This window comes from Amblyomma americanum, chromosome 9 (genome assembly GCF_052857255.1).
Source record: "Amblyomma americanum isolate KBUSLIRL-KWMA chromosome 9, ASM5285725v1, whole genome shotgun sequence".
NCBI classification, from domain to species: Eukaryota; Metazoa; Arthropoda; class Arachnida; order Ixodida; family Ixodidae; genus Amblyomma; species Amblyomma americanum.
In genome coordinates, this window is record NC_135505.1 from 147,449,182 (window position 1) to 147,583,373 (window position 134,192).

The following is a 134,192-nucleotide window of genomic DNA, read 5'->3' on the forward strand; positions in this document are numbered from 1 at the left end:
CGATGACTCAGTGCCACCATGCCTGCCCAAAACTTTCTTTTACCCCCTAGTCCTGTTAACTACTACGGGACTAGGACTACTGGAAACTGTCCACTACCATTACATCAAGTGAAGCTTTCTGTGCGCATACAGTCTCGCAGAGATTGCATGTTTACTATCTTCACAAAAACTACTTCAACTTGTAAACAGCACAGTTTTGAAGGACTCAATTGCTCACCCAGTTAACCTTTCTCCACCATAAAACAGAAGACAGTCGGAACAGTTTTTTTCTTCTGAAAAGAAAATCTGCCCATCGCAATGCATACCACACAAATTTTTTTTTTCTGTAATTTAGAAAAATGGATTGTGCTCAAGCAATGTGTGCAGACAAATCATTTTAGACTGACGTAAACAACTGCTATTCTTAACAACCAATCCTTACAAACTGCCTCACCAGAGAGAGAGAGAGAGAGAGAGAAACCCTTGAATGAAAAACACCTCAACAAAAACCCAGCCTGATTGTGAAGACTGCGCAAAAGGGACAAGAAAGGAACAAGAAAACAATGGCAAACAACATACCTTCCTTGTCTCTGTCCCTTTTGCGCCATCTTCAGAATCAACCTTAGCTATGAACCAACTAGCCAAAACCAAAGTACTTCTTAACAGCCATCTAAACAGTGAGCATGATTATGCTTCTTTATAAGAGAGACTTACAGCAATCTCTGTGAAGCCTTTTATTAGCCCCAACATGATCCTTACATTATGTACACGTTGCAATCCCTTCTTCCCAGTAGTCGGGCTGGAAAGACAACTTAATTGGTTCCACAGTGCAGAGCCTCAGTGCCGACTGGTCGGGCAGAAACAAGTGTGTCCATGCACAGAATTTGCTACAATACAGCTGAGGCAGAATAACGCAGCAGCACCTAAGTTCGGACAACAATGCACCTGTGCAGGTCAGCAGCAGCTTCCGAAATGGGGTTGCACAAAACTGTCCCACCGCAAAGGTTCCAATCTGGCGGGATACCAGACACGTCATTCTTCACATGCAAAGACCATCTCATAACAGCATAACAAAAGACTGACCTTACATGTTAGAATCCGTGTTTTCTTTTGTCTACTTGTGTAAATCACTATATGCTGCGCACAACATGCTGCATAACTTTACGACGGCATAAACACAAAGCATAAGTCTTAAAACTTGTACAACAAAGCTCCGTTTTTACCCCTGAACTTGCAGCATTTGCTAAGCAATGTGAAAGCGAAGCAATGAAATGAACGTATTCTTTAGGGCACAATCAACAACTTGTACAACAATCCACCATCTACAACTTAAGCTCTCTGTAACAAGTGAAAAGGATGTGAACTACACATAAATGTGATACCTGAAAGCATGGCGCCTCAAATTCATTCGTCGCAACGCAACCCTTGTGGTAGATCAAATATTTCACTACAAAACATTGCCACATCCGGTATTCCGCTGTTCCAGTAACAGAGAACATGTAACATTACGAAAACCACGAAAGCAATGCTGTATCCAGCACTGCACGTAGCACCAGAGCTGTATTGTATTGGCGGTTATCTCGACAATCTGTCGTTTCTGGTGGCACGGAAACTGCACAGCAAAACTACACTCTAGCCCGGTTCCATTTCACTGCCCGTGCATTGCGATTCACCGCGGCCCAAGGGGTTCAACCTATGCAAGTGCACTGATGACCCGAATGCCGCGTTTTCTGCCTCAGCTGTGCCGTCACACCGTTCACGAAAGTAGTTCCACGATGACGGCGCAAACTGTGTCACCATGCTGCTCAGGACAGGATAGCCTTGCGGTCGCTCGCCGAGTAGCCCCGGCTGTTTCCGCAAAGGGCACCCGTGCTGCCGTGGTACGAAAACTGTTGGAAGTATGGCTGCTCAAACTCCTCCGATATGGAGTTCAGGGGACCCTCCTCAGGTGGAGTGAGCTCGACCGTTTCGCCCGTGAATTCCTGGTCGAAGTAGCGTGTGTCCGTGTCAGAGGTCACCAGCGGCTTGAAGGGCGGGGTAACCTGCGGCGTGGATGCAAATCTATTTTCGATTTCTGCTGCAGAACATTTATTCACTTCCAGTGAGTGGCAAATTGTTGCATGTAAAATGTACAACTTCTGTGTACCGTACATTTATTTGATGTGATCATAAGTTAAGCTTCCGTGATTAATGATCGGTTTATCTTTCATTCATGCTCCAGCAAAGTAGGAAACGGTGCAAGTTGGATCAGTTTTATTGTTAATCAATATCAAATAAAATGAACACAGGAAGGAGGCGGTGACCACACGAGTGTCGGAACGTTATGCCCACCTCTCTACGTCTACCGCAACAAAACTGATCCCTTCCTGCCATACAACTGAACTTAGAAAGCGTTCTGAATGAAGAATCACTCGTTAGTCAGGAATATTTGACAAGAACACGGTCACCACAAACAGGAGCCAGCTGCAAACGGCAGGCAGTTTTGATTTCTGTTGAGCATACTTGCATGCTATGTCCCGGCTGAGTTCTGTTATTTTATGGGCAGAAGTTTACTTTTTAAGCTCCTCCTGTGTACTGTTATTCCGCATGCATTCACTGCAACATGACAGCATTTCGCTCAATGCAAAATAAGCATCAGCTGAAAGTTTGATTAAAACAGGCAACTACAGCGAAGCCTATTAACACAAGTAGGTAAACAATCGCAAAATAGTTCGATGTAGCTGGAATTCGTAATATACCACTGCACCATAAAACGCATGCTGAAGAAGCGAAATTTAGTCAGTAAAGGAATGGCAACCCGGAGACTTTTTTCTATAGTTTTAGCACTGTTTCGAAACTGCTTGTAGTGACTGCGGAGGCCGAAAAAAAAATGAGGAGCAAATGCTAGTTAGGCTGGCTTCCCCGCACAGCACTACAGCATGTGGCGGTGGCAGTTCAAAGGCAGCTAGTGGTATCGCACAAAAAATTGGACGCCAGGACGAATGCCGCCATTTTCACCCCCTCAGCTCCGTGACAGTCGATGGGTGCGAGGCGCAAAATAGTGCCGACTGTCTGGCTACCAGCTGTTCTCGCCGCGCCACCACCAGTCACCCATGTAGTGAGGCAAAGCCTGGGCACAGCTGGGCACTTGGCAGTATGATATACCCATTTTATGCAAACTGTGTTTGATATATAAAGTAAGAAAAGCGTATGTTTGTTAAAATATCAATGTTCGTTATAACGAGGTTTAACTATGTAAAGACACATTCTAGCTCAACTCAAAAGTGTTCTTGGCAGCAAGGACGTCAACAGTGAGTAAAAGCGTTTAAACTGCACTTTTTTCCCTCATTTGCTTTCTTTTTTTTTTCTTTCTGGCTTTGCTGCGCCAAAGGGCAGTGGCAACTTGTTGTTGAGGCCATAGCCATCACCACAACCGCCTCACCTTCTTCTGTGCCACGTCGTCCCAGTTGACGGAGCGGAAGAAGGGGTGCACCTTGATGTCGGCGGCGTCATTCACTGATCCACCCAGCCGGTGCCGGGGGTTCTTGACAAGCAGGCCTGAGAGGAGGTGGCGTGCCTCGGGGCTCATGCTCTTGGGGTACTTGACCTCTTCGACCAGGATGAGCTCGAAGAGGACGTCGTGGTCCCGGCTGTAGAAGGGCAGTCGGCCACACATCATCTCGTACATGACCACACCGAGACCCCACCAGTCGACCGCGCGACCGTAGTCCGTGTCCTCCAGCACCTCGGGCGCCAAGTACTCGGGCGTGCCGCAGAATGTCTTGGTGGTTGCCCCGAACGAGATGTCCTCCTTGCAGAGGCCAAAGTCGGCAATCTTGACATGCCCTTCCTTGTCCAGCAGCAGGTTCTCCAGCTTCAGGTCCCGGTAGATGATACCCTGGGTGCCACAAATAGCCACATGTCAAGTTCCTGTTGAATTTAAGTGGTCGCAGCTAAGAGCCAATTTCGCATTCATGCAGCATTGGTGCAACCTGAAGGATTGCGAGGAGGAAAGGGGGAGAAAGAAAGATGCAACATGCCATGCTGACTGGTCACAGCGATGTCACGTACAATGCCACTGTACCTCATGTGACGCCACATGTGACCATGAGTGACACTGGTCACATGCACACACACGGATGTGAACAAGGCACCCCTAACCTACACTCCTACCTTTCACTCCACACCCCTACTCAGAGTTACCAAACACTTCATGGCTTCTAATGCGATAGCTTTAAAGGCACCATTGCTCAGATAATCCAGTGTCGGCGTAGTTGGCACAGTGAGCGAAAAATCACGGACATGGCTCTGACAGGTGGTCCCCAGAGAGCAACCTAGGAGGCCGGTGGGCCACCTAGGTCATGTGACCTTGCTGTTTCATTACAACCTGCCCACCAAATGGTGAGCAAACTAACTGCCCACCATGGCAGGTGGCAGTTAAATTAATAATTAGTTGCTGAGGAAGAGCAACCTGGGCCGCAAAAGGCCCACTGCTGGGAACATCTGCCATCGCAGGACAGCAGTGCATCGCTTAATGCTGCACCACTGGGCTGGGAAGGGTATGAGGACTCCTAGGGACATATGAATATAAAGTTGAGAATGACCAATTCCGCATACGTGGGCATTAACTCATTAACACGATCGCTTCATATCCTTAAGGCGGAGCTCAGAACACATGATGCACTAGCTCTTAAACCGCACGCTGCCCAAAAATCCTTGTTCATCAGTGCTCAATAAATAATTTATAAATGAATTTTTTTCCTCTCCATAGTTACAGGTTCCATGTCAGATGCCAGAAGATGGTTGTACGTGATCCCGTGAGGCATACAAAAACTGAAGTATAACCACTGCTTTGTCATTTTAATTAATTCAAACTCTTACGCTACACTCCTCCAGAAGCGAGAATGGTGGGAAGTGAACAAAGAGCTATTATAATACAGTTTTCGTGTGCCTCAGGTGACCTGGTCTGCACTTGTGGTGTTGTAACTATCCTTCGACTACTGAAACTGAAACTGCATGGAAGAATAAATTCAATTAGAAGTTACCACATAATGTCAATTATAAGCCTATGTTTCTTTTTTTTTTCTTCAAAAAATGACCTTCCAAAGTTGTGTGGTAGACTTATATTTGGAGCCGACCTATACACAGTCAAAAGGAGGACCTATATGCGGTTTCAGAGGTACTTACCGTATTTACTCACTTAATTTGCACACTTCTTTCCTAAAATTCAGGCTTCAGGAACGTAAGTACTGAGCATAGGAGGATTTTACATGGTGATTCATGTTTACCGAGTATTAAGCATCACTCGAAAGAAAAAACACATTACAATAAGTTTGTACCTCTACTACCACTCTGAGAAAATAAAAAATTATACATAGAAACACGAACAGTTGGCCACAAGCTGACATTAGTTCAGGCATGCAGCCCCATCTACTGATCATGTTTGCCTCGGCCCCTTGCAATACTTTATGGCTTCTGATGCAACAGGATAGGTCTTTTCACTTTAGAAAAAGCTTAAATTCCTCTACCAGCTGGCTTCCTCACACTAAGGAAAGGTTCTCAAACTGGGTTCAGAGGAAAACTATTTCAGGTTCCGAGAGCATTTATATTCATGCCCCGAACCACCACCTTTATTTTCATCCACTTTACTTTGGTTCTAATCGTACTGTAACTGTTTATATATACAACAGACACGTTGACTATGCTGTCAGCAGCCATCATTAATTTTACTTGGGCACTCTGTGAGTGGCTGTGCATTCTCACGCTTTCTCTCTAGCATGCATGCCAGGCAGGAAGGAATGGCAAACAAGAAATGTGTGGTTTCTTGGCCCCATTTGAGAACTGTTGCAGTTCCCCTGAGGCTGAAAGGATTGAGAAGCCCTGCACATAAGCAGCAAGGTGCTCGTTCACAAGCACCTTGCTGCAGAGCTCCCACAGGGCCGAGAGGGTGTTGTACCTGGCTGTGGAGGTACTCCAGCGCCAGGAGGATCTCAGCCGAGTAGAAGCGCGTCCGCTCCTCAGTGAAGACACGGTCCCGCGACAGATGGAAGAAGAGCTCGCCGCCATTGACGTACTCCATGACGAAGCAGAGTCGGTCGGCCGTCTGGAAGGAGTAGCGCAGCGAGATGAGGAACGGGTGCTTGGTGCTGCGCAGGACCCGGTTCTCGGTGAGTGTGTGCGCCACCTCGTCCTTGTCAATGACCACCTTCTTCTTGAGGATCTTGATCGCGTACAGGGACTCCGTGGACTTCTCGCGGCACAGCACCACCTTGCCGAAGGTGCCCTTGCCCAGCACCTTGAGGAATTCAAAGTTGTCCAGGCTCAGGCGGTTGCCCGTGGCGTATGTGCGTGTTGAGATGCTGAACTTGTCGCGCAGCGACTGCTCGTCCTTGGGCTCCGCCATCTCGACGTCCTCCTCGCTTGCTAGCCGCTCCGACACCTGCTGGATGGCCCGGCACCAACCCTCCCTGCACAGCCGCAATCATCATTGTCACAACAGACAAAACCGCTGCCACAGCATCACATTACAAAAAACATCCAAGACATCAGGTTTTGTTTGCAGAAGTCAAGAATTCAAGCAGCAAAATCGGCTCGTAGATCTGAGGGGCAGCCAGCATGGAAGAGGGTGACATAAGTGAGCACGTGATGCATGGGCTTTTAATGCCACAAAGCAAAACACGAGCTATGAGGGACATTGCAGTGGAAGCCTCAACATTAATTTAGACCACCCGGGGTTCTTCAGTGTGCACCGAGATTGCAGACCACAAGGACACTTTCGCATTTCCTCCATTAAAACGCAGTCACCGCAGCGGTGGATTCGATCTCAGAACCTTGGGATAAGCAGCGAAATGCCAAAGTCATTCAGCCGCCACAGCGCGCAAGTGGGCTATTTTGCTGCCTAGCAGACAGTGAACTACGCAATTTCTTGGCCTAAAGTTGCGACAGAAATGGTCGTACAGTAATAACAATAGTAACAGTCAGTTTTAAAAATTAATTTCTTACCTATAGCCTCCATATCCTTGCTTTTTATATTCGTCTAAGTACCTCTGCGACTTTCCTCGACACAAGACAGGACATAGCCATTCTTTTACAACGGCTGTGCTGCATCAGCATGGATGTCTTCTATAGACATGTCTTCTACGGACATCCATGCTGTGCAAAAAAGCACCATGGGTGTGCATCCTGAATGTGCCACGAAATAAAAAAAGCAGTGTTTCCTGCCTCACTGGCTGAGACTGCAGTCAGCTGCGGGCATTTTTACAATTGGGGTAATGGCGACCATAGCTACCCATTCATCCTTCAGTGTTGTTTGTGTGGCTTGCAATAAAGCCAACCTGCTAGTAACAGTTTCTCGTTAGTGCAGCTAAAGCAGTGCTTGCACACGCGTTGCATGCATGCACAACCATTTCTGTACCACTCCTTGCTCAACACTCAGGCCTAGTCGGAGACCTGTCATACAATCAGCCGTGTACTTCTGGCATATTAAAATCTTTTCCCGACAAGGATGAAACACCAATAAGTAAAGTGTTCGCTTAAAAATAAGACCTTTTTGCAGTGAGCCAACTTAATTTGCAGCCTCACCGGTCATCCTCAGAGTCGACGCAGAACATGCGCTCAATGACCGTCGTCCACTGCAGGCCACGGATGATGAATGTAAACGGCTTTGGACGCTCAGACTTCATTAGCTGGCAGCCTAGGGGGGACAAAGCACAGCGGGGGATACACAAAACCCATGTCGGAAAAAACATGCCATGACAATTTGAAGGCACGCAGGAATGAAAGTAAGAAAAAAAAGAAAAATGGTTATAACGGGAGCATGAGGTCAGCTAATTAAAAATGGGATCGCCTGTCGAAGCCTTCCCCCTGGCTGCTTACCCATCCCAAGTGATCAGACGTCGGCCCTACATGTGGCAGCCTGGATCCAACCCACAGAGGCGCAAAGGAGATTTTAAGTTGGGGTGCCATTATTTGATACCCCCCCTGGACAAGATGTGCTATTTCAAAGCAGCCACAAACAAGAGAAGTGGTTGCAATAAATATTGTTGTGGGAGATGCCATGTGACAACCAATGAAATGTGGTGCCCAGTGCAATCGGGACAGGGACAAGACAGGAATGATTTTATCGAATGACAATCCGCCCTCAAGTCACATATTCTCCCTGTCGCTGCCTTCCTGTACTGTGTTAACATGAATGAGCCCTGAGTCGCCCAGTTTTAAGTTTTTCTAAGGAGACAACACACACGCATTCATCACCTTCTACCTCGCCCATATGTACCTGTTACACTTCCACTACACTCGCATAAACGCATCTAACTCACATGTCTATGTTACAAAGAGAAGAACCGGTGGGAAAAAATAAAAAATAAAATTGCCCAGCCCACACCACCATGTCTATGTTATAGTAGGATACAACAAAAGTACAAAGTGGCTGTAGTGAACTGTAATTTAAAAGCTATACTGCTTCCTAAGATCAGTGCAGTTTCAATAAAAATGTGTGCTATTTCCGTGAAAATTTTTCGTCTATGAAGCCTGGTGGCCAGTTGTACAAGATTTCTCTGAACAATGAAGCTGTAAAGGAATGCTCATGAAATGAAGCTGTAAAGCAATGCTCATGAGCATCTGTACATATTTCCACTGCCCATAACATGCCTCATGTCATGTCGAATGACCAGCCCAACACACACACGCGCACACACACACACACACACACACACACACACACACACACACACACACACACACACACACACACACACACACACACACACACACACACACACACACACACACACACACACACACACACACACACACACACACACACACACACACACACACACACACACACACACACACACACACACACACACACACACACACACACACGCACGCACGCACGCACGCACGCACGCACGCTCTCTCTCTCGAGTGACGAAGTCTTGAGTGGGCTGAATTTCTCTACTATTTTTACCCATTTAGGGCTGTGTGTGTGTGTGTGTGTGTGTGTGCACGACTGCCTGTTGTGCAGCACTCCTTCCAGGCTTTCCACTCCCTCGCAGCAGGCAGAGAGGCAGCACACACCTTTCACAGTGAAGTTGTTCAGAGGGTCGGCGTGGCTATGCTCAGGCTTTAGCTTGAACCCAATCAGCGTGCCATCCTCACGCAGCACAAAGTAGCGCTTCCGCCAGTTTTTTATGTGCTCCCCTGCAGGCAAGCAAAAACAGCACAAAAATAAATACGCATATACGCATTGGAGGCACTAGCAGACCATTGCTACACAGTGATGCTCCAGAAACATTCCCTGGAGGTCAGGAAAAACAGCTGCACAAACACTCACTCACAGCCTGTCAGAGGTGCAGCACAACACAAAAGGCCACCCGGAAAGACCTAATCTCATTTCTGTTTTCGCTATGTGACAAATTGCTAATATACAACATCTGTGAGAGTAGTGGACCTCTGTGCAAGACCTTATACAGCGATAAAAGCTCCAAAATTAGCATTTCAAATGAGAATGAATTATGCACGCTCGCAAATCTGTAGCACAGATGTTCCGGATTTGCTAGCATGCATGATTCATCCTCATGACAAATGCTAAATTCTGCATTCTTTAGCAAATCCTGTCCTGGCTGAAAAGGTTCAATGTGAGCTCTGAAAAATATTCGAGGTGACAAGGGGTAAGTTTGCGCTGCGTCTGCATCTACACCACTACAACACGGGTGCATGTGTTTACAGCTATACATGTTTTAGCAACAGTTTATAACGGCACGAAGGAACAAAGCAAAAGATAAAGAAATACAACGGAAACGAAAAAGACAAATGATAAAAGCAACAGCGTCCCAAGAAAGCCACACCACTAAGAATAGCCAGCAGATGTTGCTTTTGTGATTGCTCATCAAAGACACTTCGTTAGTGCATGCAACCTAAACCTATAGACACCTCTGTCACACTAATCAGCTGCAAGGAAGTACACCAAGCTAAGAACAGCTCCTCATCAAAGGCTAGCTTAGTGAAATTAGTTGTTAAATACATTTCTTTCTATTGAGCTTACCTGGTCCACAAGTGGTGCAGTAGCCTAGCCAAATGCAATTTCTTTGCCACGTGGCTAAATGAGAAACTTCGGGCACTACGTAGCGGACCGTGCACCAACCTACCACATTACAATGACTCTTCCTGCAGACAGGTGACTGTTATGGGATGAAAAAAAATTTCCTGCTTGCAATTCGGCATACGTTCAAGGCAGCACAAGGCAGGTAAAGATTTTAGCTAACACAAAGTGCCAAACTGTGAGGTGCACAAAAGATTTTCGAAGGATCTGTAAACGCGGTGCGTCGATCGACAGTGGTGTGTCAGACAGCGGAGAGCTGCGCGTGCCAGCCGAGCGTTGCGAGTGTGCACGTGCAAAAAGTGCGTGCGAGGCGACGGCGGCAAAGAGCGCGGCGAGCACGAGGAGTGGAGAGCTGACGTGTCAGAAAACCGAGGTGTAAAGGAAGACAATGCAGCGGAGATCGGGTCATTCAAGCGTGGAGGTGGCAGCCGTCGGACGTTGGGTCCGTGCTGCCATGACCTCCCTTGCATCACTGAAGCAAGCCTCCTGCGTTCCTAGCAAGCGTGGAGACGGCAGCCGATGGACTGAGGGTCCGTGCTGCCGAAAGGCACTCTTGGATAGCCTGCTTTAAGCCTCAGGCGTTTCGTGACGCCGTCGACGAGACCTGGCTACGTTTTTCCTGCCGCTGCCAAGTTCTTCGGGCTGTGGACTGGAGACCACCAGCGTCTTCCTGCAGTTCGCTCCGCTCCTAATACCACCTGGCTGTCTTTTGCCGCTTCCCTCGACGTAATGCCAGCGACACGTCACACTGCAACCACCCATGTCCGCCCTGTCTACAAGGCATCCCCGCTTAACCTGGGATGCTCAGTACCAGGTGAACTCTTTTCTTTTATTCTGTAGTGTTGTATGCGTGTTGAGGGTGTGTTTTTCTTGTTTTCATGTCCATTTCTTATTGGCCTCTTTTCCTTTAAATTAGAAATACGGCTTTGTTTTGTTTTCTTCGACCTCTTTGTTTTCTTGTTTGAATCTGCACGCAATAGCGTTCCCCTTGGGAAAGTCGGGGACGCGTCACCAATTCACGACACAAATATGCCCACCACAGGGAAACTGAGGGCAAGCTAAAGTGGCCCAAGAAAAGGCTGCTTTCACAGGAAATGTCTCTCTTATAAGCTTGCAAACAGTGAAAATGAGACCAAAGTTGGCACCATCAGCCATTTCTAAAGGTACACCACAGTGACCACAGAAGAGATTTTCTTGTTGCATGGAAGAGAAAACGAAGTATGACGCACCTGCATATTGAAGAAAACTTTGCATTGCTACCACTGGTGCACTTTAGTTGCTCAAGGAAGACGAAAACAGAAGAGGAAAATTAAAACGAGGCAAACCCACATTGCTCAACATTATCACCGTCCCACATTTGAATCGACCAGGTGGCAGGAAAAATATATTTCAACTCTAAAAATCTCGGCTATGACAGAACATCAAGTGAGTCATGAAAGACCCAGCAATTGGATTCTACCAAGAAAAACCAATGGAATTCTCCTCGGCTCCCATTTCAAAGCCACATCTCGGTGGATTGGAAAAACAGCTCGAGATGACGCCGACGAATGCAGCAAGTGATGTTAGCTACAGCTCACCTCGCTTGTTCAGCCATCCCTCCTTGACAATGGATGGCTCGGGGTCGGCAACGATGGGCTCCATGCCGTAGGGGGCCATGTTCAGGCCTCCCGGGTGCATTCCGAGCGGGGCACGTTGTTGTGGCGCCAGAGGCGCTTCCATCATCGTGACCCCGCCGGCCCAAGCCAGCCTGCACGGACGACCGCGACAATAGTACGCTGGGTCTCTTTCTTGATCACAACAGAGCAGTGACGACAAAACAACTTTGACTTTACACCCTCCTAAACTCTTGTCTGGGTTAACTAGTTCACCTTTTAGACCCGGAAGAAGCAAAGCAATGTGGGAAGACAGGATGAATAAAAGGCACAATCATGATAAGACACAGTGCCCGGTGTATTATAAATGCACCTTTCACTCGTCCTATCCTGCTTCTTCAAGATCTTTCACACTTCCCCCTGGCAAAGAACTGGCGCTGTTGCTGCACAGCTTCTCAAAATGCTGCTACGCAATGTAAATAAGAGTTTATTATAGCTACCAGGCATAGCTCTGCAATCATAGTAGTTACGTGGGAACACATTGAAATTTTCCCCAAAGCTTAAATACAAAAAAACTTGCACTGCGACTGATCCCAATATAGGAGAAGGTTAGCTGATTGTAGCACCACCTGCATGCCGCAAAACAGTGCACAAGTTATGATCTATATTTCAAGGTGGCCAATGAGACGCCGCGAGGCAATAGAATCAGAGAAACAGAAGTGGTTACAAAGTTGCACACATAAAAGCCATAGACACAGAAAGATGAAAAAAAAAACACGTTCCAGCAATGAACAAGTTAATAACGAACTGTGGCAGCTTTTGTTTGCTATTCCCAGTGGCATCTGCTGCCAACCTGGCCTAACCCAACCTCTCAGGACTCGGCCCATAACCTGCTGCTAGACTAGTGTAGTTGGTCTACCAAATGAGCTATTCGGGGTGGCTAGCTGATCCAACAGCAAGGCCAAATTACTAACAACTTGAGGTAACAGTGACACTTGTGCAGCATGTTTTCAGGACCCCTCCACAGTGAAGAAGCTTCTAACGAGAGAACAGCGAAATTTTCTTGGCCTGCAGCACTGCCAACCGAGGTCTGACATGTACCCGATGTCAGACTGCCCCAATGCGCAAAGTTGTTTTCTTCTGCCACGTCTCTGAGTGGGCAGCCAAACAGCAGCCCATTTGTTATCATGTACCGAGGGGATGTTTGTGGAGCTGCTTCCTTCCTCAAGGCATCATTCACTAAGGATGACAGCAAGCTACTAAACATAGTACCAATTCCCGTTTTCTTTTTATCGAGGCCACAGAATTCTTATAAAACTAGAACTACTAATATATATATATATATATATATATATATATATATATATATATATATATATATATATATAAAATGTGAGTCAGTTAAAAGATGTGCAAGCCTAACAAGTGAACAAATACCTGCTACAAAAAATTCTGAATATCTGAAAAAAGGCGTGTAAAGACAGCTGCTTTTAATGTTCAAGACCAGTTCCATGTTTGTACAGAGATAATGGCAATGTGTTTGCACTCGCGACTCCTGAAACCACAGCTCACCAGGTCTCAAATGTGTATCTACAGACATATTTCCAAATGCTTTTTGTATAAATTTATACACAAACTTTGCCCCTGCAGCTGCACGCAGGCTTCGTGCAGAATATCAATGTAGAGCCATACCAGGTGCACAAGGCCAGCTCTGCAAATTGTGAGAGCTACAGTGACGTCATCGCCCCTAATTGCATACGGAATTCTGTTTCAAGTCAAATAGGTGCTGGCCATACGACCCTGCAGTTAGAACCGTTTTCTTTCGTAAAAACGCAGATCAAGTTTGGAAGCCGAGCTCCCATCACTTGACAGGACACGGCTTTCGACAGAGTAACATCACTTTCGGGTTATACATTGAGTGAATCTTTGTTTCAAAACGAATCCCGAGACAGGAAGCCGAATCGGAGGTGAAGTTTCAACGAAACGGCAAGCGGATGCCAGCCCACTAGTGCGCATTTTGGCCGCAGGTGCGGGTAAACAACAACCGATTCCGAGTTCACGCAGCATTTCCGCTTTTAAAAACACGCAGCGTTCATTGCACTGGGGCGAGTTCTCTGCAAACAACCCCTAGCCTGGTCATGGAGACGCAAGATATACGCGGGCAGCTCATTCGTATTAACGCTGACGGCGGGTTGCGGTTGTTTGGGGTCCTAGAAAACGGCGCAGGAGATAACCGCTCTGCTGCTGGAGACGTTGCAGCCTTTGCGCAATAAGGACACGAGGTAAAAGACGCGGAGAACAGCACCTTTCGACTCTGTTTTTCTTTCGCCGCCAATAACTCGCTGCGGGGCGCAAGCACCAACAGCCAGCCGCACATTGTCAACAAGAGTTGGCCGAAGGACAACCACTACAAGCAACGCATTTTGGCAGGCGTCCGGCACGCCGGGAGATGGAAGTGATCGCGCCGTTGGAAAACACGGCTCAATGACAAATCGTCTTGGTGTTAGGAGGGCGTCAACAAAACAATAATTATGACGAGGTTAAGAATGTTCCCATCAAATGCTGCGCCGAACACTGTAAATACCTAATGCCGCACTCGAGGTCACCGCAGAAAAATCGGGCAGATTGCGAAGAAAAAAAGACAACACAATACGACAACGGTTCACACCAATTGTACAAGAGTCGCCAAATCACTCCCGAGTATACCTGTTATTGCAAGACTGGTTTTCACAGCAGATGCAAGCGTAATACGCGGCAGAGATGTGGAAAAGTGAGACTCACCTAACCGTGGCAGTTTACGCACACCGAAGAAAAACAGGGTCCCGAATCCACCGGCCGACGCACAGCGGGTCACCGGGGTCTTGCGATTATAGCTGGTCGGTGAACACGCCTGGTCCAGGTACGAACCTAGCGAGGAAACGGCAAAAGCGTCCCGATGACCGCCACCCAAAACCCCTGGCCTGCCAAGGCGGGTAGTTAGCCGCCAACACCTAGACGGAAGGAACCGTTATCGGAAGGGCGCACTAATTCCCAACCACTTCCAAGCTGCGCCCGTGCTGTGTCACACCTTACCGGCAAGCCGCGCGACGAGAAGCCGGCCGAAATCGCAGATCTGGCCCACCAGCAGCTAAGTTTTTAAGCGGTGCAGTGCTCCGATCGTCAAAGTAGGCTTAGCGACGACTGCGGCAGCCTGTGCTGCCGCCTTGCCTCCCACCTTCCGTGTCGGCAAACATCGCCAGTAAGCGGCGTATACGGCCTCGTCAGCCGATGCCGAGGCGCGCCGAGAATGCGTCTCGCCCGTCAAGTAAAGCCAAGTGATGCTTACCCGCCCATGGTCAGGGAAAGTTAATATTACTCGGCTCGGCCGCAAGCAACTTCCGAGAACACCCAAGCCCCCGCGGACGTCCCCGATGTTTGTTTGTTTGCAAGTTTCCCGTGCTGCCGTGTGTGTGGCCGTCGGCGGCAGCGCCCCACCTCCTCTCTCGAGGAGACCGATCACGCAAGTAGGCTATGCATGCGGGCTGTCATGAATGAAACAGTTGGTCTAGTTTCTGCCGGCAGACGCGTAGGACAGAAGAGCGTTTGATGACAACGTGACGCCAAGTCGGGCGCCAACTCGCGGCTACGTGGCTGACGCTGCCCATGTGTGAAGAAGCGCTGGTTTTTCGTGCTTGCGACGATCATGCGTCGCGTAGTACGTCACTCGTCTATTCCTAAGAGGTGAACACTGCTGCTTTGACCAAGAGATTGCATAGTGGCGACTGCACCAACGTTCCTGTGGTAGATGTGCAGCGGCCGCGCTGTTCGCGACCCTGAACACGTGGCGGTACATTTGAAAGTCGAACGCGCCATATGTGCTGCATTGAACGTAAACTGCCGGCGATGCAGCTCGTAATTTTGGGAAATCTTCTGATTTATGAGCACGAGCAATTTTGCACCGTGTATAGCGTTGAGGCCTGGCTAAGCCCTACGTCAGCTATCCTTTCGCGCGGTAGCGGCTAGTGTCAACAAAAACGGGCCTTGTACTGTAACCGTAACATTCCAGGAATTTATTCCAACGAGACAATATTTTCTTTTTACAAGGTGCAGCCCACGGTAGCAAAGAACTGAAATTTGGGTTTTCTATGCGTCAAGAGTGAGACAAAGTAGTCACCAGATGAAAAATTTAGGTAAGAATAGAATATGCAAACTGTTGTTGCAAGATGCAGAAAAGTGTGTAAATGATGAGACTTTATTTCTAAATGATGGCGTATTGCTGATACAAGATTTCACGGACTTTGAAGTAGTCTTCGCAAAGGCAACCTTCAATGTTGATTCGACCAGCTTCGTTCTGTAAAAGTTGGGAAAATGAGAATCGGATGAGAAAAAAAAAAGGCCATGTAGGCTGCAAGCTATCAGCCAAGCAGGCCACCCACGTGACAATTAAGAGCTAAATTAAATGAATAATCACTTTTGTGACTGCCTCGTAAAATCGGCAAAAATGAAAAAAACAACCACAAAGCTCGCAAAGAAAACATGAAAAGGATACCTACTTAAAAGTCCGCTCACGTTGCAAAAACTTCTACTTAACATTTCAGAACTACCAAGCACTCACAGCAGTCGCTCAAATGGAAATGATGCCTGGTACCAACATTCTCAGTGTTGTAGAAATGTGAAAATGAGTAAATATTTTCCTAAACATATCTTGTCGACTAGAACCAAAATTTATGTACCTTAAGCCATCTGTGCAAAGATGGCTCAAGTGCTCTTCTTCCAGTTGCCACACAGTTGTAACAAGCTTGTTTAATAATAAACACTGCGAATTTGCTTGAGGCAGCAATTTTGACTTTAGATTATTTTTTCTTGCATTCGTATAAATAAGTTTTTCATTCTTTGCCTAACAGTTTTACACAATTTTGGCAGCAACATTCGCTAGGATGTTCAACACCCAAAAATGTCCTACATCTAGCTTTCTGACTTCAACAACAGCAATTACAGAAAATGGGAGAAGTCCCCATAGCTATCTGACATCCCAGCAAATGGCAATTTATGATTACTTAATAGATACATTAAAACTAATCTGTATTGTTTTCTTTTTGCTTACTTATATAAACCACAATATTTAAGGTGCAATTAACAACAGAACATAAACAATAACAAGTGGCATTTTATGATTACTTAGGATATACATTAAAACCAATCTGAACTTATTTTTTTGCTTACTTACATGAACCATAATATTTAAGGTGGAATTAACAACACAAAGTTGCTTTCTTCCATTTCCAAAGCTAAGATAACGCATAGCTAAACACAAGCAATGATACTGACCCTTCGCACAGCCACGATGCCGTTGCAATAGAGAACTCCACCAGAGAATTCAGCCTGGACTCCGTTGCGGAGGAGTACTTGCTTGAAATCGGAGAGTTTGAGTTCATTAACAAAGATAGTCGCATGCCCAGGTACCTGCAAGGTTGCATGGATGCCATAATTTGGACAAGAATGAGTGCTACAGTTGTCACTGTCGAGCAAGCTGAAGAAAAAACAACAAACACCTGACAATGTCATCAGTTCTTTTGCCCAGTTTGTTTTGGTATCCTTGCCTTGTAAATGTGCACAAGCAGCCCCAGTAAAATAATCGTCACTGAACACCAAGACTGGCACGAATTGCATACAAACAGTTAGCGACCAAAACTTGTACTTGCTTTCGAAATAGCTGTACTGATACTGCATCCAGTATTACTGTTACAGCAATGAAAACATGGTGGTATTTGAGGATGCCTGCCATCATTTTTAAAATCATGTACCATCAGTTTAAGGACATGTGACAATGCCAGGAAAATGAAATACAGTCGAACCTCGCTATAACGAATAGGTAAAAAATCGTAAAACAGTTTTATACAGCCGAAGTTCGCAATATAAAGTTTCGCCAGAAAACTAGCAGCACAAGAGAAGCGCAGTTTAGTTAGCGCAAGGATGGAAACTGGTAGAGACCTTTTCCGAAGTTTTAGCGCCATTTCCAAGCCGCTTGCGGCGATTGCTGAGGCCACAAAAGACTGAGCGTCAAATGACAACTAGGTTGGCTTCTCTGCCAACAAACAGCAGTGGCAGGTCAAATGGCAGCTTGGGTGGCTTCTCCGCATTACAGCGGTGTCTCGTGATAAGTGGGACGGTAGGTCGAAAGCTACTGCCATTTTCGCCACATCTGCGATAGTCGACGTGAGTACAGGATGGCTACTGGAAGGCTACAACCGACCGTGCTGCTGGTTCCTGGGCACTATCAATGAGCTCGAGAGGCGCAAAAGGCGGCCGACCGCCTGGCTACCAAATGTTCACACTGCTATATCATCCATGGCACCTTTGGCAAGTGTGAGATAAAGCGTGCTTCATGGCGGGAATGCTTGCCACAGCACCACCAGTCACTCGCGCAGTGCAGCAGAGACTGCCACCTGCCATCCCAGCAGGTGCAGCTTGGCAATCAGCAGTTTGATGTATACGTTTTGTGACAAACAGCTTTCTATATAAAAAGTAAAAACTGCATGCGTTTGTTCAAAATATTTAGGGTCAGTTCGATACAGCCATGAATTTGTAACTACAGTGTTTATTATATTGAGGGTTGACTGCATCAATTGAAAACCAAAAGAAAACTGCACATAACTGGCAGGTGTACAACAGAATATTTTTTTTTTGTTTAATGCTGAAAATTATGGCTCTCCAATAAATCTTCATTCAGCTGTCACTGTATAACTACCACGTCACGAAAAGTGTGTAGACTGTTCCACCTGGCAACTTCTACAGGAGTGTACCTGCACTAATAGAACCGACCCGCTGCGGTGGTTCAGTGGTTAGGCTCCTCGACCACTGAGCCAGAGGGTCCGGGTTCAACTCCGGCCGTGTGCTGTGTAGAGTCAGCACACACCACAGAACCCCACGTGGTTTAAAATAATCTGGAGTCCTCCACTACAGCATCCCTCACAGCTCATGTGTCCGACATTAAACCCCACAGTTTATGCTGCCTGAAACCAGACGTGACGAAATCATGCGAGAATCTGACAGAACTATAGTGTTGTCTTCCTTAAGCCAGCGATCAGAGGTTCAGTCTACACACGGGTGTCGCTGAATCTTTTTACCTGCTGCGCTAAACTTGTCAACACAGCAGCAAGCTTATTTAGTACACATTACATTTCTGATCGCCTGACGAATATCAGATGCTGTTTCGATGAAGAAGCCCTCACTGCAAGTTTGCAACACTTTGGTTTGGAGTCCACTTAGAATTACGTAGCAATCAAGACAATGTGCTTAACTGCTTGCGACAGGACAATGCAGTAACAATTCATTCTCGACATAAAGTTCATTGTCATGTCGATGTGATGTCCCCTGTTTACCGGCACAATGCCACGCACTGCAACAAACCTTACCTGACTCGGCGGCAGTGGCTGTAGTATGTACATGCTGTCCCGAGGCTCATCCACATCTGTAACAGAGCAAAGGTCACATGACCGGTGAGCCTAAAGCTGGCCGAGACTAGTGAACTTCAACAAAATAAGTGTCTTGGAACACACTACCAGCATAGCTTTCTTAGTCACACCAAACGTGAAGTTCTTCATAGCCCCTGTATTTCAAAGCCAGAGCGCTGAATGGTTTAATGTTTGTAAGGTTGCAGATAATCAATGTTACCTATAGTGGGCATGAAATCTATTCGCTACTTGTAAATGTTTATTTATTTTATTTATAAAAAACTGCTGGCTTTGCCACAAAGCCTTCAAAAAGAATGGGGTTAAAGTTGCCACACTTTGTAAAACAGAAACAAAATAACTGCAGTACACACAGAAAGGAAAAGAAACTGCAAAACAAGTTACACAGACCAAAATATGCTAACTTAAAAGAACAGAACGTAATTCGGAATGAAATTGTGGACCGGTTGAAATTAAAAAAACATAGTCCTGCAGAAGGTCGCACCAAGCTAGTCTCATGTTTGCACTTAATACTTATGAGACCAGTATAGACCCACCCACAGTTTGCACAGTTATCACAGGCCAATAAGGCTTCCCGTGCTCCTAAGATGAATTTGGTGCCACTTGAAACTTGATTTGTATCTGCCATACCTACTTGCTAACAACTAAGCAGCTTGGTGGTTAGAGTGCACGGCTGCTGATGCAAAAGACGAGAGTTCAATCACGGCAGTGGCGGTGGAATTTCGATGGAGGCGAAATTCTAGAGGCCCGTGTGCTGTGCGATGTCAGTGCACATTAAAGAACCACAGGTGGTCGAAATTTCCCGAGCCCTTCACTATGGCGTCCCTCATAGCCTGAGTTGCTTTGGGGCGTTAAACCCCATAAACCAAACTAAACCAGAAAACTAAGCATGCTGTGCAGCAAAACTGTGGCCAAATTAAAGGAGTAGGAATTCCTTGAGACTGATATAATGCTAATGTCATGCTTTTATTGTTTTTTTTAAATGACCACAACAAGAAGAGAACTCACACCATCACTAGTGTTGGTTCTTTCCTAGCTCTAGTGTCTCTGGCTGCATCATTGGAAGACAGCAGTGACGGACGTCACTCACCGAGGCTATCTTGCCGCGTTCCATCGGGGGCCAGGTGCTCTTCGGTTGCAATTTCACCGTCCAGCCAGGCCAGCTCGGCATTCTTGGCCCGCGAGAACTGCAGCGAGCTCACCAGCGAGTCGCGCAGCTTCACCTGGTATATGTGCGACTCGGTTGTCGCGTCCACCAGCTGCAAAAAACACGGAGACCCACCAAACCATCATCATCAGTTAAGTTAGATCTACCGTATAGCAACAGACCTCTCACAGTGGTTCCTCACTGCCCTCTTTTGTACCAATCACATACCCCTCTTCCTGAGGATTTTCTCCCAGTAACACCTGCTCCCCTTCCGCAGTAGTATTCACTCTACAGCTAGGTCTAATATAAAAGGGAACAGCTAATTCTGTTTTTACGTTTACACTGCAGTTAGAAATGTCTCATAGGCCATCCATAGCCATGGACCACCGAAATGTCCACCAAAAGGAAAACTGTTTAACCAAAGCAGCAAGGTGGCTAGTTGGTGTTGCACTGTGTTTAATTGGCGTGCCACAACTATAAACAAGAATGTTGCAGGGGTCAAAAACATAGACTATGAAGACAGAGCGTGTTCAGTTTTCGTGGTCTGTTTTTGTCTTTTGTAAGCATTTTGTAGTGTCATAGGTGCACAGCACTAAGTGAACAGAGCAGAAAATTATTTAGAACAAAGTGATCATTGGCTGAATGCGGACGATGCATTCCCTTTCATATTGGAGGTGCTTATGTGCAACGCCCTGCCCAGCCTACTCGCGGATGAAACAGTGAAAGAGCAACACGCACCTCGTTCATTCGTGGGGTGAAGACGCGTCCCTGGACGGCGCCTGAAGTCCGGCAGAAGGCAGCCATGGCCTGGGTCGCCTCGGGGCTGCCGCGCACCAGGATCACTCGCTGCGGCTTCATCATCTGCACAATCTTGCGCACTGACTCACCATCCGAGCGACCCTCGAAGTCTATGAACTGGAGTGATGCGTTCACATCCAGCTGCAGGGAGCTCTCCAGGCACTTGGTCGGCACCTCTGTCACGTCTGCACACGCAATGATGGTGAACAACTATTCGGCATTTAATGGCATAAGGGCGGCTTGGCCGAAGAACGCAATGGCTGACATGGTTCATCTGCACAAGGCGGGCTCAAAAGCTTTTTTACAGCGACGGCTATCAATGACACCAACCGTGACACTGGCATAATGTCCAAACAGCGAAGGAGTGTGGCGGGTTAGGAGAAGGAAGACTGACATTGATATGAACGTCAATTCAATAATACAAGTGGCATGTGCATGTGAATAAACTATGGTTGAGACACATGTAAAACAACGTCAGTACCAAACGGAAGCATCACCACACACACAACACAGTGCAGCAGTTATTAAGCGGGTTCTTGCATTCGCAGCACAGCATACATGTTTGTTGGCTTTTTCCAAGAATTCCACCCCACAGAAAGCCAAGTGCCAGGCCAGGGGAAATCATGTGCTCATGGGGAAAACAGCGCAGTACACAACAGCAGTGGGTGGCGATCGAAACCCACACCTCCTGTGCAAACCACTAGGCCACCGCAAAAGTATATCTGTGCATGTCACAGCGAGAACAGCCACTGGCTTTCGTAGCAGCTTTGGTGAAGTGTTGACATCTAAAGCCAGCACCAAGTTCTGTAAACAAACCTAATGCTTCCTCAGTCGCTTAAAAAAAATCTCAGTAGTGCCAAGTTTAACCTGCCTTATAGCTCACCAAGCCTCACTTAATCCTTCGGTCAATGCCTCGCAAGTTTTGAAAGAGTTGTTTTCCCACAACTTTATGGTTTGTACTAAATCTGTGTTTATGCTCTCCTATGTCACGTGGTTGCTTCTCGTGCTTTTTTGCTCATACTGTCATTTATACACAGTGTCCCACACTAAACTCTAAATGGTAATTCTTTCTAATAAAATGTATATAACTAAAATCACTTAAAACTGCTTCTGAATTTCTTCACTGCGCACGGTTAGCACATAAGCTGGCTGGACAAAACTGGTCACTTGCGGCTTCCAAAGTAAACTATCATCAGTCTGTCCTCGTAGGAATAAATTCTTTGGTGAAACGAATGGCTACCACATACAGCTGAACTATGCCATAATTAAGTGGCGTATAATAAAAATTACAGACGGAACAAAGAAAACAACACACCCCTTGACATGCAAATGTAACGCAATCTACACGAACATTACAAAACAATAGCTACAGCAAAGAAACTTCAATGCTCTTTAAAATTCTATTATAACAAGTTTACCTAGACAGTACAGGCTAGCACAGGTCACCATCAGCGTTGTGCCGCAACCTCCGAGATGAGTGACCTGGCAGGTGTCAATTTCTGAGGCTGTATAGTTCTGTAGGCAGGCCAGTTGCAGGCTTAATGGCTATAGCATTCGTACATGCGCTCACCTTGTGTGAGGTCATCGTCCTCAGCCTTGGTCTCGTCTGCCTCCTCTTCCTGAGCTGCCTTGTCAACCACCACAAAGTCTTCTGGCCTGCACATACATTGCGCGTGAAAGAGCTTCGTAAGTTGGCAGAACCAGGAGTGGTAAGGAATTTTTTTTTTCATTGCAATCAGTTTTCTTTTATAAAACTCCTTATTTCTTGTGACAAACAAGAGCTAGGTCACAGGACGGCGCCACAAATGTCAACCTTAATTACCTACTGTATTTACTCAGCTATAACGCGCACCCTTTTTCTGGAAAAAAATAATCTAAAAATGACATCCATGCCAGAATTGAGTATGAAAATGAAACTACGCCAGCAATACGGCATCGGCATCACAAAATGGTGGCTTGGCATTTTTAGTGCGTCGTTATCACCACGTTGCCTACTGTAGTCATAAATGACAATAGGCCTCACAAACATCTGAACTGTGTGGTCAGTAAGGCTCCAACCTGGACTTGAGCCAACATGGAAGCGTCGGTTGCGAAAACACACCGAGTTAATTATGACGTCGGGTTGAAAAAAAAAAAAAAAAGGTGATTTTGTGCATGGAGGTGGTGGCGGTGGTAACGTTATTTTGGAGCACAAAATTAAAGTAGGTGGGCTCCTACTTGTCCAAGAGTACACGGGCCTGGACTTCAAGAAGAGCTCTGTCCAATAGCAACGTCTGGACAGCTGATTGAGCAACTCGCAGAGCGGCCTCACAAGAGAAGGGGGACGGGTTGGGTACGGGGTGGGGTGGAGTACAGTAGAGCCCACATATAACTGCCCCACTTAAGACAAACTTTAACTTATAACGAACGAAACCTGCGCGACCGTTAAAATATACATTGTTTCAATGGCAGAAAATCACACGTATAACGAACACCATTAAGCCCAGCTGATCGGTTACAGCAACCGGATGGCGTAAACACGGCGCCGCGATGGGAGATAACCTGCCTTCGAACCCTTTGTGCGCCCGGTGCGTGGTATGTTTTCCCGAGACTCATCACAGGCCAACTGCCCGCCCCGTTTCGCGCCACACTCGAGCAACCTACCCTTCCCCGCCGACGCGCCTTCCAACATCGCCCTCCCGCCCCTCCTCACAACTCCGCTCCCCTTTCCTCACTCTCTTGCAAATCCGCATGTGGCCTCTGCGATCAACCGCGCCGCACCTGGTGCCGAGCGCGGAGGCCATGCTCCGTGAAGCTGGCCTTCCAAGGGAGCCAAGAGGTGGCTGCACTGGCACTCACGGACGCCCTTCATTGGTCCCTCCGCTGGCACTGTACGTCTGTATCTTTAGCTTGATTGGCTTGATTGCCGCCTGTGCACGTTGCACGTCTACCCCATCGCGCGCTTTTGTCACCCTTGTTGCGGTACGGACGTTTCGTTGGCTTCGTTCAAATCTTGGGCCCTGGTTGTAATTCGGGATGGCGAATGGGAACACCGTGCCCATTTCTACTGTATTCAGTGGTAGAGATGATGAAAGCGGCCTGGGCGGAGGTGACGGCCACTGGCGAGCGGAACTGCTTCCGCAAGGTCGGCTTCATCGACACAGTGTCTGATGTCGAGCCTGATGCTTCGGAAGATGACCAACTAGCGGCGATTTGTGGCAGCGTGTCATTGACTCCAACATGGGGGGTCACGACATTGGTTGGAATTATTTTATTTCTGTCAATGACGACGCCTACACCGCGAAACCGTGCACGGACGAGGGCATCATTTCTGAAGTGCGGGACGAGAGTGACGCAGAGAAATCTGATGAGGATGAAACTCTGGAGCCAGCACCCATAAGCGCGCCTGTAGCAATGAGCTACATAGAGAGCCTCAGACAACTTGTCTATGCCAAGGGCCTCAGCGATAGCACGCTTCTGCTTTAAATAAACTGGAAACTGGAAAGTCCATCACGGACTTTTTCGCAAAGAAAAAATTTTGTGTTTTGACAAGCAACTGTCTTTAAAGCTGTGGTCCACTTACTACGAACTTCGGGATATAACGAACGGACGCCGCATGACGCTCATGTTCGTTATAAGAGGGCTCGACTGTATGTGGAGGCAAGTGGCAATCGGGCTGCCTGACGTGCTCTTGGTGTTCCTGAAACTTCTGCGCGTGGCTGGCAGAAGCAAAGAGACAGGTTTTTGCCAAGTCGACTTGGAAGGGTTTCAACAGGTGAAGAAGGGCCAGTTTCCAGAAACGCCATGCAATGGGATGAAGAGTGCCTCGCTGCGTGTTGCACGATCCCATCTGCCATGGTCAACAAGGCCTTCAAGAAGTGCGGAATTTCAAATGCCATGAATGGCACCGAGGATGAAATGCTTTTGGCCGTTAAGAGAGACACGGAGATTTCTGACCGTGATAACAAGTGGTGACAATTTTGCCGGCCAGGTGGGGAAAGGACAGCAAGGCGGTAGTGCTGTTTACTTTGTGACATTAGAATGATTGCAATAAACATTTGTTGTCCCAAGTGAGAAGATTCCTCCTAATCTAAATACAGTAAATGATGCCATGGTGCAGCAACTGCCGGCAGTGTTATGCGAAACTAGTCCTGCCTGCAGGTTACAGCAATCTCAACCGTTCCTTGTTGCTTTCCTGCTGCATTACAGAAATGGGAAAAAAGAATACCTCCCTTAGGCGACGAAGTAACTGGCATACAGGCAAGGTGAAGTGGGAACTTGTGCAGAATCAAATTTAATTATAACACACCAGCACCAAAAGCAGTTCAACAAAAAAACTCACTGACCGGATAATTTCTCCATAGTCGTCCCACTTGATCTTGTCCTCCCTCACTGGAAACATGAGGTACGACTTCTTGGCCTGCTTGAAGAAGCCCAAGCTCTTGGCCTTCGACTGTGGCAGACAAAATGAAATCGGAATGAAATGCGCACCACATTTGGTACCCTTGCATGGCATCATGTACGCAGGACCGGTGGTACAAGCAAATGCACACCCTTGTTCAAAAGTTTATGCAGCACAATATTAGCGAAGGAACTTGTTCCAGGGCCGTCACTGTATGTGGACTAACTGCAGGTGTGCGGATTACAAAGTGCGACACTGAACCTCAAGCAAGATGCCCCAGATGCAAAGAAATTAGTTAACATTTCTTCGCCTAAGTAGCATTCCATAAACCTACAATGGTGGGCATACATGTCTTACACGTTACACAACACGCACTACAGTCAGAAACATTTGACAAGACATCACGTCTTGGCACACGCTAGAGAGGGCTGCAGTTTTCACAAAGCAATGCTCCGAGATTTCAACCAGCTTGCCAACGCTTATGGGATCCAAAGCCATTTTAAAAATTTGGCTATGAGAATTCGACTAGAGACACCATCAGCTGCCTACCTCTCCTTTAGGCTCTGGTAGAGGCTTCTTCTCGTCAATGTCCATGTCGTCCTCGCTTTCTTCACTCGAATCAGACACATCCAGCTCCCTGCAACAGAAGAGGAACAACTCGAGGTGTGCAACTGTGTACTATGAAGCTCAATACGACTTCCAACGCAAGATTCCGCGTTATAGCAGTAAATCAATGCGCCTTCACACAGAGCACCAAACTTGCACAAACATTCGGTGTATGCTTTGTTCTTTACATCGACTGCTAACTGCATCAATTTTCAGAAACACCAGGCCTGCACTGTTTTGAAAACTGAGCTCCTACCACACCTTGTATGTTGCAGCCCATGTTGAGTGCGATCGAGAGTACAAGTGGCGTCAAAAGTGAACTGCACACTATTTCAATGATCTTTGAACCTGTGGAATTTTGCGGTCATATTGCAGACTTATACTGTCTACCTCTTGGTCTAACTAGGCCACCTAGACAAGGGCAAAAGCTATGGTAGACAAGTCTACTGTTTGTTAGTGACACAACTGTGCCTATGTGTGGGCATATCACTTCTACATTTTCTGTGCCATCACACAGCGCCTCCGAATTCACATTTACTCCACGAGTTTGGCATAGCCGAAGGATAAATTCAAGTTCCATTCATTGCGGGAATGATTCGGGTACGAAATAAAAATTTTAATGTGATAAACAATAGTAGTACACAACTTAAAAAAAAAAACAGCAGTTGGTAACAATAGGCAATGGTGGGTGGCATCCTGTATTATTTCGCTGGCCAATTACAACAGTAAATGAAATCAGCTGTTCAATGTTTGACTGTACCAGCAAACAACAACAACAACAGGCTTTAACAAGGAAAGCTTTAACAATGGACAATGTTTTTGTCACGGAAGAATTCTGTGTGGCGGTTCTGAGTGTGGGTAGAGCGTCACAGCAGAGTTAAAGGGACCCAGAAAGGGGGTCTCAATAAAGGTGCGATATGTCTGGGATGTTAAAAGATGACAGTTCATAATTATCCCCCAGCAAGAATTATTTTAATGCGTTTTGTGGAAGCTGAGTTATATGCAGACAAAAATTGAACTTCTGAGTCTTCGCGCCTTTCCTTCTCCTCTCGCACGCCAAATCGGCGGCGCTCCTCCAACAGCACCACTCACTCACTCCCCCCCACCTCCACCAGCTTCGGCGCGCGTGGAGTGGCCACGGCCGCTGTAGCACATGACGTCTGAAAGAGTTTGGCGCTGTCAACCAATGATTACGCCCGGCTGTTGACGTCATTAGCAGGACGTGGCATCATCTTCCAGGTTTTCGCGTGAAAGCCCGGCACCGCGCGTCGCCGCGAGGCGCGAAAGCGGGTATTTTTAAAAATGTATTGTAAATTTCCCGCTCTCTTTTGAGGTCTCGTACGCGGCATGAACGCTCGGTGGCCTGTGCTATACATAGTGCAAGCATTTTAAAGCCAAGCTCAAACACCCCTTTCTGTGGCCGTTTAAGTTGTATCCGAGTACAAAAGCGGAAAAGAGGGAGAGACCAGGATGCACACTCACGTGTCCCGCTCGGCCTTGTGACGAGCTGCGGCCAGCTCCTTCTCCTTGCGCATGTACTCCTCCAGTTCGGAACCTTCTAGACGGACGCGCTTCTTCACCTGTGAGGAGGCAAGGGGTGAACACGGCGCATGGCTTAGTGTGAAGCCAGTGTGTCACGGCGCTGCAGCCACTGCAGGAGTGGCAGCTATGCCAGCCTATCCTCTAGCTTTGCTACAGTGTGGGTTATGGCGTGGCCGCGTCAAATGGCTAAGGAGGTGCTGCGTACTTATTACTTGACACACTCAGCTCGAAACAGTTAGTGACATTCACTTAGGGTTTGTTAAATCCTGTTTAAGAGAAATTTCAATTGGTAGAAACGAGATATCAAATTCAGCCCTCTACACGGGCTTCTAAGGGGAACAGCTATTCCTTTGTGATATCCATTATTTAGTTATAAACTATTACACTATAGCCGCAAATAGCATCAACAGTAAAGAGCGTCAGGCCGTGGCGATGTCGCACCCGCAGAATGATAACAACTAGGCCGTGCGAGGCCGACAATCAGAGGCAAATGCATTCCGAAGACAATAAAACATTGCTCTTTGAGACAGCTTCGCCACCACGTTCGCAAGTTAGGAGGAGAAGCAAACTTCTTCAAGTCCTTGAGGCCGTGAAGCAAAGTGCGTGGTGCACATTGAAAAAAACAAGTAAAGCAGGCTATGAGCACAGAAAGAAGGCGCAGCAGGTGGCCCAGAAAGGAAAGACAGTAAAAGAGTAGTGAGGTGCAGGGAAGGAAAGAAAAGGAAGAACATCTGCAGAACAGCAGCGCGAAGCACAGGCAAGCGGCGGCAAGAAATGGAGGCGCAGTGGCACTGCGTGAGCAGTAGTACCACCGTGTTCGGCTGTGTCGCACGCTTAACTATTCCCTCTTAAATGACGCTGAGGCTGCGGAAAATGACGCCGTGTTCAGGCAAACCTTTGGTTTTCACATGAAATAAAACATGCGTTATATTCGTAGCCGCATTGTATTTGTGCAAATGTGGTACTTCCTCAAGACATAAACAAAACTGAAATTGTGATGACACGAAATGTGATAACTAAAAATAAATAATTATCACATAAAAGAACAATAGAAGCACGATGGAAGGTATTTGTGAGTGTTTATTTTATAAGCCAACACTGTGTTTAGTAAGTAGCCAATTAATTACCAGAGAGCAGCCTCAGAGGCATGCCATCACCAACAACTGATATAGTAAAGAACCTGATAAAGATTTTTGCTGGTCTGATGGTGTGAATCACTTTACTATAGAGGGGTTTGTTTTCTGAATGTACCACAGGATTCGAGGGCCTAGTCATCATAAGGAGAGCTGTGAGCAGCGCTAACACTCTGCAAACGGCAGAGCGCTCCTCTCACCGTGATTGTGAGCGACTGCTGGTGCGGGTTCTCGATGAGCTGCCGCGCAAGCGTGCCGGGTGCCGTGCGACTGGTGAGCACCACACTGTTGCGTGGGCTACTGCACCACTGGATGAAGAGCTCCCGCGAGAAGCCACACTCCATGTCCGCCATGCTCGCCAGCACCACCTGTGGATGACCGTGTCTTGAAACACTGCACCACAATTGACCTTGACAGGGCCACACTCCAACACCTGGATTTCTGACTCTGTTTACTCCCACAATGAGTGCCCTCCTCTTGGCATTCCCCCAACCCCTTTAAAAAAAGATACCTAATGAAAATTGGGGGTATCCATTACATGGGGTAATGTGATAGCAAAAATATTTAGATTTTAGCTACGAAATAGAAGGTGTGTTCATTCTGTGCTGGCTTAAAGAAACCGGACAGGATACAGCAATGCTGAGCAGAGACATTTTATTCGTCCTGTCCTGTTTCCTCAAGAAGGCATAGTCCCAGTAACATCATGAAAGGTGGAACTTCAATGAATAGCTGCCCTACATATAAGGATTACATGAGGCACATCACGAGCAGCAACTTCACAGACACAGCAGCCGAAGCTGACGCTAAATTTAGAGGGACAAACGCTGACCTTTGGCTCAGGAACCCTGGCCAGTTCGGCCAAGCCGTGGCAGAGCTGGAGGTGCCGGAACTGGAAGGGGTTGTTGCGGGCGCCTTCGAAGGACCGCATCACCTTGTCACTCATCCACTCCACCTGGACAATGTCGTGGGAGGCAAGCACCAAGCCTTCACATGAAGCAACAAAGGCTTCATCACTGATACGTATACTAACATGAAGCAACATGTAGCACATCTGCTCCAGTGTTCGTAGCTCACAGCCATTTCTCACATTTCAGTCCCTTTTGCGTATGGTTGTGCACACAATAACAGGAGAGAACACCATACCGCCAAACCACTAATCATTATCTTTGAACAGTCTCACTACCACACGCAGCCAAAAGGAGCAGCAGCCTAGATCGGAAAGAAATGAGAAATAAATGCAACACCTTTCCTTCCGTACTCATTTACAAATATGGCAAGCCAGTGCGAAGCTCTCAAAACAGTGACAGCCTTCAATATGCTACTTGTAGCAGCATTCCTTAACTCTGCAGATAAAAATTATTGTATGCCTAGTTGCTATCACCGAGATTGCCACATTCTAGTTTAGCTTGTAGGCTTCAAGTCATATGTTCTGAATCAATCCTCAACTAAAGACATGTTAGCCAAGTGACTTGTACAGATGATGTTCTCATTTGCAATGTGGGAGAACAATGGTCCTCTAATACCCCTGTCACACGGGACTTCTTCTCGGCCTTTGCTGTAAAGTTGTCTTATTGCACTAAAGGAGGAAAACCAAAAAGGAGCAGCGACGCTGCTACACGGCAAATCCAAAGGAGCTAGAACGCGGCCTCCGTGAATGCCAAAAGTCAATACTGTGTGTGAAGCGGCGCTAGTAACATTATGAAATTAGAGCAGACGGTAGCACTTCGGCTAAGAGTGCTTTCGTTTATGTTGGAAAAAGTAGCTATCACGATAATAAACGAGTGTTCTGACGGTGAAACGGATATTTTGAAACAAAGTTTCTTGTTTTTTTTTCGTCGTTCTCGGTCCGACCATGGTAGGTGCACTTTTCCGTTCAGCTCCTCGTTGTGTTCGAGAAGCGTGCTTTGTTGCTTGTGTCTGTGTGCACACAAGCAAACTCAAAACACGCACACAACAAAGAGCAAACGAAGAAAAAACAGCAAAGCGAGATGCGCAAGCACGTGTGTGTCGATGCGGCTGCTGAAAATCGTTCAAGTCCTTTCTTAGCAGTGTGGATGTCTTTAGTCATAGCCTCCTCTACGGTTAAGTGCACTGTAACGCAAGATTAACCATTAAATAAGATAAATTAGATATTTTTTCCGGTTTCAAAACTAAAAAATTGCGTCAATTTTTTATACTTTAAGCTCGGTAGCTGGCGCTGCCGTCTGGGTTGCTCCTTTAAGCAATTTTAAGGCCGCTGACGGCCGCCTTTATTGCTACGGACCTTTATCGCAAAGGTCTCGACGCTTTGCCGTGTAGATGCGCGTCACGTGCCTTTGGGGCAAAGGACCTTAATTTCTAAGGCCTTACAAGTGCCCGTGTGACAGGGGTATTAATCAACCAACAGACTCCACTCCCAAGAGCTGTATTTATTTATTTATTTAAAGTACATAAAGCCCGTATTACAGGGCGTGAAGGCAGTGATACATCAAAACAAAATGCAAGAAAGATATGATACAATGAATTCTATCCCCACAGTACAGTCTGCACGGTTCCTTGGTAGATTTTCAAGGTGTCTTGGCAGCTTACCTGTGACTTGGCAAACTCGACCACGTTGTAGCTGACATTGTTGAGCAGGGCCAAGGAGTAGGCCATCAGGCCCGAATCCTGGTTGCGCCAGAGCTGCTCCTATGAGGTAAGAGCACAGAATCAGCCTGACAGAATTCTAAAACAAAAAATGTCACTACAAATCGACTACAACAGACCTTGACAGCGTACAAGATTTCGGTCAGTCGTAGAAGAAGTCTGCAGAACCCAAATACTGTTACAACAGACAATAACCGTGGACGAGTCTGCTATAACCAGAGTGATCCTGAAGCCACACATTAGCTACACACCAGAACTGGTTTATTTGGCTTAACACCTATGAAAGAAGGTAGCTGTACAACTAACAGCTTTCGATAATATATGCCACATGCACTGTTGGTAGCGGTGACACTGAAAGCCCCCTAGCGGTAGCTGTTGTAACCGTAGGCGGACCACTCGTAGCTTCCGCTGCCACTGCAAGCACGGCCTACATTATGTGCACATAATTTTCTATTCGTGCACATCCCGCACAGTTCATTCCGCGGCGAAATAACACGCAAGGGAATCAAACTGTGTGAGAGTTGACATGTAACCCAAGCAGCACAGGAAATTGGCCCAATACTGGAAAGGGATGGTTTCACGCTGGTCATTCGTGGTAGCAGCCTTCGCCGGTATATATCCAATATTGGGGCAATCACCTGTGTTGCTTGCGACCCTAGCAGCATGCATCGGCCCAACATTGGAAATATACCGGCAAAAGCTGGTCCTTTAGACCTCTATTTTCCAATACGTTTCCACCATTATGCCAATGCGCTGTGCTGCTTGGGTACCTGACATTACATCTTGCAGGGATGACAGTGTCAGCCACAAACGCCACTGAACCATGCTAATTTGCTGAATCCTGCTGAAGATCTAATCATAGTGCTGCCTGCATTGTTACTGCACGCAGATGCTGACAGGCAGTTACCGAATCAAATAATATTTCTCATCTGTTCACCGTGAAAACTAAATCCCGTGGTTTACATTGGAAGCGCAGATTTTTTTTGTCTTGAAGCAATGGCATTGGACTAATGAGACAAGTGCAGGCTCTTGAAGAGGCAGCAATAATAAAGCTGAGAAAAACAAATGCATACTTAATATTTAATAATATTATTTGCCAATATTGGCGGTTGATAATTCTGTCTCTGAACTAAATTGAAACAAGCTATGCTTTCACGAGTGTTATTTGGTCCTGACTGGAAAGAACATCGGCAGATTGTAATGATTATTTTAGCACATCTGATGCTAGCTATGTCCTGTGTATCTTCCAAACTGTGTATCTTCCAAACTAAAATTAACGCAAAAAGCTAAATAATTCAAATTCTTTACAATAGTGTGAATTCCGGTAGGGAACAGCGCGATCAGGCTGATAAAAAATGCACAAAATGGAACCTACAAAAAAAATTTCCTTTCCATTTGTCCATGTGCTTTCCTTCCACTTGTTGTGAGGATGTTTGAAGTGTTTGCGCTTTAGAAGAGTGCAGCGAACACACATTTTTGGGGGGAAACCAAGGGAGAACATATGAGAAAGGCCAATCGCTGGAAATGGGCCCATTGACCAGGGCACACCACTTTTTTTTACATGCTTACATTTAAAGGGCTTTCTAATGACCTTAACGGCATATTTGGGCTTTCTAGGCCACACCCAATGTACAGCCTAGAAAGTATGGTCAAGACTTTCGATTTCATGCACAAACATAATTATCAGAGTCCAGCAACATTACCAAGCAGTAACAAAGCAAATGAAGCTGTGTAAAGTTGGTGAAACTGAGCACGACGCGTAAGGCACTTGCAGGCCAGCATGAAAATGTGCGATTGCTACAGACACCATGACTCCAAGTTAAGGCTGATTAAACCACCATGAAGACTTACTACAAAGCGCTCACAAGCAATGTAGCATCGCATGGGAAGTGTACAGTGCTCACAAATGCGAGTGCAATAAACAGCGCGGCCAGCGTGGCATATTATCAACATGCACATAGCGGAGGCAAGCGTCCATTGATAATTTTAAACTGACAGGTTGCATTTCTGTGCAAATTAAATGTGCAGCTACCGCCAGTTCCATGAGATACATGGGCACGCGCATCTCGTGCCAAAAAGTCCGGTGGTATATGCACCATGACCCAGCTTATTGGCACCCTGAATGAGCCCCTTCTATCCGAATGCGCGCTGTAACTGAATCTGCAGTAAATGAAGTTCAATCAACGGCAGAGATAGAGAGACCAATCAAACATTATGTATTGGTTTGCCATATCTGAATATCTGTTGAAGCAAGATTATACTGAACCTGTAAGGATGAAATGTTGCTTTGTAGCTGGCAGCTTAACGCAATATGGCAGTGTGCTCAATGACATTTAGCTACATGCCATCTAATGCCAGTACTACGTTTTTAGCAGAACTGGGAGGAATGTCTCTGCTACCAGGGCATGCATTCTGAAAGTGTCCACCAAGAGAACACATCCAAATGAACGTAGCTAGTGTGCTCCAACCTTGTTCCAAAATATGACGCATGCAGCTGCCATCGCCTCAGATTGTGCTAGTTGTGTAGAAGCTCCTACCACCTTTAAGTATGCTGCATATTTGGGCTTCTGCATGGCTTTACATTTATAGTATGAATGCACTCATAGAATCAGTTCTGCAACATCCACTTTTTTACACTACAAATACTGATGCAATGGCAAGTGCATTTTCAGCCAAAATGACACAACTGGAGAGATGGTTCAGCTGTCATCACACAGCCCTCATCTTTACATTTGGGGCCCCAACCAAATGGCACGGATTGAACTGGACAAATCCACTTAAAATACGGGCCAAGAATTATTTATATAGTAGTTTAAGCTCATTTAGCAGTGTCTGCATTAACAGTAAAAATGACCAGCTCATTTCAATGCTACTGTTGTAAGAATGATGCCTCAGCTGACTCATGATATACGACTCATAATATATATATATATATTGCTAGACCGCTGCTAATGCTTGGAGTGCTTGCTTGTATCCACCAGCAAAAATATCTGCCTCTTGCCCTGGAGTTCTCTATCACCATCAGAAAGGAAGGGCATGCCATTCCTGTCATGGGACGGGCAGTTCAGAGGCAGGTTTCACCAGTGTGTGAATACCTTTTCAGTGTGACCCTGGCAGTACAAAGTGATGGAGATAGAATTTAGAGTTTTATTAGAGAGTCACTCCAGTTTTGTTCAACTAGCTGTTCGAAGCCTGCAGTAGCACATTACCTTCGAGCAATATAAGCTCAATAAAGAACATGCATGGGATATGACACCGGTGAAGTATATGGCTGTTTTCAGAGTCATCGGTTAAAGTCCAACCACAAGGCAGCGCTTGCTTGGCGTCGCATCAACGTCTCGTCAACTGGCGCTGTTGCTCGGTGCATGCAGGAGAGAGCGTCCAAACACATGAAGGCATACGAATTGGCGTCTCCAAAGGGGGTGTGGAGAGATTGTGGGTGATTAGAGCACAGGGATAGAAAGAGTGTTGCTACCTTCACAGAAACTGGCTGCCCCTATGGCGGGTACAGCAGCAGCGTGAATCAGTCTGGAAGTCAGTGCCGATGCGTGGCCAGTCATTGGTCCCCACCAATCCAGCTACAAGGTATTCCTCGTGCTGACACTGAGATCTAGCCTGCTGGATATCTGGGTCCCCCTACATTGCCTCGTTCCAAGCACAGGAATTTCCTCTCTGGCGGAGCTGGCAGCCGAAATGCCTATGCGACGCCGAAGAAACGCTGCCTTGAGGTCGGGCCTTTAGGATACAAGAGTAAACCAAGCACAAGAGGTCTGTTGTACCAGCATGTGGGCCAGTTCAAGGACACGGCCGGCAGTGTCGACGGCAACTAGAACGTTGCCTCCATTCCGCAAGGTCTGCAGGATGTTGGCTGCAAAGAATGTTGAGAAGTTGTCAACAATACTTTCTGATGAGCAATGCTTCTTTTCTTCAGATGCTACTTTGGCCAGTGAGAAACTCGGCAAACTGGGATACCCAAAAACAAGCAGATTTGTGAACCAGGCAACATGGTTAAGCATTTACCAGCAAAGAGAAGGCATGAGTTGGAACAGTGAGTGGAAGGTTGTTCCTTCCATAAAAGGCCCTCAGAAAAGGTTTTTCGGCCCTTATTAACACTGCCGCTATTTATTCTGACTAGCCAACCTGACTGACAACAATTTGACAGATGACACTTTTACAGCAGCATGCTGAAAGAGACAGCTGCCGACGCTTTAATCAGTACTGATGGGACAAAGTACTCTTGCTTCCTCTTATGTCTAAACTTTGTCCTTCACACTGTGGTGCTCATGAGATAAGAGGTTGACACCAATGAACAACTACACAACAGGAAAAGGATATATGACGAGCGTGGCACACTATTCAGGGCACTGGTAGATGCGAGAACAAAGTAGCTTTAAGCATCTGACTGAAAGAAGCAGCACAGAAAAGCAGGCCGGCCTACTCATGAGCTGCTCGTCCCGCGTCCTCCGGCGTGCCTGCACATAGTTGGCGTTGTAACAGTCGGTGATGAGCAGAGACGGCCGGCTGATGGTCTCCAGGGCGCAGCCGTTGAGGTGCCGCTCCTTCTTGTGGTTGAAGTCTACTGCGTACACAATGTCTTCCTCGCCGTCCTTGACGATGCGCCACACTGTGCCGCCAATCATGTGCCCGGCGGGAAGTGGGGTGATCGACAGGCCCTGGCCCTTGCCTGCAGGCAAGTCATTGCCGAGCACTCGCGTCAGGAGGCAGGAGTAGCTCAGAAAGTTTGTTGCGAGGCTGTAAACCTGCAGATTCCTGAGGCTAGGTGATACAGCCATTCACTTGTAGTCAGTGATCCCGGAGTCCTTTTTTATCACTGACGTCATGATTCTGAATCAAGTGGTGAGGAAAAATGTTCCATTTTTAAATACAAGTTTTTCAGCAATTAATGCATCTCTTTCCGCCAAAAAAACATCAACACTGCCGCAATTAGCTAGCAATTAATTTTTCCCTAGAAACAAAACTTAGATGAAGTTCTTCTTAGTGTCATTTTAATGAAAACAATTATTTTTAATGAAGGAACTGCAAATATCATATATTAAGTGCAGGCAAACACTGTCAATCTGTACAAACGGGTCTCCTCAGTACACGGCAATGAAATGCAAAACTACCCCACGCTAGCGAAACTCTCGAGACACGCACTACAGACATGCTACCCTCTCACCTTTGAGATTGACCGTCTGACTGTACTTGAGTTGAATGATCTTGTCGAATGCTGCGTCGACGTCGTCGAGGGTGAAAAGGGTGAAGTCCTCCATGTTGTGGCGTGACTGGAACAGGTCATACATGAACATCTGGCCCATCTTGTAAACGGGGACAGTGGCATAGATGGGGCACTTGAGGTCACACTGTCCCACCAGGTATGGCAGTGCCCCCAGGTGACCACAGTCGGGAAATGAAAGAAGCACTGCATCCACTTGGCTTGCATGCCTGCAAAGACGACAGCTTGACGTGGCTGTGCAGACACGTGAATAGATGTGGCACAGCAAACTCAAAGAGAAAAACCACAAAGAGAAAGCCACGAAGCAATAAATTCACACAAGCCCTGTCAACAATTGTGAACATGAGGAACTTAAAGGAATACAGATACCAAATTTTTGCTTTCATGTTTTCTTCTTTCAATAACACGTTAAATGTCAGCAAGCTTCAGTGACCTTGTGGTTTTCGCCTTCAATCTATTATTGAACTTCTTCTCGATGGCTATTTCGGTTCTGGTTTCATCAGCCAAACAATGGCTGTGACGTGTAGTTGTTTAGGTCATGCGAGTCATGAAAAAAAAAAAGGCTAACTGCTGACACATCATTTTTGTCGTTCTGAATCCTGAAGTAGGCTGGCTTAATTGTTGTAGTAAACTGAAACTATGTATCAATGATTATACTTGTTTTTTTAGTGCCTCACGAGACCTAAACACCAACTACATGTCACAACCATCGTTCAGTTGATTAAACCGAGAGCAAAACAGCATAAGAGAAGAAATTCAATTATAAATTATTTAGTGGACGTAGGCAAATACCACGCGATGAACCATGTATTCTAATGTCTAACACATCACTTGAAACATGAAAACATGCCACTAAAGGTATGTGTCTATGGTCCTTTAAAGCCAGTTTTCATTTATTTGCTCTGCCTCACTAGATACTGCAAATCATTCAGCGGTCATGGCAACAGTAAAAGAAAATGTTTAGAACATAGAAGCATCTATTCTACTGTCAGCTAGAAGAATTTTCCAGCTGGAATTCTCCTAGCACTTGACTCTGACAGGCTACTTACAGTGTCATGAGAACAATTTTTCTGTGCTTTTCATGACTGCAATTTTGCCAACACAGTTCATTTTAGTCGCTACTTGGAGAAGTCAACCTGGCTCCTGCCAATGACTGACCGCAGCACGAGAGCAGTTTCTATTATTTCTTGTGGCTGTTCTTGGCTACTGAGCACTTTAGAATGCGAAGCTTAAAAGATCCACGTGGCTTGACACAGCCAAAAAGCAGACGCGATGAACAATGGTCACAGCCTAGCGTGAAAAATATTCAGATAAGCTCTGCAGTGGTGTGCATGCCGCGTTCGGGTGCAAGTCCTGAGGTTGCTAACACAGCACTCCAAGGGTGCACATTTTTTTCCTTCCTTTAGTCTCTTTTGCACTTTATTGATTTTTGTGCTGTTTGATTATTTGACAATGTGTTTTGGTTATCCTGACACCTGACTGCTCTGATTATTTTGTTGTTTACTAATTTGATTAGATTTACGGGGTTTAACGTCGCAAAGTGACTCAGGCTATGAGAGACGCCGTAGCGAAGGGCTCCGGAAATTTCGACCACCTGGGGTTCTTTAACGTGCACTGACATCGCAGAGCGCACGGGCCTCTAGAATTTCGCCTCCATTGAAATTTGATTACCGCGGCCGAATTGAACCGCACCTTTCGGGTCAGCAGCCGAGTGCCATAACCACTCAGCCAACGCGGCGGCGTTTGTTTGCTAATTCTATTATGCAATTGAATTGTTATTCTTGCCACTCCAGCAAGGGCATGGTAAATTGTGTTGAATTTCATGTTCAATGTGAAAAATTCCATGCCACAACTTTTGGTGAAGACACTCTAGCCTAAATAAATCATTGCTTGCAGGCACTCGCTACCCAAGAGCGAGCCAATTTTCTGTCAATGAAAGTTTATAACTGCGGTCATTCCTGAAAGACGTCCGTGAAAGCACTAAAAATTCATTTTGATGACAAAATGTCATTTGCTTTTCTGTAACTAATCACAGGTACACGTGTGCTAGGAGGAATTCAGTGCGGAAATTGTCCTGGCTGCTGGAGAGGCTGCCTTTGGACATTACCACGAAGACTTGATCCGAAATGGCGCGCAGGTGCTGCAAATACTGACCTAGGCTCTGTGCTTCTATCTCACAAACTGCGTGCACAGACGCTACGAAACACACACTTTGTTGTACACAGCTTGCAAAAGCCTCGTACAGGACTTTAATGCTGCAGAGCACTTTATTTATTTTTAGCATAGCACACAGCAAGAAGCCCAATAACACGCAGCTCTAGTTTTGTCAGCCAAATTTCTTGAAATGCATACGTAAAACTGGTCACGACTGCTTTTTACCATTTGTTTTATGCTGGTTGCCCTGGTTGTTTAGTGCCCGTTTTCATGTATTTACAAATATTTGTCGGGACAAGAAGTGCCTTCAGCAAAGGATCCACAGGAAGAGCAAAGCATCAAGAAAAAAAAAAGAACCCCGCCATATCCGTCACGAACTCCGCCACGCATTTTCAAAAATTATATAAAGCGCACTTAGGACAACAGACAAGGAAGACCAAACAACACAAGCGCGTCTCCCTTGTCTGTTGTCCTAAGTGCGCTTTATATAATTTTTGAAAATGAAAAACCAACTAGCTCAGATGTCAATTCCGCCACGCATGTTGAGGACAGCACGCAGTAACTTTCATGTCACTGCCAAGTGAAGCACGGGAGCCTTCGTTTCAAATGTGCACAGGCACTGTCAAAGAATACAAAAAAGAACGGCGGACCGCTGAACGCTGCCTGTAGAAAAAGAAAGGCTGGTGGTCAAGAAAGCATTGCTGACTTTCCCCTGGAGGCACATCCACGGGCACTCACTTTTTCATTTCCTTCACGGCGTGCAAACTGAAGAACTCATCCCAGCCGCAGTCAAGCAAGAACTTAAATTCGTCCACTTGCAGAAGGTAGCACTGCGGAGACTCGTCCTGGACGCCCGATATGGCGTGCAGTTTGATAATAGATGTCATGCCGCTGCGCTCGACGTGCCTTGACGCAAGCACACGCACCGCTTTAGTCAAAACAAACACATTTGGGCAAACACACACGTTCACACGCGTCGAAACGCCAGAATGAGACCCGGCACCACGACAGCCATGTTTTGCGCGCAGGCGAAGATTGGATTGTTTGCGAAGTTGGCTTTCAATGGCTTGTTCATTGCACGCAGAGCTTACAAGTGGCGCCGCCTAACCGAGCATTGGGTTCGAACCCGACCGCGGCGGCCGCGTTTCGATGGTCGTGGTGGTGGTGGTGGTGGTGAAAACAAAGAAATGTTGGAGGCGGCGAAACGCAAAAGCGCCCGTGTGCTGTGTGATGTGAGTGCATGTTAAGGATCACCAGGTGGTCGAAATTATTCTGGAGCCCTCCACTATGGAACCACTTTCTTCCTTTCTTCTCTCAGTCCCCCCGCCGCGGTGGCTCAGTGGTTAGGGCGCTCGACTACTGATCCGGAGTTCCCGGGTTCGAACCCGACCGCGGTGGCTGCGTTTTTATCGAGGAAAAACGCTAAGGCGCCCGTGTGCTGTGCGATGTCAGTGCACGTTAAAGATCCCCAGGTGGTCGAAATTATTCCGGAGCCCTCCACTACGGCACCTCTCTCTTCCTTTCTTCTTTCACTCCCTCCTTTATCCCTTCCCTTACGGCGCGGTTCAGGTGTCCAACGATATTTGAGACAGATACTGCGCCATTTTCTTTCCCCCAAAAAAACCAATTATTATTATTTCTCTCAGTCCCTCCTTTATCCCTTCCCATACGGCGCGGTTCAGGTGTCGGCCGAGTATATATAGCTCAAGACATATACTGCGCCATTTCCGTTGCAAAAAAAAGGAAAAAAAAAACCCGCGAAAGAGAAAATCGAAGAAAAATTTTCAGGGTCGAACTACTGGCATGTTCCCGCACAAATCCTTTTGAGGGCAACACCAAGAACAAATTTTGCACAGAGCTGACATTTGGTGGTAAGGTTTTTCTTATAGAGTTGAACCCGAATATATAGTACCTGGATATATAGAATTGTCGTTTATATCAGTCAGAACATCGCGTTGAAAATTGTTCACGTTTATCGAGCTCGCATCCGCCGTAACGTTCAGTTCTTCGGTCATGACGAAACTTGTAGCGCATTAGGACGGAACGAAGACGGTGTTGTATAGACCTTTTCAAAAAGAGGTCGAAGGTTGTGCTCGTAGTACTGGGAAGAACTGACGATTAAGGTCCCCCCCCCCCCCCCCCTTTCTCCCCACAGCCCAGAAAACCGGTCTTCGACGGAAATCCGCCTGGTTGGGTTTTTGAAACAAAAGTTGAGATATACTGACGCCAACCACTAGTTTGTTTTCAACCCAACGCTTCGGGAGCAACTCGGTACCTTCTTCAGAAATATAGGACTCCAGGAAAGGTCCCCTCCGTGTACGTTAATGGAGTTTGTAACTTCTTAACAAAGGGAAAGCCAAGGCAGCTCCGTGTAAAGCCCCTCCATGACGCTACCGCTCGAAAAAAACGTCATGGAGGGGCTTTAGCAACGTGCTGCTGCTGGCTCGCATTTCAGTCACCACTGGAGAAGGGACTGAGTTGGTCTCGAAACGTTGGGTTGAAAATAAATTAGTGGTCCTTGTCAGGGTTGTGTGCACTTTGCCGTTGTCATGTGCTATATTCTATACAAGCCAAACCGGGAGGTGCTTGAATAGGTTAAAAGAAACCTTTCAGGACACTGTGAAGTGTGCAAGCCAGGTGATTGCACTCGGATTTTCAATTATTGGAATGTAATATACTGACACATATGCTAAAGGCTGAAAGATTATAGTGCGAGCATTCTCTCTGTATCTTTGACAGAGAAAGAGATGTGGTCCCAAAGGCATGTGTCAATCATAGAGGAAGAACGTGTGAAAATTGGCAGCGGAACTGAAACCCGCGGGGTAATCAACTAGCAAATACTTTCAAGAAATATCTAGCAAAGACGTCCTTCTTGCTGTAGTAAGGAGACCACCCACAGTACATGACAGTAGGTAGTATGTACTCAAAGTACTTAAGCTCGTCAACAGAGACCGAAATTTCGTCTGTAATTTCAGTTAAAGAACAGTAGCGCCTGTGACACCGTTGTTGTTGTTGTTTCCCTCATAAAATGGCACATACCCACAAGGGGGGGAGGGGGGCGAAGTTGGTTGCTGTCAAAATTACGATTTCGCTTATCATATGTGTTTAATATTTGTATCTCTACCGCGGCAGCTTCTCCGAGAAGCTACAGAGAGCAAAAGTGTGCCAACTACACGAGAAAGGTTACAAGAAAAAAAATTAGGGGTGATCAATTTGACTGATGCGGAGGAAATGCGACAGCATGCTTCTTTCACTCGGCATTCACTTCCAGTCCTGATCCTATTCTAATTCTGATTCTCTTCGAATTCCGACTAGCAACTGTATGCATTGGCCCAGCACTACGGTCAGCGTTTTTACCAGCACTGCGACCAATTTGAACGTGCCACAACAGCAAAGAAAGGATGTACGAAAGCCGAAGTAAAGCACGGCGCGCGGCCGCGCGCAGAGCAGGCGGACGACGATACATCCACCCACCTTCCCTAGAGGGCCAGCTATTGGACTAGTCCGCGCGTGAAGTAGATGCGATAAGTACACCCCCCCGCGCCCGCGTGTTGCGGTCGTCCGTTGTGTCGGGTATTATTACAACACATTTTTGCTGCATTCCCCTCCCGCTGTACTCCTATCTGAAGGAAAGATTAGCGCTGACTTCCGCAATACGTGGCAACGGGGGCGTATAAGCTTTCACAGCCGTGACAGCTCTTTCGCCGAGGAATCCGCTTGCCCGCTCCGCCCGCCCCTGGTCACCACACCTACCCATGAGTCCTGGGACGACCGGCGACAACCGTAAGCCTCTCGCCTCTTTCTGCGTATACTGAACAGTATTCCGTGTAGTGCCTTTCGTGTTATGCACGAAACTAAACATGGTATCTAACGAACGCTGCATTTACGCCCGAACCCGACGTGGCTGTTGCTGCACACGTCGGGAGACGCGTGTTGCGTTCAAGTGACGCCTGTGTCAAGGTAGATGTATACTGGTAGCGAAGGCTCCATAGACGCCCATTGGTCCAAAAAATGGCGGCTCATGGGCACACCAGCGTTCCCTGGATTTTGGGGGGCAAACTACGCAAACGTGACGTAGAATGACGTCACGCATACGTATGCTTTTGGCGCGAATTATAAAGCGGTCTTTCTGTAGAAACCGCGTTTTCGAGCCCGTATCTCTCGAAGGTTGCTGCCTTTCAGCGCGCCCCAACCTTTACCAGTCAAATGTGCTCGAGTTCCTGCTAGTTATGGCCTTGTTAATGTGCAATTGGGAACGCAATGAAAGTGACTGGTAAAGGAGGGGCAGCAGAGAAAGGCAGCAACACTTCCAGACACTGGCGAAGCATGCATGATTCGTAGTGCAAATACTGGTGCTAGTACTTTTGAGAGCTTTTGAGTACAGCAAGGTATGATGCACAAAACACTGGCTCAAGTGCACAGTTCGCAATAGAGTGTACGGCAAGTATGGCAGAGTAGAGTGTACGGCAAGTTTTCATAGTTTCATATTCATTGTTTATTGCAGCAACCAAACAAATACAGTCACAAAGCACACCCTTGGCACACAAACAAAAAATACATGTCACAGGCAGCACAAGCAGTATTGTTTAAGTTGGCTAATCATCTCAATAGTCACAGTGCAGAAGGAAAAAGCCCTGAAGTGCCACGAACGTTGTCAGTTAGGAAATTGAAAAGTATAGAAAACAATGCTACGACAGCTTCAATTGAAGCAAACATAACATGACATAAGTAGGCGCATCAACACAGACCATAGAGCACACTGGGATTATTCTTCACATTTAATTTCTTCAGCTGAAAGAATATAGCAGGTGCGTTTACATCTGCAAGGCAATGTTAAAGCCAGCTTTAGCACCCTCAAACGTGCTCAACGTAGGAGCAAATACCATACATTGAGCCGGCGTACCATCTCCAGAGTACTTCTAGTCGTTAGCCGGATCAATTTGAAGTAATTTTACGTCAACAAAAGTACACATGAAGTACAGCGTACAGTGAAGTGCAAGGACATTCGCGGGGCAAGGACATTCGCACACCTCAGCACTGAAAGTGTGTGCCCTGCAGTGTAGTACATAAATATCCCCGAAAACATGAAGCCAAGTACACACGAACGGGTTACAGCTATGAAACACGAGCGAACAGCCCGGCGAAACCATATCGAAGCTATCGCGCATACCTAGAGCAGACGACACACCTGTGAAAGTCCAGCGGGAATCGGTGTAGCGTGACACCAATGGTACTATCCACGCTGTCGCAGTGTACCACGGAGCATCGTTTCTTCACATGCCGCAAGCTCATCTTGAAATGAAGCGCTAAGCGCTTCAAAAGAAGAGCGCGAAGCGTGCAAAGACGGAAAAAGACTTCGCACTGGCCGCACGCCGAAGGAAACGACAAAACCGAGAAAACTGCCGCAGCGGTGCAGCGGGGTGCAAATCTTACCGAACGGTGACAAAGAAGCGACGTGCAAGGACGACGAAAACTTCGCAAAAGGAGCATTTTGAGACCGGCGAGCTAAATTTATACGCTTTACCAGGCGCGCCATCGCAGACAGCTGGCGATAAGAAATCGCTTCGTGAGCTCCCGCTACTGTGGCCGGGTTAGCCGGGTATCGAAACAAGGCCTGCAAAGACGCGCTGTAATGCACCGCTCACTCATGAATAGGGGGCAGGTCAAGAGTGTTGCAAAAATACAAAATTTGCCAGGTTTTAATAAAATGACTTACCTCTTTCATAAAACAAGGTGCTAATATATTTTTTCTTTTCTATTGGCAGATTACATTCCAATTTTGTAGTTTTATCATTTCTTTATATGAGTGTTTTGCCCCCCCCCCCCCCCCCCCCCCCCCCATCCTCTGGTTGTGCTGCAGTCGCGCTAAACCACTTTTCGGCCCAGCCTTCGCCACCACTATAAATCCGCCTTGCCTGTGTGCGGTTGGCACTCGCTCTCCTCGCCTGCCGCGCTCAGAGTGAACCCCATAACAGTCAAGCTCTCTATATATATATACATAGAACTTGGCTCAAGTTTCGATAAAGACCTCTTCATCCTTGCTCTTGAGACCGGGATAAGATAAACCAATCCTCGCTGAAATTGTGTACAGCGTTACAGAAGAAGGGAGCATGCTGCAAGTGGAATACATCAGTGGAGTGCATATTCAATTTTTCCCTTGTGTTTACACCATTGAAAGAAAACGCCACCCGCTTCTATAGCGTTCACTTGCTGGTGTTACCAACGGAGAACGCCAACATGCCAACAATGTTAAAGCGACTGGGAGTCATCAATTGACAGATGCTTCAAGGAGGCGTTGGCGTGGCAGCGGCGCCACGAATGCAGGTGGCGGTGTCAACGAGGGATCCCCCTGTGGTTTAATGGGGTTGAAATGGACATCCGCTGCCTGGGAACATTCCTCGGCACCGTGGTTCTTATTAGTTCACGGCGCCGGACCCACACGGGACGCAACGACGTGGTGTCGGCGGAGGCGGCGGGCAGCGGTGCTGCGAGTGATTCACGGCGGACGCGGCTGTATTATGGACGCCGATTCGACGACGCGGCCTCAGTGAAAAGCTTTTTGCGCTCACATTGTTTGCGCTGCCAGTGTTTATTTTGCATTGTCTTTGCTGTTGTTGGCCTTACTTTTCGTTTAAGCATCCTGCCGGTCTTCTTTGACAGAAGTATAATAACTTGAAAAAAAAAAAAACCAGTCACAAAAGACAAGGGACAAGAGAAGGAGTGTACACGCCACAACGACTGGTTGTTGTGGCGTTGTGGCGTGTGCCAGTCGTTGTGGCGTGTACACTCCTTCTCTTGTCCCTTGTCTTTTGTGACTGTTTTTTTTCAAGTTACTATGAACCAACTGGCCCGCATTTCAACCCTTCTGCAGAAGTATAATGCCGCAAACTTTTGTACCACTTGTTTGTTCGAGTTCAAAACAGTTGGCGGGCGGGAATATCACTTTGTTATTGGAGATGCGATCAGCGTTATCTGGAAGAATTGCAGCCAGGCGCCACTATTTCGACATTATTCTGGGTTGTTGTAGTTGTTTTTAGCGCCTTATCATGAAGGTTCCTCTTCGATGACCACCGAGAACGTTTGTTGCTATCGGCGTCGCCGAATTCTTCAGTTGATTTATGGGCGATAGTCAGTTCAGTAAATAAATTACTGCTGAAATACTTCGTTTCATGTCTCCTTCACTGCTTATAATTTCACAACGGAACAAATAAAACTTGGTGGGTAAAATGGTGAGATATGCGGTTTGCAAAAGCAATGAGATCGTCCTGCTGCTATTCGTGGTGAATTTGAACGCAAATTTCGTCATTGCACAAGCGACTTTCAACTGTTCTGGACAAAGGTGCTATCAGTGGTTTATTTTTAAAAATAATAAAAATTGCAATTTAATACAAGAAAAGATGGGCGCTGCAGCCACGCCAACCGCGTGTGGTCTTTCTGTATACAAAACGGCAGCGCACCTGAATTGTCATGATGTCACGGGTTTGAAAGCGAAAATTTCACACCTATTATGGTTTCCTGGAAAGTATCATTATGCGTCCTGCTTTTTTAAAACGTTTTTTTTTGTTTTAAATATTACCTACTTTTATGTATTATATATTTTATATATGTATCTATATAGCGCCCCTTCCGAGCGTTCTTCTGATTGATGTATGCGGCTTTTGGAAGCGTAGTGCAGGAGGTGCGACTATAGGTGTGGCGCATGCCGAGGCGTATCTAATTTGGATAATAAAGACGGTTGGGGAACGTTTGACACAAGCGCAAACGGTTCAGAAGCAAAGCTGGATGATTTTGCCAGCCAGACCATGAGCGTTTGACACCACGTTTTTTACACCACGGGATGTCTGTTCTGGTGTAGGGGACTCGGAAATCCGGGAGCTCCTTTCTGCAAACAAGGTGCACCCGTGCTTACCCGCGTACAGTGGACAGCACCTGCACTCATAACGCGAACATTCTGACAGAGAGATGCCAGGTCGGGAGCAGAATTGGGGAGAAAGAGCGACACTTGACCAAAGATTCGTTAGAGAACCGATGTTTCGATGCTGATCCGACACATTCTGGTTTCACTAGTTTGGAGCCAGATGCGAATGTTGGCTTCGACCGGTTCTCATGACGTCGCAGTTGCAGTGGAGCAGAGGCTGAGCAGGGAAAGGAAGGAGATGGTCTTTTCTCCCCTTGATGTGGGCTGTTGCATTGCCACAGGTAGTTTTCCGCGATTGTATCGTGAAATCGCAGGTGATTGGCAAGTGCCGCAGTAAAAGGAGGTTAATCGCTACGTCATGACAATCAGTCTACGCCATTAGCCCTGTTTACATGAACCAGCGTCGGGTCGATTCGAGGGTCGGGTTGAGCATGCTCAATCCAACTCAACCAGTGCGTGTTTACATGAAATCGATTTTAGCGATTCGAGACCGGTTCAACTGTAGCGACACGAAGCGTCGAGCAAGCAGTAGCAGCCTCCAAGACTGAGGCACGGCATCTCGGTCTCGGAGGCGCGACGGCGCTCGTCAAAAGCAAGTTCGCATTTATCCTCTCCTCTCTCAATAACCCCTCTTTTCGACTCGACAGCGTTTACAAGCACATAGGGTCAGGGTCGAGTTGAGTCACCTACCCCTTGCGGCAGAATTTACTGGACCCGACCCGTCAACTCCCGAGTCGGCGCACGTTTACATGAACCCAGTACCGTTTTTCGGCCCGATAACTCAACAACCAGGCGTATTGGGTTCTTGTAAGCGCCGGTATTGGCTCGAGGGCCTTCTATGAGGAATATTTGCAGCTGCATTCTTGACTTGTATTGGCACCTGGGTCACTGCGCCCCTGCGCTGGGCAAGGAACAATGCTGTTCTCCCACACTGTCCTGAATAGGGAGCCCCTTCCTGTGTTTTGGCACTAACAATGCCTTATTATGTGGCTGCCGGGAGGAGAAAGGGGTTGGGGTTTGGGTGTGGCCTTGCATCGCACTTCCTTTCCGCACCAAGAGCTCGAGCAAAAAAGAAACGCAGAAATCCTTTCCGAATAAAGCCCAAGCAAGAAAAAAGGAAAGAAAGAGCTCAGGTCCGTCCAAGTTCTGAACTTCTGATCAAAAACCTGGGTACAGTGGCTGGAACTCTAGCCACTGTAACCTAGGCGCACGAACGCAGACAACCAAGAGGTTGATGGTAGTGTGTAGTAGCGACAAAATATTCTGACACCAGATGGAGCCATCTCGCGATAGTTAAATTTGGCGCGAATTTCAAATCCCCGCAGGAGGTATATTCACAACTTTCAGAGCCCGTAAAACGCAAACACTAAGCTCGATATGGATGAAAATTACGCTTGACAATCAAGAAAGAAAAAGAGGAGGAAATGTTGCGGACTAAACTGATATTTAGCTTAGTTTTTTCACGAGACGACATGATAGACCGACATATCTAAATGTGCAGTTTTTCTGGATATTTACCTCTGATTTGTAAAAAAAAAGGAAACTTAAAAAATAGTACTTGCACACAACATTTCCTCCATTCATTACAGAAGAAAACGCTAAAAACAGACTTTATGAAATTCGAGCCATTTTTAGACACGCTACAGCTTCTGAAAGTTCCTATGTATTAGCTATGAACCCTGTCACTGGCGGGAAGAAACCTTGTCTTCCCCACAGTGAAACCATCTGCGAAAGTGCAGCGGCAGCCTTTCGTTCCCACGGAGCGCTGTGCAGTGCAGGTGTCTGACCTTGGACGCCGACTGGGCCTCCATTCGTGCTTTTCACCACTGTTGCAGGGACAGCACGAACCATAACGTGCCGGAAGTGGCGAGAGAGCGTTGTTGGGGGCGTCCTGGTAGGCGGATCCTAAAGACTGGACACGTCATCGACATCACCGTGATTGGACGCATTTTAAATGAACTAAATTCCCCAACTAGGAACCTGGGGACAGGGGACCCTATTTAAGCGGCAGTTGGGCATGTGATCGACCAGCTCCCGATTCACAGTTTTGAACTCTGTAAAAATGTAAATAAATCCTTTTCAGTCTCTCCTCCACCTCGAGGCCCATCTCGTCTCTTCGTCACCCCGTAGCAGAAGACTTCCGATCCGGAACCCGTGGACCTCGACCTGGTGAGAGACGGCCCAGGCGAATCAAGGGCACACCTCCAACACTGGCCACAGACTGAAGGGGGTGGGGGGCTGTCCGGCAGAACTGGTGAGATGAGGGTCCGAGGCCCTCTGACTTCAAGGTCTGCCTGTCCTGCTGCATACAGAGTTTAGGAAAAGTGAAAAAAAAAAAATTCCGCAGTCACTGCTGTTCTAAATGGTAGCTGTGGCTGTGGCGCTGGGAGTAACGAAGAACGACGCTCTTTTTAAACAGAAATCAACGGAAAGTAATTATTTTAAAAATTGTTGCTCAAACCGGCACACCTACTGGCCGCCTCTGAAAGCTCCGATAATATGGGATGTGGCGTCAGCATTATTCTACCCTCGCACGCAGGCTGCGGGCGTCCTGCCGGAGACGGTCTGCGCATGCGCGCGGCGCGAGCTCCGAAGCTCTGATCTGTCCCCGCGCGCGCTACTCGCGCCATGGCGTGTCGGGAGCAGGTTCCGGTTTACAACAATCACAGGACCACAGGGTTCGCTCCAACCATTTTCTATCGCGGCTTTAAGTTGTCAGCTTATCCTGCTTCTTTTCTTCACTGCGAAGTTCATTCAGTAATACCGTACTGTTTTCTGCACGGCTCGATATCCCTTTCAGTTCCTGCAGCTTCTTTTCGTGACGGCTGACAATCATTCCATATTTCTGTCGTCGCAAGAGGGAGAACGAGCCTGCACCAGCTACTTGGAGATGCATGCCCGCTTTCGATGCCTGGTTCGGGGTGCACGGCGCTATTCTGGCTCGTACGCCCCGGCGCGCAGCGAAAGTGTCCAGCGAGTCGGGTATCCAGCGTGCCTCGATACATGTACGCGCTTAAAACAGAAAATGGCCGCGCCGGAGGATGGCTCTGGATTCTGGCCTGGACCGCATGAAAGGACGCATCAGACATGCCTTTGCTTCCATTTCGCTCGGCTTACCCGTGTCCACGTGCAAGATTCTCTGCCTGCATATCTCATGGTTGTAGAATTAATCAGGAACCCCTATCGTCTGCAGCAACGGTGAAACAAAAAAAAACAACAACAAAAACAACAACATTGCGGTGAGATGGTAGCAGCAGTAGAGCTGCCATCTCGACGCCTCCAGTGGAGCGAGTGCTGTCTGGTCAGGAGCGAACCTGCGACGCTTCGGCTGACCCGCAGTAACCGCATTGACATCTGGCTTCCTCGTATGATACCGCACCTAAAGCATCGTTTGATATTTCGCAGCCACGGTTCGTTTGTACAAGGGTCAGCATAAACACCGTATTGCGCATCTCCGACGTTGTTAAGTGCACACCTTTATAGCGCACGCTCATCGGAGTCGAGTCGTATCTCCGCTCGTGCCGCCACCCCTACTTATACTTTGCAGTCGATGACGCTCGTCGCTCGAAAGCACGGTACGGGACGGGGAATCGTCAACAGCGCACTGCCGGCCAGCTTCTCAACCGCGTTGCTGAGGGCAGGTGTGACGTCATTTCCGCCGGTTCGGGGCCCGGCTCTACAGAGTAAAAAATTTCACACCCTTAAAGGGTGCATAATTCCATGCACATCCTTACACCTGACAAATTAGGAGTTTTTATTACACATGCTCCCATCCTGCACCCCAAGAATTTCTGAAGTTTTCATGAACGGGTGCATGTGGCCTTAATACTCCTGGTAGTGCCGTCGAGGTGCAAGGGTGTAGGGTGCCTCCATGGAGGAAGGAAAGAACTGAGAACAGGCGGTTACATCACATTTTTTTGAAGCCGGCTCCCCTCTGCTCCCCCTCCCCCCCTCTACTTGGCCGCCGTCTCAGCGTGCTTGCGCATGCGCAGCAGACAATGCAGCAGACGACGCCGCTGCGCCCAACGTTACTATTGGCGGCGCCGGCGGCCAATTACTCCCGTAGTCCTTGCGGAAGTGCGTGCAGCTCGGATAGCGAGGGTCTCATGAGTTTTCCTTCCTCCATGGGTGCCTCAATAAACGGAGCGCGGAGTACGGCCTCTCAGAAAACATTAAAAATACAGTTATCAACTCAAAAATAACTGGAATGATGACTGCGCTTTAGTACGCTACAACTAAAAAAAAAAATTGGCGGCGGTTTAGCTTCGGTTAAACCTGGAGTGTCGCGATCGCTACAGTTGGCCGATTGGAACTTGGTCACGTGACCGAATACGTGATCAGCCACGGCACCGCGCCGCCGGCAGCTGCTCCGCACCACGTGACAGCGTGGCGGCGCAGCCACAGGGTAGCGGCGCCGCCACGCTGAAGGCTTGAAATGCCACCGTAATCTAGCTATCGCTACAAAAAACAGTTGGTAACATTGGGGTACAGTCCGTGGCGTCCTGTATCACTCCGCTGTCCAATCACAACTGTAAACGCAATCGACTTTTAATATTGTAAGGCAGGTATATTGAAGAAGAAGAAGAAGAAGACTTTATTTCCACCATGTGCAGTACACAGATGGAGGACGACGGAAAAAAAGCCGTCAATAGGCGGCTTGACGAGTCCGTCGCCCCACTTAATGAGCAGCGTTTGGTCAACAGCAATCAATTCATACAGTCAAACAAAAGAAAATGAAAACACTTGATCAGTGCAGAACAGAAGCAAAACAGAGCGGTCCGAAAAATGAAATCCCAGGATAAGTAAAATCAGTCATTCATCCTCAGTAAACATAGAGCGAAGCTTAGCAGCGGAGCAAATAAATAAATCAAAGTTAGTAGACAGATAATGGTTTAACAGTGATGGTAAAGAATAACATAGGCGTTCCATGCCAGAGTTCAAACGGGGTGCAACGATTTTCCAACATTCTCCATGTCTTGTAGCATAATATTGTTCATTCTTTTCTAAATATGCCAGAGTACCAAGGTTATGTATGTTATATCTTACTTCATATTTAAATCTAGTACTCAGACGGTAGAGATATAGTTTATGAGCCGTAATGACATGCGCTCTATGAAAAAAACCTGCAGTTGTTGCATTATAACCGGCGTTGTACACATGACGTAGGTATCGCTTCTGCATGACATAAATTTTTTGTAGGTTAGAGAATGTAGTTGTACCCCAGACAAGTTGGCAATAGTTAACATGTGAATAAAAGAGTGAATTATAAACCAATAGTTTAAGTTTTGTAGAAAGAATGTATCTGAGACGACCAATTACTCCAGTTATCCGAGCTAAATTTGTCACTAGTAAGTTCACATGAGTTTCCCAGGACATGTGAGCAGTAAATGTCACACCAAGGCTTTTGAAATGGTCAACAATGTCAACAGGACGAGAGTTAAAAATAATATCGGCATGAGGAAGGAGTGGCTTATTCTTTGCCCGAAAGATAACGGCTTTTGTTTTATTTGTGTTAATTGTCATAGAATTATAGGACGACCATTGTTGTAGTTGAACTATTGTGTCATTGCAACTAGAGATAAGTTGATCGATATTATTACCAGAGAAAAATATGCTAGTATCGTCTGCGTATATGATAAATTTGGCATCCTGGTTAATATTAACAATGTCATTTATATAAAGGTTAAAGAGCAAAGGCCCCAATATGCTACCTTGTGGGACACCACAAGCCAGTGGTAGGACTTGTGATCGAGAGTTATTAATTTGGACTACTTGTCGCCGGTGGGACAAATATGACCGTAGTAAATGTAACGCACATCCACGTACACCATAAATATCCAACTTATTCAATAAAACTTCATGATTGACCAAGTCAAAAGCCTTGGAGAAGTCAACAAATAAGCCAACCACGATTTTCTTGTTCTCAAATTGTGTTAAAATATATTCTTTTTGGTGAAGCAAGGCTAATTCAGTTGACATATTCTTCCGGAAACCAAATTGGTAAGGTGTTAATACATTGGAGGTTTCGATGAAATTCAAAACCCTGCAATGAATTATTTTCTCGAAAACCTTTGAAAAAATCGGCAATATAGATACAGGCCGATAATTGCCCAATTCGTTTCGATTCCCCTTTTTAAAGAGCACTACTACTTTGGCAACCTGCAACTTTACTGGGAATATAGACGTAGTTAAACACATATTAAAATATTCATAAGAACTGGTGCAATTACATCTGCGACGTATTTGACGGGTTTTATTTGAATTTCATCGATATCCCTACTGCTGCTGTTGTTTAAACTTCTAATTGTTGAAATCACTTCCTGCACTGTGACTGGCTGTAAAAATAAAGTTCTATCATTCCTCCTGTTCATATATTGACATGCGTTGTGGGAACTACCTGGTGTACTCATATTTGTGAAAAAAGTGTTGAAAGCATCAGCCAGTTCCGCCCCTTGCAAGTTCTTGCCCTTAATAGTAAGTTTGGACATGCAGCTCCTGCTATTACCACGGCGTAGTAACATATTTAGTTTGTCCCAAAGCAGTGCGCTCGGTGCATTTTTGACATCCACAAAAGATGAGAAGTAATCTTTGCGCGCAATGCACAATTTCTTGGTTAGTTTGTTTCGATATTGTTTGAAAATCGTCAAGTCATTAAGATTACGCGTGCGAAGAAATTTTCTGAACAGTCTGTGTTTTGTTCTCATTTGTTGGTAGAGTTCGTATGTTACCCATGGTTTCCGAATTTTCCTATTTCTTTGGCGCTTTTTTACTGGAAAGTGAACTTGGTAAAAACCTTTAAATATATCTAAAAATGCATCATAAGCATTGTCAGCATCGACCAAAGTCAGGACCTTTCGCCAGTCTACTTGAATCAATTCTTTTCTGAATGCATCGAGAGCCGCGTCAGTTACTGGCTGGTAAAGGTTTTCAGCAGGCGGATGTTTAAGAATGCTGGCAACATCTAGGCAAAAAAACACCGGAAGATGATCACTAATAGAACATGCTAATGCACCAGCTTTTACATCCGATAATACAAAATTTGTTATGAAGACATCCAATACTGACTGGCAATTAGTTGTTATTCTTGTTGGATTATTTATAACATTGTTAAACCCATTTGACAGCAAAATATTGGTAAAATTGGTACAAACAGGAGTATCAATACCCATATCAATGTTGTAATCACCTGCAGCTACCAACATGCACCTGCTTTCCACAACAAACGAAAGAAAGCTTTCATAAAATTCAAGAAATGTTGGAACATGCCCACTTGGCGGCCGATAACAAACCGAATACAGTACTTTATCCGCAAATAAAGATAAAACTTCGTAATCGGGAGTTACAATACTGAAAGCGTCTACTAGTTCGCAGTCCATTTGTTCTAAAGTTAGAACTGCAACACCACCACCGCGACCACAAGGTCGGTTGAGATAATGTGTATTATAGCCTTCCATTCTAAAAACATCACTCTCATTTTTGCTCCATGTTTCACTGAACATGACAACTGAAAAATTGAAAGAAAATTGGCTAAAGAATTCATCTAACAGAAGTGCTTTGTTTCGGACAGATCTGGCGTTTAAATGCACAGATTTTAACGCATGACGTCCCAAATGAGATACCACATTGTTCAAGTCATCTGGTGAATAGAAATCGTGTTCATCCATCTCTAGCTTCTCTGTTCAAGAATGATACTGGCTGGGCGCATCATTTGGGCAGAAGGCGGTCGAGGTCATCACGGCTTCTAACGTGAATTGCGTTTGCACCATCAGACATTCTCAAAAGAACCTTTCCATGCGTATGCCACACGTATTTAAAACCAGCTTCTTTGGCCCAGTTCTTTGTAGCTTGCAGCAGGTCTCTGTTGTGACGGGTCAAGTTTTCCTGGATGAAGATGCGTGGATGGCTATCATTTAGCTTGCTCTTTTTACTTAACCAAGATTCCCTTGTCGACTGCCTTGTGAAACGGACGATTATTCCGGGAATTTTGTCTTTCTGTGCGGGTAGCCTGTGTACCGAGGCAATGTCATGCTCGACCAAATGTGGCGTTTCCAGCTGGTCTGCAACTCCGTTTAGCACATTGTGCAAGTTTTCACCTTGCACGAGAGGCACCCCATGGATTTCTAAATTAGGCTGCCTATTTCGGAATTCAAGTTCGTTCACTTCCCGCCGAAGCTGAGCCTGAGCAGATTGGTTCTCATCCTCCTTCATCTCCAGTTCCTGTACCTGCTTCCTAAGTACCTTAATTTCATTTTCCTGCACGAAAATAGTTTTTTTCAGTTCCTCAAAAATGGCAGACATGTGCGTAACAGACTCCTCCATAGTTTCTACTCGAGCGGCGAGGGAAGGTAGGCATTCTAGCTTTAGATTAATAGATCCAAGGATAGCTTTTATATCCATGTCAGTCTTGTTTTCATCAGTGTTGCTACCACCTTGTACCGAGCTCCGGCAATTTTGGCATCGCCATGTCTTCTTTGCAGCTTCGGATTTTCCTTTGAATGACTTTTCAGCTATTCCCGCGCATTTTCCAAAATGGTATTCGTGCACACACTCAGAACAAGCTACACGCCCCTCATTTTCATGGAATGCTTCATCACAAGTGAAGCAGACATGGGACATTGTTTCCACTACAGCAGAAAACCACAATAGGCCCGGCAATACAGCAAAATATACAAGTCTTTGGCAGCGACAGCAGCACAAGCACCACTACGCGTACATTAAATAGGGGAACAAACTAACCTGCACAGTTGAAATAGCAGATCAAGAGATGTTCGCTGGATGCTGCCGTCGCTGCCAAATGACTGCCTCCCCGTGTGCTCTTGATTTATCCGTCAGGCGCGCAAGCGCAGTAGGGGCGTGCGGCGGTGATTGCTCCGGTGATCACGGCGGTGACGGTGTACGCGGCAGGGGCCTGGGCGTCACACAGCTCTCGGGAGAACTGTGCAGTTCGAGCGGTAGAAAAAGCCAGGCAAATCCGCAATGTCCGATGGATCCTTCACCGGGCAGCGCTTGACAATCCGGGAAATGCCAGTCGTATCTGCACAGTTGAAATAGCAGATCAAGAGATGTTCGCTGGATGCTGCCGTCGCTGCCAAAAGGCAGGTATCAATATTCTAAAGCTTTTTTTTTCCTGGGATTAACTCATTGTTTTGGCAACAAACGTTTTAACAATAGACTACTTTTTTGTCCTGCTGGAATTCTGCGCGGCCGTCCTGAATGTGGGTGGAGCTTAACTGCAGACTTAAGCTGTATCCGACTATACAGGGTAATATGTATCTTAAGGACGCAAATGTATATAGTGCTTTCTCGATATTTTCAGATTTTTTTTTCAGAACCCAAAAATCAACGTCCATGGCGGTGGTGTCTTACTCTATGCTTTTGAAAAGCGCTAAAACAGATATTACTCAACGCTTCAAATTTCCGATGCGCAACCCTTGTGAAAAGTTATGAGTACTCATAATGTTTCTAGCATGAACGTTGCTTGCTAGTTGAGTTAACTGAGCGACTCACCTCACGCCCGTCTTGCAGCGGACCACAGGATGCCGTCAACACGTTGGGTCCGCTGCTACCAGGACAACATTCCTGACAACGCGGTCGTAGGTGGTACGGACAAAGGAGAAGACCTGTTTGTTGGACGAGCCCGTCACAATGGCGGCCTGCTCCCAGGCAAGGTGCACCGTTCTCACCGATGCTGCTACGTGGCCTATTACGGCCGAGAGCACAAGTACGAAGATTACGAAGTAAGTATTCTCTTGTCTATTTTTAGGCCGCCAAACTGTATACTCGCGTTTAGTATAGTATAAGGGGGTTTTAACGTCCCAAAGCGACTCAGGCTATGTGGGACGCCGTAGTGATAGGGCTCCGGATAATATCGACCACCTGGGGTTCTTTAACGTGCACTGACATCGCAGAGCACACGGGCCTCTAGAATTTCGCCTCCATCGAAATTCGACCGCCGCGGCCGGGATCCAACCAGCGTCTTTCGGGTCAGCAGCCGAGCGCCATAACCACTGAGCCACCGCGGCGGCTATATACTCGCGTTCCGTTAGTAGCTTGGTGACGTATGAATGCACACGCACACAGAGTTCGTGTTGAGAATTTGAGTGAGAGAGAGAGAGAGAAAGTGGCAGACGAAAGGCAGGGAGTAGAGTCACTAAATAAAGACTTAGAGTACCGGCACTCTTTTCTCCTATTGTTCTGTGCCGCCGCTACGATCATTGGTCAGTTTGCATCACGTGATATTTGTTTACACTGCGACGGTTCATGGGGGCTGCCATTTTGTGGCTTATGCGTTTTCAGTCGGGCAACTGTAGTAGTCCTAGTGCTGCCGGTGACCGACTCAGTGACCAGGGATTCCGCGTGTAGCAGCATTTCAGCTCCGCACGACGAAAGCATAAACTGAAGGCAACAGCTGTACCGTTTGCATCTGAGCGGCTCCATGCCGTACGGCTACGATCCCCGCCGCAGCGCAGGGTGGCTAACAGCGTTGTTTACAAAATGGCCGGGCCAAAGTTAGCGGCGAGGTCGCCGAAGCGGCAATCTGGCAACAGTGATAAACAACAAAATGGCCGCCCCTGCTTACCGCCGTGCTGCAGTGACGGTACTCTAAGTCTTTATTTAGTGACTCTAGCAGGGAGGATAACCAGAAGAATGTTCCGGTTGGCTACCCTGCACTGGGGGAGAGGGATGAGGGAGGCATAAAAGAATAAGAAGAAGTAAACCAATTCGGCACGTAGCAAGCACGACTAGCAATGACGCACGCACTGTAAGTCACAGGCCACCACAGCTGTAGCCTGCACACCTTGAGGGCTGCCGACTGCTGCGACCTGAGGAGAACAGATCGACAGTCCTCCATCACTAACAAAGGCAGTCAGGCAGCGCAGACGTTCCAGTGGGAAGAAAGGCTGCCTGCTGTTGCGGCTGCTCATGTGGATGACAACGTAAGGCATCCCCACGAGTTCTCGGAACGATGAGGCTGGAGGATGCATAGTTCCAGCTATTGAAGAGGTGCAAACAGTGGATTGAACAAATCCAGCATCTGCAGTGCATTCTGTGCAGCTGGCGCGTGCAAGCTGGAAAGCAGCACACGCATGGCATTCACGATTGCTTCAGCACTGCAATTACTTGATCGTCTGCGACTTTGGCTGGCTCCTGAGCTACTACCCGACCAGCAGTATGCTCAGCACACTGGGTGTGTTCCATCACTGAGGGTGTGTAGTGCTTCGGGAGCGATGTCCAAGTCACTTGCCGGTGCTGGTCTTGGACCGGAGTTGAGACTTGCGCTTGATCAGCAATAGTCTCGGAACTTTGCGTTTATACGCAATACCTGCTTGGTCCCTGCGGGTGTGTGTAGCTCAGGCAGGGATAAATTTCAACGCACGTGAAGGTTGGGCACTTTCGGCACGTGGTTAGGCCTTTTGTCCCGAAGCCTCACCAGTGCCGGAAATGTACGAAGACAGGACACGTGAGTATATTGTGTGCAATTTCTTCATCGTGTGCCCACGGTGTACTCAGCCACACAGCGGCGATGCTTAATTGCCGGGCAACAGTCTTTAAGTGTGCCAATTGCCGCGGCCCTCATAACGCTGCCTGAACAGATTGTCCTAGCCTGAAAAGGGAAGTGCGATACTTGACCAAACGACAAGACAATTCCACACACAGAGAAGCCGCCGCTAAGGTACGACGACGTCGCCACCCTCACCACAGGCCTTCCAAGAGCGTACTGACCATTGAAAACGATCGTCCAGGAATTTCTGCAACTTGTCCTCCCCCTCTGCATACCACTCTAAGGAACGAGAGCCATATGACTGGCGAGGCTGTTGTCGCAGACGGGCAATGGCCGAGAATTTGAAAGACAAAGAAAGTACATAAGGTCCTCGGGTGGTTTCATTCGTACAGCCGAGCAGTGCAGAAAAGACAATGGGGTAGGAAATCAATGAAGAGGGGCAGTTGGAAGACTTAGGACGGGGGGGGGGGGGGGACGGCGAAAGAGGCGGGAGGGAATGATGAGTGCGTTCATTTGGATCTGCGTAAGAAGTTATGAATGAGGGAATGGGTAGAGGAGGTTGTATAGACGGAGCTGGAGGTTGACCTCCTCGATGGTGCGGCGCAGGAAGAACCTCTCGGACGCACTTTCCTCTCGAGAGTTTGATTGCCTCCTGAAACTCGCGGATGATAACCTGGCAGTGGTCACAGCGAAGTGTTGAGCCCATTTCCACAGGTAGGCTTTATCGCAAAGCAGATTTCGGTCCCTCGCGGATAGATTTTCTATCGAGAGAGGGACGAGGTGACTAAAGACCCGTTTCGAAGCATTTCCTCAGAATAGCCGAGCACCAGGCAAGGAAATTTTGCACTCATTGGAAAATAGGTAGGTGCCTGGCGGAACAGGGGATCGAGCCCAGCACTTTCCGAATGCGAGTCGGATGCACTACCTCAAGGCCACCGCTTCGGTTCAAGAGAGGGCCGTCCCTATCAACAAGGGAATTTCCCAGAACGCGCTGGGTCATCTCATCGGGTCAGCTCATTACCGTCAATCCCTGAGTGCACAAGGATCCAGCAGACGTAAGCGATGGAAGGCTGTAATACCCAGACTGCTCGTTCGGCCTCCGGCTTAAGTGAAAGGGGTACAGGCTGAGGTTATGCATGTGTGCAGGAAGCGGTTTGGGAGTCGTAGTAGGGCGCATACTCTAGGAAGGAGGGCACAGGACGAGCATGTGTAATGGCAAGGAACAAGGATTCCGGAGGGTGAAGGTACGGGAAGCTGGTTCGAATTTCGGATGTGAGGAATATACGAAAAATACGCGACAGACCAGCTTCGGTGAAGGCGAAACGCGGAAACCCGCACGGTGGCTCAGTGGTTAGGCGCTCGCCTATACTGAGCCGGAGTACCCGGCTTCAATCAATCAATCAACTTTATTCAGCATTTTTTGTCCTGAAGAACAGAAAAAAAAATGCTAGGGTAGGAGCAAAAAGCCACAAACTCAGTAGCTTGACGAGGCTCCCACCCCTAATTGACAAGGCCAACAGACTGTCACGTTATTACATATATATATACACGCACACACACACACACACACACACACACACACACACACACACACACACACACACACACACACACACACACACACACACACACACACACACACACACACACACACACACACACACACACACACACACATATATATATATATATATATATATATATATATATATATATATATATATATATATATATATAAAAGTATGTAATGGAATGTGCAGTGAGACAGGTGCTATATCTGAAATAGTTTTGATGTGAGAAATGAACATGTATCTGTGTTAACTCGTCGCAGACTATTTATACATATGAAGATTACAATTCAACGCACAGAAAATGAAAGAAACATATCTAGCAGGAAAACAAAAAAATCGCGTCAACAGCTCCAAAGGGTCAAATATAATCGGGTGTACACAAGTTCACATAATAGAAGCAGGAAAATAGACGATGATAAAAAGATACAATACATCCGCAATACAAAAGCAGTTTGTGTCGGAGAAACATAATTAAACTCATATGTCTTCAAGAATAAGGTATTTCTGCCACTTGTATTTGCTAAGGTTATGTATATCTATATTTTTATTTTGTACCTGACCGCGGCGGCCGCGTTTCGATGGAGGCGAAACGCTAAGGCGCCCGTGTGCTGTGCGATGCCAGTGCACGTTAAAGATCCCCAGGTGGTCGAAATTATTTTGGAGCCCTCCACTATGGCACCTCTTTCTTACTTTCCTCTCTCACTCCCTCTTTTATCCCTTCCTCTATGGCACGGTTCAGGTGCCGAGATGCGTGACAGATACTGCGCCATTTCCTTTCAATAATAATAATAATAATAATAATAATAATAATAATAATAATAATAATAATAATAATAATAATAATAATAATAATAATAATAGGTTTTTGGGGAAAGGAAATGGCGCACTATCTGTCTCACATATCGGCGGACACCTGAACCGCGCCGTAAGTGAAGGAATAAAAAGGGAGTGAAAGAAGAAAGGAAGAAAGAGGTGCCGTAGTGGAGGGCTCCGGAATTCCGGAATAATTTCGACCACCTGGGGATCTTTAACGTGCACTGACGTCGCGCAGCACATGGGCGCCTTAGCATTTTTCCTCCATAAAAACGCAGCCGCAGCGGTCGGGTTAGAACCCGACCACGGCGGCTGCGTTTTTATGAAAATGAATAATAATAATAATAATAATTGGTTTTGGGGGAAAGGAAATGGCGCAGTATCTGTCTCATATATCTTTGGACACGTGAACCGCGCCGTAAGGGAAGGGATAAAGGAGGGAATGAAAGAAGAGAGGAAGAATAGGTGCCGTAGTGGAGGGCTCCGGAATAATTTCGACCACCTGGGGATCTTTAACGTGCACTGACATCGCACAGCACACGGGCGCCTTAGCGTTTTTCCTCCATAAAAACGCAGCCGCCGCGGTCGGGTTCGAACCCGGGAACTCCGCATCAGTAGTCGAGCGCCCTAACCACTGAGCCACCGCGGCGGGGCTGAAAATGAAAAGCCCATTTTTATTTTCAACGCGGATGACAACTGAGCGCGGTGCTGGTGCAAAGAACTCTGTACGTCAGAAATTATACTGTGGTGTCCTCCTACACTATACGGCATCTCTTTCGCTTCCTTCTTTCATTGCGCCCTTAATTAGTTCCCTCACGGCGCGGTTGAGGTGTCCACTGAGAAGTGGTTACTGCGTTTCTTATTTTATTGTGTAACCAATCTATTATCATTATCACGAGGGTAGTCCGAAGCATACGTGCAGAATGGCTTTAGGGTGGGACGCAGAAGTTTTCGGCGAGACTTGATATAATCAGTGATAAGTTATACTGAAACCATTATTTTTGAAACACTACCACAGGTGGAACTGACGTGCAAAGGTTGAAGAAATGCGAAGAGCATCTCTTAAGGTAGTACTCTGAGGGAATGCTGAGGCTCCTCGCACGTACAAGAATGGCGCTGGAGACTTGAAGCGGCCGTTTCCTTACAAAATTTTCTTGAGACTGTCTAGAGACTGTTCATAGACTTCTGTCTATAAAGTCTATAGTCCCTGTATAGGCAGACCCTAGAGAACAGTCTACAGACAATACAAATCCTATAGACAGTCCTTAGAAAGTCTATAGATTTATGGCCATACACTTTTAGTAGGCTTTTGTCTATAAACAGTCTGTAGCCTACAAATAGACAAAAAGAAATGTCTATAGGAAGGCAATAGATTCTATTAGATGCTTATAGACTGTCTATAGACCATTTTTATAAGGGTTAACGACATTAGTGGACCAAGATGGTAGCATCCAAGAAAAACGCTCATTGAGCAGTGCACAGAACACACTGGATCCAACAGGTATTGAAGAGAGATTCCCACACACCCACTGATTTTTTTTACCTCCCCCCTCTGGCAGGTCCTGGTCAATGACGGCGCTTCGTTGACATGGGTTCGGGATTCCAATGGCAGCGTGCCGAAAGGAGCCATCCCGGGTGGCCACAGTGCAGACGGCGAAACGCTCTACATCGGCCGCTCTCGCCATGAGGGCACGGTGACTGTGGGCAAGGTCCTCCCGTCCCATGGGTCGCTCTACCTCGCTTACTACGGCTGCGAACATCGTTACAATGGCTACGAGGTCCTGGTCGACGGCAGCATGGCATAACAGGATGCGAAAAGGCGTCACGGGTCTGCACGCACGTCGTAGACCATTGACAGCAACCGACACAGAGTGGATGCCAGAGACCCGGCCACTTTCTCGCTTGTGAACCAGACGACGGGAAAGCATGGCACAGCGTCGTTGAAAAAAAAGCATCTTCTGCGAGCCTGCTTTCGCATAATCCATTTATGTCTGAAAGCCTTAATTGTAACGCAGTGTTGCCTTGACATAATACATGCCGTGAAGTGATACTAGCGCATGAAAAATAAAACAAATAGAGTGGGCTGCTCTGGCTGGCTTCTGCCTGTGCTCTCATAGTACCATACACGCGGGGACATGAGATTCACGCAAGCAGATAAAAAAACCACCAGGCGACCATCAGAGATGCTCTTAATTTCAGCCCTATAGTTGGCTGTTAAACGCGGTATTCATACGATGTTACTACCCGATAAGCCTCCAACACGTGGAAGCCTCACACAGACTCCGAGTAAAGGGCGAATCTCTATCCTATCTCTATCTTACCGATTTTTCCTGAAGTTTTTTAGCTCGTGTGCTTATGTAAATGAGAGTAATGAACTCTAAGTGCCATCTGGAAGTGTTCTGTGGTTTTCTATGGCTCACATAGTACCCAAACTGAAAGACGGGATATTGCACTAATGTACAATTGATATACTAATGCGATAGCTTTTCAGTTCAGGCCAGGAGCAAAATCCGCCTCCGATGTTACAAGATTTTGTTGATTTGTGGATACACGTCACGTGTACTTGTGACTTCATCACAATCTGCAACACCGGGTTGCGGGCAACCTAGTTTCTGGATAGTAACATAGACAGCATTATAATTCACGTCACGAGCAATACGAGGCCTTCCGGTGTCGCGAAATTCGCTGCCGTCGAGAGAGGTAAAATCGAAATCAATTAAATCAGAAAAAAAATGTGATACATGAAAATGTCGGCACAGTCGCAGCATAGCGCTCACTTGCTAGTGCACTTAGCATTCTGAATATGGCGGTTGATAGACCGAGAATTGCGAAGGAACTGACGCAAACATATACAGAAAAGTTGTAACAGAGGCTGCATAAAAATTGAATTTTAATGCTATCGGATTGCACTCTTAACCTTACTTAAGCGTCTCCATAGTTTTTTATTGTGTGTATACATTTCTTCGTTGCGTACACCACGCTCTTGCCCTGGCCATCAATGGGGATGGGAGCTCTGTCATCCTGCTCACACCAGCAGCTTTTTTTCATCACTACATGTTCCGGTGATCATGTGAACAAAGATTTGATTAGGTTTGGAGAATGCGACAGCACTATCTATATTTATGCAGACTAGCAGAGCTATCTTGCATTTAGCGGACTAAATTGAATGGGACGACGCGTGCTACGGAGCTAAGATGGCCTAGAAACAGCTTTCGTAGCAAAATCCGGTTGACGTACAGGTGAAGGAGCGAAAGTAGTGGACACAGTCCAAAAAAAAAAAATTTGGCAGTGGCTTAATTTGGCTAACAATGGAATTCAGCGATAAGCAAGCACGCTTGCTAAGCGTCTAAGCTCGTCCATGGCAGCTCCGCTACACGCTCGCGACAGCCTCCGTTCTGTATATACCCGCACGACCACGTCTCTTTGAAGTGGTATCACATGGTCTTACTACACCTCCTTCGGATGTCATCACGTGGTTCCACATCACCCCATCCGATGTTCTTACGGTCAAAGGTGAAGCCGAAGGTCCGCCAACGTCAAAGATCAAAGGTCAACTAAATGTCAGGGGCCAAGGGTTCGACACCATAAGTGTACCACATATGGTCATACACGGCTATCCTTGGTTGGGCTGAAGGTCGTTCAAGGTCGTTGTGCTGCCTACCCGAAGAGTGCTTTACCTAGCGTAGCGAAGCTTTTCGCTTCAAAACCTGAAATGTGCGCCTATGTTCTTCGGTCATAGGTCGGGGGCAAGTTACTGCTGTCAGCTCTGTTCCCCAGAGGCCCAAGGGCGAAATTGCTTTGTCCGGGCCGCAGAGCGAAATAGGGCTATTGCGCAAAAAGAGGAACAGCGATGTAAATAATCCGAGCTCCGCGGCCCCGACGCAGCACGGACACATGCCAAGCCAGGGGGATTCACCTATAGTATAGTATATAGGGTACAAATCAAGAACGCAGCGGCGAATGCCTCTCACTATTGAGTTGCATCCTCCTATAGGCCCCACGTCATACCTACTTCTCCCTTTTCTACCCTTTCAGTGGGTTCTCCATGCGGGGCTAACCAGGGCTCGATCTACACTCCCTCCGGCGTTGGGGTGTCGCGGCAAAGTTGTTACGCGCCCTTCGCAGCGACCAGATGCTCTTCCGCCTTTCTCTCTCTTCCTCCTCTCACCTCCTGCAGCCTCCCACCGCCTACCAGACACAATTCGGACGCCTGTCTTCGGTCGCCACATTGTCTGCTGATTCTAAAAGGTGTGGGAGGAGCCAGTCATACCTACAAGGTTCACGAGTTATCGGCACCGGACGTGTGGCCTGTCGGTCCTCAAGATCCCACGGATGCACCTCCCTGAGGAACGCGCCGAAGACCTTCTTGTCGTGGACGAACCCATATCGGAGAAGTGGATGTCTCCGCTAACGGGCGGATATATATTTGTTAAAAGTTAAATGTTATGTTAAAAGAGGACAGGTGTCCTGATCCAGATCGGTAGGGTCTAAGTCGGGGGCCCGATTAGTACCCTGCTCTTCTCAAGGGGCTAACACAACACAACAGACACACAATGTACATGCAATAGACGGTAACATAAAATAAAAAAAAAATATAGCACAATCAATGATCCCTGATATCCAAAATAAACGGCACATAATCGAAAAATACAGCAAATAAATCGAAAACCACAACAAAAATAATAAGGCCATAATGTCCCAGACAAAATTATTACATGAAATAGATTGCCATGCAGCACAGAATGATTTAATATGCAAGCCAACACTGAACAGCATGAGCGGAGACAGACGAGTAGAGAATATACTCAAGCACCTCACCAGTAACTGCTGAGGATCCCATTGTCCTGGAGAAAAGATTTCAGCGCTTCGATTACCCGTTTTTGAAGCACAGGCGTAGAGCATGGACCTAATATCGTCTGAAGTCCTTTTATCTGGGGTGCTCCAGATCCTCTTCAATGATGTCCTAAACCTTCGATGCTCTGAGCAATTCAATAAAAGATGAGTTACACCCTCACTGTCGTGGCCACATACACACTGTGCGCTCGGTGCACGCTCAGTCCTTAGAAGAAATATTTTCGTGAGGGCTGTTAACAGTCGTAACGGGTGAATGGGTGTTCCCAAATGTCTCTTTAGTCATTACAAAATTCTGAACATTGACAAAGGGTCGATTCGATAAAGGTTAGAACTAGCGCAAATCAGATCGTGTCTACATTTTTCGCCCACACCCACTCGCACGATTTTTAAAAGACATCGAATTTCACATCCCGAAAATGGAAGGTTAAAAATAGTAGCGCTGTCATGAATTCGCCTGGCCGCTGCATCTGCCTCATTGTTTTTCTAAACAAAGCATTCACCCAGTACCCACTGGATGACTACAGAATGTTGCTTCTTTGTTGCCTAGGAGTATTTTCGAATTTCGAAAACGAAGCTTGTCCTCTACAGTACTGGACATGCGATAGCGAAAGGGTACAGCATGAGACAATCAGTAGCACACCAAGGCCAGAACTGACATCGTCTTATCGAGGAAGGCTACCTCACTATTGTGGAGTACAACCGAAGAATCACTGATACATGCATCAGAATGATTTATTTCATCAAATGCACATTCATACACAAGAAAATTTTATTTTCAAGGCATCGATTTTGCAGGTAACTGAACGAAACGCGCCAAACGGGCCTCGTGACCTTCATACAACCAGCACGGCGAAGAACTGTAAGGATATTGTGCCCAGCGCTGCTTCCGTTTATGAGGGGGAAAATATATATAAGCGAAAATATGAAAAGACCTGGACGAAACAGAGCTGAGGGTGACATCAAAAGCTTTGCACCGGAACTCTGGAACCGTGGTTGGTTAGCCATGTGACCATGCAGCGCGCCACAACGAGCACATCAGTACACAAAGGTGGATATAAAGCATACACATACGGCAGTCTGCAAGCAGACAAACGCTGGCACTTTCTCATGATTCTTTCATCGATAAACATTATATAGGATAATACAGGATACAGGAGACACAAAGTTACAGGATACAAAGGTACACGGAAACAAAGGTACGGTATACAGAGATACAGGAGACGGTCAGGAACTAAACAAATACAACGTGCCCTTCTAGAGAGAAGGTGTGAAGTCACAAGCCCTCCCATTTATTTTGTGGGGTTTCCTGCTGAGATAACGAACTGATTGTCCCAGCGTTGGTCCAGCCCGCTTGTGCTCGTATCAGATGACGGCCCACATGGCATGGGCGATACGCCGACCTCGGCGAAGCTTTTCGTTCCGAGAGTTGTCAGCAACCTCTACGGTTCACAGCGAATCCCCGCACACCCACGTTGTTAGGCTTCTGAGCGCTTCAGTCGGTTGCAAAAGGGGAGCAACCTGCTCGTTTTTAAGACGCGCCTACTGCTCTCTTTCTCACGCACTACTTCGGAACGTCAAATCTCAAGCACCCTGCGTGTACGTTGCATAATCTACATCAACGAAAGGAGAAACAGGCGTACTTTTTCGGCCATACGTTGGCCGAACATTAACATTTGGCCGCCGCAATCGGGTTCGAACCCGGGTACTCCAGATCAGTAGCCGAGCGCCGTAACCACTGAGCCACCGCGGCGGGTTCCAGCAGATGGCGAGATGGCGGGCGCGCAATAGGAAGGAAGCAAGGACGCGGAGTAAGAGAAATGGTTTCGCATTACTCGTCGTTGGTTCTGCAAAAAAACGTGAGTCAGTCTTTGGGAACTCGAACTTAAATCGCGTGAGTTACGAAACTCACTATCGGCGTGAAATGAACTGCGAACAGCGGAGCGCGTGGCCGAAGGTCTATTTCACGCCGTCTGACTGTCGCCATCAGAGCTCATCCGCGCTCATTCAGTTTGCGACAGTTTTGTTTCGGTTTTCTTAGTCGTTCACTCTCCCGCTACGGGTTTTGGTCGGGGCTTAACGCGACAGTTCCTGCATCTCTTCTTTCTGGTGGCTTTATCGCCACCAGAAAAGCTCAAATACACTGGAATCAAACAATCACACGTCATGCTCGAAAAGAGAGCGCGAATAGTTTCTCTTCACCGTCCAGGCGTGCAGCAACGCGTCGAAACAGGTCGTCCAGTGTCTGCAATTAACAGAATTTCGAAGGCATTCCGCGGTGTGGGGTGGCTTGGGAACATGCCTCGTGGGCACAGACAGCGGGTTACCGACAAGGGTCAAGGCATACTTGCTGTGGCCGCTGGTGCAGACACACCGAACATTACGGCTAGTGAGGCAGATGACCCTTTTCAATGGTGCCAGCACGTCAATCATTGGACATGGTCTACGCGGTAATGTTCTCCGAAGGTGGTGTACCGTCGCAGAAGCCAGCTGTCTCCGAAGCGAATAGAAAAGCAATGGTTCTGTTTGCGCAAGGCATGCATCATAGACTACGGAGAACTGGAGCTGCATGATGTTCTCTAACAAGTCAGCGCTTTCAACTCACTGGGACCAGCGTCAGCGATTTTGAGAGCAGACAACACCAGGTGTGCCTATCTTACCATATATGCATGCCGACCCTACATATTTCAGGTACAACTGGTTCAATGCAATGGTCATCACATTCAGAAGAGCGTGTTGTCGGTCGGGCAAGTTGGCTTTGCGTGATATAAAAGAAGTGGCCGCAAATCCTGGACAAGGACCGAGAAGAAACACAAATGACGGCTGACAAGCGCTTGCGACGCGAGAAAAAGCCTTCGTTCTTTTCTTAATTCACGCAACCGGTAGGCCTCTACTTGTTCACAGCGCAACCAGACGCTGATAACAGAATCGCACATCTTATGACAAGAAGATTACTTCTCTGCCATACCTGAGCATCCAGTAATGATGCAATTTTTTTCTCTATATTCGAATGGAAGGACTTGTAGTTTAAAAGGGGCTTCTTGCTTCTAAGTTCACCCATACAGATCCTCATCGTAGCACATTGCAGTTTTTATATTTACAGCTCACGTTTGAATCTAACCACCTGTCTCGGGTACAAGTGCGCCCCGGCACGGCGCCATGCTTCCTCAGGGGCGTGCGCTTGGCAGGCTCCGCAAACCATGCAGCACCCTTTGGGGTTCCAACCCAGGTTCGAACCCCCCCGCCGGCAAAGGTGGTTCCAGTTACCGCCTACGCACGGTGACTCCTATAGGAGAGGCCTGCGTGGTCTTACCGTGGCGTCATCTGGGTGAATCGAAGTTTGGGACTGAAAGCGTTTGGACGGGGCTTTTTTCTTGACCATCGCATGTTAAAATTCCTGTGCACAACTGCTGGCATTGACCATGGCTGAAAAGAAATGTCCGGAAGAGGGCAACTGAACTGTTATATAAAAGACTTGTATGGTTGGCGGCGCAAGCGTCGAATCACGGCGACATGGTTACCAAAAGAACTGCACATTCTCCCTGGTCAGGCACTACAACATATATTACAAATGAAACCCAATATTCTTGTCAGCAAGATACTTGTCAGCATAACTCCTGTCAGCAAGAACAACTGGCCTCAGAGAGTGAGTGAAAACAAGTAGGCGGCGGGTTATTTTCTGAAAGTGCACTTTCTTGAGAAAGGCGCAGCACGCTACCTTGAATGCATTTACTTCCCCCCAAAATCACTCAGATACTCAGGTTACACTTCTCCGCGTGCCAGAGACCTCAGCAGTGGTGCACTCGATTCCGTTGTCTGCGTTGCATCTGTTCTCGATTCTACGCTCGTGTTCTTCTGTGGCGAAGTTCTCGTCAACGGTCACTGACGCAGTGGACGTAATAGCAGTTACCGCCAGTGACGCAACGAAAGCAGAGCCGGGCAAGCTTTGGGCTACGATGAAAAAAGTGGCTATTTATTTGATCTTCAGCCTCACAGGCCTTGCACATTTTAAACAGGCACATCGCATTAGTACACACATTGTAATGTACTGAGCGCAGCGTAACATTTCGAGGCAGTGAAAGAATTCCCATCCATAAAGCGGTTTAGCTGATGTAACCGATCTGAAAACGTTTGCCGCAACTGGTCTCGGTGCGGATCCAGGGCGCTCCGCCTATAGCTGTAGGTGCCACAGGCCCCGTAAGAGATCCAAGTATTGATTTTGATTTGTCTTTTGCTACAGCCATGGTATTTCTCGAGGCACCAGTGTACTCTACGCATCTTCGAGTTTTTTTCTCTTTATGCTAAACGTGGCCGCACCTACATATCTCAGTATGCTAACCGGCTGCTTCGGTTGTCGCAGGTCTCGATAAAGGAGTAAAGACACCAAACTTTCTTGACATGTTTTTTTTTGTTTTTAATCATGCGTAAGACTTTTCTATACGTTGACTAAGGCATGATATTAGCCTACGGTCACAGATTAATTTATTGTTTAATAATTTTCTTTCATGCTACTTCGGTTTCAACAGCCGCAGATTTCTCTGACGTCAAAGGTCAGTGCAGGTCACCTGAATCATAGACAGCACTGCAATATAAACGCTGCAACTACGTTCGTGGTGATTCTGGCTCTTCCGGAAAATCGGCTTAAGAGTTGTAGTGAGTTCAAACGATGAAGCTGCGATTATGTCCCTGTTTTTTTTTTTTCTGAGCTACCTGACCCATGTTGATCTTCAACTTATCATCCATCACTCGGCTGTTGAAACCGAAGTCTCTGTGAGAAGAAATTCAACTCTGAAAAAATTATTTAGCGGCCGTAGGCGAACACGACGTGGTGATCTGCATGTGCTGAGGTCTTACAGATAATTGCACAGGAAAAAAAAAAAACGAAACAAAAAATTTCGCACCTTGCCCATTTAAAGAATTCTCGTCCGCGCTAAACTCAAGGCACGCTAACAAGCGAGAAAATGCTCGTGAGAAAAAGGCTGAACAATTTTCAATCATTTATTTCAGCAATATTCTCTCGCAAGCGGTCAATTCACGAAAAAATTTGCACATAAACAAAAGAAAGTAACCATTCGGAATCGTTGTGAAGATCCACGGTTTGATGGGATGAAGGCCAAGCACCTCCACCAAAAACATAAGGGAAATTGCGCGAGGGGCAAGTGCGACAGCACGGAGTCGGGAACACTCGAAAACCAGCTTGCGCAGAGTCAGAAAGACGTCCTCGTCGTCTTGTGACTGCGTACCGTTAGCATTATAATCTGCTTCCAGACCTTTTTTTTTTTCGACCGGTGTACTAATCTGAGAGATGAAAAGGTAAACTATGTGCGACTACGGAGCAGCAGTGAAGCAAAAGTGGGAGGTCCACTGGTGGTGAGGTGCGTTACTTCAACCGCACCTCTGTGCTGACGCCACCGCACATGCGTTCAGAGCATCCGGGGCCCGCAGACTCGGTTGGCCTTAGCTTTCTTTGAAGTGGAAGTATGGGGTCGATGACTTCTTGAACATGGCACGCAACCTGGCCAGGGCGCGGCTCCAGAAGCCCATTTTGCTCGCATTCTTGTTGGAGAAGTTGTCGAACGCTTCGTCGATTTCCTGCAAAGTCAATTCGAGTTGTGTGTTTTCAGAATGACGCCACAAATAAGAATTTACATACGCATTTACCCTCTACTCGCAACATAGTTCAAGTAACAGTTCGTCGACTACCGATGTGTTTTTTTTTCGGGTATGCAAGAAAAGTCTCCGCAGAAGTCACCCTGGCTGCGCTCACAGTTCATCTTATTTCGTCCCTGCCTTTCCCTCTCTGCTTTCGGTGCACTCTGCACAATGGACAATGCCGAATGCTTGCCTCTTCGGGACAAAACTCGTGGCCCAGCGTCGGTTGCAAACGCGTGCCTTACAAGCGTGTAATGATCCCGATGCGATTCATGGCCCTCATATCCCGAGTGGAGCTTCAAGCAAAGCGCCGTATTTGGCCTGTATCATGGATGTGCGGTGCACTCCGTTATCTGCTAATGACAGGCGTCCTCCGAGGTCACGCACGGAGAAACCGACTGCACCAATCCCTTTTAGTGCTTTGGAAGCAATCGCCAAGTAAGGCAATAGAGCTACGCGCGGTCGTATAGCATGACCCTTTTAGCCTCTCCTACACAAGCGAAGCTGCGTCGAGCATCGGCGCAGAAAAATGTAAGGAAATCGATAAGAGAGAAAAGGATATCACTCATTGGCCGCGACAAAGTGGAGAATAGGTGGATTGTCGCTGACACTTGCATCTTGCCTTTGCAACGGATTCTAGCGCGAGAGAGGTGTAATGTCACAAAACCAATGCGGTGCGATTTCGTCGCCAACCGTCGCTGGCAATGACGCCTTTGATTTCCATTGAAGTACCGGGATGCAAGCAGGGTGGTCGGACAATTGGCGCTAGTTGGCTTACGACCAATTTCTGCCATAGCCACGTGCGAAAATAAGCGCTTACTCGACGACAACTGACAGAGGACATAAACGACAGGACACGCGAGCTCCGCCCTCTGTGCTCTTCAAGTTAGTGCACACATATCTCACAGATCATGAACCAGCTAGTCTGTGAAAAGTCTGTGGGATGTCGTTGCTGCCAAAGGACGAATTCCAACAAAAAAACGTAACAACTGTTATTCGATTAGCGATGGCAGCGGACCATCTCGGTAGCGGAAGGAAAACAGCCGCGCTTCCCAGCCGGGCAGCCTGTTTTTCTAGCCACCGTCTTTGACGCATGCCTCGGGTGACGCAGTGGTGGCGCTGTTTTATCGGTGACGCTGCAGTCCAGCGTGTGGCCGTGTTACGCTGGGCCGGATGATAACAAGGCGGAGACTGCGCGGAAATATGCGCAGAGTCTGTCGCCACATCACCCCCCCCCCCCCCCCCCCCTTCCCCCGCGGAGTGGAGACCCCTCAAGGCTTGTAGAAATCTGTGCACCCTACTCGACGTCAGTGGTGTGTAGTGACAGAAACAGGTTGCGATGTTGGGGGCCGTAGATGGACGCCTGTGGGTATTTCCTGGTTCGGCGGAATCGATGTAGGCTGGCTTCAGCTGGTCGACAGAGACGCGGACGTCGTTCGCGTTGATGCTGAGGGTGAAGGCTTTGTCATCGCGACGGAGAACTGGGTAGGGACCGCTTTAAGGTGGCTGGAAAGGCCTGCGGACGGTGTCGTCGCGGAGAAAACTGTGCGTGCACGTTGCCAGATCCTTGAAGACGAAGGGGGCAGTCTTACGGCGGTGAGCTGCAGGTGATGGGTGGAGGGCAGCGATGGTGCGTCGGAGCCGAGCGACGAAATCAGTCGGATCTGACGTCGCGGAGGTGGATGGCGGTGCAGCAAGAAATTCGCCTGGGAGACGGAGCGGTTCCCCGTAGACGAGCTCTGCGGGTATAGCCTGAATGTCCGGCTTGAAGGTGGCGCGAAGACCTAGGACGACGGCTGGGATGGCTTCGAGCCAGGTTGAGTCCTGGTGGCACTTGATGGCTGCTTTGAACTGTCGGTGGAAACGCTCAATCGTCCCGCTGGCGCAGGGGTGGCGCAGGGGTGGCGCAGGGGTGGCGCTGGTGGCAGGGGTGGGGAGCAAATTCCTGAGGCCCGTGTATTGTGCGATGTCTGTGCACGGTAAAGACCTCCAGGTGGTCGAAATTTCTGGAGCCCTGCACTACGGCGTCCCTCGTAGCCCGGGTCGCTTTGGGACGCTAAACCTCCGTAAGTCATAAACCATCTTTCGCATTACAATGATAACGTGCACTTCGCCACGGCCCGGATGATTATGGTGGCTATGATATGCTCAGTGGTGCACGGCCTGAGACTGCTGAGACTTCTGGCACCGAGTAACGCGCCCTGCTGCCTAGGACTTGTAAATACATGCTAACCCGCATGCTGACACAACCTACCTGAGCAAGCTCGTCCAGGTAGCCCTGCGGCGGCTTCATGCCAGCCGTTTTGCAAGCTTTTGCGAACGTGTTCAGAGCGGTCTGGCGGTAGCGGCAGTGGAGGTCATGCAGTTCGTCCGGCTTCACAAATGGCTTGCCTGTTCCACATATCTGCGCGTCCAGACGTGGAGCGTTATTTGAAAACTCCCATCTTAGTCCGTTTTTCGAATAGCGTTCGATAACATTGTTATAAAGGACGCCTCCACAAAGTCGATTTGCAGCGACTTACCTCTTCCATTTTGATCATATATTTGTCCTTGACACTGCCTATGGTTTCGAGCTTGTTCTTCATTTTGTTCTCCTGGAAGGTAAACATGTGACCGACAGTCAACGAGAGTGATACCGATAAGGCAAGGTTTCAAGAAAGCTACCGATGGGAACTACTAACCTGCAATAAGGAACACGCCCTATTTAAAGAAGAATACACATTGAAATTCAGTTGCACGATTTCTTCTTTCTGCTGACGCGTGAGACATCATTTTGCACGGATCACCTGGCGGTATTCGTCTACGATCGCGAAATTATTATAATGGAACTAATTCTCTCACCCGTTTAGATTTCGGTTACAACAGCCCAGCAGTAGTTATGGCGTCAGAGGTGAGTATATATCATGTGCATGAGCGATAGAGAAAGGTGCAATGCAATCGATGCGATTCCAGCTCTCGAGGCTGACTAGTTTACTGCTGTAGAAAAATTAAAAGAGGCAGCAAATATATTGCAGCAGCTTTTTAATGCCTCACATTACCTATATACTGACCTTTGACGTCACAGCCATAGCTCGGCTTTAGAGATCAAAACCGGAACAGCGACGAGAGGAATTTCGATTCTAAATTATCTAAAAGTATTTAGAACGTGGCGAATGACACGTTGTGATCCATGCATCCTAATGTCCTACGCATCATTACAAAGAAGAAAATTTGTTGTGTATAGGCCTGTAAAAGCGCCACCTCTCATTTGCGAAATGAAGTTCTGTCGTCAACTTGTACTACAAATTAAAGACGGAGCGAATGTGACGAAAAATACTAAATCAACAAATTGAAACTCGATTAGCGATTACACCCATGGTAGTTTGGATGGCCAGCGCTGGCCGGTCCACCACGCGCCATTGCAATTGGTGTATTTCCTCTTAATGCTACTGCCATGCATGAGTGCGTGGTGATTTTTTTTTTTAAGGGACGCAACTAGTGCTTTGTGGCGTTCGGAGCGGACTTGAGAGTCTTGTTGTGCAGCTCATTTGCGGGCAGAGTCCTAAGGGACGTTGCCCTCTTTTCGAACTGCTCCTCGATCATGACGCTGCCCTCTCGCAATTCGACTTTCGTGCCACAAAGCCATTGGCGGCCTTATCGTAACTAAGGCCTTCTAGAACACTGTAATTATAACTGCAAGGGCTGCTCGCTCTTGCGCCGGCCCGCAGGATGTCGTGGCATGCACTAGTTTCAGGGTCTTATCTTTAGCGATCAAGTAAGCGCGGGGCCCGAGGGCCCGGCGAATAGTGCGGGGCGGTCATGTGATTGCGGACTCTCGATGGTAATGACTACCATGACTACCACTACTAGCGTTACTAGTACTACAGGCATTACTACTACTACTGTACTTCGTTTCATACACCAGGTGCAACGCTGACAAAGCTAGCGCTCTTGTTTGCGCTGCCTGCATCCGCGACCAAAAAGTAGTGCGTTCCATGTGGTGAGCAAAACACAGTAAATGCCTTGCCTGCAGGCCTATTACACGACACATTTGTCATGAGCTTGATTAGATGCATTCTTATTGCCGACTACACGCTGTCGCTTTCTAGTGCCTTAGACCACTCGGCCACAGAACAAGCGCGGAGTAACACGCCTCCCTTTATTTTCCCGTCCGGACACTTCCGTATTTTTCACAGCGTTGCACCTTGCACTACTACTACTACTACTACTACTACTACTACTACTACTACTACTACTACTACTACTACTACTACTATCACGCGGAGGTCTCAGCATTGACTTTACCATCTAGCTTTGTAGTTCACATCATCTTCCTGACTATGTGCGCTGCAGGGCAAAGGCCTCTCCCATGTCTCTCCAATTAATCCTCTCCTGTGCCAGCTGTGGTCATCCTATCCCCGCAAAGTTCTTAATCTCATCCGCCCACCTAACTTTCTGGCGCTCCTTGCTACGGTTCCTTTTCCTTGCAGTCCGGTCCGTTACCCTTAAAGACAAGCGCTGTTGTCTTGCCTTCGCATTACATGCCCAGCAAAAGCCCAAATTCTCCTCTTTATTTCGACCAGGATGTTGTTAACCCGCATTTGTTCCCTCACCCAATCTTCACGCTTCCAGTCTTTTGACGTTACACCTGCCATTTTTCTTTCCATGGCTCGCTGCGCTGTGCTTAAGTTAAACTTGAGTTGTAAACCGCACTGCTTCCCAAAAGCAGCCCAGATCTCGACACGTTCTTTTAAATGCTGCCGCCTCGTCCAGACCGATTTAGCGGCAGTGCAGCAAAACGTTCTTTCTGCCCATTCATTTCAAATACGATGCATAAAAGTGAGCGATCCGCTTAAATGCGGCGGACAAGGGAGATCTGTTGCTCTTAGAACATTTAGAATAACTTCTCATTTTTCATTATTTGCCTTACCCAAAAAAAGTTAGGATTCATGTAAGCTTACTTCAAGTGCTGAAACTAAGCTGCTCAGCCGCAGTTCATGAAGTGCGCCATTTGTGCCCTGTGGCTTTGTCCATGCTTAGAAACGAGTCCTAAAAGATAACACCTACCTTCGAAGTTTCGTTGAAGCATCGTCCGAGAAAATCTTTGTCCAACGTGTTGTTCTGATGATAAAAGCCTTTGCCTGTCATCCCCTTGGAGCCCGCTTTGTCATCTTTTCCGTTGCTATCCTGGAATGCAGGAGATGGAAATTACGAAAGTGCAGTGCGAGGAGCAGTGCATGTCAGCTAGAGTGCGCGTCAAAAACGTCACCAGCTGAAATGCTTATGTGAACAGAAATCATGGAGACCTCATTCACAGATCTTGGCAAAGATACGTCCGATAAAAAGGTTTGCTTGGTGCCACCAAAGCACAGGTACTGTGGTGCCAGCCGCTGGGTCGCACTAAAGTGTCGTTGCGTGCCTTTTTTTTTCTTGCGAGCAAGTCAACAAAACTGGCGATAATTTCTTAAGGACTACATCAGACGGGATGAAATTCGAGGTAGCTGTCAACAGCGAGGAAACGTTCTCGTTACTAGACATCCCAGCTGCCGGAGTAGAGCAAATGTGAAAAAGCAATTACTGTGAGTAAGCTGCCAGCGACAAGCCATGCCAGCGACAAGACTGTACATGGAGAATGAATTTTTCTAATGAAGTGAAAGATTAAAAAAGTGGTGAATAAGGATCGTTCCATTCCCTAAATTAATCACGGGAAAAATGGCCCCATTAAAAGCGAAAGCGTTCACTACTACCCTCCGTAGCGTCTTCGGCGTGTGCGCGAGTCTGACCTTGAACTGAGCAGAAACCACGTGGCAGCTATGACGTCACTCAGCCATTGCTGCCGCAGCTGAGCGCTCGCCTCTTCCTAGTCACGTGACAACCATGACGTCACTCAACCGCAGCTACGCCGGAGCCGTGCGCTCGCTCTGTCTTGATAGCCTCCGCTGCCCCTCAGCCGGTGCCAACCGATTGCAACAGCTGTCGACAGTTTTAAAGCGAAAGCTTTAAAGCTACACCCTTTCCTAGCTTGTTCGGCGTGTGTTTCGTAACCCCGTGGCGTCGGCGAGCCACAGCTGTGCCGAACCCGATAAAGAGCGGGAGTCTTGAGAGCAGAGCAAAGGCGCATAACTGGCCCCCTGGGCAGCGAACACCTCAGTCGCGCTCTAAGCTACGTGGCGGTAGTGATAGATGTGCGCTGCATGCGTTGGCATTGACAATGTTGTGGCAGAAGCGCGGCGTCGGCGTTCATTGTGTTCATTGGCGGTGGCGTTGACAACGTTCTCGACTCCGGTGATTTTGAGGAAAGGAACGCACATAACTGGCTCCCTGAGTCAGTGGACGCCTCAATCGCGCTTTGAGGTAGTACGTGGCGGTGGTGAGAGATGTAAGCTGCATGCTTTATCGCTGACAGCGTTGTGGCAGACACGCGGCACTGCAGCACTAGGCCGTAGCGTTCATTGGGTGGCCAACCTCACGCGATCAACCACTAATTTAACTGCCACCTGTCAGGGTGGCAGTGTGGGCGCGCTGCCTATCCAGTGTGCGGAACGCAGTCAACGTTACAGACGCCAAGCCGCGTCTACTTGCCCGCTATACCAGAGCTTTCGCTCTCTAACCAGGTTCAGCAGTAGTTACACCGCAGCTGTTTTTTTTTGCACGCTTTTCGAGCAGTTTAATTACGATGAAACAGAAGCTGAAAGAAAATGATTTTACGTAGATGTTACGACCTCACCCTGTTTTATAGAAATACCGGCCTAATATACCCTCCTCTGCATAAATATCTTCCAAAAAGCGACCAGGCTTTCTGGCGCAGGCTGCAAACGGCCACAGTCACGGCGCCTTTAATTCTCTCCATTAGAACCCGCAGTGAAGCCTCTCCTCACTGCCACTAGTGACCTAGCACCAGAGCCGACTTTAATCACGCCTTTCTGAACTGCCCGAACAAGCCCAAGTCCCCGTGGCAAGAGTCGGGTCATAGGAGCGATGGAGGCTGCTCTGCGCAGCTCGCTGCCGGAGATGTAGCTTCTGACGGTGGGCTGGGCCCGAGAGTTCGCCGAAGCACAACAGTGACCGGCCATCCAGAGCGGCCCCAGGGCCCGTCTTCGTCCTGTTTCCTCTTTGAAAAAGGTGATAATAACAATCGCCGGCCCTCAGCCTTGCCATTCTGCCACATGTGTCAAGGTGAATCGTAAGAGGCACTTGCAATTAAATCACGGCAGCAGCATGCTAAGTTGTCTGGAATTCTCTTAGACTAAGGGATGCCATTGAACAACATCTGCGTAAGTAACTGCGGCTAACAGCACAAGCATTCCAAAGATTAAAAAAGAAAAATCGGGCAGGGAGGCGAAATCGAGGGCTGAGGAAGAGGAACTGCATGATGGGCGCTCATAAAATCGCGATATCTTTGACTTGCCCCCCTCGCAATGAATGTTTCTAGTCTTTCAGTATGCACCGACCGCAGCCCAGCTCCCAAGCGATCATCAACAGCCATTGTGAAAGATATTCACATCGACACAAGCGCTGCATGCTCACGTAGGTGTCCTTGCGTAAGCCCCTCACGCAGTAGCCGTAGATGCAAGTCCCGATGAGGAGGCTGGCGACGAAAATGGCAGTTACAGCGCAAGCTGTGCCATGAATGGGCAGCCCGGCCAAATAGAAGACAGTCGCTCCAGTGGTGAAACCAGTGGCTGCGACTCCCTCCGCAACCTTGCAGGTGGTGGTCTCCAGAATGTGGGTCTTCGTCATTCCGCTGGCGAAGCACCCGTACCACCTGTCGATCTCCTGCGCAGTCATCAGCGTGGCACACAAAGAAGAGCAGGCGAGCATTTAGGGAAGGCAGGAGGGGCCGCAGTTAGAAGGGAGCAAGAAGGGTACAAAAAATAACCAGCATTTGGGTACGAGGGTGCGTGGGTGTGTGGATGTCGGAGTGTGGGGTAACTGGAAGAGACAGAGAGGGTGGGTGTGTGGATGTGTGTGTGTGTGTGTGTGTGTGTGTGTGTGTGTGTGTGTGTGTGTGTGTGTGTGTGTGTGTGTGTGTGTGTGTGTGTGTGTGTGTGTGTGTGTGTGTGTGTGTGTGTGTGTGTGTGTGTGTGTGTGTGTGTGTGTGTGTGTGTGAGAGAGAGTCTGCCTGTGTACGTGATGACCGTCGAGTTCTATTAGCATCACGCGTGCGAATGACGTGAATGGTTACGTAACATTTATGCAGCCTTGTCGCATGCCTGTACATAGGGAAATTTCGGGAAATCTATGGTGGCGACCTGCGACCAGTTTAAGCCGACAGCCTGGGTGAAGCGAAAAATAAAGGTGATCAGCTGAGCTTACTCCAATGCTACGCGGTTCCCAGTGGATCATCACCTCTTTCGCACAAGGATAAATAAAACACGGAGTTGACTATGGCATTTGCTGAAATAGAAGAGGCTTCAACTGCAAGAAAATTTTGATACATTGTTAATTTACGCGTAGCACGAAGAACTTAAAGTGAGATATATAAATGCGCTATGAGTTAGTTGGTCTCCTCACGAACATAAACATACTTTCTAAGGTCATTAATATAAAGGTCAGAGAGCCAGGGTGCACGATTTAATTTGCTTAATATTAGCACTCAGGAGGCACGTCTTGCTAATTATTTTTGTCTTCCTGGTAGTTTTTTTTATTTTAATGAGGTTGAGTCAGAGGTAAGCACCTGTCGAACTGTTTTAAGCATTTTCAGAATGACCTGCCACAGGTATGCAGCACAAACCGCCGCGGCGGCTCAGTGGTTATGGCGCTCGGCTGCTGACCCGAAAGATGCGGGTTCGATCCTGGTCGCGGCGGTCACATTTCGATGGAGGCGAAACGGCAGAGGCTCGTGATCTACGCGGTGTCAGTCAAGGTTAAAAACCACCAGGTGGTCGAAATTTCCGGAGTCCTCCACTACGGCGTCCGTCATATCCTGAGTCGCTTTGAGACGTTAAACCCCAATAAACAAACAGGTATGCAGAGCAGTCTTCAAAATATAGAGACATATCCAATAAACTCTCTGTAAGGTTGAATCAAAGCACGTATCCTGACTCATAGTTTTCCACGCCTGCGCACACTACTGCAATATACCAGTTTTCTGTCGCCTTTCAAGAATTGTATGTCATCAAATAGAGCTCTAACATCCTTGCATTGGTACGCACCAAGATAGAGTGATTCTTATATATAACCGGGCGTAGTTTCAGAGCCTGCAATTGATGTGTACGCTCCAGGGAAGATTGACACCGATATCACGACACCATTCTACTATGAAGTGCACAGGCTCCATTATTTTTATCAGACCAAGTACTCACGGCGCATGAGCTGTATAAATCGATTTGAATCTGCCACATAGTTAACATTATACCGAATTCAACACGCGGAAGTCCGAGCATTCAGAAAGCGCTGCCAAGCCCACTAATCACACCTCCTGCCAAACACGAAGCTGGGAACTACTTCGCCTGAACTTCGCTCGAATAAAATTTCCAGCCAACATCACGTAGCCTCCCTTTTCCGAAGCGCAGGGATAGGAGGCTGAAGTGTTTTCATCACAATGGCGCTTTTTAAACGTCGAGGTCTGTCAACTTAAGTTTTCAGCGCAGCCCGCATAAATATCGACCCGGAGATTTCGAATTATTGGCTATATCGAACGCACATCTTATATTCTTCTAAATCCCGCCCAAAAGTACAGAAAAGTTGCGCACTACATCCATCTCCGACCTCGACGGTCTTTAGATGTATGAAACCGAGTACCGCACCCCAGCAAGTGGCGCTTCTTCTGTAATATCACGTTACAGTTTTTTTTTTCGTTCTAACTAGAAATTACGGCATCGTAAATGCACATTACTTCCAGCTCATTCTGAGCGCACTAGTTGTTTTAGTTCGATTTCTTTTCCCGCAGACCGCTTGAAAGCAATAGTAAAAAAATTCTGCTTCAGTAAAGTGACCAAGATCTAGCATGCTGCATGCATGCATGCATGCCTTATCACGGTGCTTATTTCAAATACACCGACCTCAAAATCTCATCTCAGAAAAATCTTTTCTCCTTGCGTTACTCCATGCCTCAAAACTGGAGCGGGTTGGAGCCAGACAAAATAGTCTCTCTTTCTCTTTCCGCAACTGTAGCCAGCGCAAAGGTGCACTATCTAGCGTCTACACTCGCCTATGCGTTGAAAAAGTACAATGAAACACAACCTGCCTTTGAGAGTTTTTGCAGATAGCACTGTGATAATTCTTCCCCGCCCATCTTGCGAGTGTTGTGGAACATGTCCTGGGCGCGTGCTTTCTCTTGATTGTGGATCTCGTCGAGCTTCTTTCTGCTCTTCTTCTGTCCTCCGCACCGCTGCGAGCCCAAATTCCTGCTCAACATGGAAACCGCTAACCCCATATTCAAGAATTCACCTTGATCATGTTGGTACTGTACTGCTGCACAGCCTCGGACACAGCCGCTTGGTGGTTTCCTTCAGCCATCGCCTGGAAAACGGAACGTTTGCACTCCTTTCCGCTCGGAGCAACGAGGGATATCCCACCTGAAACACTGTTTTGGGCTCTGGAAGCGAGTTCCCTTTGAACATATGGACGTACGTCTGTAAACATACACCCAATATAGAAACATTCTAATAAGAAGCCTCTGGACCTACCGTCATGTAGATGATTAGTTGCTGACAGGTGACCTTCTGACCATTTATTTCTTTAGGAATCAGATTCTCTGGGGAAAGAATTGAAGGAACCAGATGCAGCAGTTGACACTTGAAGTCCTCTTCGATGTCTGAGAGACGGCCATCGAACGATCTTGCTTGTGCCACCTGCGTAGAACTTGGTGCTTTAGTTGCCACCTGAAAGGTCACAGCGTACCTTGAATCCTGGGTGCGGCATGAGAAAGCAGCCAATCTCTGTGAAAAAGGAATCGATGTACTTTCGCAGCTGTTGCAGCTGAGGTTGCTGGTTTTCCTTGACCTTGAGACGTTTCTCTAGGAGCTTGCGGCCGCCTGAAGCGCCATATTCCGCGTCGCGAATATGATACCAGTCTCGCACAAGTATGAGTAGCTTCTGGAAAGGCTTCCCGAACATGTGCTGTAAAAGTAAAGCAAGAAAGGTGCACTAAAACAGGCAGCATTGCAGTGCAAAAAGCAAGCATGGTCTGCTGTGGACCTGTGCTTACCTGCTCTGCCAGTCGACCGTACTCGGTGAAGAGTTCCAAGTACTGCAGGTCGTCCTCTTGAATGTTTTGGGAGACGTTATAGACCAGCACCGAGCTTAGCATAGTGGTCAAGGCGAAGATGGCAGCAGATTCTTTGACAGTGGACTGGTCATCATGCATTCCCTGAGTGTCCATCAGCAGCACAGCCAACTCTCCGTGTTCCGGCGTCTTGACCTACAAATGCATAGATCATGAGGTAGCACACGCCATATTTACTGTCGTAGTGGCCTCACCAGAAAAACCTCTCTCCAGATCAGGATTCCCGTGGTGTGACGGTCGCAACCGCCGCGCCACTTGAAACCCCGAAGCGGCTCACTCGGACTCCCGAGCCACACAGGGCTGCCTAAATTATACAAGAAGCGAAGGAAGAAGCTCAGCATGAAGGACTTCCCTTTGCGGAATCCACCAGCCAATGAGATCACGGCCACGTGCTTGTTCTTGATGCGATCATCCAGCAGGACTCTCTGCAGCGCCTCCTCGTCCAGCTGTATGCAGTGGTCTTCAACTCGGAGGATCTGCACCTCGTGACCACTGCCTTCTTCGGCCACCATCATGTGCCTGTGCGTGCAGCAGGAGAGTTGTCTCTCAGTACTTACCTGTCATTTTTCTTTTTCTGTTCATTTAATGATTCTTCCAGCCCTATGTAGGGCTTTGACACGAGTCAAAGCAAAAACTTCGAGGACACTCAAGCTCCGCCTTCAAGATTAGAACGCGATAGATTTATTCGGCTACCCCTACTGGGCAGAAAACCAGCAGTAATTTGTCTTCTTCACGGTTCCGGTTTCGAGTGTTGACGGAGAAGCATATATATTGTGGGGTTTTAATAGGGGAGGTAAATACGTTCGCCCCCAGTTAATCGCGGCTGACATGTTAAAAAAATTGGCTGTGGTTTAGCTCTGTTTAAACATGGAGTGACGCGAGAGCAACATCTGGGCGAGTGGAACTCGTTGAGTCGAATTGAAAAGTCTGTGTTTCGCCGCACCTTCCCTGGCCGTTCCTTCCTTCGTCCCTCGACGTGTACTCACTTTCTTCACTCCCCCCCCCACGTGACACGGCGCATGCGCACAGCTGTTGCAGCTCGGTTTCACCGGAGCGCAGTGCCGCCGGCAGCAGCAGCTGCTCCGCACCACGGGACCAAACACGTGACCAAGGCCACGGCGCCGCCACGAAGCTCAAGGGATTCCAAGCTGAAGGCTGGAAGAGCTGGCGTAGTGTAACTCTCGCTACATAACCGCCCGGCACCTCCCCCCCGTGACCGCGTACGCTACCAAGCATACGCCGACCATGGCGGGCCTTGCTCTGAGGCAACAAACGACACTTTGGCTGACACAAACAGGCATTTATTGCTACATCAACAATAACGCCAGTTAGCAACCAAACACGCTAAGGAATCGAGATCCTCTGACTCTCCAGCAAGGTTACGACTCGGGCCACTCGCCGTAACAGAGTCAGGGTGTCGTTATATCCACACCATGTTATGCCCTGCCACGAAGCTTCCAGATGCTGTCGTGCTGCGCGAGATGACGCCAGAGAGTGTTGTGAATTCAGTGTTATCAGTCTTTGCTCGAGTTGCATTGCCTTCCGAGATCCAAAGTGATCAGTTATAGTGTAATCACTATTGCCTTCTCCACCTCATTTCCAGAGCGGTGCGGCATTAAGATAGTGCACAGCTCAATCCACCATCCGCAGAGCAACAGCGTAGAAAGGTTGAATTATGTTCTAAAGCGCGTGCTTAGGGGACTTTGCTATGAAAATAATCGCGCCGCATGAATCCACTGGATTTAGCAGCGCCGAGTTGGTGTACGGAAGGTCACTGCGTTCACCTCTGCGAATGTATACGCGAAGCCTGGGAAGGGCGCGGAGCGGACCCGACGGTAGTAGAGTTCGTGTGGACTCTGCTGGTTTGTCTACATAACAATAAGAAACTCGTGGAGGCCAGCATGAAGTCAGCCAAGGCTCGTCTAATATATGCTATGAAGGGACAGCCCGCCAACGGGTGTTTCGTATCGGTGACAAGGTAATGTTGCTGAGAGCTTCAAGGCAGAATAGGCTCGAAGTACAGTGGGAAGGGCCTGCTGAAGTAACTGCCAAGCTCTCTAACACCAACTACATGGTGAAAACCCCGGGCAGGCGTAAAGAAGCGCGCATTTACCATTGCAACCTAATGAAGCCTTACGTACAGAGAGAGGCCGGGGTAAATCAAACGCTGAACCTTCCTGAGTAGATGGAAGACAACCTTATCTGTCTAAACGAAGAGGAAAGCAGCACGCAGGATCTCCTCACGAGGACTGAGCGAATAGGAGAACTAAAAGAATCTCAGTTGTCTGATTTCGGCGAACTGATATCAGTGTTTGACGACTGTTTCGTAAACAGGCCGGGAACAACTGATATGATTGAGCACGATATTGAGCCAACTTCCGAGGAACTAGTGAGGTCAAGGGGATATAGACTGTATCCAAGGCAGACAGATATCCTTGATTGGGAATTAAGAATTAATTAACGCACGCTGGAATTAAGAGTAATAATCATCAGCCTGAATGCACCCACTGCAGGGCAAAGGCCTCTCCCATGTCTCTCCAATTAACCCTGTCTTTCGTTAGCTTCATAATCTCATTCGCCCACCTAACTTTCTGTAGCAGGGGGCGGCAGAAAGTTAGGTGGGCAGAAAGTCTTGACAATGTTGTTGTTATAATGAATGTCTTTTGTTTTGTTTCCGCACTTACGCATTTCTAATAGCCCAGACCTAATAGTCCAGCACAAAGAACCCCGGAGCCCACACCAATTTATCCAGTGGAATACAAGAGAATCAAGTTCAAGGCGTGCGCTAACAGTGCCTGAGGCGTATTCCAGAGGTGCACGCAACTGAAGCTCCGTGCAAGGAGGGGCCACACCCACCATGACGATAGCCTTTGACGATAGAGGAACTTGTTTGAGGTACATCAACCGCTGCGTTCTTGAGTTAAATGCTATTATACTTTATAATAAAGGCTGACTCTGCGAAATTTTTTTATGATTTACCGCACTTACGCATTTCTAGTGGCCCAGATCTTTCAACCCGCGAGTCCTTGACCTGCTTGCAACGAAGGTAATAAAGCACAAAAAAACCCCGGAGCCGACACCAATTCCTCCAGTGGAAGACAAAAATAGGCGTGAACTAACAGTACTCGGCGCGCATTCGAGAGGTGCACACAGTTGAAGCACCGAAGATGATATCGTGCACCGAGGGGCCGCACCCATCCCGACGATAGTTGCCGATTCGAGGAAGTCCCCACTCGGAACATTGCGCCATGTAGCTTAGCAATCCCCACCGCTCTCGCGACGTTCTCCTTCCGAGAAACCTCGTGGGTGGATAGACTTCTCTCTGTACCAAGCGCCAAAGGTCGTAGCGGGGGGTCCGAATTGCTCTTACAGAGCATTATCGGCACTAGACTGCTACGCAACCGTCAAGGCAAAAGAGGAAACCAATGACGTGGTGGAACACACCAGCAAAGATGGATTCCTACTTCAAACTGGTCTTCTTTAATCTACTCTTGGGCCGAGGGCTGCGTTCTGCCCCTAAAATAGTTCAGTGGTGCTCGGTGTGCCCAACCTCGGCGTGGTCGCTCACTCCGTCGCACGAGGTCTCGCAAACCATGCCGGAGAGAACCGTGGTGAAGACGGGGGCAGAGATACAGGCTGACGAGCTTCAGTGACTTAACCAAAGCCTAGTATTCCTGGCCCGCCGGACTTTCCCTCCGCCTATAGTCCGTTTCAAACATCATGTGCAACGCTGTCAAAGCTAGCGTTCTTGTTTGCGCTGGCTGCTTCTGCGACCAAAAAGTAGTGCGTTTCTTGTGGTAAGCGAAACATAGTAAATGCTTTGCCTGGAGACTTACTGCATGACACATTTGTCATGAGCTTGATTAAATGCATTCTTATTGCAGACGACACGATGGCGCTTTCAAAAACCTTAGCCCACTCGACCACAGAGCAAGTGCGGAGTAACACGCCTTCCTTTATTTTCTCATGCGGACTACTTCCATACCTTTCACAGCGTTGCACATTATGCATGAAACGTAGTATAGCAACAAAGTATGCAGAGCTGAGTCAGTCGCCTGGAGACAATTACAATCAGGCACGTGCCCGCTGCAACGCAACAGGATGTACCGCGATATAGATAACACCAACACGTGCAAGGTCTACAAGACATAGTATGCTGAGGCAACAAAATGAAGAAGAATAGTTGCCCCAGGCGCTGCCACGCTTAAACACATAATCTGGCAGTGTAAGGCGCATCTAACCGGTGTTAATCCCGAAACCCTCTCGTCGAGGTGGCGCCACCGTTCTGCGCAACTCCAGCCTCAACGACCAATTCTGGGCCGTCCAGCAGCCCATCGACGCGGCGAAGAGACAATATCTGGACGTCCACGCGTGAGGGAGACGTAGGTCCGGTCGCGCTAAACCCAGCCGGACACTCAATAAAGTTATTACTCACTCACTCTTCCCAGCGTGTACCATGGCTCGAGCGGATGACCCCATTCGGTCGCGCCGAGGGCAGAATTCAAACGCGGCCGCGGGGCCCGTCATCCCACCGCGTACAAATATAAGTAGGAACGTTTCGCTTTTACTTACAATTTTTTTCCCAGTCCATACGGTATTGAGCCCTCTCACGATGAAGCCGTCACATTAACGGCCGCCGGCTGAATATCGGAGCATATGATATTTGCTGCATTCCCTCTTGCACCAACTCTCGTCACAAGGGGCGGCGCCGTGCGCAAGGGTATGTTATCGCGGCCAGCAGCCAGCAACTGGCGAAGGAGGAAGCGACTTCACCTTTCCGCCTCGCGATAGATGTCCAAAAGCCGCGCGAGTACCAGACGCCCCCACTCAACATAAGACACTTTTAGTTGGGCGTACGCAGACTCTGCGGCAACTACTGTCCATGCGCAGAACGCAACGGCCGTGACGTCAAAGAAATGCGGCGGCGCTGGCGTCAGCAGTGACTTTCGTTGTGTAGGCAAAAAGCGGGACATTCCGCATTGGATGCGCCACGCTTGCGTGTTTTTGGGCACAATTCACGGCGTGCCGACAAATTGTGGTGCGGTTGGTTGAGGCGCAATGCAGAAGAAAGGAAGCGGCATAAGTTTCCACAAGTTTATTGCAGTCAGGCGCGAAAGGAAAGTGTACGTGTTTTCTTGTATCCCCCCCCCCCCTTCTTTCGAGCAGTTTAATCATGAATGAGAAGCACCAACTAGCCCGCCAAAAAACCATTCTTGAGTACAGCTGATGATAGAGGCGAAGCATTTGGTAAGGAAACGAAGACAAGGCAAAGAACAGACAAGATATAAGCACGTGCTCATACTTTCGTGGAGTCATCCGTACTCGCTGTCACTAAACGATGCAGCTCTCTGCCAGCTATAGACATAATGTTCAGGTAATCAGTGTCTTAAATCTCTACTGTATTCACGCTTTAGAGGCACAGTGACCGTGGCAGGTCAAAAGCTGCCACTCGCTACCGTCCGGAATGCTGGCTACTCCCTCCCTTCAACGCAGTCGACATGAGAAAACCTTTGTAAACTCACGCTACCCACGGCTTGCTTCCCCAAAATTGCAAAACTTTATGACGGAAGTACATCGAATGGGGTCCTAAATTTCCTCAGCCGAGACAAGGAAGCTCTTTCCTCCGTTTCAGGTTTCAAGTTTCAGGATCAACCCATGTAGTTGAGGCATTTTTTAGAAACAAAACTTACAAAAGCAGGTCACGCAAGTGCATTGTTTTGTGGTGCTCATGTTAAGAACTACGTATGCCACATGCTAAAAAAACAACAGGTAACTTCACAATAAATGCATTTAGCCGCAACTAAGGATTTTGACTTCTATGCAAACAGTAGAAAAGCAGTGCCCAAATACAGCTCGGGAATTATGACCAATTATAATGCCATACAGATGCCGTACAACCTTACAAGGAAAAGCAGTTGACCAAAACATTTCCTCCGATATTAGCAAATGAGTTTTTAATGAATCAGAAATTCAGAAATGACGAAAGCTCACATGAAATGAGTTTCATACTTAATTGGTGCAATGCGTGAAGGCGTGGCAACAATTTTTAAAATTAGGCTATTCGGGTTTTAACAGTGCTTTTACACAGCTTAGAGCTTTCATGTGCTAACTAGAAAGCCGGTTAAACAATGTTCGATCGTTCACTTTTTAATTCTATTATGTTTGTCGTACCTCTGACTAGCCCGCTGTTGGCCCTGAAACATTTTCGTAATTTCATAGTATTACGAATAAAATAAAAGATGCTAAAGATGAGCTTATGATTGATGATTTCAATCTCTTAAAAGAGTTATGAACTGGGCAACATTCTAGAAAAAGTGCAGCTAAATTTTAATATGCTTCGTTTGCATCTCCTGGTATACAGTGTGTTCCAGCTAATTTTAGCCAGGATTTAAAAATATGCCGCGGCACTCTAAGACGGCACGATCAAATCACTGTTACTGGCTATTGTATGAAGCAAGCAACCTTGTTTTTTTATTGTGCTTAATTGCATAATTATACGATATTAATTAAGCAACTTCGCAAACAAGGAAGATAAGCCAAAAATCCCAATGAGAAAGTTGTAGAACGGTCCGCAAAACGTCCGACTGAAGAGTTTCTAACTTTACAACTATTACGTATAAGTTTATTTTTTTCTCGTTCACTTCAGATGCCCACGAAATGCAAAAAATACAATGTGACGTGCATGTCCGCTTGCACGCCGCAATTGCAATGCTCTCTGAGGTTCCGCGTAGGGACAAACAGACCACTTAGCCCGGCGTGCTTCCTCTAAAAAAGGCGAGATGGCAGCGATAAGCAGACGCAGCCCTTATCGCTTGCGCCAACGTAAATCTCAAGGCGAGCGCCTGCGTCGCCGCCTTGTCACCATTTAAGCAGAAGCACACCGGTCTAAGAGCTCTGCTGGTCCGAACGCGGAACTTCTGAGAGCATTGCAATCGCGGTGCGCAAGCGGATATGTCATGTGGTATTATTTCTTTTTGTATTTTCGCGGTCATCTGAAGTGAGCGGGAAAAGCTAATACGTAACAGGTGGAATGTTACGGGTCAAACGGACGTTTTGAGGATCGTTATACAACTTTCTCACAGGGGTTTTTCGTTTATCGTCCTTGCTTGCGAAGTTGGTTAATTAACCTCGACTTATCATGAAATTAAGCGCAATACAAAAATAGTGTGACTTGCTCCACAGCAATATCGATTTGTTCACGTCGCCCTAGAATGCCGCGGCGCATTTTCAAACCCTGGCTAAATGTATAAAAACACTACAAGTCCTGTGCATTGAGAAGATAAGTGTAGCGTCCTCGGATACGCAGTGTGCAGTAAATACATCTTGTCTTCAAGTTTTCTTCACAAATTGATTACAGTATATTAACGCAGGACGGTATAGCGATTATCAGGCGCAATTGTGCTGGCATGAGAAATAGTGAAATTTCTTTTAGTTGTGAATAGTCCAAGAGTAGTGTAAGTTTCAGCTATTAATGTTGTGGTCGACGTAATTATTTTTATAAAGTCAGTTGAATCAATAATATTGGCAAAATCGTTGGCACAGGGCTTATAATTATTTCTAAATGTTGATATTAAAACGCCGCAACATGCCAGCATAAAATTGCCAGTGGTAACAAGATGTAAGAAGTGTTTAAAAAATTATGAACTCTATCAAATTCCTATTAGGATGGCGGCAAGGCACAGTTACCAATTCAAGGCTGTGTTTTAGAGATAATATTTCATCACCATCATCAGCCTGACTACACTCACTGCAGGGCAAAGGCCTCTCCCGTGTCTCTCCAATTAACCCTGTCCTTTGACAGCTGCGCCCACCCTATGCCTACAAACTTCTTAATCTCATCCGCCCACTCAACTTTCTGCCGCCCCCTGCTACGCTTGCCTTTTATTGGAATACACTCCGTTGCCCTTCAAGACCAGCGGTTATCTTGCCTTTGCCTTTCATGCCCTACCCAAGCCCATTTCTTCCTCTTCATTTCGACACAAACTGTCATCAAGCTGCGTTTGTTCCCTCACCCAGTCCGCCCTCTTCCGGTCTCTACACCAATCATTTTTCTTGCAATGGCAACTCAAGTGCGTTGCAATTGAGCGGCCGTGGTACTGGTAAGATGCAGCTGTTGTACTTTTCTTTTGAGGGACGCTGGTAAACTCCTACAATCTGAAGTATCATCAGGATAACCTGCAATGTCACTTGCTCTTCCGTTATTTGGACTATAAAAAATGTTATGATATAATCTTAGGATAAACCATATCAAATTGAATCTAATATGACATCTATTTTAAGATTAAAATTATAATAACGGGGACCTGCCTTTCTTTCAAACTACAGGCCTGTCATCCCTGCGGTATTGTCGCCCCTTCTGTCAAGAGAGATGTGACGGTGTGCTTCTGACGCTGCCTAAAGTACAATCAGTGACCAGCTCATCGAATTATATGCGCTCCGAACACGTTCCCCAGATCCGGTTCTGGGGACAGCGGTGCGGAGATATGCGCAGGGTGGCGCCTCCCTGCGGCACTCGATTTCCCGCACCGCATTCACACGGGCAGCCGGGAGCCGAGGGGAGATTGTTACCTCTGGCAAAGGAAACCAGCCCTGTCTCCGCCGCCTTATCACAACCGCAAGCTGTGACACCACGCGGCCACTTGAAGGCGAGACCTTGGTGCAGTGTCCTGAGAATACGTAAAATAAATCACTGATACAGCCTTCCTGGCAGGCATCCTGCTCTTGCCAGCGCCAGACCAACCAGCCCAAGCCGATATATGTGGACCTATGTACCTCTGTCCTTAAAGTTTCAAGACTGACTTATTTTCTTCTCCAGAAATAATTCCTTAAAATAAATGTTGGTGCATATGTGTAGAGCGATCTTTAGGGGCTAACCTTAGTTGTTTATGTTAACTGTTGTGGCAGCCGCCAGATGACACTACATGTAAAAAAAATACGCTGTCACTAGCCGTCTGCGCAGTCTACTGTGAGTGAATGTGGAGAGATTGGGGAAACGAAAGCTGAATGCCAGACTTGTGCCGCACTCCCTCACACAGGACCAGAAGGACACGCGAGACTCAGTGAGCTCTGATTTGCTCTCCGATGCAGAGAAGGGTGCTGTATTCGTCGACAGCATCATTGCTGAGGACGAAACATGGTGTTTTCAATACGATCCTCAAACAAAGAGGCAGAGCGCCGAATGGCGGTCCACAAGCTCTCCGGCGTCGAGAAAGGTGCGGCGACAGAAGAACAAAACAAAGAAGATGCCAGAGGTGTCATACACCACGAGTACGTTCCACAAGGGCGGACGGTGAATCAGGAGTTTTATGTCCGAGTGTTCCAACACATGCGTGATGCATTGCGACTCCGTCGCCCTTACTTATGGACACCTGGACAAAGGAGCCTTCTCCACGATAACGCCAGACCGCGCACTGCTCTCAGCGTGATACAATTTCTCGCCAAGCACATTATTACTGTACTTCCCCATCCGCCATACTCGCCTAACCTCTCCACATGCGATTTTTATCCTGTTTCCTCTTGTGAAGAGAGCCCTAAAAGGCCACTGGATGGGGAGCGTGGAGGCCATTCAAGACGCCACGACAAAGGGGCTGACAGCCCTGCCAAAAGAAGCGTTTTGCAACTGTTTCCAAGACCTCAAAAAGCGTTGGAAGCTGTGTATAGACTGCAAGGGAGAATATTTCGAAGGGGTGTTGCACAAATGATTTCAATATTAAACGCATTTTTAATGGACTCAGTCTCGGAACATTACAGACAAATGTTGTACCTGCAGGAGTGAGGGAATCCAAGCACCTCACAACTGCGACACTGTTTAGAAGAACTGAAAGCTTTTCCCTCTATTTTACAGGGAATCCAGAACTGCGTAGATAAGAATTCATATGATGTTTTCGCAGTGAGTAGCCCGCAATAATATACAGGGGTGAGGTATACGCTCTAGAGCATGGCGGAACTTCTTAACGTGAAATGAAGTTGTGGTAATACACTCTTGCGTTTCATCGGTTTTATCGGCAGCATCTGGAAGCACGTCTAACCATTGTTCTCTGCTGTTGCGATTGCCGCATTGAAGCCGCGCTGCTTTCGACCATACTCGGACATCGTCAGAAGTACTGATTTTTTGCGACCATCCTTATCGTCAGTGTTCCTGCGACGAAGTCCGGACGCTAGACTGTACTCTGCTTCTGGGTTCACGACTGCGAGGACACCGTCTGCGCATGCGCCATTCGACGCATCGCAGTCTCATATTGCGGGGAGCTTCCCGGTCGGCGGTCATTTAGCAGCAGCGGCAACATCTGAAAGCACGTCTAACCCTTGTATTCTGCTGTTGCAGGTTAGTAATCCTGAGCATTCTTTAGCACCTCAATGCTTCTTTTACGCTGTCGCTGCTGCCACCACTGCCACTGCCATACAATTATGCAATAGAATTGGATTACAGTTGCCTTGCGGAACTTTCTGGTTTTCTTTTTATTTTCCTTTGTTTCTTCTTGATTCTCTCGCACTATGTCTGACATTTGTTAATCGTGTCAGCTGCCTGTACAGGATGAAGGGGCTGTGAAATGTCGTGAACGTTCATATATGTACCACGTCGGGAAATGTGCTGGTTTTCAAGAAAAAAAGTTACAAATCTAAATATGAGGTGCCTAAGAAGGCCTGGAAATGCGGGGCATGTACCAGCGCAGGCTCGCGGGCGAGTCGCAGTGAGGATGGCGTTGATGTAAGCTTGGTTCTTGCATCAATAAACGAAAAACTTACAGGCCTGCCAGCTCTAGTGGAAAAAAATTAACAGCATGGAACAGGCAGTTCAGTTTCTGTCGCAGAAATTTGATTAATTCAAGAAAAGATAGCTAAACAAGTCACTGAAATAAAAGGGCTAAGAAAAAGAGGGACAGAACTGGAGCAAAGAGACAGTGCATGCTGCCGTTGAGTCCGAACTTCAACGCCAGGTAAACGACCTTAAGTTCCGAAGTAGGCGACTGAACCTTGAAGTCTACGGAATCCCTGTTGTGTGGGGTCATCCGCTCGAGCCATGGTACACGCTGGGAAGAGTGAGTGAGTAATAACTTTATTGAGTGTCCGGCTGGGTTTAGCGCGACCGGACCTACGTCTCCCTCACGCGTGGACGTCCAGATATTGTCTCTTCGCCGCGTCGATGGGCTGCTGGACGGCCCAGAATTGGTCGTTGAGGCTGGAGTTGCGCAGAACGGTGGCGCCACCTCGACGAGAGGGTTTCGGGATTAACACCGGTTAGATGCGCCTTACACTGCCAGATTATGTGTTTAAGCGTGGCAGCGCCTGGGACAACTATTCTTCTTCATTTTGTTGCCTCAGCATACTATGTCTTGTAGACCTTGCACGTGTTGGTGTTATCTATATCGCGGTACATCCTGTTGCGTTGCAGCGGGCACGTGCTTGATTGTAACTGTCTCCAGGCGACTGACTCAGCTCTGCATACTTTGTTGCTATACTACGTTTCATGCATAATGTGCAACGCTGTGAAAGGTATGGAAGTAGTCCGCATGAGAAAATAAAGGAAGGCGTGTTACTCCGCACTTGCTCTGTGGTCGAGTGGGCTAAGGTTTTTGAAAGCGCCATCGTGTCGTCTGCAATAAGAATGCATTTAATCAAGCTCATGACAAATGTGTCATGCAGTAAGTCTCCAGGCAAAGCATTTACTATGTTTCGCTTACCACAAGAAACGCACTACTTTTTGGTCGCAGAAGCAGCCAGCGCAAACAAGAACGCTAGCTTTGACAGCGTTGCACATGATGTTTGAAACGGACTATAGGCGGAGGGAAAGTCCGGCGGGCCAGGAATACTAGGCTTTGGTTAAGTCACTGAAGCTCGTCAGCCTGTATCTCTGCCCCCGTCTTCACCACGGTTCTCTCCGGCATGGTTTGCGAGACCTCGTGCGACGGAGTGAGCGACCACGCCGAGGTTGGGCACACCGAGCACCACTGAACTATTTTAGGGGCAGAACGCAGCCCTCGGCCCAAGAGTAGATTAAAGAAGACCAGTTTGAAGTAGGAATCCATCTTTGCTGGTGTGTTCCACCACGTCATTGGTTTCCTCTTTTGCCTTGACGGTTGCGTAGCAGTCTAGTGCCGATAATGCTCTGTAAGAGCAATTCGGACCCCCCGCTACGACCTTTGGCGCTTGGTACAGAGAGAAGTCTATCCACCCACGAGGTTTCTCGGAAGGAGAACGTCGCGAGAGCGGTGGGGATTGCTAAGCTACATGGCGCAATGTTCCGAGTGGGGACTTCCTCGAATCGGCAACTATCGTCGGGATGGGTGCGGCCCCTCGGTGCACGATATCATCTTCGGTGCTTCAACTGTGTGCACCTCTCGAATGCGCGCCGAGTACTGTTAGTTCACGCCTATTTTTGTCTTCCACTGGAGGAATTGGTGTCGGCTCCGGGGTTTTTTTGTGCTTTATTACCTTCGTTGCAAGCAGGTCAAGGACTCGCGGGTTGAAAGATCTGGGCCACTAGAAATGCGTAAGTGCGGAAAATCATAAAAAAAATTTCGCAGAGTCAGCCTTTATTATAAAGTATAATAGGATATAACTAAGGATAAGAACGCAGCGGTTGATGTACCTCAAACAAGATCCTCCAGCCAATGGCATCGATGTATTGTCTTGACGTCACGGTTAATGGCCTTAATGGCTCACTCGTGTGCAGAGAACGTCTATATAAAACAATCGGTGGAACACATTTTTTTTTACGCCTGTGGCATATCGTCTTTCTCCGCTATCTCCCGAGTGATGAGCTTGGCGTAAGCAGCAATGCAGCCACACTCGCTGCGGACCACACCTGGTTCCCAGAGAAACTTACTGACATTATATTGAGGTTGGAAATTAAAATCCCAAATTTAGAAAACCGAACCAAGTGCAGCACCTCTTTTGCGTGAAACGTGGTGGTATACGTATAGTTCGTGCAAGTTGCACCCCCAGCCCCTCCCAATGCGAGCGGCCATATCAGGGTGCTGCTGGGCGTAGTCCATTCCGCCCGCCGGACCACATACGTTCTCTAGAGCAAGATCCTCACTATTCAGGGTTGGACAATGTTTTGTTGGCCAGAGTGTGGATACGAGTATTCTCGGCTGCGACAGAACACGCCGCCGTTAGTCCTCGAGAAATCCTGCTCTGCAGCTGTCCTTGCGATGTTCTCTTTTACCGCGCTTCTATGGTCGCACTTGCGAAAAGGCGAACAAATGAGAGAAATCTAGGCAAAGCAAAAGAGTAAGAAAAGATATATCGTAACTTGGATTACAAAAGTAAAAAAAATAAGTTAGGTAAAACGTCTGTTTAAAGAACACTCAACCCGAATAGAAAGGAACAATGCTAAGGATATCGTAAATGGGATCACAAAGGAGAAAATAAATTAGGTTAGGTTAAATGTCTGTTTAAAGAACGTTTAACCCGACTAGTAGGGAACATTGTTAAGAAACTCTGGAGTTTTTATTAGCTCGAACGTCAAAAACGCGTTTTTCTGTTTTGGTGACAGCTAGAGGTGGTCCTCTTAAATCTGCTGTTCTCACAAACCGATTCAATTCATAATATGCACTGTTTTAACGCGATAGTGTTCACGAGCTCGTGTCGTAGAGAAGCCGGCCTCGTTGATGAGAGCGAAAAATCCCCCGAGAAGCAGCCTAGGAGGCAGGTGGGCCACCTAGGTCACGTGACCTCGTGGCGTCATGACAGCCTGCCCACCGCACTGTGAGAAAACGGCGCACCGTCGCAAGTTGTTCGCTAGTGGTCGTTCAGTATGAGCAACCTCGCTGGAATTCGCCCATTTGGGCCTATAGGAATGGTCACCACTGCGATAAGGGGGGAGGGGCAGTAGGCTGACGCAGCTAGCTCTGTCACTTGTCCACCTCGATAATCGCTTGTTTTTCTCATGTTCTCGCACAGCATACGTGTTTATCTTTTATTGAGCAGAACGTGCTTTTCAGACCCAGAAGTCACTCGCGTAGATCAGTTATGGGAGTTGGCAGCGCAGTTTTGTTTATACGCGAATGAATCGCGTGTGCAGACGTGCGATGTGGCCCCTAAAGAAGGGCGGGCGGCCGGTGCAAATCCTCCGCGCGATGACCGACGGCAGCTGGGAGCTGGACGCGGAGGCCCTGCAGAAGATACTGCTCGACGACCGCGTCAAGGACAAGCCAGTCGCGGTGGTATCCGTGGCGGGAGTTTATCGCAAAGGAAAGTCTTTCCTGCTGGGATTTTTCCTCCGGTACATGCAGAGCCAGTGCAAAGAACAGTGGCTCGGAAGTAAGGACGAGACTCTTGAAGGCTTCTCCTGGCGTGGCGGCTGTGAGCGCGACACGACAGGCATACTACTTTGGGACGAAGTGTTTCTGGTAAGGGTGTCAGCCATGCGGCCAGAGCCTTAGGTTTCTGACTCGCTCTCATCCACAGGTCACCACGTCTGAGGGCAAAGAGGTGGCGGTGCTGCTCATGGACACACAGGGAACTTTCGACTGCGAATCGACGACTAAACAAAGTGCCATTGTGTTCGCCTTGAGCACCCTGATAAGCTCAGTGCAAGTCTATAACATCTCAGGAAATATCACAGAGAGCGATCTACAGCAACTGCAGTTCTTCGCCGAATATGGTCGCCTGGCCCAAAAGGTGTGTTCTGGTTAGAATTGGCACAGTAGTCCACGTTAAAAATACTAATCATCGCAATTTCTGTTCAGGACGGGAACGAAAAGCCATTCCAGAAGTTGATGTTTCTGGTGAGAGACTGGTATTACACGTCTGACGCAGACCATGGTGCCGAAGGGGGGCGAAAAATTATAGAAAAGAGGCTTCAAGTGTCTGAATCGCAGCCAGAAGAACTTCAGCAGTTAAGACGACACCTCAAATCCTGCTTTTCGGACATCGACTGCTTTTTGATGCCGCACCCTGGACCAAAGGTATACCTTCATGCTTTATAGTGCGCATTCGGCTAATGGAGTCTTTCTTTCACAGGTGGCAGAATCAAATGACTTTGACGGCCGTGTCTCTGATATTGACGAAAAATTCGTAATAAACCTTGAAAAATTTGTGCCCTTGGTTCTGGCTGGAGACACCTTGCAAGAAAAAGTAATCAATGGCCAAAAGGTTTCCTGCCAAGGGCTAGCATCATACATTGAGGTAGGTTTCTTCGGTGCCATATGATCAGGGGTTGCACTTTTATTAACTTCGGTGGACTTTTTTCTGGTGTTTATTTCAGAACGCAATTTGGATTTTTTGGGTGAACTGTGTTTTGTACGTGCGAATATCAGTTTTTCTTAAAGTGCGACAGCATTTTTAGTCGCATTACGAGAAAAGCTGGTGACGTGCGTGTGCGTGTGTGTGCGTGTGCGTGTGCGTGTGCGCGTGCGCGTGTGCGTGTGTGTGTGTGTGTGTGTGTGTGTGTGTGTGTGTGTGTGTGTGTGTGTGTGTGTGTGTGTGTGTGTGTGTGTGTGTGTGTGTGTGAAATCGCATTCTATAAGCAGCAGCGCAAACAAGACAAGGACGACGGAAAGAACAACACGAGCGCTCGTGTTGTCGTTCCCTGCGTCGTCGTCCTCGTCTTGTTTGCGCTGTTTTTAGAATGAGTGCATACCAGTGCGCTCACGTTTCTGCTTTGGCGTATAGACCCCCTTCACCCCGCGACGTCGCTAAGATGCGGTGGCGCTGATGTCAGCAGCGACTTTCGCAGGTAGGCAAAACAGGTTACGCCTGCCCGTGCCTACCGCAGCTGCCGCAGCTGTCGGCGGCTGCATCATGCCTGCGCGCTGCAGAAGCAGCATACATTTACCTGCTGCGTCACTGTTGGATCCGCGTAGTAGCATAAAAGAAAATTTAAAGTAGCCCCGATAGGTTTTTCGCACCTAAATACCGCATTAGGAAACTGGCTAACAGGGAATGGGCCGCGGTAGTAAAACGCGAAATCTGGGAGTCAATCGGCACTGCCACTCAATATACTTAATAGCATGCAAGTGACTGCGTTCATTCACCTGAACATCAGGATAGTAGGCTGATAACTGCGCAAGGAAAAAAAAACACCTATGTAGCATTACACGTATTTATCACCTTGAGTCGTTGTGCACGGGGCGCCGGCAGGTTCACTGCCCCCAAGGAATGCGTTTTCTTAATAGCACAGCATATTTCAATGGCAAATTTTATGGCATTCAATATTTACTTGAAACTATTTCTTAATATGACCGACGGAATTATTTGATCCGGGTGGAAAGAAGTCTGGTAAGTTCTTGCGCGGTCACGTTGGCGTGCTTAGAATAGCGTACCTTAAGTGTGCTAAACTCCACACGCTTTTTCATTGCATCATGCATGTGTCGTGTTTCATGAGGTAGTACATGATCGCGAAGCTTGTTTAGGAAGAAGCAGCCGCAGGTGTGCTGCTAACAGACAGGTGGCGAGATTGAGAGGGGACGCGGTAATGAAAAGTGTTTTCGTTATTTATGCATGCGATATGTAACTATACTTGGTGCAAATATCAAATTGATATGCTAGTTTCAGTAATGATATTTATTTTTAGCTATACCTGGTGCAGCTCTTGGTTAATTATAATTAACGCCTTCGCCAAGTCACCCCAAGATCTTAAAAAATTGAGTAGAAAGTGCGCATTTTTTTTTAATGCCAGAATGAACACAAAGCCCTGTTCTCTATGATGACGCGATTAGATGATCAGCACTTATGCATGCATAGTTACATGGAAACGTTTCTTACAAAAATAATTGACATAGTACTGCACGTGTAGGGAAAAAATCGAGATTTATTACATGCCTCAACGTCTCAGGAATAGTTTGCGACAAATGGAATCATTTTATTTTCATGAGGTACGGAATTATGAAGGTGGGAGTTATGCCAATTGCAGAAAATGTGAGAGGTCAGAAAACGAACCTTAAAAGTTTTTTCCCTCGTTTATGGCCTCTTCGCTTTCGCTTTGGTCAAAGAAATGCGGCACTTAAATCAAAGAAATTAGCTCACAATTTTCGACGACCACACATCTAAAAAGCGCAATTTATAAATTTGTACTGAATATTTTGCTATTATTTTTCGTCACGAAACAAGACTCCAGGTCTAGGAAAGAAAATTCCAGAAATTAAACTTTTTCACCAAATCAACCACTTTAACAAGGGTAGAAGTCGGCCTGGCTGGTGCGTGATCATACGGCTAAAAAAAGCGCTTAAGCGGGACAAAGGAGATCGGGGACACGGTCGACGCTGTCCCCACTTTTCGCGCAGCGCGACACGTACGTATGTCAGCAGACGATAAGCGCATGTCTGCTCCGACGAAGCAACGCCAGCACATCCTATCACTACTGTCCCGAAGTAATATCATTCCGGCTAGTGCAGAGTGTCAAAACTTGTTTTATTCAATGCCTAGCGTATAAATCAACGGCAGAAACGCTTTCCACATGTTTACTACTAACCATATATACAATACACTGTGGCACACTATTTCTCTGAATACGCCGCACGTGGCCAGCGCGAGCTCTTGTACTTCGGGAAATTACTAAGTTGGAAGCATGAACCATTGCTGTGATTCGCAGAAACTGGAAACGCGCCTACAAGCCTTGAAAACCCGCGCTCGCCACCTCTCCGCGACGCCACTACCTGGCCTTTTGCCTACCGCGAGCCCGCTAGCGAGTGCATATTATGAACGAGGTGGCGACTGCAGCGCCACCTCGTTTGTTTGCAAACATGCAGGAGGTCTATACTCGCAGATGGTAACGAAATATAAGTGAAGTCACCAAGCGGCCGTATGATGCACGCAGCAGACCGAGCACCACCACCGCAGACAATCCTGTACACGTCTCTCCTCTATGTATACTCACCACTGGCCGACCTCCATGTGGCACCAGTTTTCCCGACATTCGCATATAACTTTTTACGCAACCGTTTTTTGTACAGCTTTCCGGGTGGTGTAATGCGATTTCGCGTTGCCTATAGCTTACATGTGCTAGTCAAGTTGAAGGGTAGATCGCAACAGGGATTTTAACCAATGACATATGCGCCTTCAATCGCATATCTTCGAGACTTTCATATCAAAGAGCTCTGTGATGCAACCGATAGTCATACAACGTTCCGGGTGGCGTCGTACGCACGCGTGCGTGGATGGGTGGTGTCATACATAGCGCCACCGGAAACGGCGCAGACAAGGGATCGCGCGGCGTTTAATGCATGTACAAACATTAAGCGTAAACAATGCACACAGGGACAGTAACACGTCGCATTCCCACATGTAAACAGTCGTAAGTGCACCGGCCGAATTTTCTTGTTTGAGAAATTTTCTTGTTAGTCTCTGTCTGAGTAAAAATGAACCAGGCTTTATCTTGGACTTTTATAAACAATTAACGCACAAATGTTCATATTAATACCTATCGTTGGCGGAGTCGGCGGCATCCGCCCAGCTGTGACGTCACGCGCGGCGCACCTGTGGCGATAGTCGCGCTTGCGCAGTAGGAGCATATGGCCAAGGCGGGCGAAATCGCGAAGTGTATCTTTCGCTGCAAAAGCAGAACTGATCGAGCCGTGAGGCAAGAGTTGAGTGGATGTTTAGTTTCAAAAACTTTGTTCTCATGTCCCGGTTGCACGGCGACTTTAACGAAAGGACTGCGCATCATATGATTCGTGAGCTGACAGCGTAGATGGAACAGCCACTTAAGCTTTGCGAAAAAAAAAAAACGTGACAATTTCGTGGTGTTTATGTATAGTGCTGCATTGACGACTGCTTGTTACGGTTCTAAATGTCGCCAGGCTCCCTACATGCAGCAGGATAACCTACTTAGCCAAGTAACAGACCTCAGTCAGTGGTAAATGTGAGCAGACGGCGCTCAGCTGAAGGGTGGGGCCTGCCGATTTCCAGCGCGTCACACATGAGTTCGCGAATCGTTTGAGAGTTTATACCATAGCGCTATCCGCGTTCCGCTACCGTAATCACCTTCCATGGGCGGCACTGCGCATGCGCGGATCACTGCGGCGGCGCCAGATGGCGCCACTTCCCCGTCAGCTTTCTGGTGAATTTCCAGTGACTTTAGCCGTCGGAGGACGCTTTTTTTCGGAGCTCCAGTGACTACGTCCGAAGCTAAGCCCTTTTTTGGTATTTGCGATTGTACATGCTGTAGGACGGTAGCTTTAAACCGAGTTAAGGGTAGGAAGGCTAGCGGAAGTGTGTGTGCCGACTGTTTTTTGTAGGAATTTTGCCAGGTTTTTACGTTGCGTAGTGCCGAAGGTTTTTGGTGTAGGAATTTTGGTGGGCTTTTACGTTGCGTAGTGCTTAAGAATTTTGTGTAGGAATTTTGGCGGGCTTTTACGTTGCGTAGTGCCGAAGGAAGGAAGGAAGGAAAACGTTTATTGAGCTCTAGAAAGTAGGTGAGCAATTTGGCGGAGTCAGGTGCGTCGTCCGTCTTCTTAGCAATGGTCGTCTGCCCCTAGTCCAGGGCTCCGCTGGATGCCGCTGCCAGCTGTGCTCGCCGGATTAGCCCAAGTTGGACGTCCTGACGGTCGCTGGAGAGCATTCCTTCCCATTGCTCCGCACTCGGGTTTGGTATTTTCGGTGCCACCTCTACTTTCTGGCGGGCCCATGTTATGTGATAGAGCGTGGGTGTTTCATGGCACCATGGGCATTTGTCTGTGTATTGTGTGGGTTGTATTTTGTTGAGTGAAGGTTTTTTGTGTAGGAATTTTGGCGGGCTTTTACGTTGCGTAAAGCCTTTTTTCTGTAGGAATTTTGGCGGGCTTTTACGTTGCGTAGTCGGCCAGACAATGGGTCGGCAAGCTAGGAAAGTCAAGGTGGACAGGGACGGGGAGTTAGTGCAGTGCCAGGAGTGCGACCGTTGGTGCTATTTAGACGCGACAAAGTTCAGGAGCTTAGCCGAGGCAGATTGGGCTAGTTTCGCGTGCAAGATATTTAAGCTTTTTGAGGAGGCCGTTCGGACGTTGAAAGGCGAATAGGCAGCTAGGATTAAGAACTCAACGGGGACCTGAAGGTGGAACGAGAGGAACGGATTAAGTTAGAAACTCAGGTCGCCGAGTCGCTTAAGAAGGAGGAGGCTAATGCCGACCTGTTGGAGCGAATTGTGGGCGAGCTGAAGGAGTAGCGGGAAAAGCGGGCCCAACTAGAAGAGCAGGTAGAGCTCAGGTCGCGGCCGGCAGGGCACTCCGGTTCGGAGCAGTGTCAGGTGGGGGACGAGGCTCGTCGATCCTACAATGCTGTAGCGCGGCAGGCTTTGAGTTGGGAAGAGAGAGAGAGGTAAAAACGGGCACGTAGACTCGCGACGGTAGTGTACGGCGGCGGGAGAGATGGCTAGTGCTATCCGGAGGGCAACAGTCGCAGTTAGGAAACGTACGGTTACAGCGCAGGAGGGTTCTGGTAGTCGGTGACTCGAACGTAGCGATGGTTGAGGGAGACGTTTTGACGACAGTGAAGGCGACAGGCGGGTGCAGGTGGCGGCCCAGTCAAGGAAGTGCATGGTAGATGCAATGGCCAAAGCCCAGGAGGTGGTTGGGGCCAACATGGATGGCGAACACCTTGTCGTTATCCATGCTGGTCGTCTCAATGATGCGCTGAAGGGGAGGAGCCAGAATCTCGAGAAGCAGTGAGAAATGGGGATGCGTAGGCTTAGAGAGGCCTCTGAGAGTGTGCATGTTACCATATGCACAATCCCAGAGGTCCTGCAGAGGCAGGCTAGCGAAACGGAAAGGAGGATCGTCAAGGCTAACCGCATAATTAGGCTAATGAGTCGACGACTAAGATACGGGGTAATGGAAGTTAACAGGGAAGTGTACGAGGTCAGGCCCCACCCTTTTGCACAGGATGACATTCACTACGGTGGTGTCACTGGCAAGAGGGTGGGTAGTAGGATAGGTCACCAGGCAAAAGCTTTTTTGAAGGCACCCAGAGCTCTGAGGGAACCAGTATAGAGAAGGAAGAACCAAGATCAAAGGGACGATGGAACCATAGGAGAAGAAATAGACACAAGCGCCAGGCCCAAGTTAATTCAGATATATGTTTCATTAACATGCAAGTTGGCAGGAATAGACTGAAATGGAAGGAAATAGAAGAACAGTTAAGGCAGGAGGAATTAATGATATATGGTTTAGTGGAAACGCATCTTAGAGACATGGAGCAACCACCATATATCCCCGACTACACATGGGAATATTGCAATAGAACAGAGGGCAGCAGAAAGGGGGGTGGAATTGGGGCATTCATTCATAAAAGTATGAATTTTCAAAAGGTTAAATTGGGATGCAAGGAACAAGTATGGCTAAAAGGAAAAGTGGCAGGGAAGCAAACACTCCTTGGCTTTGTATACCTGTGGACAGAAGGTTATGCCAAAGAGGAAAGCAGGAAAATGTTAGAATGTATTGCAAGCGACATTGATGAGCTAGAAGGACAGGCCGAGATAATTATAGTAGGCGACATGAACGCACATATAGAAGACCTGGATGGTTACACAGATTCGACAGGAAGCATGCTGCAGGAAATGTGTGACAGACATGATTTAGTTGTATGCAACAGTACCGAGAAGTGTGAAGGGCTCATAACATGGCAGGCAGGGAGACTGCACTCGATGATACATTATACACTAATGTCACAGAGGATGTATAATAGATTAGGGGTAATGAGCATAGATGAACATGGTTCCAGAAGTCTAGGTAGTGACCACAATCGTATCATGTTGAGTTTGAGATGAGAAACCAATGTAGGACTGAAGCGAGATGAACAATCAGAGGCGAATTTTTACTCAGAAAAGCAATTGGAAGCAGCAGCCAAACAAATTAAGAAAGTAATTTTTGAGGATAGTGAAACGAATGGGCTTATACAAAATTAACTCGATTACTGGAGCTAGAGCTAGCTAAGGTGCGAGTAAAGCTAAAAGGGAACAGACGCAAACCCTAGAGTTGGCGGGATGAGGAGGTCAAGAGGGCGATAGAGAAACGTCAGGAAGCGTCCAGGGAACACAGATATTCCAAGAAGAGAGGGGAACCAGAAGTGGAAGTAGACAGAAAATGGGATATTTTCAAAAAGTGTAGAAGGGAAGCATCCTATTTGATTAATGAGAAAATTAGAAGAAAGGGTGCCCAATGGATGTCAAAAGTAAATAAAAAGGATAGAAAAGCAGCTCAAAAATTCCAATAGCATCTAAATGCAATGAGTAATAAGACTAGGCTAGAGCAAATGTTTATTGTTACAGATCAAGGTATTCGACTAGATGGGGATGAAGCGATACAACACATAGGAACAAGGATGAAAGCAATATTTAAAGAAAAAAATGTTGCACATAATTTATCGAAGGAGGATAGACCGGTTACTGTAATAGCTTCACTTAAGCAAAGAGAGTGGAAAATGGCAGAGAAGAAGGTTCCTAGTGGCACATCAGCAGGACCAGATGGTATTCCGGTTATGTCAATAAAGAAGCTAGGACCGAATTCCAAGCAAACGTTAATACAGGTAGTGAATAAAATGATAGCGGATGGGAAAGTCCGCAATGAATGGCGATTAAGCAGAATGAACATGATATATAAGGGAAAGAGGGACAAAGCTGACGTAAGTAACTACCGTCCCATAACAGTGACAGTTGTGGTTTACAGGGTGGTGATGCAGATTATAAAGGATAGACTGCAGGTGGGTGGAGAACGAGGGGGTGTTAGGGGAGCTACAAAATGGGTTCCGGAAACAAAGGAGGTTGGAGGACAATCTGTTTTCCTTGACGCTGTGTATAGAGATTGCTGAAAAGGAGCACAGGCCCTTGTGGCTAGAATTTCTGGATATTAGGGAAGCCTATGACAACGTTACTCAGGAGCACTTGTGGGACATACGGGGCACATTGGATGTGGAAAATAGAGTAATTAATCTTTTAAAAGATATATATATATATATATATATATATTATAGAGAGAGAGAGAGAGAGAGAGAGAGAGAGAGAGAGAGAGAGAGAGAGAGAGAGAGAGAGAGAGAGAGAGGGGTAACAGAGTGCTCATAAAATGGGAAAAAATGTATCACGGCCTGTAGAGATACAGCGGGTGCTTAGACAAGGATGTCCTCTGTCCCCTTTGTTGTTCATGTTGTACCTGCAAGGGTTGGAGACCAAGCTAGAGGGGAGTGGACTAGGCTTCAACCTATCTTTTTTCAAGCAAGAGGAATGGATTAAACAGACATTGCCGGGACTAATATACGCGGACGATATAGTGATAATGGCTGACAACAAGGAAGACCTGCAGAAGTTGTTAGACATATGCAGTACAGAGGGAGATAGATTAGGCTTCAAGTATAGTAAGGAAAAATCTGCAGTCATGATATTTAATGAAGAGGGCGGCGAGCATAGAATACAGGAGTTCGTGCTAAAAGTAGTGAATGAGTACAAGTATCTTGGGGTGTGGATAAATAACAGTGTTGAGTATCTGACAGAGCATGAGAAATATGTAATGAATAAAGCTAGTAGGAATGCAGCTGCCATGAAAAATAGGGCACTGTGGAATTACAATAGGTATGAGGTGGTAAGAGGGATCTGGAAAGGGGTGATGGTCCCTAGCCTGACCTTCGGTAATGCGGTCCTGTGTATGAGGTCAGATGTTCAAGCAAGTCTGGAAATTAAACAACGGGGAGTAGGGAGGTTAGCTTTGGGAGCATATGGCAATACACCAAATCAGGGGGCACAGGGTGATATGGGATGGGCGTCGTTCGATAGGAGAGAGGCTAGCAGTAAGATAGCATTTGAGCAACGATTGAGAAAGATGGAGGAGAAGCAGTGGGCTAGGAAAGTTTTCAGACACCTGTATATAAGGAATGTTGACACGAAATGGAGAAAGCGAACTAGAAAATTGACAAGCAAATATCTGGACAGCAGTAGGGGGGCAAATCAGGAATTATCGGTTAAGGAAAAGGTTACAGAAACAGAGAGAGCTCTGTGGAAAACAGGGATGCTGACGAAATCGGCACTGGGAACATACAGGATCTTTAAGCAGGAAGTTGCCAAACAAAATATCGATAATAATTGTAGGGGAAGCTCTTTGTTGTTTGAGGACAGGACTGGAATATTGCGGACTAAGACATATAGAGTCAGGTACCACGAGATAGACACGTTGTGCGTTGCGTGCCGAGAGGAGGAGGAAACGGCTGAACACTTGATAATTTTGTTTAAAGGGCTTCACCCTACAGTGGAAAGCAGCAGGGCTGATTTACCCAAGGCATTGGGGTTTATGGATAGTGAAGGGAAAGTGGATTTTAAGAGGTTAGAAGTAACCAAGCGAAGGTTATCTGATAGGTGGCTAAAATCAAGACAAGAGTTAAATTTCATGTCATGGCTAGGTGGCTTGAGCCACCGCCCGATTTAAAGGATTCAGCCGTATCCATCCATCCATCCATCCATCCATCCATCCATCCATCCATCCATCCATCCATCCATCCATCCATCCATCCATCCATCCATCCATCCATCCATCCATCCATCCATCCATCCATCCATCCATCCATCCATCCATCCATCCATCCATCCATCCATCCATCCATCCATCCATCCATCCATCCATCCATCCATCCATCCATCCATCCATCCATCCATCCATCCATCCATCCATCCATCCATCCATCCATCCATCCATCCATCCATCCATCCATCCATCCATCCATCCATCCATCCATCCATCCATCCATCCATCCATCCATCCATCCATCCATCCATCCATCCATCCATCCATCCATCCATCCATCCATCCATCCATCCATCCATCCATCCATCCATCCATCCATCCATCCATCCATCCATCCATCCATCCATCCATCCATCCATCCATCCATCCATCCATCCATCCATCCATCCATCCATCCATCCATCCATCCATCCATCCATCCATCCATCCATCCATCCATCCATCCATCCATCCATCCATCCATCCATCCATCCATCCATCCATCCATCCATCCATCCATCCATCCATCCATCCATCCATCCATCCATCCATCCATCCATCCATCCATCCATCCATCCATCCATCCATCCATCCATCCATCCATCCATCCATCCATCCATCCATCCATCCATCCATCCATCCATCCATCCATCCATCCATCCATCCATCCATCCATCCATCCATCCATCCATCCATCCATCCATCCATCCATCCATCCATCCATCCATCCATCCATCCATCCATCCATCCATCCATCCATCCATCCATCCATCCATCCATCCATCCATCCATCCATCCATCCATCCGTCCGTCTTGCTGCGCGCCAGCCGCGTCAGGACCAATCAGCATGTACCCAGCGGTGCCCCGCCGTAGCTGATCGCGGTAGCGAAACGCGCTATGCTATAACTCTCTATAATACTGTCTCAAACCTCACCGCCGCGGTACTAAATTTTTGCTGGTCCCGTGGTCTGATGCGTTGCTCGTTCCAGCACTTTATTAATTTTCTCATATCGAAATACTGTAACTGGTACTAAATAGCGAGCTACTTTTGACATGTATGCCAAAAGTACTGACCTTTATAACATGCTAATTTCAAAAATGAATTCATCAGACCTTTAACGGTGTTTTTCGGTTAGAACGAAATTTCAGAAAATTAATTCAGGTGACATTTATCGGTGTTTTTCGGTTCAAACCGAAAAGTCTAACCTTTACATATAACACAGATCGGTGATGGCTTTTTCCCGCAGAGTTATATGAAGGCGTTCGCAGGAAACGAGCTACCGGAACCAATATCTGTCTTACAAGTGAGTAACGCCTGTAGAAATTGAGAGGTTGTGATTAACTTGCTCTTGTACCGCAGGCAACTGCTGAGGCCAACAATCTAGCTGCGGTGGCAGCCGGCGAAGAATTCTACTTGAAAGAAATGGAGGAGGTCTGTGCTGAGAAAAAAGGAGATATGACGTATAGGTGACTGATTGTTGCCTGCCTTACGCAGGTTGTCAAGTTGGGCTTGAGCGCTGATAAACTGAAAGAAGAACACCGGAAGCTGCACAACAAGGCGGTTGAACTCTTTCACACCTTCCCAAAAATGGGCGGCGATATGATGGCAGACAAGTATGTGGACAAGCTTGCAAAGGTAGAGTTTTTATAAACGCACCGCTCCTGAAGCGTCTCACATCTCTCACCTCCGTAGCATTGCAGCGCTCTCTGAGCCTATCATATAGAGCTAGTTGATGAAATTTAATTACGCATAGTATAACGTGCAAGTGGGGAAACAAAAGGAGGGCCAGCTGATGCCTACTGTTGCCGCCTACTGTGTACGTGAGGACATATTCCCAAATACCTTCGGGCAACGTGTCAAAACAAAAGTTGTGAGGCGGCTCGTAGCGCTGGCTTTTGGATTAGGAAAAGTAGATTTTTAGCGGGTAGAAGTAACCAAGCGAAGGTTATCTGATTGGTGGCTAAAATCAGGACAAAAGTGAAATTTCACAAGTCATGGCTAGATGGCTTGAACCACCGCCCAATTTAAAGGAAAGGTAGATTTTTAGCGGGTAGAAGTAACCAAGCGAAGGTTATCTGATTGGTGGCTAAAATCAGGACAAAAGTAAAATTTCACAAGTCATGGCTAGGTGGCTTGAACCACCGCCCAATTTAAAGGAAAAGTAGATTTTTAGCGGGTAGAAGTAACCAAGCGAAGGTTATCTGATTGGTGGCTAAAATCAGGACAAAAGTGAAATTTCACAAGTCATGGCTAGGTGGCTTGAACCACCGCCCAATTTAAAGGAAAAGTAGATTTTTAGCGGGTAGAAGTAACCAAGCGAAGGTTATCTGATTGGTAGCTAAAATCAGGACAAAAGTAAAATTTCACAAGTCATGGCTAGGTGGCTTGAACCACCGCCCAATTTAAAGGAAAAGTAGATTTTTAGCGGGTAGAAGTAACCAAGCGAAGGTTATCTGATTGGTAGCTAAAATCAGGACAAAAGTAAAATTTCACAAGTCATGGCTAGGTGGCTTGAACCACCGCCCAATTTAAAGGAAAAGTAGATTTTTAGCGGGTAGAAGTAACCAAGCGAAGGTTATCTGATTGGTGGCTAAAATCAGGACAAAAGTGAAATTTCACAAGTCATGGCTAGGTGGCTTGAACCACCGCCCAATTTAAAGGAAAAGTAGATTTTTAGCGGGTAGAAGTAACCAAGCGAAGGTTATCTGATTGGTAGCTAAAATCAGGACAAAAGTAAAATTTCACAAGTCATGGCTAGGTGGCTTGAACCACCGCCCAATTTAAAGGAAAAGTAGATTTTTAGCGGGTAGAAGTAACCAAGCGAAGGTTATCTGATTGGTAGCTAAAATCAGGACAAAAGTAAAATTTCACAAGTCATGGCTAGGTGGCTTGAACCACCGCCCAATTTAAAGGAAAAGTAGATTTTTAGCGGGTAGAAGTAACCAAGCGAAGGTTATCTGATTGGTGGCTAAAATCAGGACAAAAGTGAAATTTCACAAGTCATGGCTAGGTGGCTTGAACCACCGCCCAATTTAAAGGAAAAGTAGATTTTTAGCGGGTAGAAGTAACCAAGCGAAGGTTATCTGATTGGTAGCTAAAATCAGGACAAAAGTAAAATTTCACAAGTCATGGCTAGGTGGCTTGAACCACCGCCCAATTTAAAGGAAAAGTAGATTTTTAGCGGGTAGAAGTAACCAAGCGAAGGTTATCTGATTGGTGGCTAAAATCAGGACAAAAGTGAAATTTCACAAGTCATGGCTAGGTGGCTTGAACCACCGCCCAATTTAAAGGAAAAGTAGATTTTTAGCGGGTAGAAGTAACCAAGCGAAGGTTATCTGATTGGTGGCTAAAATCAGGACAAAAGTGAAATTTCACAAGTCATGGCTAGGTGGCTTGAACCACCGCCCAATTTAAAGGAAAAGTAGATTTTTAGCGGGTAGAAGTAACCAAGCGAAGGTTATCTGATTGGTGGCTAAAATCAAGACAAAAGTGAAATTTCACAAGTCATGGCTAGGTTGCTTGAACCACCGCCCAATTTAATGGAAAAGTAGATTTTTAGCGGGTAGAAGTAAACAAGCGAAGGTTATCTGATTGGTGGCTAAAATCAGGACAAAAGTGAAATTTTACAAGTCATGGCTAGGTGGCTTGAACCACCGCCCAATTTAAAGGAAAAGTAGATTTTTAGCGGGTAGAAGTAACCAAGCGAAGGTTATCTGATTGGTGGCTAAAATCAGGACAAAAGTGAAATTTCACAAGTCATGGCTAGGTGGCTTGAACCACCGCCCAATTTAAAGGAAAAGTAGATTTTTAGCGGGTAGAAGTAACCAAGCGAAGGTTATCTGATTGGTGGCTAAAATCAGGACAAAAGTGAAATTTCACAAGTCATGGCTAGGTGGCTTGAACCACCGCCCAATTTAAAGGAAAAGTAGATTTTTAGCGGGTAGAAGTAACCAAGCGAAGGTTATCTGATTGGTGGCTAAAATCAGGACAAAAGTGAAATTTCACAAGTCATGGCTAGGTGGCTTGAACCACCGCCCAATTTAAAGGAAAAGTAGATTTTTAGCGGGTAGAAGTAACCAAGCGAAGGTTATCTGATTGGTGGCTAAAATCAGGACAAAAGTGAAATTTCACAAGTCATGGCTAGGTGGCTTGAACCACCGCCCAATTTAAAGGAAAAGTAGATTTTTAGCGGGTAGAAGTAACCAAGCGAAGGTTATCTGATTGGTGGCTAAAATCAAGACAAAAGTGAAATTTCACAAGTCATGGCTAGGTTGCTTGAACCACCGCCCAATTTAAAGGAAAAGTAGATTTTTAGCGGGTAGAAGTAACCAAGCGAAGGTTATCTGATTGGTGGCTAAAATCAGGACAAAAGTGAAATTTCACAAGTCATGGCTAGGTAGCTTGAACCACCGCCCAATTTAAAGGAAAAGAAGATTTTTAGCGGGTAGAAGTAACCAAGCGAAGGTTATCTGATTGATGGCTAAAATCAGGACAAAAGTAAAATTTCACAAGTCATGGCTAGGTGGCTTGAACCACCGCCCAATTTAAAGGAAAAGTAGATTTTTAGCGGGTAGAAGTAACCAAGCGAAGGTTATCTGATTGGTGGCTAAAATCAGGACAAAAGTGAAATTTCACAAGTCATGGCTAGGTGGCTTGAACCACCGCCCAATTTAAAGGAAAAGTAGATTTTTAGCGGGTAGAAGTAACCAAGCGAAGGTTATCTGATTGGTGGCTAAAATCAGGACAAAAGTGAAATTTCACAAGTCATGGCTAGGTGGCTTGAACCACCGCCCAATTTAAAGGAAAAGTAGATTTTTAGCGGGTAGAAGGAACCAAGCGAAGGTTATCTGATTGGTGGCTAAAATCAGGACAAAAGTAAAATTTCACAAGTCATGGCTAGGTAGCTTGAACCACCGCCCAATTTAAAGGAAAAGTAGACTTTTAGCGGGTAGAAGTAAGCAAGCGAAGGTTATCTGATTGGCGGCTAAAATCAGGACAAAAGTGAAATTTCACAAGTCATGGCTAGGTGGCTTGAACCACCGCCCAATTTAAAGGAAAAGTAGATTTTTAGCGGGTAGAAGTAACCAAGCGAAGGTTATCTGATTGGTGGCTAAAATCAGGACAAAAGTAAAATTTCACAAGTCATGGCTAGGTGGCTTGAACCACCGCCCAATTTAAAGGAAAAGTAGATTTTTAGCGGGTAGAAGTAACCATGCGAAGGTTATCTGATTGGTGGCTATAATCAGGACAAAAGTAAAATTTCACAAGTCATGGCTAGGTGGCTTGAACCACCGCCCAATTTAAAGGAAAAGTAGATTTTTAGCGGGTAGAAGTAACCAAGCGAAGGTTATCTGATTGGTGGCTAAATTCAGGACAAAAGTAAAATTTCACAAGTCATGGCTAGGTGGCTTGAACCACCGCCCAATTTAAAGGAAAAGTAGATTTTTAGCGGGTAGAAGTAACCAAGCGAAGGTTATCTGATTGGTAGCTAAAATCAGGACAAAAGTAAAATTTCACAAGTCATGGCTAGGTGGCTTGAACCACCGCCCAATTTAAAGGAAAAGTAGATTTTTAGCGGGTAGAAGTAACCATGCGAAGGTTATCTGATTGGTGGCTATAATCAGGACAAAAGTAAAATTTCACAAGTCATGGCTAGGTGGCTTGAACCACCGCCCAATTTAAAGGAAAAGTAGATTTTTAGCGGGTAGAAGTAACCAAGCGAAGGTTATCTGATTGGTAGCTAAAATCAGGACAAAAGTAAAATTTCACAAGTCATGGCTAGGTGGCTTGAACCACCGCCCAATTTAAAGGAAAAGTAGATTTTTAGCGGGTAGAAGTAACCATGCGAAGGTTATCTGATTGGTGGCTATAATCAGGACAAAAGTAAAATTTCACAAGTCATGGCTAGGTGGCTTGAACCACCGCCAAATTTAAAGGAAAAGTAGAGTTTTAGCGGGTAGAAGTAACCAAGCGAAGGTTATCTGATTGGTGGCTAAATTCAGGACAAAAGTAAAATTTCACAAGTCATGGCTAGGTGGCTTGAACCACCGCCCAATTTAAAGGAAAAGTAGATTTTTAGCGGGTAGAAGTAACCATGCGAAGGTTATCTGATTGGTGGCTATAATCAGGACAAAAGTAAAATTTCACAAGTCATGGCTAGGTGGCTTGAACCACCGCCCAATTTAAAGGAAAAGTAGATTTTTAGCGGGTAGAAGTAACCAAGCGAAGGTTATCTGATTGGTAGCTAAAATCAGGACAAAAGTAAAATTTCACAAGTCATGGCTAGGTGGCTTGAACCACCGCCCAATTTAAAGGAAAAGTAGATTTTTAGCGGGTAGAAGTAACCATGCGAAGGTTATCTGATTGGTGGCTAAATTCAGGACAAAAGTAAAATTTCACAAGTCATGGCTAGGTGGCTTGAACCACCGCCCAATTTAAAGGAAAAGTAGATTTTTAGCGGGTAGAAGTAACCAAGCGAAGGTTATCTGATTGGTGGCTAAATTCAGGACAAAAGTAAAATTTCACAAGTCATGGCTAGGTGGCTTGAACCACCGCCCAATTTAAAGGAAAAGTAGATTTTTAGCGGGTAGAAGTAACCAAGCGAAGGTTATCTGATTGGTAGCTAAAATCAGGACAAAAGTAAAATTTCACAAGTCATGGCTAGGTGGCTTGAACCACCGCCCAATTTAAAGGAAAAGTAGATTTTTAGCGGGTAGAAGTAACCATGCGAAGGTTATCTGATTGGTGGCTAAATTCAGGACAAAAGTAAAATTTCACAAGTCATGGCTAGGTGGCTTGAACCACCGCCCAATTTAAAGGAAAAGTAGATTTTTAGCGGGTAGAAGTAACCAAGCGAAGGTTATCTGATTGGTAGCTAAAATCAGGACAAAAGTAAAATTTCACAAGTCATGGCTAGGTGGCTTGAACCACCGCCCAATTTAAAGGAAAAGTAGATTTTTAGCGGGTAGAAGTAACCATGCGAAGGTTATCTGATTGGTGGCTATAATCAGGACAAAAGTAAAATTTCACAAGTCATGGCTAGGTGGCTTGAACCACCGCCCAATTTAAAGGAAAAGTAGATTTTTAGCGGGTAGAAGTAACCAAGCGAAGGTTATCTGATTGGTGGCTAAATTCAGGACAAAAGTAAAATTTCACAAGTCATGGCTAGGTGGCTTGAACCACCGCCCAATTTAAAGGAAAAGTAGATTTTTAGCGGGTAGAAGGAACCAAGCGAAGGTTATCTGATCGGTGGCTAAAATCAGGACAAAAGTAAAATTTCACAAGGCATGGCTAGGTGGCTGGAACCACCGCCCAATTTAAAGGGTTCAGCCTTGTCCTTCCGTCCATCCATCCGTCCGTCCGTCCGTCCATCCGTCCGTAGGTCCATCCATCCCCCCCCCCCCCCCCCTTGAGAAATGGAAAATACCTTGTGCCATTGCGCTCTTTGGCCGTAGATGCCCTTGCGCCATAAAACCCCATCATCATGATCATCATCATCATCATCCACCCACCCACCCACGCGTTCGTCCGTCCGTCCGTCCGTCCGTCCATCTATCCATCCGTTCATCCGTCCATCCATCCGTCCATCCATCCGTCCGTCCGTCCGTCCGTCCGTCCGTCCGTCCGTCCGTCCGTCCGTCCGTCCGTCCGTCCGTCCATCCATCCATCCATCCATCCATCCATCCATCCATCCATCCATCCATCCATCCATCCATCCATCCATCCATCCATCCATCCATCCATCCATCCATCCATCCATCATCTACGAAGCCTGGGCAGCACAGTGCACTCAGAAAATCCCTTCACGGCAGCGTTTTTATAGGGGGGCGGGGGGGGGGGGGGGGGAGGTGAAAGCGAACCACACGTATTTTGTCCTTGTACCTGGGACTTCATTTGACGGCTTCTGCTTTTGCTCTTTTAGGTAAATCCAGTGTGCCTGCTTCCTTTGCATTCCCGTGCTGCTCCCGGAGTTTAGGCTTCTGGTACGGAGACGTAGGAGGAATTTTCTAATCGTAACATTGTGAAAATACCAATCAGATCCCAGTTCTTTCGAATAGAAAAAATATATGAATAAAAAAATTCAGCATAGAAAAGAATTTAATCCCCATTTGGTATGTAGGCATTTCCATGCTGTTGATGAAAAAATTCCTACTCTTAGTAGCATGCGGAACATTGCGTTAAATTCTAATCGGCTGATCGTATACCGAACACAAGCGGAGGTCATTTGCCTAAACGAAGGGTTTATTTGAATTCAGCGCACTGTAGTGTGTTCCCAAGCACAGCCATTAAGTGTATAGAGGGCAGATGGAGTGTCTATTTGGGTTTTTGCAGACAGTGTTTCTATGATTTCTATTTAAGTGTCGCTACGGTGGAGCAATTGCCGGCAGCAACTGCAAGGCTAATCCCACCGGTAGTTTACAACCACTCAACTCAACTCCACTACGGCGGCGTTCTTTTTCCTTCTCGGTTAGTATATTCCGACATGTGAGACTGGTTCGATTTCGAGTCTCACATGTCGGAATATTGTATCCGAGAAGGAAAAAAGAACGCTGCAGTAGTGGAAAGCCACTGGCCTCTGCGCTGAATGGTCGTACATGGGAAAACACTACAATTGCAATTGCAGCAATTGAAACAATTGAGACTGCGGTAATGGCAGCAGTTTCACCCCGGGGATATAATTGCAAGCAGCCTTATCGAAGCGGTGGATACCACATCGGCTGAAGAAGCAGCTATCGCACTAGCGATATCAAAGAGCAGCGAGGCAAAGGTTATGTCCTACTCGCAAGCAATGGTACGCAATTACCTCAGAGGTCGCGTTGGTGCTCCGTGTTGGGAAATTTTGGAAACGTCTAATGCTTCCAACGTCCAGATCTTCTGGACTCCAGGGCGCCTCTCACTGACGGGCAATGAGGCGGCCAACACAGCTGCTCGAGCTCTCCTCCTCCAAGCATCTGGCACGAAGCCTCTCTCTGACACAGTTAACAACCTCTCCCTATTACTAAGCTAGGCAGAAATTACGGAGTACTGTAAGGTCATAAGAAGGAAATATCCTCTTCCTCACAAAGCCCTTAGCAAACTTGAAGAGCACATAATCAGGCGACTACAAACTAACACTCTGCCCAATCCCTACTTGATGAGTAAATGGTATCCAGACACCTACGATTCGTCCTGCCCCTTCTGTGGAACAGTTGGCACATTCTTTCACACAGTTTGGGAATGTCAAGAATACCCAGCAATCCCGATCCGACGTATGAGCGCTGGGAGGCAACCCTTCATAGCCACAGTCCCCTCGACAAGAAATCGCTGGTTGAGAGGGGCCGGATTATGATGGCGACCAAAGGGTTCCCCTACTGAACTCACCCAGTATTTACGCTCTTAATAAATATTTTTGGTCCTCCCCCTCTTCCTCCGATATGTGAGAGGAAATATATTTTCTTTTGACGCTCATGCTCCGGATTATGGAAGCAACAAACCTGTTCGAAGTTCTTGTAAGGACGATGATTTTCAGAAATCACAGAGCAATTTTTAATGTAATTATTGCGCTTGTAAAATACACGTGAAATGCATGTTGCAATTGTTTCCGTTCTTTTCGCGGCCCAGAGAACTCATTTGTTTCTTGTTTTTCAGAAAATAGAATTGCTGTATACTGCCTTCAAAGCACGAAACAGGACTAAAGCCAAACGCTTCTTCGAGGTAATAAGGGTTGAGCTATACCTGCTTGCAGCAGACATTCGGCTTGTCATGCGGTTGCTAGCATATGGTGCTCTGAGATGTACGCCGAACATCTTGCGCTACCAGGTGAGAATATAGGCTATTTTTTTAAAACATTCCTCAGATGAAATCTACATTTATTTGGTTTGCTCCGTACTGGAAAGAAATATTTTGTGTTTTCATCAATACAGAAGATACACAGACGTGCAGTTTCAGCGAACAATATTCTACTCCGCTTTCACGTCACTGATGAGTTATGGTAACAAGACTTTGCTTAGGAAGTATCAATATTACTTACCGCCGTAACATCCCCGTAACAATATTGTTGATCTGAAGTCGTTCGCCACCTGTCTTATGCACCGGCTTTGAGGTGTGGACTGTATTTTCTGGGTTTTTAAGCACAGAATACATTTCGCTCTCATTCATGACTTTCCCAGCCGAACAATGCTCACGAAATCAGGGCGAGGACGACGAAGAAAACAATTTGTTGGGTCGCTGCATCACTGGAGAGCTCATTTTCATAACTGTTCTCATACAGATAAGCTGAACACATTCTACTGCAGTGCAATTCACTCCGAAGGAAACGCCGGAATCGAGAGTTTCCAAAGAAATCTGCGCCTGAATGGCAGTCACAAGAAAAGAAAGAAAGATTGGAGTTGAAACTCAAGCTCCCTTTCTGAGGTACAATGCGATAGCGTTAGTGGTTAATGTAAGTGGAATTTGTTACTCTTTACTTTAGTACCATAGATCGCTGGGAGTCCTCATACCACTCCTGGCGGAGTAGTTCCGCGGCTAAGCAATGAAAAACTGCCGTGCGATGGCAGGTGACGCCACCGATGAGGCTTGTAAGACGCAGGTTGCTGTTCCCGAGCAACCTAATACGACCAATCGTCATTTTAACTGCCTCCTGCCACCGTGGGCGGCCTGCTACCAATCCGGTGGGCAGCTTGCGATTACTGACACAACTTACTGCTACTTACTACCACAAACGCATAGTGGCTCCGTTAACGCCTCAACCTAATCTGTGCAAGAGTATATGTATCGTTAAGGACGTTATGGTTGTCATGTGCAATTTTGTGCCCCAATTTTAGTCATGTTACCTAAATGTACGTGGTCCTTATACAACGCCGTCGCTATGCTTGTAAGGCTTTCATTTATTTTACTCCGTATGTTGCATTGCTGTTTCGCTTTATGGACGGGGTGCTGTCCTTTGTCGAGCCATTGCAGGCTTTCTGCTAGCACCCTGCCGCATCACAAGTATTGCATTCTCGTTGATGATAAATTCAAGTTATTTGAAATAAATGAGGTCATAAGGTCATGCGAGGTAGTTGGCCCACAGTACCCCCTATTACGTTGCTCCTCTGGAGATTTTTTGTGGATTTTTCGCTCACTGCCAACGACTCCGATGCCGGCCTTTGCTCGATGCGGGGCCCTTAACGCTGTAGCGTTAAAAGCTTTGCAGCTAATGCGATATTAGAATTAATAACAGCGCAAATCGAACCGCTCCGCTTCCTGACACCTCATGGCACTCTGCCACTGCAGTCATTTTCTTCGTGAGATTTATCACGGTAAAAGAATGTATTTATTCGAAACTATTTATAAAGAAGCCAGGAAGCGACATGAAACCATCTCAGCAGAAAATTATCCTAACAAAATACTAGAGAGGAGGCAAGGCTGATGAAACAACCAAAAATGGGGTAACAGTTTATTGTAGCGAGAGCTACACTGGGCTACCAGTCGAGCATTTCGCGGTGCAAAGGAAAAGAAAGTTGTGCGCATGCGCCGTTCCCATGGCAAACGGAGAGGAGCAAGGTGCGGCGTGCGCTTCTCCGTCGCCGTGGCCGCGCGCCCGCTCCACCGTCGGGGTCGAGCGTGACGTCACGCGGATGAGCAGTTGTGCGCATGCGCCGATACTATGGTGACCAGAGAGACCCCACAGCTGCGCCGCGTTTTCCGCCGCCGTCTCGCCGCACCCCGTTCTATCACCCGAGCCGCGCGTCGCTGCGCAGCATTGTATATAAAAGGCGGAGATGTGATAGGCGTCTGTATCACAACGTTTGACAGGCATTCAGAGAAGGCGAGTCCAGCCGCTGCTAAACGGCGGTATTGGGGGGGGGGGGGGGGAGAAGATTAACTCTTGCGATCCTGAAGTTATCGCCTGGTAGTTGGCTACTCAAGAAAGAGAGAATGAGCGTCAGAAGGCGAAGAGAGCAGCGGAGACGCCCGAAAAGAGAGGAACAGCGTGCCAAATGGAGATGCCATCCTGCAGAGCGCAATAGACGCCGCATAGCCGCCGAGATGGAGCCCAATGTCTCTCATTGCTAAACATACAGTGACCACAACAAGCTCAACCAGGGAAACGTACTTCTCGTTACGTATATCCTGGCACAGCCGAGCTAAGCCACTACCATTTTTTTTTCTGTCGGCATGATACCGCCTTGTCACAGGAGAGTGCATTCCATGAAAAACGTCGCGACTTCTAGTCGGTCGCCACTGTAATCCACTGCTTTCTGCACGTCGACGTCGGGAAAGGGCAAAGTACGCCCATACTAATCTGTCCGAGAGGCCTTGACTGGCTTGACCGATGGTGTCTTCCGTCGCTAACAGTCTCGGCAGGTTTTTACGTATTGTGCGACGTCGGCTCATAGTCGCGGCCAAGGTATATGTTTTGAATGCAGCGTAGGGTGCGAAGCTTGCGGAACTGCTCGAAGGCTGCTAAGAACGGCGACAAGGCGGGAAGGAGTCATGCCTTCCAGGTGCACCTGATGGTGTGTTGTGGGTCGGCGTCCGAACGTTGCTGCCGCGGGAAAGTGCTGCTCCTGAAAGGTCCAATGAACGTGACGCTATCATTCTGTTTCGGAGATGCGTCGACAGGGGCTCGTGACATGCAGCCGGCGTTGCAGTTCTTTCGCCATGACATGTAGCCAACGCTGACGCCGAATTATTGAAGCCAAAAGCTTCATTGAGTGAGTCGGTAGGAATGGTCCGGGGATGGAAAAGTGGCAAGCCAGCAGAAGGCGTGATGGTGACTGAAACCCTTTAAAGGACGTGCCATAGAAGTGTGGGCGGTATTTCGACATGGCAAAGACTATCACAAGGCCCACCTACCCTGTCAATTAATAGCTGGTCTCTGCTTTCGGCAAAGAGCGGCTGGCATACTTTATGACACGCTCGCTGCCTTTTTCTTCTACACAAGAGTGACGCCTCATACATACCTGGATTACATACCTGGCTGCGATGGCGAAGTCATACCAGAAAAAAAATAAAATGAAACAGAAGGGCTAAGAGAGAAAAAATAAGGGCGACACAAAACACCTTGTATACCGACCACAAGTACAATTAATAATAACGCTCTACACGGAATCGGTGGGAAGTTTAAGAAAACGAAAGCCAGAAAATTACTGCTAAAAACTATCGCGGAACAATGTGAACGGAGGACAATATCAACATGGCTGTGTTTTTCATTGTGTGTGCTTGTCGCGCGCAATTGGTTACTGTGATGGAGAGTATGAAATTAATGCGCTCTAAACCCAAACGACACAAGTTTGAAATTATTGTAGAAAGTAATATTTTGCTACTTGTATGAAAGTTTACAAGAATAATGGTTGTTCATGCTTTTGTAACGTGAACGCATCGTGCACGGAGAGTGCGCGTTGGCGCCGCTCGAAGCAACGCTAGCAACCATGGGTAAAGCTCGAAGGCAGTGGAAATATCGAAAGAGTTCCGCGCTGCTCCATTGACTCGATAGGCATCGGAAGCAGCAGCAGTGTATAAGCGCTCGATCACCTTCAAGTCGATAGACTATCGTTTCAAGGGCCTTCGAAATGCCCGTGTGACCAGGAAGTTAATCATTCACTCAAAGCACCTTTTTATATAGCGGTCATTATAAGGTTAGCGATCACCACGCGCTGTTTTACTTTAAACACTGCGAAATCTTCACTCTGAATTTGGCGGCTGTTCAAGAAACGGCGCTTCAAAACTCTGACGTCTTGTTCTTCAACAGGCGCTCCGCCGGATGTATTATCGAAATATGATAAGAAACCACCGGCACTCGGACCACATGCTGCTTCCTTGGACGTCCGACGATAACATCAATAGCTCTGACGGCACCATGGTGCAGGTATGGCTGGCCACGAGCGTCCGTTTAGTATTGAAAGCCTGGAGCTCAGCACGCATGCCCCAACTGGCGAACAGAAGACAACCACATTACAAAATTAGAACATTTACATCCGCTGATAATATCCTACGGCGTTTCTACTATGCTCCTGGCAGTCGCGAAGTGCTATTCTCCATACTGCCGAATTTGTTTGCACACCGATTGCACATGAGCTGACAAATTTTACTGAACATTGTGTATTTTGGCTAGCAATCCAGGAGAGCGAGGCTTCAAGCACTCGTGAGTGTCTGTTCTCTTCTGTCCCGTTGTTCCTTCAGCTCGGCGCACCTTCATAATATGCAGTCACAACTCGCCCAGCAACGTACCTAAGAGGAATGTGAAGTTGCGACTTGGCTATAATTGCGAATATACAAACCAATTTTTGGGTACCAAGTGCAATAGTGTGTTCTCTAACATGCCCGAACCCTCGCTTCCGAGCTTCATTATTATTATTATTATTATTATTATTATTATTATTATTATTATTATTATTATTATTATTATTATTATTATTAATGATTATTTTACATACTCAAGCTCCGATTGCAAGATTACTCATTTTCACAACGTGACTCGCCAGTCGTTGGCTAAGTGGGCAAATTGTGTCTTCGGTCGCCAATGTCATCGCGATGGGAGCAGGCTCACAACACGACATTGACGCCAAAAATTCGCTCCGCTGAACAGCGTTTTTTCAGTGTTGTCCAATTTGATATAGTCATCATCATCATCAGCGTGACTACACCCGCTGCAGAAAATAGACCTCTCCCATGTCTCTCCAATTAACCCTGTCATTTGCCTGCTGCGCCCACCCTATGCCTGCATACTACTTAATCTCATCCGGCCGCCTAACCTTCTGCCGCCCCCTGCTACGCTTACCTACCTTCTCTTGGAGTCCACTCCGTTACCCTTAAGGAGCAGCGATATACAGTATAGTCAACCAGTGGTTGATATTGTACCTTTCGTCATGCCTCTATTTTCTTCATGGCTTGCAGCCAGAAGGCAGGCTTTTTAAGGGATCTTTGATTTCGTTGCCGCATGTTTATAGCACAGCTTCAATTAACGTGACGAATGTTTGCGTACAGCGAGGCCTCTCATACAATCACCGAAAACCACAATTCACTAGCATTAGCAACTTTGCCTGTGCTCATCTTGTACATTACTTGTAGTTCTTAAATGTTCCATGCGTAATACAGTAAAGTTTCTAAAACGAAACAAAAATAAGGACTTGTCGTGCTCGCCACTTTGCACGACTAGCCGGCAGCCAACGCTTTGACTGAACTGCGCTTGTGACGCCCCGGTCTTGCGTTCCATTTCCTGGGGCAGGCAACCGAAGTGCCCGAGGACAGCCACTTGTTCAATACAGGACGAACAGAAAGTGACACTGGACCCCAATCAGCGGAGCTCGTGACGGGAGCATCAGCGTCTATTTGCACACCCACACTGCGCGCATATCAGGTGAGTAGGCGACAAGGAGGAGTGGCAGGAGACCATTCCCACATACAAAAGGTGCTATAGGAACGTGTCTAAGTTTTGTGTCTAAAAATCTGCTTGCAAAGAAAAAAGAAAGAAAAAGAAACTGGCAATTTTTTTCAGGGCTCAGAACATATGTTAGCATTGTTTTCCTAGGTTTGCCTCCTGTGCTCATTACCCTCCGCGGTGGCTCAGTGGTTAGGGCGCTCGGCTAATGATCCGGAGTTCTCGGGTTCGAACCCGACCACGGCGGCCGCATTAGTTAGATGCGGAACGCAAAGGGCGCCCGTGTGCGGTGGTCGAAATTTTTCCGGAGCCCTCCACTACGACACTTCTTTCTTCCTTTTTTCTTTCCCTCTCTCCTTTATCTCTTCCCTTACGGCGCGGCTCAGGTGTCTACTGAGATATGTGAGGAAGTTACTGCGTCATTTCCTTTCCTCAAAAACCAATTTTCAATTTTTTCCTGTGCTCATCAGTTTCAGTTCTGCACCGTGGAGCGGTTGCGCCTGTTGAACCTTCATCATTTTCCTCTTCTGCATGCTGTTCTGATTTCCGCCTACTATTGTAGAAAAGCCAAAATGTCTGCCTTTCATGCTCGCTCTTCCAGGACACTGAAGATGATCGGGAGGATGAGGCCCCTCATGACCTGCACAACCGGAGCATGTCTTCGGCTGCGCTGCTTCCAGCTGTGCTGATTGGCCTCGTGCCGGCGCTTTACTTCTCCCCCGTGGGCTTCTCTATGGACGGACTATGCTCACTCATCATGTTCTGCATCACGCTTACCGCGTCATCGTTGGTCGTGCTTTTCGTGAGCAGCTGCGTGCGCTGCCGGGGTGACATCAACGTACTGGGCGCCCTTGTAGCAGACCTCTTCAGAGAACATCTGGGCGGCGCGCGGCGTTCGTCGCAATCCGTTCGCAGGTGGGTTCAAAGCGACGACTGCTAGGCTCTGAGCAGACCAGCACTGAGCCTTCACAACATCGCAAAAAGCACGTAAAGTTCAGCAAAACGGGCAGCTAGGCATGTTGGTGCGCCAACATTTCGAAGCTTCTGCGGGAAAATCTAGACCGCTGGCCTTGTCTCGTTAAAACAATTTTTTCTTTTGTTCTGCCCCTTCTCCATGTTCAGGCCCGGCTTCGACAACGGATCCAGAGATTGCTTGCTAGCTATCAGCCAAGTCACAGGCGGCATAGCATGCCGGTGTTTATGGGGGGAAAGAAACAAAATAGATAAAGAGGGCACTATTTGCGGCCCCATGTTCATTTCGCTCCTGTCAGCAGCGCCCTATACGGTATCTCTTATTGTCCCTATGTCTATTTTTATTTCAGCTCCCAGCCTCACGACGCTTTGAAGTATGTTGTGTACCTATGGGTGTCAAAACACAAGAAAAGAAAGGCGTTACCGAATAACATTTCACCCCGCAATCGCAGGGCCGCTGGGAGCATACTGTACACTTGCGCAAGAGCACGGTATGTGATTGTATTTGCGTAGTGCAATGCTCATTTATTTAAGCGTAGCGAAGCATGATCACTACATATGCTCATGTGGAATGGGGCACATCGGGTGGCGTCTGTTCATCGAATGAGAAGCTGCATGCAACTCGTGTTTTGCCGTCATGCTGACAGACGTTAGTTATTCGCATCTAAATGCATTATATATAAGTACCCCGCCGCAGTTACGAAGAAAGTGCATATATTAGGAAATAATAATAATAATGATAATCAGCCTGACTGCACCCACTGCAGGGCAAAGGCCTCTCCCATGTCTCTCCAATTAACCCTGTTTTTTGCCAGCTTTGCCCACCCTATGCCTGCAAACTTCCTAATCTCATCCGCCCACCTAGCCTTCTGCCACCCCCGCTACGCTTGCCTTCTCATCGGATCCACTCCGCTACCCTTAAGGACCAGCAGTTATCAAGCCTTCGGATTACATGCCCAGCCCAAGCCCACTTCTTACTCTTGATTTCGACTAGTATGTAATTAACCAGCGTTGGTTCCCTCACCCACTGTGCCCGCTTACGGTCTCTTAACGTTACACCTATAATTTTCCTTTCCATGGCTCGCTGTGTTGTCCTTAACTTCAGCGGAACCCTTTTCGTTAGCCTCCACGTTCCTGCCCCGTGAGTACCGGTAAGATACAGCTGTTGTACACTTTTCTCTTGAGGTGATATTGGTAACCTGCTATTCATGATCTCAGAGAATCTGCTATATGCGCTCCACCCCATTCTTATCCTTCTAGTTATTTCCCTCTCATGATCCGGATCAGCTGTCATCACCTGCCTTAAATAGACGTATTCCTTTGCAACTTCCAGCACCTTGTTACAAACTGCGAACTGTTTTTTCCTTGCTAGACTTTTGAACATTACTTTGGTTTTCTGCATGTTAGTTTTTACACCCACCGTTCTGCTCTGCCTGTCTGACTCATTGAATATGATTTGCAGTTCACCTAACGAGTGACTCAGCAAGGCAACGTCATCAGCGAAGCACAAATTACTTAAGTATTCTCCATTAACTCTTATTCTCAACAGTCCCAGTTCGGGCCTCGGAATACCTCCTGTAAGCAGGCGATGAATAGCTCTGGCGAGATTGTGTTTCCCTGCCTGACGGCCTCCCTTAGTGAAATTTATTGCACTTTTTATGGAGAACCATGTTAACTCTGCAAATGCTATAGATATTTGGAAATGCAGAATGTTTACTGGGTAATTTTGAAGCCTTAAGCGCTGGAAGCGAGCGCACGGCTTAGTCATGTTAAGTTCCATCGTGTGAAAAAGAGAAAAGTTCGGTTTACGTTCCTGACGAGAAGAGCTCGAAGCAGACAGAAAAAACGAAATGCACAGGCTCACATTATGAACTTTGGTAGTGGCGCACAATACGAACTGAGTTGGTAGTGTGCGCGTGTGCTTGTGCGTATTGTCTACTGCTTTCTCCTTCGAGCCCTTCACATCGAGCTTATGTTCCAAGTCGCCCTGCAGTTTGCCATTCTCATTCACATGCGGCTTTATAAGCTGACAGCAATAGAAAACCCCGCGCATTCGGTCCTGATGGAGCACGAAACCCAATGGCGTAGAAACCAGGACATACAACAGTAATGGGTCTGCGTGAAGATGTAAATTATTGTATTTCAGGCTATCAGTGGCGTGGTTTATGTAAGGCTTGTGATGACGTGTCCTGCATGTATCCAATCCTTGCAGAGGAGAAAATGAAGCCGTTGTCTCTACCGACAGCCGAGAGACCGGGTCTTTGCCGTTGCTCTCTCCGGAGGAGGCAGCAGCTGCGCACGACTTCTTAGAGGCGTCGCAACCGTCTCATGCTGAAGTCCTTAACCGACAGCATTTGCGTGGAGAAACTTGTCTAAGCAGCTGGGCCACGACAACCGCCGAATACAGGGGTTCTTATTCTCGTGACCTGCCTGTGTGCACTGTTTTCGACGAATAAACTCTTCATCTGTTTACAGCACGTCTGACTATATCTATATTATAAGCAGGTCTGACTATACTGAAGACTCTGCCGACGCGAACTGGCGACGTAAAAGGCTCCCAGCGACCCGACGGACCCCGCATCCCAGCCGAAGACACAACGGCGCAGAATACGCTCTCAACACAGCTGGCCCATCCCTAAAGTCAACGCTGCGACGAGAGCGGTATGGGTAACGGGCGCAACCCGAGCCCGACACCTCGGAGGGAGAAACGTTCCGACGGAGCCAAGCCTCGCACCGTATCAGCTCCCCAGGTGGAAGCGACGAAGCATTCGTATGAGCAAGGAGCAAGGCACACGCCCGGGTGCAAGTGTATAACGTAATAAGCGAGACTAACACGGCAGTCCGCACATGTCGCATCGTCTCCATAGATGCCAGCGGTGGCATACTCGAATGAGCGGGAAGGAAGCCACAATTGACGCGGTAAAGAATAGATATCGACAACGTGCGCCTGAGGAAATTCAATATTGGCTTTTGGGGAAAGGAAACTGGCTCACATACCGGCGGAGAGCTTAACCGCGCTGTAAGGGAAGGGATAAAGTAGGAAGTGAAAGAAGAAAGGAAGAAAGAGGTGCCGTAGTGGAGGGCTCCGGAATAATATCGACCATCTGGGGACAGTTAACGTGTACTGGCATCGCACAACACACGGGCACCTTAGCGTTTTGCCTCCACCAAAACGCAGCCGCCGCGCTCGGGTTCGAGCCCGGGCACTCCGGATCAGTAGCGGAGGGTCCGATCCACTGAGCCACCGAGGCGGGTGCGCCTGAGGGTAGGCGCATATTTTAGAAGGGTCGTTGCAGCGTTCGCATTACTCACAAGCCACGTGGACCCGTGCACCTGCGTAAGACATTTACCGCTCCTTTACATAAACCCCGCGTTCACAATGGTGCCCACGTTCGAACTGTGGCCCTCGAAACTGGCGCGCTGCGGAAAACGCCAAGCTTCGAGCGAGGCACATTCGAGAGAGACAACGAGAGACGACGTCGCAACGAGACGCGTCAGCAACGCCCTCCCACGTTTTGCAGTTCCGCTGAAGCACCTTAAACTTAATGGTCCAGTTGAGAATTCAGCCACTTCTTCCTGACAGTTGGTTACTCATGTTTAACGTCCTGAAGCTACATGCTCTCCACAGTCGAAGGATCTGTATTAGTTTCTACGCCTTGAAGTTTTAACTTTCCTTTGCATATGGCACAGCACGCGACCATCGGCCTTTCGCCTCCATCGAAATGCTGTCCCCGCGACCGGGACCGGATATTACAATCCTGGGCAAAGAAGAAAGTCTTTACTACTAAGTCAACGCAGTGGGTAATTTATAACAAACGGACTAATACGCGTGTGGTAGAAGTTTGCATAGATTGAGTGATCATACCTTTAAATCTAGTTACCAAAAAGTAAAGAAAGTGACTTCAGCCACAAATATGCGATAAAATCGCTTAAAAGATTCCAAGTCTACACGCAAGGGTAGGGTCCAAGGAACGTCACTCGGTGCAAATATCATCTGATGTGTACGTGGTTACAGAATGGAATAATCGTGCCACAGGTCTTTGTCGATGAACTAAATTCTATTTTTTTTCTTAAAGAAAAGGAGATGGGAATATAATTCATTGCCTTCACGCAGACACTGCCCGCTTACAAGTTTGGAGACTACACTGATATGACAGTTAGAGATTTAGCTCTGACGCAACCGCTCCGCAGGTTGTAACAGCAGCACACATCCCCACTTGAACAGTAACTGAGCTGAGCTGAGTAACTGAACGTTATTTGAACATTAAATTCTGATCATTTCAATGAAGGTAATGTAACTGAGCACAGTTAAAAAAACGCATATTCCATAAGGAGTCCCACACGGAAGCCAGATATAAACAAGTTATTTTATGAATTCCAGTTACAAAAACTATTGAGTGTTTATTTTTCGTAGTTGGTCAAATGCGAATTACGTAACCTAGCACTCGGTTTTCACTTCGGTTCCGGTGTTCGGATCCAATGTTCTTAGATTTCCGGAAATTGTTCCGATAGCGATAATGGGTGAATGCTACACGTCCAACATTCCTGAACGAAAATTTTGATTACTGGAAAATTGTAAGATGCTGTTTTGGAAATAATGAAGGTAACGGCCCATCCTTCCGATGTGTAGGAACATCTTTAAAAAATTTTTTTTCGATAGCTTCCATAGCTCGCATATCGGACACTAAAGCTCGAAGAATACAAGGTGTTTCACCCAAGACTTTACACAATTTTTAAAAATAAGCTTTTTGGTTAGAATAGCCTTTTCTTCGGCATAGCATTGATCAGCCGTGTTGTACATCAGAATACAGCTCAGACGTTTTAAGTAGCTGGCTGGTTGACTAACATTGAATAGTTAACTATTAACTATTATTAGGTTGCTTAATTACCGAGAGGCGAGTAGCCCCCTGTAAGTAATATAAATATTAGTTTTTAGAATTTAGAAAACACCGTTACCTTCGGTGCTGCGGTCCAACTAATTTTGCCTACATCACGCCAAAATGCATGCGGTTTGGAGAAGCTTGCAGGCAAAGCAACCTCTCCAGTGCACCTAACTCAGCAGCTGGAAACAGGCCATGTTAAGAGAAGGAGAGAACACCAAATACGTGTTGATTTATGTGTTTCACCATTTTTGTATCAAAAGATCGAATACTCTCTGACTCGGATCTCATGCAGGGTTTTTTTTTTGTTGTTGTTTTAAGCGTGCGAGGATAGACAGGCAAATAATGAAATCATGGACCGCATTTGTGACAGACAAACTTGATTACCTTTTCTTGCCTATACCTAATGCGATAACTGTAATTAGCTACACTATGTGAAATGCCATTCACGAGGAGTTCATCTTAGACGCTGACTGCAGTTTGCGAAAGTTCTTGTGCACTTCATGTTACCAGTGTATCAACGCCTATTTCGTTTGCCTAATGCTTGTGCTAGCCGGGGATGTGGAATTGAACCCAGGACCCCCAGAGAATAACACCCCTAACCCGTCCCTCGAGTCAATTGCCTTGGCTATATCCCTCATTGAATGCTCTAAAAAACTATGCTTAGTGAACTAGCGTTGATTCGGGCTGCTCAGTCGAAGGTCGAGGATTCAATATCCAGCCTTTCGGTGCGAGTTGACGCCCTGGAACAAATCACGAGCTCTAATAAGTTAAGTAGCCCGAGTTTATCAGCCGATCCTGATATGGCTAAACTTTCATCCGACATTAAGCTACTTTCAGATAAATGTGATGACGCTGAGAACCGTCTCCGACGGTCCAATTTGCTGTTTTTTGGAATCACAGATCAACAAGATGAATCATGGTCCGAGTCTGAATCGCGGATTATTTCATTCTGCGCGGACGAGCTCGATGTCACAATTGATAGCCATGATATTGAGCGTGTTCACAGTCTTGGGCGTTTCCAACAAGGAAAAAACCGCCCTATCATTGTAAATTTTATGAGATTTAAAGACAAAGGGCGTATCCTTTTTGCCAGTTCCAAGCTTAAAAATTCTTCCTTTTCTGTCCGTGAGGACTACTCTGCACGCGTTCGCTTGGCAAGGAAGAAACTTTTTTCGTATGGTCAGCAACGAGGTGGCTCATTTAAAATCCGTTTTGATAAGCTCATCATGAACAACAAACAGTTTGTGTAAGATGCTGTTAAAGATTCTGTGGTTGAATTAAATTTATAGCGCTCACCGCAGGCACACAGGTCCTTTATGCACCAATGTTTCCAGAATCGCACGCGTGCAGCCCCTGCCCCAACCGATAAATCAGTTTCCGTTTTACTAACAAATATCCGAAGTTATTTTCCAAAGAAAGAAGCCGTTGAAGCTATATTACAAGACAACAGCACAGATATTGCCATCTTTACTGAAACGTGGCTCACACCTGATATACTGAATGACGAACTTTTCCAAGATAAGCAATTCTTCACTTGTTTTCGTCGTGACAGACCAGGGCGTAGGGGAGGCGGCGTGATGGTTCTTGTTAAAAGTATTCTGGTCTCTTCTGCTATCGCAGTCAATAGTAAAAGCGAAATCATTTGCGTGAACGTTTCTCTTGCTCACTGCACTAATATAATAATTACATGTTACCGAGCACCTGACTCCGATCATTCCTTCATCGACGACTTAAGTATAATTCTGCTCGACATAAATAAACAGTTTCCCAATGCCAACCTCATAGTTAGCGGCGATTTTAATTTCCCAGACATCGACTGGGATAATCTAACCGCATCTTCCCGCCAATCCAGAGAATTTTAGGATATATTCTTTCGTTTGACCTCTCTCAAGCAGTCAAAATACCAACTCGGGGCACCAACATCCTAGATCTTGCTCTTGCATCTAATCCTGATTTAATCCAGTCTTTGTCATCCATCGCCGGTCTTAGCGATCATAGCATAGTGTTGTTCAACTTTTCAGTTCGCATTACTTCACGACAACGCTCAGTGAAACACATACGTGACTACAAAAAAGCCAGTTTTTCTAAAATCAATGAGGAACTAGCCAAATTTCTTCTCCACTTCGAACAGACTGCTTCTTTCAGGTCTATTGATGACAACTGGTCCATGTATAAAGATAAAATCACCTCTTTAACTGAATCTTATGTACCCCTCGTTTGCGTTCGTGGTGATGCCGTAAAACCATGGTTTACCAACTCTTTAAGAAGTCTGTGCAATAAGAAAAAACGATTATTTAGAGAAGCTAAGAGATCCAACTTAGCGTCTAAATGGGAGAAATACTTTAGCTGTCTGAGAAATTATACCAAGTTGCTTAAGAGCACTAAACAAAACTTTTACAACAATGACCTACTCGATATCCTTCGAAACAACCCAAAAAAGTTTTGGACTATTTTAACTCCAGGTCGTAGCGGTTCACATAATATATCTTTATTAGATCAAGATGGTTGTCATGTTCCAAATGAGCTTCGCTCGGACGTAATGAATACGTACTTCTCATCTGTTTTCACCAACGAACCAGCCGTAAACATTCCTACATCACAGAGCCTAAGTGTATCTGAAATGCCACCTGTTAGTATTTCAGCCGAAGGAATATGTAGACTTATTGAGGATTTAAAGGTATCAAGTGCTCCTGGGCCCGACAACATTTCTGCGAAAATTCTTAAAGGTACCAAAGTAATATCCAGTCATTTCCTGCAAATAATTTTTACGCAATCCATTTCTAGTGGCCAAATCCCGTCTGAGTGGAAGATTAGCCGAGTCGTGCCTTGCTTTAAGGCAGGTAACCGCTCTGATCCATCAAATTATCGTCCCATCTCGCTAACATGCATTGCGTGCAAACTACTTGAACATATTATTTACTCCCAAGTAGCTAATCACCTCGATAGAAATTCTTTTTTATTTCCAAACCAACGCGGATTCCGTTCAGGCTACTCATGTGAAACTCAACTTTTCGAATTTACGACTGACCTCCACCTAAGCCTTGACTCCTTGTTTCAAACAGATATTATCTACCTCGATTTTTCGAAAGCTTTCGACCGAGTTCCTCACCAGCGCCTCTTGGCTAAACTTTCCTCCCTTTCACTGCACCCGCTGATATTATCATGGATTTGCAGTTTCCTAACTAATCGTTCGCAATACACCGTCATCAACAACCATCCTTCTACCGTCACCAAAGTCACCTCTGGAGTACCTCAGGGCTCAGTTCTTGGGCCGCTCCTGTTTCTTGTCTTTATCAATGACCTTCCTGTCGGCATTTCATCATCCATCCGTTTGTTCGCAGATGATTGCGTTCTTTACCGCCGTGTTAGCACTACGAACAACCAGTCATTGCTGCAGGACGATCTGAACTTGATACAAAGTTGGTGCTCGACCTGGCTCATGAAACTGAACGAAACTAAATGCATGTTTATGCACGTGTCCCGTAAACGATGTAACATGCACTTTTTTTACAGGCTAAACAGGACCGCGCTATCTGAAGTTGAATCCTACAGATACCTCGGCATAGAAATAACAAGTGATCTTAACTGGTCGAAGCACATAACGTCCCTTGCTGCTAGCGTTTCTAAATCACTAGGATTCATCAGACGATCGCTCACATTTTCTCCCCCTAAGGTTAGACTAATCGCATACGAAACTTTCATCCGCACTAAACTTGAATATGCATCGAGCATTTGGAATCCCCATCAAAAGTATTTAACACTTATGTTAGAGGCCATTCAAAATCGAGCCGCTCGGTTTATAATATCAAATTATGATTCTCGGTCGAGTGTTACTAATATCAAATCCTCTGTTGGTTTACCTTCCTTGGCATCCCGTCGTAAGATAGCAAGACTCTGTCTATTTCATAAACTTTATTATAATTTTCCCCAACTGCGTGAGAGCCTAATTATGCCCCCTTTAAGATCATCGCGACGTTTGTATAATTGCCGTAGTATTCAACGCATTCATGGTTCAACCGATGCGTTCAATTCCTCGTTCTTGCCAGCTGCCATAGCCGAGTGGAATGTCCTTCCAGACCGCGTTGTGAATGAAGTTAATTCCCTAAAATTTAAACAGATGTTAATTGATTTATTCCCCAACTAATTCCTGTTGAAGGCCCTTTTTTCTTTTTTTGTTTACTCACTTACTTGCTTGTTTTTCTTTTGAAGTGTTCACAGTTGTATCTACATGTGTTATGTTTATGTTCCAATTTTTTTCTTTGTGACATGATTACTGTTCCCCCCCCCCCCCCCCCCCCCCCCCCCCCCGATGGATGGATGGATGGATGGATACGGCTGAACCCTTTACATCGGTCGGTGGCTCAAGCCACCTAGCCATGTCTTGTGAAATTTTACCCCTGTCTTGCTTTTAGCCACCAATCAGATAACCTTCGCTTGGCTACTTCTAACCTCTTAAAATCCACTTTCCCTTCACTATCCCTAAACCCCAATGCCTTGGGTAAGTCAGCCCCGCTGCCTTCCACTGTAGGGTGAAGCCCTTTACAGAAAAGTATCAAGTGTTCAGCCGTTTCCTCCTCCTCTCCGCACGCACAACGTGTCTATCTCGTGGTACCTGGCTTTATATGTCTTAGTCCGCAAAACTCCAGTCCTGGCCTCAAACAACAAAGAGCTTCTTCTACAATTATCATAGATATTTTCTTTGGCAATTTCCTGCTTAAAGGTCCTGTATGTTCCCAGTGCCGATTTCGTCATCGTCCCTGTTTTCCACAGAGCTCTTTCTGTTTCTTTAACCTTTTTCTTAACCGACAACTGCTGATTTTCCACCCTAATGCTGTACAGATATTTGCTTGTCAATTTTCCAGTTCGCTTTCTCCAGTTCGTGTCAACATTCCTTATGTACAGGTATCTGAAAACTTTCCTAGCCCCCTGCTTTTCCCTATTTTTTCTCAATCGCTCCTCAAATGCTATCTTACTGCTGGTTTCTCTGCTCTCTTACGACGCCCATGCCATATCGCCCTGTACCCCGATTTGATGTATTGCCATGTGCTCCCATGTGCTCCCATGCAGGCTAACGCTCTCAGTCGAAGCATTCGAATGGAGCGTTTCTTAGTCGCGGAGTTTTCATCGCGCACACTACCGATTAAAAAGATATACAAACACAGCTCACCTTTGATGTTGGCGGCCATAAATTTCGCAGCAAAACCTTGCCGCCTAAGATCAGAAATACGAAAGCTGCTTTTGCTTTTTGAACTTTATCGCTATATGCGTCTGCTTGCAGATGCACACGAAGGAACGCGTACTGAATAGAATTAAAATCTCTCGTCAAAGGTCATGTCAAAATATCATTAGCGCTTTCGCAGCCAGCAGCATTGCGTTCGACTTCGTCGTGCATGGGAACTTAATAACGGCGTCAAATGGAATGCGAACAGAGGAGCGAGTGGCCAAATGTCTAGCTTACGCAGCGTGCTTGTCAGCGTCAGCGATAGACGCGCTAATCCCTCTGAAATTGTTTTGCACCTGTTTTATTTGAGATTCGTTTTCTCGCTTTGCACACTGGTGCGCCGGATATACACTTTCCATCGATAGGGCGCTCGACTACTGATCCGGATTTCCCGGGTTCGAACCCGACCGCGGCGGCTGCGTTTTTATGGAGGAAAAACGCTAAGGCGCCCGTGTGCTGTGCGGTGTCAGTGCACGTTAAAGATCCCCAGGTGGTCGAAATTATTCCGGAGCCCTCCACTACGGCACCTCTCTCTTCCTTTCTTCTTTCACTCCCTCCTTTACCCTTCCCTTACGGCGCGGTTCAGGTGTCCAACGATATGAGGAAGATACTGCGCCATTTCCTTTCCCCCCCAAACACCAATTATTATTATTATTATCGATTGCAACTTGGGCAGCGCGGCTTCGCTGGCAGGCACTGCTGTAGACCGCGTGGGCGAAGAGAGCGCTCATGGCTCCCTGGCCTGCAGCGCATTCATTTCTCTTTTATCCTCGGCGTGTTATCAGATAGTTAAGCAGGGACTTTCTCGTTTCCATAGGGGAGACTGCCGAGACAGGTGATTAGATTCAAACGTGAGCTGCAAATCTAAATACTGCAACGTGCTATGCTGAGGATCTTCATGGGTGATCTTAGCGAGAAGCCCCTGTTCAACTGCAAATCCTTCCATTCGAATCTTGCAAAAAAATCGCATCCTTACTGGATGCTTAGGAATGGCAGAGAAGTAACCTTGTTGTCACAAGATGAGCGATTCTGTTATCAGCGTCTGGCTGCGCTGTTAACAAGTGGAGGCCTACCGGTTGCGTGAATTAAGAAAAGAACGAAGGGCTTTTCTCGCCTCGCAATATGA

At 47.0% G+C, this 134,192-nt stretch overlaps 5 protein-coding genes across 11 annotated transcripts; 2 read left to right on the forward strand and 3 right to left on the reverse strand.

Moving 5' to 3' along the window:
• Positions 1-698: 698 nt before the first annotated feature.
• Positions 699-15,457, reverse strand: Akt (AKT serine/threonine protein kinase). Of its 4 annotated transcripts, none has more exons than XM_077638014.1 (8): positions 14,728-15,457; positions 14,437-14,562; positions 11,641-11,810; positions 9,040-9,162; positions 7,540-7,651; positions 5,915-6,425; positions 3,401-3,856; positions 699-2,021 (listed from the first exon to the last, which is right to left on the reverse strand). In XM_077638014.1, exons 3-8 carry the CDS (start codon positions 11,783-11,785, stop codon positions 1,785-1,787), a joined length of 1,584 nt encoding a protein of 527 aa, XP_077494140.1. In that variant the 5' UTR covers positions 11,786-11,810; positions 14,437-14,562; positions 14,728-15,457; the 3' UTR covers positions 699-1,784. The 4 variants fall into 4 exon arrangements, with proteins under 4 accessions (XP_077494140.1, XP_077494139.1, XP_077494141.1 ...); XM_077638013.1 differs by having other exon boundaries at positions 14,981-15,454; XM_077638015.1 differs by having other exon boundaries at positions 14,437-14,645; positions 14,728-15,434.
• A 405-nt stretch (positions 15,458-15,862) lies between these two features.
• Positions 15,863-39,759, reverse strand: Cpsf100 (cleavage and polyadenylation specificity factor subunit 2). The gene is made up of 16 exons (XM_077638012.1): positions 39,467-39,759; positions 36,518-36,783; positions 35,777-36,022; positions 35,118-35,206; positions 31,282-31,380; positions 29,543-29,665; positions 28,914-29,081; positions 27,521-27,618; positions 25,982-26,069; positions 25,377-25,483; positions 22,622-22,707; positions 20,992-21,236; positions 20,197-20,365; positions 19,050-19,105; positions 16,963-17,097; positions 15,863-15,985 (listed from the first exon to the last, which is right to left on the reverse strand). Exons 1-16 carry the CDS (start codon positions 39,613-39,615, stop codon positions 15,893-15,895), a joined length of 2,217 nt encoding a protein of 738 aa, XP_077494138.1. The 5' UTR covers positions 39,616-39,759; the 3' UTR covers positions 15,863-15,892.
• Positions 39,760-42,258: 2,499 nt separating this feature from the next.
• Positions 42,259-62,622, forward strand: LOC144104818 (natterin-3-like). The gene is made up of 3 exons (XM_077638018.1): positions 42,259-42,511; positions 56,172-56,383; positions 62,093-62,622. Exons 1-3 carry the CDS (start codon positions 42,484-42,486, stop codon positions 62,336-62,338), a joined length of 486 nt encoding a protein of 161 aa, XP_077494144.1. The 5' UTR covers positions 42,259-42,483; the 3' UTR covers positions 62,339-62,622.
• Positions 62,623-70,358: 7,736 nt separating this feature from the next.
• LOC144104820 (atlastin-3-like) lies at positions 70,359-86,906 on the reverse strand. The gene is made up of 13 exons (XM_077638023.1): positions 86,818-86,906; positions 82,440-82,764; positions 82,168-82,380; positions 81,861-82,079; positions 81,647-81,811; positions 81,536-81,592; positions 81,408-81,479; positions 81,205-81,348; positions 78,543-78,791; positions 76,083-76,202; positions 73,559-73,630; positions 73,291-73,440; positions 70,359-70,976 (listed from the first exon to the last, which is right to left on the reverse strand). The coding sequence occupies exons 2-13, from the start codon at positions 82,758-82,760 to the stop codon at positions 70,842-70,844; spliced, it is 1,917 nt and encodes a 638-aa protein (XP_077494149.1). The 5' UTR covers positions 82,761-82,764; positions 86,818-86,906; the 3' UTR covers positions 70,359-70,841.
• An 8,151-nt stretch (positions 86,907-95,057) lies between these two features.
• LOC144104819 (atlastin-1-like) lies at positions 95,058-125,439 on the forward strand. Of its 4 annotated transcripts, XM_077638021.1 has the most exons (13): positions 95,058-96,599; positions 96,658-96,870; positions 96,939-97,157; positions 97,213-97,377; positions 107,894-107,950; positions 108,007-108,078; positions 108,142-108,282; positions 116,275-116,445; positions 120,362-120,478; positions 121,838-121,969; positions 122,592-122,905; positions 123,313-123,453; positions 124,425-125,168. In XM_077638021.1, the coding sequence occupies exons 1-13, from the start codon at positions 96,255-96,257 to the stop codon at positions 124,438-124,440; spliced, it is 2,103 nt and encodes a 700-aa protein (XP_077494147.1). In that variant the 5' UTR covers positions 95,058-96,254; the 3' UTR covers positions 124,441-125,168. The 4 variants fall into 4 exon arrangements, with proteins under 4 accessions (XP_077494147.1, XP_077494146.1, XP_077494145.1 ...); XM_077638020.1 differs by having other exon boundaries at positions 123,313-125,168; XM_077638019.1 differs by lacking the exons at positions 123,313-123,453; positions 124,425-125,168 and adding an exon at positions 125,175-125,439 and having other exon boundaries at positions 95,071-96,599.
• The last annotated feature ends 8,753 nt before the right edge of the window (positions 125,440-134,192 follow it).

Bases quoted from the DNA above. Each gene is read 5' to 3' on its own strand.
- LOC144104820 (XM_077638023.1), bottom strand. From the start codon at position 82,760: ATGATGGTGGCCGAAGAAGGCAGTGGTCACGAGGTGCAGATCCTCCGA. The intron at 82,080-82,167 runs GTAAGCACAGGT...TTACTTTTACAG, and splicing joins ACGGTCGACTGGCAGAGCAG to CACATGTTCGGGAAGCCTTT. The intron at 81,593-81,646 runs GTAGGTCCAGAG...GTATGTTTACAG, and splicing joins AACTAATCATCTACATGACG to ACGTACGTCCATATGTTCAA.
- Akt (XM_077638014.1), bottom strand. From the start codon at position 11,785: ATGATGGAAGCGCCTCTGGCGCCACAACAACGTGCCCCGCTCGGAATG. The intron at 6,426-7,539 runs GTGAGGCTGCAA...GCGGCTGTGCAG, and splicing joins GTCGACTCTGAGGATGACCG to GGAGGGTTGGTGCCGGGCCA. The intron at 3,857-5,914 runs GTACAACACCCT...TGTGGCACCCAG, and splicing joins TGGAGTACCTCCACAGCCAG to GGTATCATCTACCGGGACCT.
- LOC144104819 (XM_077638019.1), top strand. From the start codon at position 96,255: ATGAATCGCGTGTGCAGACGTGCGATGTGGCCCCTAAAGAAGGGCGGG. The intron at 96,871-96,938 runs GTGTGTTCTGGT...ATTTCTGTTCAG, and splicing joins ATGGTCGCCTGGCCCAAAAG to GACGGGAACGAAAAGCCATT. The intron at 108,283-116,274 runs GTAGAGTTTTTA...CTTGTTTTTCAG, and splicing joins ATGTGGACAAGCTTGCAAAG to AAAATAGAATTGCTGTATAC.
- LOC144104818 (XM_077638018.1), top strand. From the start codon at position 42,484: ATGAGTCCTGGGACGACCGGCGACAACC. The intron at 42,512-56,171 runs GTAAGCCTCTCG...CCCGTCTTGCAG, and splicing joins TGGGACGACCGGCGACAACC to CGGACCACAGGATGCCGTCA. The intron at 56,384-62,092 runs GTAAGTATTCTC...CCCCTCTGGCAG, and splicing joins ACAAGTACGAAGATTACGAA to GTCCTGGTCAATGACGGCGC.
- Cpsf100 (XM_077638012.1), bottom strand. From the start codon at position 39,615: ATGACATCTATTATCAAACTGCACGCCATATCGGGCGTCCAGGACGAG. The intron at 35,207-35,776 runs GTAGGCCGGCCT...CATTCTTTGCAG, and splicing joins GCGGGACGAGCAGCTCATGA to CCAACATCCTGCAGACCTTG. The intron at 26,070-27,520 runs GTGAGTGTGCAT...CTTCTGTTGCAG, and splicing joins CACAAGGCCGAGCGGGACAC to GGAGCTGGATGTGTCTGATT.